Here is a 144,179-nt window from a genome sequence, read left to right on the forward strand (position 1 = left end):
GAAAGAGAGGCTCTTCTCTGCTCCAGGCCAGTAAATCTGAGATGAGTGAAAATGCCATTAGGCTGATCCTGCGTGACCAATTCCTTTTGGCTCACCTTCTAACACTGGCACCACCACATCACTGTGAACCCCAGAAGCCCCGCAAAGGGCTCGGTAATGATTGGCATACCTGTAGTGTCTCTCTACAATCCAGGGTGGTATAGTTATGGTATGGATTTCGAAAGAGGGATGGAACAAGGGGAAAGGGATGGGTGGATGGGGGGTTTGTAGTACCCCTATTTGCCCTCCCTCCCTGTCCCCGCTGTCTGTCCCCCCTGTCTGTCTCCCTGATTCTGCTTTCCCCCACTGCATGGCTTAAACTAATCCCATTACCAGTCAAGCGGCCTGACGCTGATGTGGCCTGCTAACTGACCAGCTGCTCCTGAGTCTGGCCTGGCTTGGACAGATACTGTAACTTTAGAAACCCATAGCCTGGGCCTCCTCGGGGTGTGTGTGTGTGTGTGTGTGTGTGTGTGTGTGTGTGTGTGTGTGTGTGTGTGTGTGTGTGTGTGTGTGTGTGTGTGTGTGTGTGTGTGTGTGTGTGTGCGTGTGTGTGTGTGAGTGCGCGTGTGTGTGTGTGTGTGTGCGTATGCGTGTGCGTGTGTGTGTGGGTGTGTGTGCGTGTGTGTGTGTGTGTGTGTGTGTGTGTGTGTGTGTGTGTGTGTGTGTGTGTGTGCGTGTGTGTGTGTGTGTGTGTGTGTGTGTGTGTGTGTGTGTGTGTGTGTGTGTGTGTGTGTGTGTGTGTGTGTGTGTGTGTGTGTGTGCGTATGCGTGTGCGTGTGTGTGTGGGTGTGTGTGTGTCCACGCCTAACAGCCATGACAGTGGGGGCTCCAGTCTGCTAGTCCTGGGATGGCATGTGGTTTGGAATTGGAACCTCCTCATGCAAACCGTCACAGAGTTCCATAACTGCCCCTCCGTCATGCAGAGTCACCCAGAGCATCACTAATCCAGTCTCCCAGACAAAGGGACCTACACCGAGTGCACAAAACATTAGGAACGACGTCCACTGACCAGGTGAATCCAGGTGTAAAGCTAGGATCCCTTTCTGATGTCTCTTGTACAATCCAATTTAGTGTAGACGAAGGGGAGGAGACAGGTTAAAGAAGGATTTTTACGCCTTGAGACATTTGAGACAGGTATGTGTACCGTTCAGAGGGTGCCACATCTGTGGGGAGTATTGGAGTCAACATGGGCCAGCGTCCCTGTGGAACTCTTTCGACACCTTGTCGAGGCCATGCCCAGACGAATTGAGGCTGTTCTGAGGGCAAAAGGGGGTGCTTCTCAACATAATGTTTTGTACACTCAGTGTATGCGCATCTATACCCCAGGGAGATTCTCTGAACATAAAGGTTCACGAGGCAGGTAGAGGAACTCATGAACACAGGCAGGGAAGCAAGCCAGGGAGGTAGAAATGCTGTAATAAAGGAGAAATGAACTGCTTTATGTTCCCTGTTATGTTGCCTCTGCGAAAACATCCTATTTACCCCCAGTATAAAGGGTCAACATTAATGATCTCATTGACGCAATAATGCAACCTATATAGGGAGCAAGCGTCTATCATCTGTGATGAAAAGTGCAACAATGATTATTAGGGTAATAATGTCACAGTTTATGGAGCGTGTCACCAGAGCAGGACCCTTTGGCTTGCCGTCAATAAATCCCTGTCTTCCACTGAGTGTTGCAGTATGGTTTCAGTATAGCTGAAGCCCTGTTGAGAATGCCAGCGAAATGTCACATCTCTGAGAGTGTATACTGTTTAACCTCAGTGACTCCATAAAATCTCACGGCTGACCTGCCTATAGGTTAACCCTGCGAGATGTGACCTTGCTTTACCGCCGTGTCCCAAATGGCACCACATTCCCTATATAGTGCCCTACTTTGCAACAGAGCCCTAGTCAAAAGTAGTGCACTACATAGGGAATAGGCATCCATTTGGGACACACCCACAATATCACCCCCTCCATCGGCTACAACAACACGTGTTGAAATGATGATGTCATCCATCTGCTCTGTTTATTTTGCACCAGGAGTAATTAATAATTGATGGGTTAGCGCATCTTGCCACTTTACACAGTTCAAAGGCTCTGGATCTGAATCAGCATCCCTGTCTAGGTTTTCTGCATCCCAAATGATACCCTATTCCCTATTTAGTGCACTACTTTTATAGGCGCTGGGTCAAAAGTGGTGCACTATATAGGGAATGGGGATGCCATTTGGGACGAAGCCTTTGTCTGTTCACCCTGGTGTAATCGTAAGACATCTCAAACTTTTAGTGTTAGCACGTTGGTTTTAAATGTCATTTAAGACCGTCTCCACCACCTCACATCAGTGAATAAAGAAGATTAAATTGTGAGCCTGCTGCATTCCCCCTTTCCTCCTTTTCATCCTCTCCTCGATCCGGAATCCAGCCTTCAGTGTTTGATGGGTTGTGTTTAATGACGCTTCTGAAAGATGGGGAAACATGAATGAGTTACACCTGTGGAGGGAATGGAAGAACGTATGTGAAAATATGAATTAAGGCAGGGAAAAAATAAACACAAGCCAAAATAATGACATGAAGGTTACTGCTCATGTTGACTGATGATGTCATTGCAATGGGGATGGCATACGTTTCTTCATGAATCACACGAAAAGGATGGTTGATTTAGGGAATAAAACAAGTTGTTTTCTTGGGCCCTCTACAAACCCACGCCAGCAAACGGAACATTTGTATCTGCGTGTGTACCCTTATATTGAATGATTTGACCAAAACCTTCCCATTGATGAACACACAACACCTAACATCAAAAAGCCCAACAACCACTATGTAACTGCAACGACAACAGGCAGTACAGGTTGTAAAACGTCTGTCCTAAATGGCATGCTAAAAGGGAAACCAGATGCATTAGCTTGCCCTACATGTCTTCATTTGTCATATAATGTGTGGTTACTAATGACTATTGATTGGAATCCTGACAGATTTGTCCATAATTCTTTCTGTGTTTTCATTGTTCGCTGCGCAAAAAACATGCTCCCACTTGTTTTTGTGCATCTCTCCACATTGTCCGCATCCAGGCAGATATGTACAGTGCCTCGCTGTCTTATTTCAATTGGCCTCCATCTGTTTTGTGTGTCTATGAAAAGGTCTATTATGATCCTCTGCTCTCGGTACAAATAGACTGGCTAAGCGGATCGGGCCGGGCCCCCCCCCCCCCCCCGAAAAGCATTAGCCCCTCAGATTCCAGGGAGCCCCGTCCCCTAGTTTAATTATCCAGCTCTGCGGATCTTAATTTTAACGAGTTTTAAAATGCATTGTCTTCGGAACCCATAAAAACGACCTAGTGTGTCTGCTGTGGGTGGAAAGGCTGGGTGTAGTTGTGGGGCTGTGGGCAGGCAGGCAGGCAGATTGGGCCGGGACAGCCTATTTATTAACCCTAGAGTGACTAGCTAATGTGATTGAAGTGGGACCACCTGGCAGGGGACAGTGTACAGTCAGCTGCCACTGAAGGCCACAAATGGGGAGAGACCAGGTGCTGGGCTCCGGCCCTCTTAATTGTTGCCATGTAATAGGTTGCTTGACTGCACAGTACGGCTTGGGGCTAGGATTAAAAACGCTGTTACTAACACACAGAAGTCCATGTTCTTTTCTCTTCCAGTTCCCTAGCCCTATGGCCCCTCCCTCTCTGCCATTGGCTACGATAGAAAGGGAACGAAAGAGAACGAATGAAAGAAGCCTGGAATGAGTGCTTTTTATTTTATATTGAGGTATTAATCTTAGGTGTACAGCCACTGTGATTAGGGGAAGATCTGCCTCCATCTGCTCAAGGTCCACAAAGCTCTGGGGCTTCTGTCTTACTAGTCTCTCTAACTATGGACAATTATACTGGCAATGCATGTTATGATCTTAGGATTTTTCTCTCACACACAGCTGCGCTCTCTTTCTCTCTCTCTCTCTTTCGCTCTCTCGCTCTCTCTCTCCCTTTTTCTCTATCCTTCTCTCCCTCCTGTCTCTCTCTCTCTTTCTCTCTCTACAGAATAACTATCTTCAAAGTAATGACTCGCGATGTCGGTTATAAGGTGAAAGATTATTTTTTAGTCATAATAATCCTTGTTAATAATAAATAATAAAAAGTAATAATAAAAAGTTGCTATTGAAAGCCAGGATAATCACTTGTTATAATTTGAGCATTCTCGTTCGTTTTTTTTTCTTACTTCCTGTCGCATGGCATTCTGGTACTTGCAGTCAATAGCGTAATCCAATACTAACCAATACGACAGAAATATGTACATTCTCTCAATCTCCATCAATTGAATTCTAATACAATCACTCTTGAAAATATGTAAATAACTGTAAAAGAAAAACATTTTTAGATACATGTCAATGAATTAACTGTAAACATCCTCCCCCCGATGAGCAACTGTGTTCATCTAAATCTCTAAGCAGTATATCAACTGAATAGGTATCCTCAAGTCCCTGAGTTAATATGAATTGAACATGACCTAACTAGGCCATCTCAGCCTTGAAACAGTTCCTCAATCTTCCCTAGTTTCCAGGTTTGTCTGGGTGTGTTATCTTCGATGAGTGCAACGTCACCCACATTCAGTGGGGTTGGCTGTGGTGTGTCACAGCGGTGTGCTGACTATAGGTCCAGCAAGTAGGCTCTTCGCCAGCTGTTCCAGAAGCTGGTCACAAGTCTCTGCCTGTACTCCTATCTGCGTGTCACTTCCTCCTTGTTGAGCATTGGGTGCTGAGTGTCAGCTGTAAATGGCTTGGGCGGCAAAGAGGTTAGTCTTTTACCCACCAGGAAGTGTGCTGGTCTCAGGGGTTGTAGTTCATCCACTTCATTGTACACGTAGGTCAGAGGCCTAAAATTTAGGACAGCTTCAACCTCTGTCAGGACTGTGCACATCTCTTCAAAGTTAATCAAAGCTCTCCCAAGAACCTTTCTCAGGCATGATTTCACTGACCTGACGAGTCTTTCCCAGAATCCGCCTCACCAGGCTGCTCGCTCGGTAATGAACCTCCAGGTGATGCCCCTTTCTGAGAAGAACACCAAGTGTTGGGGCACTTTGATTGCCTCCCACAGCTCTTTTAAGTCATGATCAGCTCTCTTGAAAATGTTTGCGTTGTCCTAATAGATTACCTTGCATAATCCTCTCCTTGAGATGAATCCTTTCAGTGCTAACAGGAATGTCTCTGTTGACTGATCTGAGACCAGTTCCAAATGCACTGCTCTGGTTACAGCAAAAGTGAACAGCTCAACGTATGATTTCTTCACAGAAACATTTTATTTCACATAGAGCGGTCCTGCAAAGTCCACACCTGGGACTTCAAATGGTTTGGATTCAGTTATTTTGTCTTTTGGTGAAGGCGCAGTGACCTGCTGTCCGGCCCTTGCCTTGAATCTCTTGCAGACTATACATCTTGCCACTTTGCTCTTGACTAGCTGCTTAGCACACATGATCCAGTATCTCTCTCTGATTTGTACTAGTGTCTCTTACTCCAGAATGCATCACCTTCTCATGATGGTACTGTATCAGCATTTCTGAGTATCTGTGCTTGTTGGACAGAACCCATGGGTGCTTCTCTCTGAATGTGACGTTGGACTGTTGCTGTCTTCCTCCTATACTGAGTAGTTCGTGTTCGTCCAGGAAAGGTTTCAGTTCTCTGATTTTACAGTCATTGTTTAGGCCTTTTCCTGCCTTCAGTAGTTTGATCTCCTGACTGAAACTCTGTTGTTGTCTTGACTTGATCCAGTACTTTTCTACCTCAAACAGTTCTACAGCAGTCAGCTCACCTTACATCTTTATGTTTGTAGGAGGATTGGCTTTTCAGTTTGCTGAACAGTCTTTTCAGTTTGCTGTACCGTTCAAGCTCCAACACGGTTTCGGTGATGTATGTGCTGTTTGTTGTGAGGTGCTTGCTGAATGTAGCAGCGAGCAAGAATGGACTTGGGGAAGCTTCAAATACCACTTTTCATCCTCAGCATGTGCTGCTCCTCTTCATTTTCTCCCCTGTGATCCACAGGAATCTCACAACGTCTCTGTCTCTCTCTGCGAGAGAGATCTGCAGGAAGGACTTGATGTCTGAAATTAATGTGATCTCATTTAGTCTGAACAGTAGCAGAACGCTGAGTAGATCCGCAATCAGGTTCGGTCCTGTGAGTAGACATTGAGGGATGGACAGCCATCTTAATGGGATGGGGCATCAATCCGTTTTGTCGTCACCTTGTCCTCTCAGAGTACTACATAGAGAGGTAAGTGGTATTTCACGTTGTCGGCACTTGATGCGCTGTCCTTGGACACGTCATGTTGTAAGTAGTCCTCCACTACTCCTGTGTATCTATCTATCTGCTGTACAATGTCACATCCTTCTTCAGTTTAAAAAAACAACAACCTTCAAACCATTTCTTGGCGACTCTATAGTTGTCTTGGAGTTTAAGCATTTCTTGCTTCCATTGCAACTCTACTCTGCGAGCTGCAGTCCCTTTTCTATTGAGCTCAAACTGGATGCAGTTTATCACAGTGCCATCCGTTTTGTCACTAAAGCACCTTATACCACCCACCACTGCGACCTGTATGCTCTAGTCGGCTGGCCCTCGCTACATATTCGTCGCCAGACCCACTGGCTCCAGGTCATCTACAAGTCCATGCTAGGTAAAGCTCTGCCTTATCTCAGTTCACTGGTCACGATGGCAACACCCACCCGTAACACGCGCTCCAGCAGGTGTATCTCACTGATCATCCCTAAAGCCAACACCTCATTTGGACGCCTTTCGTTCCAGTTCTCTGCTGCCTGTGACTGGAACGAATTGCAAAAATCGCTGAAGTTGGAGACTTTTATCTCCCTCACCAACTTCAAACATCTGCCATCTGAGCAGCTAACCGATCGCTGCAGCTGTACCTAGTCTATCGGTAAATAGCCCACCCATTTTTACCTACCTCATCCCCATACTGTTTTAATTAATTTACTTTTCTGCTCTTTTGCACACCAATATCTCTACCTGTACATGACCATCTGATCATTTATCACTCCAGTGTTAATCTGCAAAATTGTAATTATTCGCCTACCTCCTCATGCCTTTTGCACACAATGTATATAGACTTTTTTTCTACTGTGTTATCAACTTGTTAATTGTTTACTCCATGTGTAACTCTGTGTTGTCTGTTCACACTGCTATGCTTTATCTTGGCCAGGTCGCAGTTGCAAATGAGAACTTGTTCTCAACTAGCCTACCTGGTTAAATAAAGGTGAAATAAAAAATAAAATAAAAAATGTTGAATCTGCTCGCCAGGAACTTTCATCACAGCTGGGCACACTTGTGAGGTTTCATTTGCCTCTATTTAAACTCTCTGCTGTTTGTCCCAGACATTCTCCAAGACGACTTTCGCTGTGTTGCGTTGGGACGTTGCTTGAGCAGAGGAGCCAAATGTGTGAAGAGTGAGTGCCTCTTGTCTGATTACTGGTAGCTTCAGGCCCTTCACAACGTTTTTCTGTACGAAGCTTCTCTGACTGCCTCCATCTAGTAAGCAACGAGCTATCTTCCTGCCCTATGGGCCTTCTACCCATGCCCTTGCCGTTTGTAGCAACACAGTGTTCTGTCCGTCTGGTATCATCTTCACTGAATGGGGAATAACTGAGGAAACAACAGCATCTGCAGAAACAGTAGGGGGTTGCAGCTCACTCCTCTTACCGGTACACACAGCAATTTGATGTCTGCTTCCACATGTTGCACATGATACACCTTTGACTTTACAGAACTTTGCTATGTGTTTCTGTCCTAAACATACGAAGCATCTTCCCATCTTCTTTAGTTTCTCTTTGCGTGCAGCAATTTTGTGGTCTGCCCTGTCACAGAATAGACAGTTTTGTTCCTTCTGGCTGGCTGTGAGCAGTGCCACAGCAGATGGCATGATGGGTCTTTTTGTTTTAATTTCATTGGAGGAGCATGACTTGTTCCATGGTTTTCTCTCTTTCTGTTGGTTGCATGATCTTGTCATTTGTCGTGCTCTAAACCTCCTGTTAGAAATGGACTATCTCAGGCATTTCCATTCATCATCTACTCTTCTCTGATGACTATAGTCATGAGCTACAGTTGAAGTCGGAAGTTTACATGCACTTAGGTTGGAGTCATTAAAACTCGTTTATCAATCACTCCACACATGTCTTGTTAACAAACTATAGTTTTGGCAAGTCGTTAGGACATCTACTTTGTGCATGACATAAGTCATTTTCCCAACAATTGTTTACAGACAGATTATTTCACTTATAATTCACTGTATCACAATTCCAGCGGGTCAGAAGTTTACAAACACTTAATTGACTGTGCCTTAGTTGACTGTGCCTTTAAACAGCTTGGATGATGTCATGGCTTTAGAAGCTTCTGATATGCTAATGGACATCATTTGAGTCAATTGGAGGTGTACCTGTGGATGTATTTCAAGGCCTACCTTCAAACTCAGTGCTTCTTTGCTTGACATCATGGGAAAATCAAAATAAACAAGTCTGATTCAGGTACACAAGTATCTATATCCACAGTAAAACGAGTCCTATATCAACATAACCTGAAAGGCCGCTAAGCAAGGAAGAAGCCTAAGCTCCAAAACCGCCATAAAAATACCAGACTACGATTTGCAACTGCATATAGGGACAAAGATCGTACTTTTTGGAGAAGTGCCCTCTGATCTGATGAAACAAAACTATAACTGTTTGGCCATAGTGACCATCGTTATGTTTGGAGGAAAAACGAGGAGGCTTGCAAGCCGAAGAACACCATCCCAACCGTGAAGCACGGGGGTGGCAGCATAGGACAACAAAGTCAAGGTATTGGAGTGGAGTAAATTATTGTGTGCATTGTGGTGTGAGTTTTGTTTAAAATGGATCGCACTGACTACTCTGCATTCTGGTGATAATGGTGCTGATATTGTAAACCTTACTTGATTTGTTTGGTTTCCTTATTGTGCAGAGTACAATCTAAGACTGCCTGTCGCAACAGTGCTGTGCAGAATACTGAAGTAGGTAGGGTCCACAGAGTGAAACACCGCTCTGAGAAGGTAGAGTGAGCTGCTATGTGTTGTGTTCTGGGAGCTGTCCTCAGCTTTCACAGCAGCAGGCTGGCCTCCCTCATGTACCCTCTGCTGTGGTAACAAGCCCACAGAGCCACCATTCTCTATCTCTCTCTCTCAGAGGAATGAGAACAGGGCAATTACTGGAGACTGTAGATGAGCTCAGGTATCCTGCTGATCTCATTCCAGAAGAATACTCATGAAATCCTAGATAATAATATTATTAAGAGTATTATTATTAAGAGTATTACAATATTATTAAGAGCCGATTCTTTAGAAGACAATCAAATCAAAATAGCTTTAACTAATGTTCATGTTCACATAAGTAATTGAATGGTAATATTAAGGAAAAATCCTAAATTATAAAGGGTTTGTCTCCTGGCAGCATTTACCTGCCAGATTCAGAAGCTTGAAAACTCCACAAGAAAAAAAATAAGCTTGAAAACACCACAAGAAAAAAATAAGCTTGAAAACTCCACAAGAAGAAAATAAGCTTGAAAACTCCACAAGAAAAAAATAAGCTTGAAAACTCCACAATAAAAAAATAAGCTTGAAAACTCCACAAGAAAAAAATAAGCTTGAAAACTCCACAAGAAAAAAATAAGCTTGAAAACACCACAAGAAAAAAATAAGCTTGAAAACTCCACAAGAAAAAAATAAGCTTGAAAATGTCATGTACTGTCATGTTGTGTCTTGTCTCTGTCCTTTCCCTTCACCCTGTCTCCCTCTGCTGGTCGTTGTTAGGTTACCTTTTCTCCCCCTCTTTCCCCCAGCTGTGCCTTGTCTCCTCCTAACCACCTCGTCACCCCTTTTCCCACCTGTTCCCTTTTTCCCTCTGATTAGTCCCCTATATCTCTCTCTGTTTTTGTTCCTGTCCTTGTCGGATTCTTGTTTGTTGTGTTTCATGCCTGAACCAGACTGTCGTCATGTTTGCTGTAACCTTGTCTTGTCCTGTCGGAATCTGCCGGTCCGTCTGAGCCTACCTATGTTTGGTAATTAAAGAAGCTCTGTTTAAGTTAATTCGCTTTTGGGTCCTCATTCACGCACCGTAACAGAAAACTCCACAAGAAAAAAAATAAGCTTGAAAACACCACAAGAAAAAAATAAGCTTGAAAACTCCACAAGAAAAAAATAAGCTTGAAAACTCCACAAGAAAAAAAATAAGCTTGAAAACTCCACAAGAAAAAAAATAAGCTTGAAAACTCCACAAGAAAAAAATAAGCTTGAAAACACCAAAATAAAAAAATAAGCTTGAAAACACCATGTGATTTTTGCCAAAAGTTTAGAGGTAAAAAACAAACACGGAACATAATTCATATGGTTTTTATTTTAGTTCGTTTTGGAGTAAAAGACAATACCTTCAAACGGGTTTGCTAATAGTTTTCTTTCAGTTTACAAAATAGTTTTTAAATTATTCGCTTTCATTGTAGTTTAAGTTTACTTAAAGTACCCGAAAAAGTACCCAATTGTTATGCTTGAGTAAAAGAATAGATACCTTAAGAGAAAGTTACTCAAGTGAAAGTGAAAATCACCCAATAAAATACTACTTCAGTAAAAGTATAAAGATATTTGGTTTTAAATATACTTAAGTATCAAACGTAAATGTAATTGCTCACATATGCTTAAGTACCAAAAGTAAAAGTGTAAATAATTTCAAATTCCTTATTTTCAAATTCATCTGCAAAGCAGATGGCACCATTTTCTTGTTTTTAAAATGTACGGACAGCCAGGGGTACAGTCCAGCACTCAGACATCATTTACAAAAGAAGCATTTGTGTTTAGTGAGTCCACCAGATCAGAGGCAGTAGGGATGACCATGTGTTGTCTTGATAAGTGTGTGAATTTGACCCTTTTCCTGTCCTGCTAAGCACTTTACTTTACTACATTCCTAAAGAAAATAATGTACTTTTTACTCCATACATTTTCCCTGACACCCAACATTACATGTTAAGTACAGATACCCCAAAAAACGACTTAAGTAGTACTTTAAAGTATATTGACTTATTTACTTTACACCACTGTTTTACTATAATAACCATGGTCAGCTGTGATAAGGTTGTATCAGAGGTGAAGGTTGTATTCCAAGTGGCACTCTATTCCATATATAGTGCACACATTTTTTTTGTATACCAGAGCCCCTGGTTAAAAGTAGTGCACATATGGAACAGGGTGCCATTTGGGACTCACTAGAAATGTTTCAGGAAGTGGTCTGTCAGTCCATTTGACAGTCCTCAGGAGAACAAAGGCTTAGCACTAATGCAGTAGAGATCAAACCACTGCTTCTACCCATGAACAAGGTACTAAGACAGTCAGGCTTTTAATGTTAAACCAACCCAGCACCAGCCACCAGGGACGTCTTCAAAGCCTAGTGTACAATGAGTCATCCACCAACCGACCGTCTTCTTATAACTTTCTCCTTAATTCAACCCTTTTTACCAAGGCTAGCTTGGTTAATTGTTGGCCATTGTGTTTTACACATCTGAGCCCGCATCAGCAGTCAACAATTGAATGGAAGTTGAAAGGAAAGGCTTTGTAATATTGGGAGGCTAATTTGAATACACAGCCACGGCGGCCCTTTGATAGTCCCGCAAAGTGAGACAGGGCACTGTGTCGCCATCTGGGGTCTGTGTATCATCGTGCGACGCCTGAAACTAGCAGGTCCCATATGGCAGACAGGGTCTGCCGGGTGTCGCCTCTCTTGTTGCTATTTGTTGTTGTTATTTATTTACGAAACCAGTCAGATGAGATGAGTGAGGTGGAGTTAGTGTTGCCCCGTGCCAGGACCAAGGATGGCAAGGGGGGCACATTGGCATCTCATGGCATGGACCTCCATTGAGGCTAGCAGAGACCAGGGCAGACTAGCCTGGACTCGCCTGGCCACCGGACGGAGGGAGCCGGGTGGGCCATCTGTGTGACACACATGGGCGATTCCCCCCTGGTTATCTCTCTTAGGCAGTGCCAAGTTGAGATGGCATCATACCCACCACCACCACCAGGCCATCCAAGAGAGGACAGAGGGTTGGTTGGTCACAGCACTCTTCAAGGACCTTGATCTTTGGTTCTGTCTATCACCTCAAATGTGGTCTACAGCCATGACTCCATGACGTGCGGAACATGACTTTATAGCACAAACAGAAGGAAACAGATGTACTGTATCCTGTATGTTTTACAACAGGTAGCAGCTCTCAGATAGTAATTGATATGATTAGACAGCATTATCAAATGTGAATACAGACAATGGGAATAAATAGTCATTTGACAATCTGAATGTTCGAAACTGTCATTTGAAACGGCATGCCGTTAAACATAAGCGTTAGTAAGAGAGTGAATGCTGATGTAGAGTGAGAGAATGTCCCCGAGGCTCAATTAGCTAGTCACCACAGGTCTCGCATGTAATCATTAGATGACTGGTGTAGCAGCAGACACACCTTGGAAGAACTGTTGGGCTGTTGTATTGGGCTGTTAAACCTCTGGGAGGTGGTTACGCTAAGACTCAAAGCCTGTGCCTTCTCTCCCTCAGTCCCTACTGATCGAGCTACACTTCTCTGGCAATAGAGAGGTGTTGTTCTGTGCTGTTATTCAGGCTACATCCCAAATGGCACCCTAGAACCTAAATAGTGCACTAATTTTTAACCAGAACCCTATGTGCCCTGGTCAAAAGTAGTGCGCTAGGGAGTAGGGTGCCATTTGAGACGCAGACTCGGTTGTACCGCAGGGAGGTGCTTGCTTGTCAGGCCCTCCCTCTTCCTGCTTGCCCAGCATGTGGTGTCTCACTGCCGGCCACACCCAGGGAACAAGCCAGCTAACGAGACGCATGGGCCTTGGCGTGTACAGGCAGGGTCAGTGCTGAACAGACCAATCAAGCCTGGGTGTGCTTACCAAATGTCACCCGATTCCCTTAATAGTGCACTACTTTTGACAAGGGTCCATATGGTTCTGGTCAAAAGAAGTGCACTATGTAGGACATATGGTGCCATTTGGGACGTATTCTGGTTTTGGTAGCTTGGTGGTTTTAGCATTTCATTATGTAGTCTAAGGGTGCTGCAGAGGGAGGAAAGGTTGATAACGATATTCATTTCCGTGGGACTATTTCTCACATCTTTTCGGCCCTTTGTCCTTGCATTGCAATTATTTGGGATATGATCATCAAAAATGCATTGTGTTTTGTTTACACTACACAGGAATCACACTAATGATGCAACTGGTGCCGAAACTGTTTTTCAGCAGTGATCAAGTCTCATCTCGCTTTTACAGCACATCCCAAAACGCATATGAAAATGTAATCAGCTCACTTATTTGGGTAATGGCGATGAAATTGGATTACGCTTTTCTCTCCTCGCCTGGCTGTCTCCAGTACTCTCCATGGCGGCGGGCTGACTCAGGCTTTGCCTCGTTACCCAAGTCCCTTTTAGCACCTCGTTAGTAGCCGGGAGCTGATGAGGTTAATTGGATGCTTTCAGCCTCCTTAATGACATTCAGAGGTTTCTCTCAGGAAGAAGGGCAAGTGTGCTCTATGGCTGACTGTGGCTGCACCCCCAAATGGCACCCTATTCCTTATATAGTGCACTACTTCTGACCAGGGCCCATGGTCAAAAGTAGTGCACTATATAGGGAATAGGGTGCTATTTGGCGCACAGTCTGTGTCGATGTGCCGATAGCTAGCTAGCTACCGTCTCTGGCCCCTGTCTATGATTGGCTGCACTTTTATAAGCCAATTATCCCTCTCGGGGAGGGTCGGCGTGGTCGTGGGCCTCTTGAGCGCGTCGCAGGGAAGGTCAATGCGATTGACGGGGGTTAATTAACCAACCGTAGCTCAAGAGACGGTCGAGTGTGAGCAGCCTCTGTCCCCAGCCCCAACCCCTCTGCCATCAGGGGAGTTTCTCATTTCTGCCATTCAAGGAATGAACTGCTTCTTACAGAAATAAACGGTTTCCTGTTTGTCATTTTTGTACTCATTGTGTATTTCTTATTATTTATATTATTTCTCTATGTTCTTTCTCTCTGCATTGTTTGGAAGGGGCCGTGAGTAACCATTTCACTGTTAGTCTGCACCTGTTGTTTACGAAGCATGTGACAAATGATATTGGATTTTATTCGAATTGCACATCGACTGAGGACAACATTGAGGTATACTAAGGTAGTGAGGGAATTTCCAGAAATTTCCCGGAAAGAAATCTAAAATGACCAAGGATGAATCTTGAGGGCCTTCTAAACCTGAATCCAAAAGAAGTAGCCTTGAGTGAACTGTGTTAGCAATCAAGAATGACTCCTTTTATAATTCTATATTCTGAGTAGAAAGACCGAATGTCTGTCCTGCTACATGGGGTCCACACTCAGTGACTCCATTAGGCAATGAAAACAGTCGTCCCACTGTGGGGCTAAAGGGGGTTGAGCCGTCAGCATCTCTTTAAAAAGCATCAGCTGCCACCATCCCGGGCCTTTGACAACCTCTGTCAGTTTATGGAGATTCCAGACCCCCTCCACTGACCTTTATTGATTGTGGTCTGCACCAAACAGCCCCCTGCAGTCACCAAAGAGCCCTGCCCCTCGGGCTACAACAATGGGGTGCCGTAATGTTTCAATTACTGAACCCTTTCATTGTCTGGCCGTGACAGGGGAGATCCATCTCTAATTGCTGAGTGGTACCTTTTGTGGTCCATCCGCCCAAAGTAGGGTTTTTCAGACAGGACAGTTAGGATATGGTGTCCTACGACCACAGGACTGAAGAGAGGAACCAGTGTTGATAACTCCAACAAGAGTGATTTGATGTTTGTTTCATATTTCATCTGATGTGACTTGAAAGCATGTGTCTGTCCGGGATCAATATTTGCCCAAGGGAGCGTGATTAACAGGTTTACTGGTGTCCTCCTTCCTCCAGGTAATGGATAGGCAGGCTGCTTGTCAAAGATAAGATCCAACTTCTGTTGTTGAACTGAATCTTCTCATTGCCTCATCGCTTACAATATCAAGTTACAAATAATGTGCAAAAACGCAGTTCATTTTTAGAATGAAGACCATTTAATTTCATCAGGAAATATTTTGCAGAAAACCTGCTGTTGTGATATGGCCCTGGTTGCCATGGCAGCTAAACCTGTGATGCTCTTTTGGTGTCCTAATTCACCCGGTGAAATCCAGAGTGGCCAGATTATGAAACCACTGAGCCCTGTACAAAACCCTCAGGATAAAAAGCCTCTCCGCAGGTGCTTTCAACTCTATTGTTCAGTATTGCCACTTAGTGCTTTTTAAATCCGTCCTGTATTTCATATAATGATAACCAAACAATGGAGTGTGTAGAGCTATCTTTTGCTCCTTTAGTATTGCTTATGAACAAACCACACTGTTTGGACCTTTTGTACCAAAAAACATTTACTTTACTTTTGCCATTTCTTACAAACGCAAAGTGTGCACTGTGCAGGGGACAAGTTAGCCTCGGACAGTAGTGTCATGCACTTGAGGGATTCTCTTAAGCAGCAGGAAGGTCGTTCTGGAAGTGGACTGTGAAACGCTTGTTCTCTAGTGGACCATCTTGATCTGACAGACCGAAGGGCCCCCTCTGTGGCACCCTTTGTGACTCCCTCTGTGGCCCCTCTCTGTGGCGGTCCAGACCCCAGGCTCAGGTGCTCCTTGGCTCAGAGTTGCAGCAACCTCTTTCAGCGATTCGTTATGCCTTGGGCCAGGCCTGCTGCGCCGGCACGTGCCAGACTTTAGCAAGGAGTCACACACAGGGACCCTGGCAACCGTCCGGCCCGGCAGCCTCACCACCCCACCCCACCACCTCCCCGCCCAACCCCAGCCCAGGACAAGAATAGGCAGAGCCCCGAAGGGCATGGAGGGTCCCCTCTGGAAGAAGAGGAGGAGAAGGAGGAGGTGAAGGGCCTCTCTATTCTCCCCTGCAGCCCGGCAGGCTATTCATTAGCCCGAGTCATCAGGAGTTCAGTGTCTGAATGAGACAAGGACAAGTGGAGGGAACCAAATGCACACTGCAGAGAGAGCAGACAGACTGTGGCTGTTAGAATCGGAGCTGTGTGAGGAACACAGCGGAGAGGGAGTGTTTAACTGGGTTCGCTGCTCTGTGGTGATTAACAGCTATCTCTGTCAGAAAGGTCACGGCTACAGTCACAGGTCACTCTGCTGTTGTGATGAACACAGCTATATGAATAGGGCACTGAGGTGGTTCAGAACATCAGAGTCAATGAGGACAAGGGCTATCAAATCCTGTCTGCTGTCATATCAGTTGGATTAGAGCTTGTCTTTTAAAGGAGGAAATATAAGGATTCTACTTGATCTGACTGTTCACAATCTGTTTCGTTCAATGAATAATAATATTGCACAATTTTTTCAAGAAAGCAAATTCTGAACAACCAACATCAACAATATACAACAACAATTTTACAATGATAAAATGTACAAATGCATTAATTTACTGTTTATAGAGAGAAATGACTCTTGGCTGAACTGGGTCTGGTGTCAGCCTGTGGCATGGGGTGCCCAGCTGGTCCCCTCATGGTGTCGATGCCCGCCCCCCCTGTCCGTCTGGCTGTATGCATAACATCATCAGACCCTTCATGGGGTCCCACATAAAAAAAAATACTAAAATATACTATGGTAGAAATACTATAATATTCACTGTAGTGTTTTTGTGGACTTTAATGTAGTGTTGTGGACATGGATGTAGTATACTGTAGTATTTACAGTTTACTATAGTATAAATACTGTAGTAAAAAAACAAGTATACTGTATACACAACTGTTCACAAGTTTGGGGTCACTTAGAAATGTCCTTATTTTTAAAAGAAAAGCAACATTTTTGTCCATTAAAATAACATCAGATCAGAAATTGATCAGAAATACAGTGTTGACATTGTTTAATGTTGTAAATTACCATTGTAGCTGGAAATGGCTGATTTTTATGGAATATCTACATAGGGGTACAGAGGCCCATTATCAGCAACCATCACTCCTGTGTTCCAATGGCACGTTGTGTTAGCTAATCCAAGTGTATCATTCTAAAAAGCTAATTGATCATTAGAAAACCCTTTTGCAATTATGTTAGCACAGCTGAAAACAGTTTGAGTTGTTTAGACTTGTTGAGTATCTGGAGCATCAGCATTTGTGGATTCGACAAATAACTGATAAATAACTTTCTTCTGAAACTCGTCAGTCTATTCTTGTTCTGAGAAAGGAAGGCTATTCCATGCGGGAAATTTCCAAGAAACTGAAGATCTGGTACAACGCTGTGTACAACTCCCTTCACAGAACAGCACAAACTGGCGCTAACCAGAATAGAAAGAGGAGTGGGAGGCCCCGGTGCACAACTGAGCAAGAGGAGAAGTACATTAGAGTGTCTAGTTTGAGAAACAGACGCCTCACAAGTCCTCAACTGGACTTGATCAATTTTATGTTATTTTAATGGACATCAAATGGACCTCGGGGTCCTCATATGTAGTTACGGCCACTAACCTGTTTTGAACCCCACCTGTTTAGCAAACAAATTATAATAACAAAAATAAATATTTAAATATATATTTTTTGCCTGTTTTGCATGTGTCACGTATCAATTTGCAAACAATAGTCTTAATAATTGGTCTCTTTTTTGCTTTCTTGAGTAAGGCAGCTCCAAAATGCAGGTCTTTCAGCTTAGCTCAGTGTTTTCTGTAGTGGAGGGGAAGCCAGAGAGTGTAGGTTGGTAATGTTCTCTAGTTGCGCCGTGATTGGCTCAGTGTTCTGTCACTGATGGGGACACCACGTCACCGCATAATCTATGGGTAGAGCTCGAAAATTCAAAATTAAAAGTTCCCATCCAAGAAGGCTCAAGATCATTGGCCACAGATAAAATGACATATTATATCTACAGTAGCTTTGATTGGACATGTCAACATCATACTTTCAAAATCTTAGCTAGCAAGCTAGCAGTCATCATCATGAATCACGTCGACAATCTACTGTCAAATCCTTTTTACTCCTTATCATGTGAAGATAAATAATGAAGAGAAATTATAGATAAAACGTGTCGGTGCTCATCGGCCATTGGACATAAACATCACACAAGTTGGAAATCGCAAATTCAACAATGAGTGATTTGGAAGGAATCAGAGGCTAACTGCAAGCATTGCAAAGTAATCACTAGCCTGCTATTCAGTGGTGTGTGTGTGTGGTCCCAAGTCTGGGTTTAAAGTTCTCTTTTCCAAGCTTAAAAGGGTCAACAAAATTCAACATTGTCCATGCTGTCAATCCAGCATGTCTTCTGCCGCGCTCAAAACAACTCGGACTGGGAAATCTGACTTCAGTGAGTTCAAGACAACTGGGAACTGGGAAATCTGACTTCAGTGAGTTCAAGACAACTGGGAACTCTGAAAAAACATGCTCTGACTGGAAAAATATGTTTTAAATGGTCATCCAATTCGGAATTGCAAGTATGTAACTCGGGCCTCTTTCTAGAGCTCTGACCTGAAGATCACTAATGTTATCATGATTCAACCGTGTTTTTTTCCAGAGTTCCCAGTTGTCTTGAAAGCACCATAAATCCAGAGAATGCCAGACTTTTGATGACAACATTTTCCCATGAAGGACTGCCGCGCCACCTTCCTGTTCAAGTGAACACAGCACAACAAGGTGAGTCCGAAAATGTCTTCTATATCTCCCTGTAATATGCCAGGGAGATATGTACACTGTCTGTGGTTAAGAAAGTAATACTGGGTGTATGTTGTCTAGTAAGCTGTTAGCAGCCCATCCTAATAATTTGGACACATTTCCCCTCGTAATTTCACCTACTGTTCTGACTTGGTGGTGCACATGTAGCCTATAGCCTGTTTTAGAATTCTGTCACTGTACATTTCAAAAGTGCTGAACAAATAGTTACATTGACTATGTCTGTCCTAGCTCGCTCATTAATGTCTTAATCGAAACTACAGATTGCCTCTGATCCGCTTGTTGTCCCCTTATGCCATAGTTTGTACATCTCAATTGTCAGTATAAACCACATTTGTTTAAGCAAGTCAGCCATATCAGCTATGTTTTTTAAAAGGCAGTAAATGAGGCTGAATGAACTGTTTTGCTGCCGGACAAGGCTCTGCTGATTGCCAGGTGTAGCAGTGGTAAGGTGTTGGGACTCTGCTGTTGGGACAGCTTTATGTAGGCCCTAACAGTGTGGGCACAGTTTGTCACAGTTATAGTGCAATTCATGTTTTGTTTAGTGTTGTGTTGTGGCTTTGCTGGCATGCATGCCCCACCAAGACTTACATGCTAAAATTGCCACTGGTTACAGCCATGGGTAGCCCTGAACAGATAGTTCAATGTTAACTATAAACTGTAGTGAACACAGTATATGGTCTATACATGGCATGTAGGTTCCTCACTTATGGGTGGCACAAACTGGGATATGGGGGAGGGAAATGAGCAGGGTATATGCAAATTAAATACTGTAGTACAGTATATACTGTAGTAATTACTGTAGTGTTTTTGTGGACTGTACTGTTTTTGCTGACATTACTAGAGTATTTACTGTAGTGTTTTTGCGGACCTTACTGTAGTGTTTACTGTAGTGTTTTTGCTGACATTACTGTAGTATTTACTGTAGTGTTTTTGCGGACCTTACTGTAGTGTTTACTGCAGTGTTTTTGCTGACATTACTGTAGTATTTACTGTAGTGTTTTTGCGGACCTTACTGTAGTGTTTACTGCAGTGTTTTGCTGATATTACTGTAGTATTTACTGTAGTGTTTTTGCGGGCCTTACTGTAGTGTTTACTGCAGTGTTTTTGCTGACATTACTGTAGTATTTACTGTAGTGTTTTTGCTGACATTACTGTAGTATTTACTGCAGTGTTTTTGCGGACCTTACTGTAGTGTTTATACTGCAGTGTTTTTGCTGACATTACTGTAGTATTTACTGTAGTGTTTTTTCGGACCTTACTGTAGTGTTTATACTGCAGTGTTTTTGCTGACATTACTGTCGTATTTACTGTAGTGTTTTTGCGGACCTTACTGTAGTGTTTACTGTAGTGTTTTTGCGGACCTTACTGTATTGTTTACTGTAGTGTTTTTGCGGACCTTACTGTAGTGTTTACTGTAGTGTTTTTGCGGACCTTACTGTAGTGTTTACTGTAGTGTTTTTGCGGACCTTACTGTAGTGTTTACTGTAGTGTTTTTGCGGACCTTACTGTATTGTTTACTGTAGTGTTTTTGCTGACATTACTGTAGTATTTACTGTAGTGTTTACTGTAGTGTTTTGCTGACATTACTGTAGTATTTACTGTAGTGTTTACTGTAGTGTTTACTGCAGTGTTTTGCTGACATTACTGTAGTATTTACTGTAGTGTTTACTGTAGTGTTTACTGTAGTGTTTACTGTAGTGTTTTGCTGACATTACTGTAGTATTTACTGTAGTGTTTACTGTAGTGTTTACTGTAGTGTTTTGCTGACATTACTGTAGTATTTACTGTAGTGTTTTTGCGGACCTTACTGTAGTGTTTACTGCAGTGTTTTGCTGACATTACTGTAGTATTTACTGTAGTGTTTTTGCGGACCTTACTGTAGTGTTTACTGCAGTGTTTTGCTGATATTACTGTAGTATTTACTGTAGTGTTTTTGCGGACCTTACTGTAGTGTTTACTGTAGTGTTTTTGCTGACATTACTGTAGTATTTACTGTAGTGTTTTTGCGGGCCTTACTGTACTGTTTACTGCTGTGTTTTTTTGGACTGCAGTACACTGTAGTATTTACTATAGTATTTTACAGTATACTACAACATGCTATAGTAGCACTACACATGATCGGGGGACACTACAGTGTAGTATAATATTCTACAGTATAGTACAGTTTACAACGAAATTCTATTCTAAAATGTAGCACTTTATAATGTGTAGTATGTCCCAAATGCACCCTATTTCCAATATAGTGCACTACTTTCAATCAGGGCCTGGTCAAACGTAGTGCACAAAATAGGGAATAGTGTGTCATTTGGTACGCATACATGGTCTTTGTTCTGCTTTGGTCTGGTCCATTCCACACTGCCACCATCCGGACATTGGACATTGTCAGTCACCTGCTTACATTCCCCACGTACACTCACATCACATTACCAAAAACGTACATCAATGCCATAAAAGCTATTTGTTATTGAGTTATTGAATTTGCACAGATTCAATCAACCACTAATAAAATCAGTCTTTGTACACTTGGGTGCTTTTTCATATGATATGACACATTTGTTTCTGTAAGTGTGTGTGCACGTGCCATATTTGTGTGTGTGTGTGTGTGTGTGTGTGTGTGTGTGTGTGTGTGTGTGTGTGTGTGTGTGTGTGTGTGTTTATTAGTGTGTGTGCATGTCAGGGGATCATCTGCACAGGCTCACAGAGCAGAGGGCAGGCCAGAACAGCAGACTGGCAGGAACAGAGGGGAGCCAGGGCTATTTGCATAATTATGCCCCTGCTTCCTGGAGAGGCAATGAGAAACACTTCTCTAACCTCTATCGACCTTTCATGAACTGGAATACTGAACAGCACAGGGACAGAGGGAGAGAAAGAGGAAAATAAAGAGAGGTTACCAAAAATCTGTAGTATTCAGTTGTATTGTGCAAGGTTGTGTGTATACCCTGTGACTGTGTGTGTGTGTGTGTGTGTGTGTGTGTGTGTGTGTGTGTGTGTGTGTGTGTGTGTGTGTGTGTGTGTGTGTGTGTGTGTGTGTGTGTGTGTGTGTGTGTGTGTGTGTGTGTCAGTTTGTCAGTTTGTTTAGGCTAGTTACGGTATGTGTTGCCTATGTGTTTTATGGATGTTATCTCTGCGTCTTCAATTCAGGTAGGATTCCTTTGTAGTCAAGCCCCTATTGGCTGTCAGGACGATCACCCAGCCATTGGTTAGTCTAAGAATACACATTTATCTGCATTGATCGTAAATGGAGGATTTGTATCTCTCATCCCTCCATAAAACAGGACCACGTCTGCAACATAATCAGGCTCTAATGTGAGAGGCCTCTCCTGCCTTATTGGAAATTCATTCTGAATAGCTTGTTATTATCTTGGCCTCTGGATGTGTGAATAGATTTACAAGCATTAGGGCCGGGGCATTGTGTGGGGCATGTGTGGAGGACGTCCGGGGTCTTTTGTGTGTGCTGGGGTTGGAATCAGCTGTCCCCTCCACAAAAGCCGTCTGCTTGGAGGAACACAACAGAGAAATGTGTCGCGGTGTTTTCAGGAATCACCAAGTAGACATGTGCCAGCTTTAGACTGTGTCTCGCTCTAAACAAGCAAGCTGTTAACACGTAGGCTACAGACTCATGTGTATGTACAAATAAATGCGGGCGATGCGCTTGAGATTGTAGGGTTGAACGGTGGTTGGCGGAGGATGTCGTGATTTTTAAAAAATATATGGAGATATTTAAAACTATAAAATGCTTCAAAGTCGTGACGGTTTGAGACAGTATACCTTCACATCACCTGATGATCGTGTCACAACAATTGTCTGGAGGCCTATCTCTCTTGTCATTAGGATCCAAACAGACCGTTCCCTCCTCTCTGGTCTCTTGGTTGAAATAATTAGTCTTTCACTTTGAGAGTGTGTCAGGTCAACAGGGGGATTGGAGCTTATTGTTTGAGCCGTGCTCGTCCCACAGAGAAAGATGGGTATCAGAGCCACCTGTGTCCTGAACGCCACAAAAAAGGATCAGTAGCCATCTGCAGGACTAGACTCCCAACAGCCTTGAGCTGTGTCAGGGATCTGTAGCTAGGCTAGGAACAAGAAGGGCTGGGGGGGGGGCATAGACATGATTATGTAAGAGTGGAAATTGGACTTAATTCTTTAGCAGCAACAGTCATTCAAGTTTCGTGAGCTCCTCTATGCTGTCTTCATTTTCCTGTGGTTGATGTGCCAATCTCCGTAACATCCAAATGACATAATCGAGTTATATAGGCAGGGGCAAGCTGTCACAACTCACCTCATAAAACTGTGGACAAGTAACAATGTAGAGATACGTGTACTATCGAAACAGAAACAAAAAAAAGGAACCTCTTCCTACAGCTGTTCTATATGTTGTGGAAAAGTCGATTCAAAGATTTAGGCAGAGACTATTTAAGGTACAATAGTACATCTGTAATAGAAGCAGCTGCAGGGAGACCTGTCTCTGATTTACAGTCAGGGAAGAACTCACAGGGGAGATGGTTGCATGTCACTCATATAGAGGGAGGTGGTAGTAGTTGTTTTTATACAAGCAACATTAACAGACAACAATGGCCTTGTGTTGGGGTGCAGACATATAACAGACTCTATGAAATGCAGTTCATCACAATTCAACACAGAACAGAGCATAGACCTTGAGAAGTTACAACAGCTCACCCCAATTTTGCCACCGCATATATAATGTAATTTGACAGGGTCAGATGCTGAGTTTGAGTTTTTTTAAATGTATTCTTGCTCACAGGTAAAACTGAAGAAATGCCAAATTTACAATACTAATAATTACAAAAAACGTAACACATAATGCATGACATAAAAAGAATACAGAACACTTGAAACGTTACAGGACATTTTTCATGATGGAAATTGAAATATTAAAATGTGATTGTAAAAAAAAAGGATGCAGGCTATTAATGACACACGGATTACCAGCCCCCCAAAACAAACAATGCAGTTGTAGTCACAACAATTTTTCTGTGTGTGTGTGAGTGTGAGTGTGTGTGTGTGTGTGTGTGTGTGTGTGTATGTTTGTTGACTCTCCTTGGGGTTGCCTGGACCTGACACCAACACCTGCCGTACTGGAAAATGCCTGGAGGTTTGTTTGACTTGCCATGGGCAGCCGGGGGGAGTGGATGAGAGTGTGTTTACTTTTCTTCTTTTGTCTTTTTCTTAGAACGGTGAAGATAAGAGGCACGCGCTGTGCTGCACTCTGCTGTGGACTAAGCTGAAAGACTGTCTGTTCACTTTTCCTTTTTTTTCAGGAGGGATGGAGCCGATAAGTAGATGGAGGATGTGAATCGAAAAGAGAGGAAAGGAAATTGGGGGTGTGGCTGACAAGCAAAGGGCAGGTGTAACTTCCACCACCGTGTGTGTGTGTGTGTGTGTGTGTGTGTGTGTGTGTGTGTGTGTGTGTGTGTGTGTGTGTGTGTGTGTGTGTGTGTGTGTGTGTTGTGTGTGTGTGTGTGTGTGTGTGTGTGTGTGTGTGTGTGTGTGTGTGTGTGTGTGTGTGTGTGTGTGTGTGTGTGTGTGTGTGTGTGTGTGTGTGTGTGTGTGTGTGTTAGGTTAGGTTAGGTTAAAAAAAACACACACACACACACACATACACACACACCCACATGTATGCCCTCACACACAGTAACACATCCAACCATGTAACACTACTCCCCAGGTCTGGCTAACCGCATTACACCGCGATGGATGTCTGATTACATCAGCTAAATTAAATAACTCTGTGTTGCTTTCATGTGAGATATCGAGTCAGCTCACAGGAGAAAATAAAGGTGTATTTGAACAGGACCAGAGAGGAGTAGAACTGCCTTGGGATGCTGACTGTGAAGCCTCTGCAATGCACACTTAAAGACAACACACAATGCAATTGTAAACAAGACTGGGGTTTCAGCTCTGTGACACTTAACCCTTCCTTAATTACAGAGGCAGTAGTGCCAGGATACATATACTCCATGTCCCTGTTATATTAACACAGTCTCACTCCTCTCTCCTTCAATGTTGATCAGATTAGCTGTCATATTTGAATAGTAGACGTGTGACTATTTGTAAATGCTACGGTTTTTTATCTTTCTCCAAAGGTTTTTTTCTCCTTCTGTGTAGATGTAGACTGCGACAGACAGCTCTATTATAGTGCAGCAGCGGTCTGTAATGTTTGTGTGAAAGGCTTTATCTGGAGCTCTTATCTTTGGCCCGCTCCCCAGCTGCCTGCCCTACACCTGTCTGTCTGTCAGACCCAGTGGGAGGAGGTGTGTGGATGGGTGGGGGTGGGGGGGGGTGGGGGGGGGGGTGCAGGCTGTTGGCCAGGCCGTCGCTGTGTGAGGAGTGGGGTTTGGGGTTCAGGGGGAACTGAAGGAATGTGTTGTGATTAGTGAGGACATATTTTGTGGTTACCGCAGGGCGTTTGTGAAGTGCAGTTGAGGACATTTCCTCGTCAGTGTTTTTTTTTTTTTTTAAAGAGAGTCCAAGAATATTCAGCGTGATTATGTGACGTTTTACCACGACCGTCTTCTTGTTTCCTACATTACAGAATAATAGTGAAGACATCAAAACTATGAAATAACACATATGGAATTGAAAGAATGCCAAGAGTGTGTAAAGCTGTCCTCAAGGCAAAGGGTGGCTACTTTGAAGAATCTCAAATATAAAATATATTTTGATTTATTTAACACTTTTTTGGTTACTACATGATTCCATATGTGTTATTTCATAGTTTTGATGTCTTCGCTATTATGCTACAATGTAAAAATAAAGGAAAATCCTTGAATGAGTAGGTGTGTCCAAACTTTTGACTGGTATTCATAATTTCAAAGCTCAGTGATTCACTCATAATGGTCCATTTCATAGAGAATGTTGCAAACTGGACGACATGTAGGAAATTACTTTGAAGAGATGGTGATTGGGTCGAAATAGGCATTTGGCTATTGCTAAATTCAGTATACGTGTCTTTAACTGCCACTTCCCGAAAGTGAGGCTCTTCCCACATGTCAACTCATTATTCTCAGCTTCGGAAGCATCGTCATTCATCAAAGTTCGTGTGGCTATCATTCAACACTGCATCCTTGGAAATATTCTTCAGACTTGTTAGTGTTAGAGTGTTGATATGTTGTCAATTTATTATTCTAGACCAAATTTTCTTCCTCAAAATGCTTTTTACGTACATGTCTTAGCATGTATTTTTTAGGCCAACTGTAAATGCAAATATGTACATATTTAATTCAATATAAACTGATTTACATATCCTATCATAAAAAAATGCAGAAAATTGTTAATACAAAAAATGATTATATTTGTGTCTACATTCAGCTGGTAAAAGTTGATTGTGACATGATTAAGTAAAAAAAAAAAGCCTTATTATAGTGTGGTGCCTGATCTTAATGTATACATTTTCTGTTTTTATCATCCAGCTTAAGTTTTTTTCGTCCAATCATTTTATAAGCTGAGGTTAGAAACAACCATAATAGGGCCATGCCTTAAGTTCCTGACCCATGCCACTCCCAGTGGCAATGACCATATGTGTGATTGACAGCATGTAGGCCTCTATCACAGGCAGCAGGTACTGTGTGAGGGTGTGGCTGGCCCAGCCATCACACATTTCTACTCCTCCAGTGATCTGGTTGCCATGGAGAACCAGGTGCAGCCCAGGTGTGAAGCGTAGTGTGAGCTGTACAGACATGCTCAGTTACTAAGACACACCGAGCCGGGGGGCCATTTTCTTACCCCCTTAGTTGCAATGTTAAAAAGGTCCCCTTATTTCCTTTTTTAAAAACACTGTACTCAGTATCACTAACTTTTATAATTTTTATACTACAGCCATACTTAAATGGTAGAAAAAGAAAAGAATATAGACCTATTTCCTCCGTTTTAAGCAATCAACTCCAAACCAAAGTTGAAATGTGCAGACTGACTCAACTTAGTGTGCTTGGATTCAGAATTGTTATACTATTTATCCTTTTTTTTTTAAACATTTGAAATTTGCATAAATGAACATGGGTTTGATTGAGAACCATAGGAGTACAGTGGTAGCTATTCAAAATGCCCCTGCCAATTAAGCTACAAGATTTTAAAACATCCCGGCTCAAATTCTCTAACACTTCTATAAACTATTACTAATTGTAATTTGCATAAATTAGCATACAACTTCAGAGAGTCAATGCCAAGCAAGGTTATTATAGTTTTTTGATTTTATATTTGTTTTTATTTCTATTCGTTTTATTTGAAATTCTGTTTACTTTCAGTTCGTTTTCAGACCTGATTTACTAGTTTTATTTAGTTTCAGTTGTAAAATAAAAAATAAAAAATGTATTTTATTATTTGTTGTCAGTTTTAGTTGTAGTGTTAGGGACAGAAATCATGACTGGGAGGCTAGAAGCCATTCGTGACTTTTGTGTGTTTTTCGGGATGTCACTTCTTGCAACTCGGAGGCAGTAATACATAAGGTGATGGGTCAGGTCATAGGTCAGGTTCAAATTATAATGGTAATGTTCTTTTGCTCAGACGTTGCATGCATCAACCAATGGTTGCATGCTATGTCATCTAATGTGCAGTTTGGCACCAGATTGCTATAACATATGATGTGGTTAGCTGATATGTAAAATACCTATCCAGGCATTGAAAGATCTGGCATGCGTCAGGAACATACCCAATCTCAATGTGACTTGGATTGAAAAGGAATAGTGCAGAATCTGGTACCAAAAGAAATATGACGTAAGGAAAATCTCTCTCGCCCATGTTTACACCAATCCAATGCTTTTTAACTTTAGTGGTACATGCAAGAAGAATCAAGTTAGTTACCTAGAAAATGTTTTCCGGTAAGCCAGTGATAGTGATTCACAAACTAGGCCTATTTGAAACACTGCTATTTCCTGGCCACATTTACCCCCCAGATTTGAGTTTGTTTTGGAGTCAAGGATAATAGTTTAATATAGTTTTAGTTTTTCAAGCAGGTTTGTTTTTAAAAAAAAAAAATTTTCAGTTTACTACATTGTTTTTTCATGATTAGTGTTAGTTTTGATTTCAGCTTTAGTTTGCTATAATAACCTTGATGCCAACCACAAGAAGACCGTGGTAGACATTTTAAATGCTACTACTCTTGAACCATTTCAGCTTCAGACATTAAAACAACTTTAACATGTTCTAAACAAGAGCAATTATAACTATTAACATTAGCATAAAATAATAACCCACAGTTAAAGTAACGCTTAAACCATTCAAGCTAGAGACACCAAACCAACTTTCACATGTTCCGGGCATGCTATCTATCAGTCAATCAATCTTTCCATCTACCTACTTTTTCAACTATAAAAGGTCACTACTATTACTACGGTAGCCACTACCACTGCCAGAACTTATTTCACAACCGTAAATACCTTAAGACAAGCTAGCAAGCACACATATTTTCTTTAGGAAATGTACTTGTATAGTTATGTGGATAATAATTAAGTGTCTGATAATATCTAAAACATGTATGTGACTTCTAAGTAGCCCTAGTAGTGACAGAACCTACTGTAGCAGAGTATCCTTTCTCTCTAACTATCCTCTGCTGTGCTGATGGGATGCAGTGAATAAACACAGTGTCCCCCCGTCCCCCGTCCCCCGTCCCCCCGTCCCCCCGTCCCCCCCACTATCTGGTGCAGTAGGGCCATCTCTGCTTCCTGTTGGTCTGCTCTGTGCTGCTAGGATGTCGCTAATGGAGGCTGCCTCTTGTGTGAAGACGATAGCCTGAGACCCAACGTCAGTGTAGTGAGGGGGAGCCTCAACAAACTCAAGTCAAGTGTCTGTCTTGCCACCTGCTAAACACCTGCAACTGCCCTGTGCTCCCTCACTGACTAACCATGCAGTGCCAAGTCGAGGCTGTGTCCATTTACTTACGGACAATAGTGACATGCACTACAATATGGTGTTGACACCAGCACTATGGCTGCAAGGTCCTACCTAAGCTCAGGTCAGCAAACATAAATTAGTCCAAGTTAGTCAAACAATATGGATTTTTTTGCTTTTATTATTTGGACATTTAGCAAATACTGCAGAAACATACAAACGCGGTAAGAGCTTATAGATACAAAACAATCAGAGGGGAAAAAAATATGATTGCATTTAAGAGCATTGAAGAGAATGTTTTATAAGCTCATGGTCATTAGATTGTAGCCTACTTCACTCATACACCATTCTCGGTATCTATGTAAACTTGACATAAATAAGTAAAAATGATACTTTGCTATGGCATGAAGAAATGCATTAATGAGTCACACTTAAATCACACAAAACAATAATTTACATAAGATAAATTCAATAAATAAATAAATAAAAATCATGATGGTTTACTTGTAGTATATTGGCAATACAGTATGCAAATAACAGCAATGATACAATATCTGGCCAAGGATAAATAAGACATTAAAAACAATCATTATTCGACACATAAATTAAGGCAGTTTTACAGCAGGTGTGTACAAGAGCTCTAATCCAAGGCATTGATGGATAGGGAAAACCTTTCAAATTATATTATGTTCAGAGACAAAGCTAAAAATGGAATGTCCACAGATTCACAAGCTATAATAAAGCTAATAGATACATTTCCAGCCTGTGAATTAAAAGGCAATTTTATGACAACGGTACAGCTAGGATATCCCTTTCTTAGGTCTAGAAGCTAATGCAAAAGCACTTGTGCAGAGATACTAGAAAAATAAGTTAACAGTCTAATGCTTTACTTTCTTTAGATCAACTAAGATGAGTCTGAAAAATATAGAATTCAAGCTCCAAACAGGATTTAAAATCCCCCTTTACTAAATGCACAGGCTGAGGATGGAGTCGAACTCACGCACATGACTTCCATGCGTACAGACACAGGTTCAACAGGCTGGGCGATTAACAGGCTGGGCGCACAGGCATCTGAAGGAGGATCACCTGCCTGTTTTCTGAGGGATGACATTTGTTGATGTGCCGTGTAAGTCCCGGTGAACTGTAGAACATGGCAGGGCAATATTTGCATGGGTAGACCTGCGAGGAGTGGAGGAGACGGATATGCCTTTCCTGGTTGACTCTGTTGGGGAAGTTCTCTCCACAGACAGGGCACAGGTGGCACCCTGAGGAACTCAGATTCAATGGTGCGTGGCTTGGAGTTTGGTCACTGGGCTTTCCCTCGCTTTGGGATGGTGGATAGGCATCGTGGTCCTCGCTGCTGGTGTTGTGGGAGGATGTGGCATGTTGAGATAGGATGTGCTTTCTCAGGTATGCCTGGCGTTTAAACTTTTTCCCACAGTGATGACAATCATAGAGACCCTCCTCTGATCCAACTGATCCCGACTCTGACAGCCCGGGGCTGGGTGTGTCTCTTTCGCTCCGGAGCTTTATTTCTTCAGACACAGCCTTATCAATCGCCGGCATCTTATCACTCTGGGAATTCATATTTTGCGCACCAGATATTGACGCTGTATTCTGTGGCTTTGGTTTGTGCCAGCGCCTATGGGAGGCTAGGTTCGCCGGGCAGCTGAACACCTTATCGCATTCAGGACATCTGTATTCAACTCTCACAATCCTGGAGCACTTGTGCTGGGCCAGCGCGAACGGGTTGCCATATGCTTCTCTGCACAGTTGACAGACGAACTCACCGAGGGGTTTGTCACCTGCTGCCGGCTGTGGTCTGGGTTTTTGGTCGACAGGCGCCTCTTTAATTTTGAGGCCAAGCACGGGTGATGTGGTCATCTCGTCTTCGAAGTGTAGTTTCCTGATAGCTTTGTTTTTTTTGGATGGAGGCTTGTTTTTACGCTCGGTGTCGCTTGAAGGCCTTTTGGTGCCATTCCCGGTGACAGCGGGTGGGATTGGGTTCGTGGTTGTCCCGATCCGGTTGCTGTTACTGGTACCGATTTTTAGGTCCACTGGGGCAAATAGATTATCTAAAGTGGTAAGCGCTGCAGGTGTGGGAAAGGATTCAGCAGACACAGGTGAGCCTAGATTTAAACGTCTCTCAAAATATGCCCGTTCATGGTCCTTACTGACGGGCCGGGTGGGGCTGTAGAGCGCCTGGTACAATGCCTCCGGGTTCCCAAACTGAACGGGTTTAGCGTCGTGTCCGGGTGCCGCTGCTGTGGCTGATGCCTCGCAGAACACCGATGCTGCTGCTGAGCGCTCAGGGAAGGATGCGAGAGCCTCCGACTGTAGTGCGTCTTTTGGACTCTGTAAAGCGTGTATTTGTTGTCCCTGCTCCTCTTCGTCAGAGCGCACCCTGTAAGACACAGGGTTCGCTTTCTTGTTCCTTTTCACTAAAAACCCTCTTGGCATTTTTGCGGTGGACTAAGGCACTTTGGACCCACAGATGATGTTGAAATAAAATCCAGGTTCAGGTTATTATTGCAGACACATCGGACACTTTGATTTTCACCGTCCCCTGTTATTGATTCGTTCTCTTCCCGAGATGCTTTTACCACGACATAGCTGCACTCTTTTTAAGGAGACATGATGACATTGTTCTCGCCCCTTGTTGCCTCATCCCCAACCAATCAGATGGAACCAACATCCCTATGGATTTGCGAGTGGGTGGGGAGGGTGGAGAGGTGGGCTTGGTTTCGGGTGGAAATGTAGGAGGATTTGCAGATTTCTAAACAGATGTACCTGAGTTTGTATTATATTACTATGTGCTCATTGCCCCCCCCCCCCCCCCCCTCCCTCCCTATCCCGTTAAAGGCACACGCCGGGACCCTCCTTTTTTACGGTCTGATGAGTTTGTATAGAAATGCACACGTGCCTCGGCTTTGTGTCTCCTTTTTGGCTCTGATCTGCCAAAAAGGAGACGTCCGTCACTACACAACAACCATCAGAATCTAAAATCCAAATTAGGTAGGGGTGCCTGATTAACGGACAATGACAAAGATTCCGGGGTTGGTGTTGTTTATTAGTAGGTCCTACTCAAAATATTATCTTCAGTGCAGACACACGCACACACACAATGTTGAGTGGCATGTTTTAGTCTGCTTCAATTGCATCCGTATGCAACCTTATTCGAGGCTAAACCGTTTCGGCAAATGATTTATTGGCAACCTATATTCAAACAAGTTGTATAGATTAGGCTATCCCATAAAAACACACAAAGCCCAAACAAGCAAATATATATATATATATATATATATATATATATATATATATATTTGCTTGTTTGGGCTTTGTGTGTTTTTTTTATATATATATATATATATATAAGCAGCGACAAAGAAACATTTTAAGGCATTCATAGCGACATGTGTTGGATACGACAGTTGAACTCGGGACATATGAAGCAGTCATTTTACGCATACATAATTAACAAAAGGGGTTTCCTGTTTTGCATTACAATGGCCGCGCTTGTGCAAGCTGTAGGCCTATACCGCTTGTGATTGAAAAGGAAATTGCACGGTAAAATGGGCCCCAAAAGCAATCTGGCCAAGAGATACTGTCGGCGCGTGCTGTGCGTAATCAGTGCAGTTTGGACAAAGCGGACGGTCTCTAAATGGGCCAAACCATGATTATCTCTCCGTTAAAACAGTCAAACCCAATTCCTTCAGGGTCAAATCATATCCCATCTCTAAAATATAGCTTAGGCTACCCACCACCATCGCAATGAATGAGAAGATTTGTCTAGTTTGGTTAATGCGACAAGATTTAATTCCATTGTGCCATAAACCACATGTCTAGCAAGTGTTTTCGTGTCTATTTCGATGACACACTGTTGACATAATTTCACCCAATAATATTTTTTTTGTATGCAATGGAATTGGTTATTGGAATGGCCTAGACCTCACCCGTTGTTAATAGGCCTAAATATGTATAGGCTACAACAACAAACACTCGGTCAAAGTCATCTGAAATGGAACTACGTGAAATGATTAATGATCAATTCAGAAAAAGCAAATATGTCGAGGCAAAAGCTCCTTTGAGTATTAAGTGTAGGCCTTCGACAACATAATTATCAAATAGGCCTAATGAAATCACACAAATGAGATACGAATTAAAACAATCACACACATCTGGAAGATTTAATTTAGTTAGGAAAAGGCTAGGCCCATATGATGCAAAAAAAAAACATTTAATTGGAAAAACTCTTAAAGTGTTTGGAAAATGTTTATAGGTCTACATGGCCTTCCTCTGTAAAAATTGTTCACATTAAAACTGGCGAATCAAGATACGACACAATTCATTGGGTGTCATTGAGCCGTGTCATTTTATAAATTAATATATTCTCGTTCTCCCCATTAACGTTTATCTTACCGAGCTATGTGATAAACGCGTGAACGACCCAATACACTGAGGCGCGTGTGCGGTTATTTGTTTGGTGGCGTGTGCTGCGCAAAGAGAGGCAGTGAAGATTTCAGGCACATTACCATACAGCTGTAGAATATAGAACCCCCTCCTCGCCATCACACTTTCATCTCCAGGCCTAGGTCAGGTCCTTATCAGTCATTCCAATTACCTTTCCAGTCACAAATTCGAGTAAGCCTATTCAAGGCGAATTTCAGAAGGAAAAAAAACTGTTGACTTGTTGTGAGAAAGCTGAATTTGAAAATTTGTTGTCACTTTTTTATTTTATTTTTATTTTTTTATTTTTACTTAAAGATAATATTTATTTTTGTATGATATGTATGATATGTTACGAATTGCAATTACTACAATATGTTACCAATTTGCAATATGTATGACATGTTACAAATTACTTTTTTTTGTGGCTAACGTTGGCTTGGTGGATATTATATAAGGGTTAAGGTTAGGCGTCAGGGTTAGCTAACATGCCAAATAGTTGTCCTTGATGTGATTTGAACACACAACCTTTGGGTTGCTAAACGTTTGCGTTATACACCCACCCATCCCCCGACAAACATCCCACATTCAAACCTGCACTTGATTCCATTTCCTGCTCAAAGTCCGCAAAGTGATCATGATATATTGCCAAGCACCATTTCTCCTTGAAATAACTACAAAACTATGCACGCACACAGGCACGCACCCAGATCGTATAGCTAAACACGTCCACACACACACACACACACACACACACACACACACACACACACACACACACACACACACACACACACACACACACACACACACACACACACACACACACACACACACACACACACACACACACACACACACACAGTTAGTGCTTCATCTAATAACCCCCAACAACAGCAGCAGCAACATGGTCAATCAATTATTTTACCGGTTCATGATGTGTTCAGTCAGCTCCAATAATGACATTGAGAGTGGCCTTATTCAGAGCCATGACAAGGTCCAGTGAAAAATCCAGATTTAATATGTGTTACAGAGCCTTATGACCACTGCAGGGTGGCTAAGCCATTGTCTCCTCCATAGAGCAGAAAAGCAGATTAGGGACCTGCATAAACAGATTAGACCCAGGGACAATGGCTCCTATATCTGGGGGTTGCTTGTGTTGAAACATCAGAAATGAGGTCACCCACACACAGATCTTCAAATTCTAGCCAACCAGGAAACACTGACAGGGGATAATATCTGAGAGAGCTGCCTACTTCAAGAGGCTGATTTATACAACTAATAAAGACAAGCATTGCTTTACGACTCCCTATACCATACTTGTCTGTAAACATTTTAAATGTAACTATATCTTTCCAGTGACCTGAACACCCCCACTTCCTCCCTCTCCTCTCTGTCATGTAAACAGCCCCAGCAGCTACCTGTAGAGGTCGTGAACCAGGCCTTCATCATACCGGGAACACAGGTGGTTGAGCAACAGCTCATGTTTTCCATAGAGACACATGTAGTTGGACACTGGGAGAGGCTTCAGTGACAAACAAGTGATGGTCTCCACCATGTCATACTGGTTCAGGTGCAGGTGGAAGTAGTTGCCAGTCTCTATGCGGCCAGTCAGGATCTCTCGGCCCTGGGGAAAATAGGACGGATCAGATAGATTCCCGTGTTGCTGTTAACAGCACAACTTGTATGAGAACTTCAAAAAATGATCCCTATCATTTTCATATCTCTTACTAAAATGTTCCAATGATCAAAGTAATTGAGAGAGAAATCCTAGATCTTACTTTGCAAAAGGAGCAGTCGAATTACGTCACAAAGAGATATGCATACCGATGTGGAAAAAAATAATTGAGTCATGCACTTTCTAGTGAGCATTTTCTGGAGTGATGACGCTTCACCAACGGACAAATCCAACGGACAAATCTGGGTTTGGCGAATGCCAGGAGAACGCTACCTACCCGAATGCATAGTACCAACTGTAAAGTTTGGTAGAGGAGGAATAATGGTCTGGGGCTGTTTTTCATGGTTTGGGCAAGGCCCCTTAGTTCCAGTGAAAGGAAATCTTAACTCTACAGCATACAATGACATTCTAGATTATTCTGTGCTTCCAACTTTGTGGCAACAGTTTGGGGAAGGCCCTTCCCTGTTTCAGCATGACAATGCCCCCGTGCACAAAGCGAGGTTCATACAGAAATGATTGAGCGGCTCAATGGAAGTCCCAGCAGCAATGTTCCAACATCTAGTGGGAAGCCTTCCTAGAAGAGTGGAAGTTGTCATAGCAGCAAAGGGGGGACCAACTCCATATTAATGCCCATGATTTTGGAATGAGATGTTTGACGAGCAGGTGTCCACATACTTATGGTCATGTAGTGTACCTAATTAGATTAATATTCCCAAAAGCAAATTGTAATAATTAATAATAATATTAGTAATAATAATAAAACAAATAATAATACTGACAATAATAATCACTTGGAACTTAGTAACTTGATGAGCAATAAATAGTTACAGTATGCATTTTCAAATGAACAGAATTGTGTATGTGTGGATGACTACCACTGCGGAACAGAAAATGCTTTAGAATTAGCAGTGAAATGCCTGGTGATGTTATTGAATTTCTACCACAAGAAAAATGTAAAAAGCTATTTCATTCATTCGAAAAAAGAGAAGTGATTGTATTGTAAACACACTGCTTGACATAACCTTGTTTACCATGTGACTAACCCAATGCAGAATAGGTCAATGTGGTTTGATTATCAAACACAGTATAATGACAAAGAACTGAGTAGCTCAGAGATTCCATTACCAGGGAACAATGGAACACTGCATAAAAATGTGGAATACAGTCTCCTGAACAGACGTTTGCATAACAGGGTAGACAATGTGCTAATGTGTGGTTTTCAATACAATCAACACAGTGACAGAAAAAAAAGTACAATTAGTTCTAATCAGAATTATGACTCAATCAGGGCCTCGTATCCCAGAGCCTTTGTAGCATTAAGATAATTGTTAGAACCTTCTTACGATGTATCTTCAGTAGCTGAAGCATTTCCTAGAGCCTTTGTTAGTAACGTGGCTCTTAAAAACGCTCATCTTGACCACTCATAGAGCATCGTTAGATGTTTTTTTTTTTTTGCCCTTCCTCGTCACATTAGTCACAGATATCCTCTAAACATAGCCTAAACATCTGGATTCTATCCGTCTGACAGTGACTGCCGATAACTTACAATAACAAGAATACAAAGTTGCTAAAGTATTTGAAATGGTTAAAAAACAAGTGAAGGATACAATGATTCTTCAAATGAAAACTGAGATGACTCTATTAAAAGATACATGGGCCTATATCAGCTCTTTGAATCATATTGAAATCAATTTCATGTTCAATCAATTGAGTTCTATTTTGCGTCTAGGCTGTCTCTAATATTTCACTCAATGTGTTCCATGATATAAGACAAAACAAATCGTCACATGCGCCGAATACATCAGATGTAGACCTTTAAGTGAAATGCTTACTTAAAAGCCCTTAACCAACAATGCAGTTTTAGGAAAAATACCACAAAAAAAAAGTAAGAGATAAGAATAACAAATTATTAAAGTGCAGCAGTAAATAACAATAGCGGGGCGATATACAGAGGGTACCGGTACAGAGTCAATGTGCAGGGTCACGGTGTCGTGGTAATTGAGGTAATATGTACATGTAGGAAAAGTTATTAAAGTGACTATGCATAGATAATAAACAGAGAGTAGCAAATAGTCTGGGTAGCCGTTTGATTAGCTGTTCAGGAGTCTTATGGATTGGGGGTAGAAGCTATTTAGGAGCCTCTTGGACCTAGACCTGGCGCTCCAGTACCACTTGCCGTGCGGTAGCAGAGAGAACAGTCTATGACTAGGGTAGCTGGAGTCTTTGACAATTTTTAGGGCCTTCCTCTGACACCGCCTGGTATAGAGGTCCTGGATGGAAGGAAGCTTGGCTCCCGTGATGTACTGGGCCGAACGCACTACCCTCAGTAGTGCCTTGCAGTCGGAGGCCGAGCAGTTGCCATACCAGGCAGTGATGCAACCCATCAGGATGCTCTCGATGGTGCAGCTGTAGAACCTTTTCAGGATCTGAGGACCTATGCCAAATATTTTCAGTCTCCTGAGGGGGAATAGGTTTTGTTGTGCCCTTTTCACGACTGTCTTGGTGTGCTTGGACCATATTAGTTTGTTGGTGATGTGGACACAGCTCTCCACCTGCTCCACTACAGCCCCGTCGATGAGAATGGGGGCGTGCTCTGCCCTCCTTTTCCTGTAGTCCACAATCATCTCCTTTGCCTTGATCACATTGAGGGAGAGGTTGTTGTCCTTGCACCACACGGTCAGGTCTTTGACCTCCTCCCTATAGGCTGTTTCATTGTTGTCGGTGATCAGGCCTACCACTGTTGTGTCATCAGCAAACTTAATGATGGTGTTGGAGTCGTGCCTGGCCGTGCAGTCATGAGTGAACAGGGAGTACAGGAGGGGTCTGAGCACGCACCCCTGAGGGGCCCCCGTGTTGAGGATCAGCATGGCGGATGTGCCGTTACCTACCCTTACCATGTGGGGGTGGCCCGTCAGGAAGTCCAGGATCCAGTTGCAGAGGGAGGTGTTTAGTCCCAGGGTCCTTAGCTTAGTGATTTGAGGGCATTATGGTGTTGAACGCTGAGCTGTTGTCAATGAATAGCATTCTCACATAGGTGTTCCTTTTGTCCAGGTGTGAAAGGGCAGTGTGGAGTGCAATAGAGATTGAATTATCTGTGGATCTGTTGGTGCGGTATGCAAATTGGAGTGGGTCTAGGGTTTCTGGGATAATGGTGTTGATGTCAAAACATTTCATGGCTACAGACATGAGTGCTACGGGTCGGTAGTCATACAGGCAGGTTACCTTTGTGTTCTTGGGCACAGGAACTATGGTGGTCTGCTTGAAATATGTTGGTGTTACAGACTCAGACAGGGAGAGGTTGAAAATGTCAGTGAAGACACTTGCCAGTTGGTCAGTGCATGCTCAGAGTACACGTCCTGATAATCCGTCAGGCCCTGCAGTCTTGTGAATGTTGACCTGTTTATAGATCTTACGTCAGCTGCGGAGATCGTGATCACAGAGTCGTCCGGAACAGCTGATGCTCTCATGCATGTTTCAGTGTTACTAGCCTCGAAGCGAGCATAGAAGTTATTTAGCTCATCGGGTAGGCTCATTTCATTGGGCAGTTCTCACCTGTGCTTCCCTTTATAGTCTGTAATAGTTTTCAGGCCCTGCCACATCCGACGAGTGTCGAAGCCAGTATAGTATAGAAATTAGGTAAAACTGATTTAAGTTTCCCTGCATTAGAATCCCCGGCCACTAGGAGCGCCGCTTCTGGATGAGCATTTTCCTGTTTGCTCATGGTGGTATACAGCTCATTGAGTGCGGTTTTAGTGTCAATTTCGAATTGTGGTGGTATGTAGACAGCTACGAAAAATACAGTTGAAAACTATCTAGGTAGATAGTGTGGTCTACAGCTTATCATGAGATACTCTACCTCATGCGAGCAAAACCTTGAGACTCCCTTAGATATCGTGCACCAGCTGTTGTTTACATAAATGCATAGTCCCCCGCCCCGTATCTTGCCAGAGGCTGCTGTTCTGTCCAATCTGCTGTACTGTCCAACATGTGCCCAATCTGTGATTTAATGCATTATTTTTGGATAAGCATCATAAGGCACTTGTTGGATGGCAGCAGGCCTTAAATCTTGGCCTGTGTGTAGTTGGTGATGAGGCGGTCCAGGTCGGCTGGAGGGTTGATGGCCAGTTCCAGGGTGAGGTCGAAGAAGGGCAGCAGAATAGCAGCCAGCTCCTGGTCCACCTCCCTGGAGTTGAATCTGGAGTGTGACCACCGGTCTGAGTGGTAGTTCCGGGGAAACTTGGTCAGAGGCCCAACGACACGGATGGTGGAGTCGCTGGTATGGAAGGTGGTGTCTATGACCAGTCGACCATCGTACACCAGACAGGCATCGTAGTCCACCCCATTGGAGGAGAGGTTCATGAAAACCCACAAGAAATCAAGGATGTGAACAGTTTTACTAAATTTGTATCAAAACCCTTTTCTACCAGCTATTTACACTGCTCATAAGAGGATGAAATCGACAATGAAAATGGACAATAAGAAAACAACAATGATTGAAGCACTTCGGAGAAAAAAGACCATAAAACCACTTTTGTACAATCCATTTTAGAGATCTCTTCAACAATTCACTGAATCAAGTATAAGGTTACTGCACCCTAGTCAGAGCCCCTCTTTTCTCTCAGAGCTGTTGAGTTGGACTTAAAGAGCACTCCAGCCTGAGAGGTTGACTGTCACTGGTGAAGGACATGAAGGTGATTGACTCAGGGCAGTGTCCGTCATTCATCTGGGCCAGAAAGCAGTTGTGGTGAACATGGACCCCACTTGTCCAAGGCCTTCTCCACCATGTGGTTACTGAAGCAGGAGCTGGGGCTGCAGCTAGAGCCTTCATCAGTGGGCAAGTGGATACGAAAGCCTTCAACACCCAGGCTTAACAGAATCCTCACACAGGTGTACACGTCGATGGTGTTGCTGTGATGATGGTATTACCTGTCGCGCCAACATAAAAACTAGACATTCAAACAAACAACAGAGATTGAATGAATAGTGAGCTTGATGCAATTTACAATCACAAAAAGAGGATTGATTGAAATCTTTCACAGCCAACCAAATTACTCAGACGCTACGTGGATGGGGAAGATCAGGTCACTTGGCAACAAGGGGGCAAGGCAACCAAACAAATACTGCCTAATCGTCCCCTTATCAGGGTGAGATGAGAGCAGCTATCCCAGTGACCTCTGAATTCTTACAGCTCAGCCTCTGTATGTAAGACATGCATTGGTGATGAAAACACAATTATGCTAATAATGACAGCAAAAGGAGGATCTAAATGAGTTTAGCCTCAGTGAATGGGTTCTTTGATGCACAGGCTTCGGAATTGACAGCTTTCTGCTCGGGGTAGGCATTCCTACCCTTGGGCGTATTATCCTCAATGGGAGGAACAACAATGGTTGCGTCCCAGTTGATTAGAGCTTGTGCCTGAATAAAGTAATTTATTTAAAATTACTTTGTAGAAACAGAAAGCAGTTTATTGAAGGCCCTCACCGTTTTCCAGTTATTTTCTGTGCCCCTGTCCATGGTGCTGAAGTGGATAGCTACAGCAAAGCCACTGCATAGTACAATACTGCACTTTAAATGCATGCTATATTTCTATGATTTCTATTCATTATTATTCCTCCTTCCTCTTTCTTATTCTTCAATTCCTTTCAATTTTTTTGAGAGGGAATAAGGAACAAATAGAATACAGTCATTTCCAAAACATTTCCATTCTGTCTATAACATTCAATTCGTAGTAACAGTAATTTGCATTTTGTAATGATATCCTCCATAATGAACAGATCCTCTAATTAGTGAATATAATAGGCTTAATCTGAATCACTGCACGTCTCATATTCCTTCAGAGGAAAAAGATTAATTCCACTTAATGACATCAGTCTTTTCATCAGCAGAAAACAGAAAACCTTTTCTCTGCCTACGTTCCAAATGGCACCCTATTCCCTTTATAGTGCACTACTTTTGACCAGGGCCCATAGGCTCTGGTCAAAAGTAGTGCACTATATAAGGAATAGATTACCATTTGGGAGACAGCCTCTCAGAAATTAATGTCACCCTGTAAATGGAGAGAGATGGAGGAGGCAGACCTGGTTGAGAGAGATGAAAGATTTCCCCCTTCTCACTAATTACCGTTATTATTCATATCCTATTGAATAATGGCACATCAGTGGGAATTAATGTAAGGGGGTTATCATGCCTTTAGCACTTCCTACATACAGTACATACAGTGCATTCGGAAAGTATTCAGACGGCTTGACTTTTTCCACATTTTGTTACGTTACAGCCTTATTCTAAAATGGATTACATTCTTTCTTTCCCTCATCAATCTACACAAAATACTCCATAATGACAAAGCAAAAACAGGTTTTAGCAAATATATTAAAAGTCAAAACACTGAAATAGAACATTTACATAAGTAGTCAGACCCTTTACTCAGTACTTTGTTGAAGCACCTATGGCAGCGATTACAGCCTCAAGTTTTCTTGGGTATGACGCGACAAGCTAGGTACACCTGTATTAGAGAGGTTTTTCCCATTCTTCTCTGCAGATCCTCTCAAGCTCTGGCAGGTTGGATGGGGAGCGTAGCTGCACAGCTATTTTAAGGTCTCTCCAGAGATGTTCGACCGGGTTCAAGTCCAAGCTCTGGCTGGGCCACTCAAGGACATTCAGAGACTTGTCCCGAGGCCCCTCTTGCATTGTCTTGGCTGTGTGCTTAGGGTCGTTGTCCTGTTGAACGGTGAACCTTTGCCCTAGTCTGAGGTTTTGAGCGCTCTGGAGCAGGTTTTCATCAAGAGTCTCTCTGTACTTTTCTCCGTTCATCTTTCCCTCAATCCTGACTAGTCTCCCCATCCCTGCCACTGAAAAACAACCCTACAGCATGATGCTGTCACCACTATGCTTCACCGTAGGGATGGTGCCAGGTTTCCTCCAGACATGACGCTTGGCATTCAGGCCAAAGAGTTAAATTTTGGTTTTATCAGACCAGAGAATCTTGTTTCTCATGGTCTGAGAGTCCTTTAGGTGTCTTTTGAAAAACTCCAAGCGGGCTGTCATGTGCCTTTTACTGAGGAGTGGCTTCCGTCTGGCCACTCTAACAGAAAGGCCTGATTGGTGGAGTGCTGCAGAGATGGTTGTCCTTCTGGAAGGTTCTCCCATCTCCACAGATGAACTCTGGAGCTTTGTCAGAGTGACCATTAGTTCTTGGTCACCTCCCTGACCAAGGCCCTTCTCCCCTGATTGCTCAGTTTGGCCAGGTGGCCAGCTCTAGGAAGAGTCTTGGTGGGCCCAAACTTCTTCCATTTCAGAATGATGGAGGCCACTGTGTTCTTGGGGGACCTTCAATGCTGCAGAAATGTTTTGGTACCCTTCCCCAGATCTGTGTCTCGACACAATCCTGTCTCGGAGCTCTACGGACAACTTATTTGACATAAAAATGTATAAAAACCTGTTTTTACTTTTTCATTATGTGTAGATTGTGTGTAGATTGATGAGGACCATTTTTTATATAATCCATTTTAGTATAAGACCGTAACGTAACAAACTGTGGAAAAAGTCAAGGGGTCTGAATACTCTCAGGAGCTAGCCTGGTTACTAGTCTGTTTGTGCCACTCCTCAACATTTGCTTGGCATGACAAGGAGTGGCAAGGACTGGAATGTTGGCACAAACAGACTGGTGCCCAGGCTACATTCATACCCTCCAGCTCTACAAAGTTCAGGTGAGGGTGAAGAGGTCTATCTACGGCGGGGCTAGGAGCTGGCTGTTGGGAGGAAGTTGGCTTATGTCCACACCAGCGGGACAGGGAACCTAGCAGGGATGAATCTAGAAATCCTCACAGCAATCATTCCACATTGTGCACGTAAAAAGAAAAAGCACAGTATGTCATCAGTACAGCATCAGGGCGTTAAGAAATGATGATGATTATGTCGAAATAACTTGCTCCACCTATAGAAACATAGGGCTCTATTTTCGTCCAAAAGCACGTTCGTTTTTTTAGTCATGAAAAAGCTGCCGCTTTTGGCATTTTCCATCCAAACACCAGGTTTGGAAATTTACCTGTGTATCATCAGCTCACTTGAGCTGAGGTAGGAGGGGTGGCAATATTTGACGTTTGTCCTTAAAAACAAGCACAAACGTGACAATTTCATGCAGTGCTAATGGGGAGTTTGAAGACCCACAAAAAGCAGGTCCTAACAGTGAAGCGGTTGATAATGGTATCATGGATTTTGAGAGCGGAAGCGAAGCCTATCCAGCCTTGACACACAGTGCCCATTGAAGGAATGATGTGGTGAATCTCATAATTAGAACCTCATATTTAGATTTTTTTATTTTTTTATTTTTTTACAAATAATGAAGCATAGCCTACCCTCCCCTCATTTAAGGCTGGTTTAGCAGCATTGGTTTGTCTTTTTATCTTGTCCATTAGCTGAGTAGTCTGAATAAAGGGGCTTTACCGAGAGGGCTTGGAAGTATTTTGGAAAATTTTCCCCCTTTTTTTTATTATTCACAATTCACATAACTGTCATTTTGCTTGTTTGAAGTAGGCTATCCATCCCCATTTTCAAAGAGTGCCCCTCTGTCTGATTACCAAAGACAAGCTCCTCCAAACTATTCAACCTATAATGCCACATCAACGGCAGACTTTTTTGAGAATCTGCCTCACACATAGGCAATGATACAATTGACAGGAGCTAGTATTTCGATATAGACCTTGTGAATGTTATGCATAAAGAAATGTAGGCCTACAGTGCCGCGAGAGAAGCGGTATATGATATCGTGCTTCTGACCCAATCCTATTTAGAGATGTTGTTGTTTGTTTTTCATCTAATTTGATTAAAAAAAACGTATTATAAAGATTCGCTGCCCATGGGTTTATAGACGGGTTGGTTGTTTCGTAACAAAACCGAAGCATGCTCAACTATCAGGCGGGGTTGGCTTAGACTGTTGACCGTCACGTAAACTATTTTGTCTCCAAACGTGTATTGAAAACAGAAATACATTTGCACCATGACCACTTGTTGCCTCTCCAATGCATCATTTAAGTTGTTGGGTTTTCTAGATAGCTCATTTCTGCCATATTAGCGTTGACATGACAAGAGTCAGAAACACCTCAAAACAAGTCATGATATCAACAACACGATACAACGCGCAGAAACGAGCCACCTACGATTCCCCACATGACAGCTTCTTGTCGTTGCTGCTAGTTATCTGACCGTTCAGAATCTCAACACCACGTGGCCTTCTGCCAACCCGTCTAAGGTGAGAATGTGCGTTGCTCGAATGCAATGCAATTTCATCTGCTATTTCTGGAGAAGTGCAAATCCGATCTGTGAGATGGTTCCATGAGGTTTATAAAAAACATCACATTTGCCAGCAGTGTAGTGCGTAAAAACCCTCTGTAGTCTTAGTTGCCTTGTCTGTGTTACACGCCCACGGAGATCAATTGTGGTGCCTGTAACTGTATTCAGACATAGCCTATATAAAGCAAGTTCTTGTTTCGTCAGTAGCTTAGATCATTTCATCTTGATGATTGACTACTTTTGCCATGTCCCATGTCCAGGCGGCAGTTTACAGTAGGCCTAGCCCCTACGTCCGTGTGAATGCTATAGCCTATGTTTAACAATGTATTCCCATATGGAAGCAATGCAATTAGATCAATGTGGACTACAGACATGTTCAACATGATCAAATACGGGGAAGGCAATTTAACGAACTAGGCTACCTCTTAGAGCTCTAGGGGCGCTATTTCATTTTTGGATAAAAAACGTTCCCGTTTTAAGCGCGATATTTTGTCACGAAAAGATGCTCGACTATGCATATTCTTGACAGTTTTGGAAAGAAAACACTCTGAAGTTTCAGAATCTGCAAAGATTTTGTCTGTAAGTGCCCCAGAACTCATTCTACAGGCGAAACCAAGATGATGCATCACCCAGGAATTAGCAGAATTTCTGAAGCTCTGTTTTCCATTCTCTCCTTATATGGCTGTGATTGCGCAAGGAATGAGCCTACACTTTCTGTCGTTCGCCCAAGGTCTTAGCAGCATTGTGACGTATTTGTAGGCATATCATTGGAAGATTGGCCATAAGAGACTACATTTTCCAGAGGTCCGCCCGGTGTCCTTTGTCTAAATTTGTGCGTAATCTTCAGGTGCAGGCATTTTCTCCTGGGATTCAGGAGAGAAAGCATGTTTCCAAGAACGATGTATCAATGAAGAGATATGTGAAAAACACCTTGAGGATTGATTCTAAACAACGTTTGCCATGTTTTCAGTCGATATTATGGAGTTAATTTGGAAAAAAGTTTGCGTTTTGAGGACTGAATTTATGGATTTTTTTTGGTAGCCAAATGTGATGTATAAAACGGAGCTATTTCTAATACACAAGGAATCTTTTTGGAAAAACTGAGCATCTGCTATCTAACTGAGAGTATCCTCATTGAAAACATCAGAAGTTCTTCAAAGGTAAATGATTTTATTTGAAGGCTTTTATGTTTTTGTTAATGTTGCGTGCTGGATGCTAATGCTAATGCTAACGCTAAATGCTAACGCGAAATGCTAACTCTAGCTAGCTACTTTTACACAAATGATTGTTTTCCTATGGTTGAGAAGCATATTTTGAAAATCTGAGATGACAGTGTTGTTTACAAAAGGCTAAGCTTGAGAGATGGCATATTTATTTCATTTCATTTGCGATTTTCATAAATAGTTAACGTTGTGTTATGCTAATGAGCTTGCTGATAGATTTACACAATCCTGGATACAGGGGTTTTTTCATAGCTAAACGTGACGCAGAAAACGGAGCGATTTGTCCTAAACAAATAATCTTTCAGGAAAAACTGAACATTTGCTATCTGAGAGTCTCCTCATTGAAAACATCTGAAGTTCTTCAAAGGTAAATGATTTTTTTGAATGCTTTTCTGTTTTTTTGTGTAAATGTTGCCAGCTGAATGCTAATGCTAAATGCTACGTTAGCCATCAATACTGTTACACAAATGCTTGTTTTGCAATGGTTGAGAAGCATATTTTGAAAATCTGAGATGACAGTGTTGTTAACAAAAGGCTAAGCTTGAGAGCTAGCATATTTATTTCATTTCATTTGCGATTTTCATGAATAGTTAACGTTGCGTTATGGTAATGAGCTTGAGTCTGTATTCACGAACCCGGATCCGGGATGGGGAGATCAGAAAGGATAACGGACTAGCATTTGAATTGGAATTGATGACAATGGAATACATATAAAAAGGTAAATACACAACTTGGAGCAACCACATATTTAGCCATGGAGCACGTTCTGATTGGCCAGTCAGGGGCCAAGCCTTGACACACCCACAACTTATTCATCAAAATCTAGTCCTTCAGCGCCACCGCCAGCTATTGCGCCCATCATTACTGTACGGTTGTGAAAATAGCAAAAATATTTCTGACACACCCCTGAACCCTATAACGCTACCACCAGCGCTAAGATTTACTATTGCGTTTAAAAAAAATAGAGCACAGCGGAGTTAGTCAGCTTGGCACAGTCTACAACATATGTTCATTATGTAGCATGTTAAAAGCTTTTATAGAGCCTTCTGAAAGGTGTGTTTGACAGGCAGACACAGTATATATTCTGTGTCTATCTATGTATTATACATTTGTAGTACAGGCCATTTCTGTGTCCATGAGATCAAAATGATTCCCAAGCTCTGATTTCCATTGACATTGATGACGACAGTCTTCCATGTAGACCTTGAATGACAGTAAGGTAAGCTGCAGGTATCTCATCTTGTGGACAGGAATCTCATCTTTTCATTGGTGTAGTAGCCCGGGAAGCCTTGCGTGGAGATCAGAGTCATGTTATTGAACCTGCAGGTGTGGGCCTTGAGCAGGAAAGAAACACAATGATTTCTGGGAAGATGACAACTCAGTGGCCTTCAGCCAGCCTAGGAATAATGCATGGATAGCTGAACAATGTCCAGTGCAGAATACGAGAACGTGTATTTTCTGAGAGATGATGACCTCATCACACCTTAACACAAATGGTCTTGCCCTGATGAACAAATGGGTGTATTTCGGCAACAGTTATCTCAGAGTTCCTGTTCCATTTTGTAGTAGCGGAAAAATCGAAATACTAGACATGCAGTACATTGGTTCAGGAAGAACAGAGGGAATCACAGAGATATGAGCTAAGGCTCTATCTGCAGTGTGTTGTTATTCTCTGAGAGCTGAGTGAGAGGGCGCAGATGCAACTGAATGCCTCCATCTAATGCCCTTATTGCATTTCATCTCCATCGGTATACATTAAAAATCCTTTATTTTCTAAGCCTCGTAGTACAAGCCCTTCCTTTGTTTAGTCTGCTTTTGTCCCCAGCTTGTAGTGTTCCTCTTATGCGTTTACTATCAGGAGTGTAAAAGGTCTCTTGTGATGTAAATGTCCTCCTTTGTTCCGTGCCAAATGGACATTATTCTCATTGGTAATACAACAGAGAAAGCCTCAATGGTGCTGAGTGAAAAGGAGATGTACACTGGGCTGAGCCATGTCATGTCAAGCTTTAGATCGCCTGCAAGTCTGCTGCCTGTCTCTGGGAGGGAAAGTGATAGATCTGGTCTAAGTTGCACATTTGTGAATGAAGTGGGGGGGGAAAAAAACACCTTTTCATGCAACACAAACAGAGGTGTCAACACAATACTTATTACGACCCTTTAATGTCAATAGATTTTAACACTCGGTTTGATGTGTAGAATAAATAACTCAACCATGGTCTTTGTTCACAATGGCAGCCTAATCCAGTGTGTTCCTTTTCAGTCAGTCAACTTCGGTGCCACATACTATGGGGTACCACATACCATGTTCGCACTCTCGCGGCTTCGGTTGAAGGATCTACTGTCACGCCCGCCAAAGGTCAATGAATTCCTCACCTCGCTGTGAGCCCCGCCTTCCACAGGTGGGAACAGTGAGGCTCGGATTCATTACTTTAATTACACCTCAGTGTGCACACTACTAAAACAAGCAATTGGAACACGAGACTGTTTTACGTTGCGCCTACTAAATTGTCCCTTAGTTGGCGTGCTCAGCCAACTGGAAGTTGTGTGCTGAAGTTTGTATGGTTCTCAAAAGTCTCCTAATAACGAACAATTAGTTATTCTTTGTAATTGATTGGCCTGGCTATAGCAATAAGTAAGATGGCTAACGTACCTGAAACGACGAAAGCTAACTAGCCAGGTTTGTTTTTTTATTTGTATTTAACCCTTATTTTACGAGGTAAGATGACTGAGAACAAATTCTCATTTACAGAAACGACCTGGGGAATCGTTACAGGGGAGAGGAGGGGGGGATGAATGAGCCAATTGTAAACTGGGGATGATTAACAACAATGTCCCAATCAATTCAAAGATACTCACGTTGATTGTCTTGTATGGCTCGGTGCATGCTCAGGCTGCCATCGCTCAAATCAGTTTGTGTGCAAGACTAGGGGACGGCTGGCAATGTTCCCTTACTAATCCGTGGCACAGGTTCTCTTCACAATAGTGTAACATTCTTTAGGGCGCTTTGTGTTTTCCGGTAGTGACTTCCTCTCCCGCATGCACGTACCTCGTCCGAGTTGCGGGACGCAGGTTCTCTGCTGCCAATGACTGGAACGAATTGCAAAAATCTCCCTCTTTAACTTTAAGCATCAGCTGTCAGAGCAGCTTAACGATCACTGTACCTGTACACAGCCAATCTGTAAATAGCACACCCAACTACCTCATCCCCATATGATTACTTACCCTCTTGCTATTTTGCACCCCAGTATCTCTACTTGCACCCCAGTATCTCTACTTGCACATATACTCTGCATATCTATCACTATAGTGTTAATGCTAAATTGTAATTATTTCGCCTCTATGGCCTATTTATTGCCTTTACCTCCCTACTCTTCTACATTTACACACACTGCACATAGATTTTTTTATTGTGTTATTGACGGTACGTTTGTTTGTGTGTGATGTTGTTTTTGTCGCACTGCTTTGCTTTATCTTGGTTTACCTGGTTAAATAAAGGTGAAATATATATTTTTTTAATAAAATAAATCAAAAAATAACATCTGCTAGCATTGCATAACTCCCACTGAATGAAACTTACTAGCGTTCCCCTGGGAATATGGCAACCCCATTCCTATTTTCAAGTCCTGGAGCTTGAGAAAGTAGAGAGAGCAGGGCTTGCATGTTCCTCCGATGAGGAATCTGTGCTGCTCCACAAAAAAACATTGCTGTGATGACAGTTCCCCCACATTTTGTTATGTCAAACTGGGCGCTACATCAGCCATTGCCGGAGTCCTCTGTGTCCACAAGGGGGCCGGGGTTCATGCAGGCTATACAACGCGTGTTGGAAGCTTGTCTATGTTTAATGCTCCTCTCGTACCCCGCGTCCCATGCTGTTCACGGGGTTCAAAGTGTAAATCAATCTCCCCAGCGTGGGAGTAATAAGTTGGGGGATTCGCTCCCTATGGGAGGGGGCATTATTGGGATTCATTGCTGATTCCTGCCTGTAGCTCACTATTCCCTATGAGGTGTCTAGTGATACAGGTTATGGGCCCTGTAGGTGATTGGTGGTTGGTAGCGAAGTCGAGGGAACAAGCAGGGTTGGACATGACAATGCTATTATCCAACACACAGTCTCTGGGATTCATATGAACCTCGAAATCGCCCAGTGCTGGGAGCCAGCTGGTTACCGGAATGCATCTTACCACCTTAAACAAGTGAGGTTCATTGTGACAGTACTGCCAATCGGGGACATCACTGATCACCGAAGCCCTTGTACCCAGAGTGGGCCGGGCTTTAGGCTAACCTTGGCACAATTTTAACAACCTCGAAGTTCCACAGTGTTCACGGGTGTCAAAAGTGTTGTCTTCAACGTGTGAATTTGATGGTTGTCAAGAGTGGTGGAAATGGAAGAAGAACCAATCTCTCCCAGGCCACAAAGAGGCCCGCTGTCTGCTCCGTCCAGTGGCGCGCATGTGCAGTGTCACCCTTGATCATGTGAACAGTGATGCCAGGGTACAGGCTACAATTTATTGTGTGTCTCCCACGCTTCTGCAGCGTCATCACGTTGACTATTCTTGAGGCATCAGCGCCCGTTTTGAGTTAGTAAATATTCTCCCGTCTCCAGAAACAGGCAACACGTGTGGTTCCTATGTCGAAGATCCAGGACGCTGGTACAGCCAGTGTTTCCTGGTTCCAAAAATGGACGGAACATTGGGTCCCATTCTAGACCTACAGTACCAGTCAAAAGTTTGGACACACCTACTCATTCAGGTTTTTCCTTTAATTTACTATTTTCTACATTGTAGAACACTAGTGAAGACATCAAAATGATGAAATGACACATGGAATCATGTATGAACCAAAAACGTGTGAAACAAATCATTTGAGATTATTCAAAGTAGCAACCCTTTGCCTTGATGACAGCTTTGCACACTCTTGGCATTTTAGCAACCAGCTTCACCTGGAATGCTTTTCCAACAGTCTTGAAGGAGTTCCCACATATGCTTTTGGCTGCTTTTCCTTCACTCTGCGTTCCAACTCATCCCAAACCATCTCAGTTGGGTTAAGGTGACCGGAAACATGACCGAATACAAACAGTGTAGCTTTTCCCTCCGCAAGGCAATCAAACAAGCTAAGCGTCAGTATAGAGACAAAGCAGAGTCGCAATTCAACGACTCAGATACGAGAGGTATGTGGCAGGGTCTACAGTCAATCACGGACTATAAAAGAAAAACCAGCCCCATCGCGGACCAGGATGTCTTGCTCCCAGACAGACTAAACAACTTCTTTGCTTGCTTTGAGGACTTCTTCACTGCAGCCGACGTGAGCAAAACATTTAAATGTGTCAACCCTCACAAGGCTGCAGGCCCAGACGGCATCCCCAATCGCGTCCTCAGAGCATGCGCAGACCAGCTGGCTTGTGTTTACGGACATATTCAATCAATCCTTATCACAGTCTGCTGTCCCCACATGCTTCAAGAGGGCCACCATTGTTCATGTTGCCAAGAAAGCTAAGATAACTGAGCTAAATGACTACCGCCCCGTAGCACTCACTTCCGTCATCATGAAGTGTTTTGAGAGACTAGTCAAGGACCATATCACCTCCACTCTACCTGACACCCTAGACCCACTCCAATTTGCTTACCGCCCCAATAGGCCCACAGATGACACAATCGCAATCACACTGCACGTTGCCCTAACCCATCTGGACAAGAGGAATACCTATGTGAGAATGCTGTTCATCGACTACAACTCAGCATTTAACACCATAGTACCCTCCAAACTCGTCATCAAGCTCGAGACCCTGGGTCTCGACCCTGCCCTGTGCAACTGGGTCCTGGACTTCCTGACGGGACGCACCCAGGTGGTGAAGGTAGGTAACAACATCTCCACCCCGCTGATCCTCAACATCCCTCACAAGGGTGCGTTCTCAGCCCTCTCCTGTACTCCCTGTTCACCCACGACTGCATGACCATTCACTCCTCCAACTCAATCATCAAGTTTGCAGACGACACTACAGTGGTAGGCTTGAATACCAACAACGACGAGACGGCCTACAGGGAGGATTTGAGGGCCCTCGGAGTGTGGTGTCAGGAAAATAACCTCACACTCAACGTCAACAAAACAAAGGAGATGATCGTGGACTTCAGGAAACAGCAGAGGGAGCACACCCCTATCCACATCGACGGGACAGTAGTGGAGAGGGTGGAAAGTTTTAAGTTCCTCGGCGTACACATCACGGACAAACTGAAATGGTCCAACCACACAGACAGCGTGGTGAAGAAGGCGCAGGAGCGCCTCTTCAACCTCAGGAGGCTGAAGAAATTCGGCTTGTCACCAAAAACACTCACAAACTTTTACAGATGCACAATTGAGAGCATCCTGTCGGGCTGTATCACCGCCTGGTACAGTAACTGCTCCGCCCACAACCGCAAGGCTCTCCAGAGGGTAGTGAGGTCTGCACAACGCATCACTGGGGGCAAACTACCTGTCCTCCAGGACACCTACACCACCCGATGTCACAGGAAGGCCAAAAAGATCATCAAGGACAACAACCACCCGAGCCACTGCCTATTCACCCCGACCGAGAGACTGAAAAACAGCTTTTATCTCAAGGCCATCAGACTGTTAAACAGCCATCACTAACATTGAGTGGCTGCTGCCAGCATACTGACTCAACTCCAGCCACTTTAATAATGGAAAAAATTATATAATACATGTATCACTAGGCACTTTAAACAATGCCACTTCATATGTTTACATACCCTACATTACTCATCTCATACTGTATATACTGTACTACTTTATACCATCCACTGCATCTTGCCTATGCTGTTCGGACATCACTCATTCATATATTATTTTATGTACATATTCTTATTAATTCCTCTACACTTGTGTGTATAAGGTAATTGTTGTGAAATTGTTAGGTTAGATTACCCGTTGGATACTACTGCATTGTCGGGACTAGAAGCACAAGCATTTCTCTACACTCGCATTAACATCTGCTAACCATGTGTATGTGTCAAATAACATTTGATTTGATTTGAGGTCAGGTGATTGTGTAGGCCAGGTCATCTGATGCAGCACTCCATCACTCTCATTGGTCAAATAGCCCTTACACAGCCTGGAGGTGTGTTGGGTCATTGTCCTGTTGAAAAACAAAGGATAGTCCCACTAAGCGCAAACCAGATGGGATTGTGTATCGCTGCGGAGTACTGTGGTAGCCATTCTGGTTAAGTGTGCCTTGCAATCTCAATAAATCACAGAGAGTGTCACCAGCAAAGCACCTCCATGCTTCACGGTGGGATCCACACATGCGGAGATCATGCGCTCACCTATTCTGCATATCACAAAGACATGAATCAAATTTAGACTCCTCGGACCAAAGGACAGATTTCCACTGGTCAAATGGCCTGATTCACGCAGTCTCCTCTGAACAGTTGATGTTGAGATGTGTCTGTTACTTAGCATTTATTTTGGCTGCAATTTCTGAGGCTGGTAACTCTAATGAACTTATCCTCTGCAGCAGAGGTAACTCTGGGTCTTCCTTTCCTGTAGCAGTCCTCATGAGAGCCTGTTTCATCATAGCGCTTTATCTTTTTTGCGACTGCACATCAAGAAACATTTTCAAAGATCTTGAAATGTTCTGCATTGACTGACCTTCATGACTTAAAGTAATGATGTATTGTCGTTTCTCTTTGCTTATTTGAGCTGTTCTTGCCATAATATTGGCTTGGTATTTTACCAAATAGGGCTATCTTACCTCTACCTTGTCACAACACAACTGATTGGCTCAAACGCATTAAGAAGGAAAGAAATTCCACAAATTCACTTTTAACAACCTGTTAATTGAAATGCATTACAGGTGACTACTGCATGAAGCTGGTTGAGAGAATGCCAATAGTGTGCAAAGCTGCCATCAAGGCAAAGGGTGGCTACTTTGAAGAATCTCAAATATAAAATATATTTTGATTTGTTTAACACTTTTTTTGGTTTCTACATAATTCCATATGTGTTCATAGTTTTGATGTCCTCACTATTATTCTACAATGTAGAAAATAGTACAAATAAAGAAAAACCCCGGAATGTGTAGGTGTGTCCAAACTTTTGACTGGTACTGTACATGTCCTCAGCAAGCAGCTGAGAGTGACTAGTGACGGCGGGGGTTGAGGCGGCAAGCAGCGTTACACACATCCATGCTACTGTCCTGTATTCAGTCTCTAGGCTTCATAGAGAAAGAGCTGTCTGGCACAGTCTCACTGCATTCCGTTGACTCGCTCATGTATCATGCTTTTCTATCCCAATGGAGGGTGTCCGGGTTCCGGCTCTGCTTAGCTACATTTCGGCTGGGTCACTCAGTGCGTTTCTCCAGTGCCTACACCTGCTGGGGATGATGGCTTCTGTAATGGAAGTCGCTCCCATGGGGCTATTGTTGATGCGGCCCTTCCAGCTCTGAGTGCTAGCCACTCACTTGGACTCATCTCACAGCCTAAGTCGGTCACTTCGGGTGACCCAGTGGTTGGGACCCTATTGTTAGGGGGCTTCCATGGGCTTAGTTGTATGGTGCAAAGTGATCACGACAGATGCCCCCCCCCCCCCGAGGGCGCTGTACAAAGGCAACTCGAATTGAGGGTATGGAAACTGGTGCGGAGTGCACTGCATATCAGTTACGCGGATCTCCTAACGCCGTATCTGGTTCCCAGGTGTGCTTGTGCTGGTCAGAACCGGCATTATGTCAGTGGTGGCGTGTATCAACAGACGGGGAGAGATGCTGTCTCTCTCCCTCTGAACCTTGGCTCGCTCCCTATTGATGGGGAGCAGTGCGCATATACTCTCGCTTTGGGTGACACTTGTCGCATCGCGAGAAAACGTGCAGTGTCGTCCTTTAGGCGTTTCTGCCAGTGTTTCTGATTGAACTTTAAAAAAAAAAATTGTAGCTATTGTTGTAGCTCCCCGTTGGCCCAGGCAGCCTTGGTTTGTGGAGATCGTTCACCTTTTAGGTGGGGACCTGTGGCAACTCCCAACAGGGACCTGTTGTCCCAGGTGCACCTGTTGTCCCAGGCTGGAGATTTGGCTCTTATGGGCCTGGCCCCTGAGAAGGCCAATCTGAAGACTAGAGGTTTACCTCTGAATGTTACTACTACCATTCAGTCTGCAAGGGCGCCCTCCATGAGAGGACTGTATGGGTATAAGTGGCAAGCGCTTGAGCTCTGGTGCCAAGAGAAAGGACTTGTTCCTTTTCAGTGTGCGGTGAGGGACATCAGTATATCCCTACAGGAGCTTTTGGAGCAGGGACAGGCATTCTGAACATTAAAAGTGTACATGGCCACTATCTCAGCGGGTCATGTGGGAATGGCCTCACAGTGTCTTGCGCATTGTTTAAAGGGTTGACTATAGGAGAATATTTGTGCTGCGGCAAGTTGGGCATCACTACACACTTCTGTCGTTTGTATTTGTATTTATTATGGATTCCCATTAGCTGCTGCCAAAGCAACAGCTACTCTTTCTGGGGTTTATTATGGATCCCCATTAGCTGCTGCCAAAGCAACAGCTACTCTTCCTGGGGTTTATTATGGATCCCCATTAGCTGCTGCCAAAGCAACAGCTACTCTTCCTGGGGTCCAGTAAAATTAAGGCAGTTCATACAATTTTAAAACATTACAATACATTCACAGATTTCACAACACACTGTGTGCCCTCAGCCCCCTACTCCACCACTACCACATATGTACATTACTAAATCCATGTATGTATGTTATCATGTGTGTATGTACATGCATGTGTCTGTGCCAATGTTTGTGTTGCTTCACAGTCCCCTCTGTTCCATAAGGTGTTTTTTTATCTGTTTTTTTTAAAAATCTAATTTTACTGCTTGCATCAGTTACTTAATGTGGAATAGAGTTCCATGTAGTCATGGCTCTATGTAGTACTGTGTGCCTCCCATAGTCTGTTATGAACTTGAGGACTGTGAAGAGACCTCTTGTGGGATATGCATGGGTGTTCGAGCTGTGTGCCAGTAGTTTAGACAGACAGCTCGGTGCATTCAACAAGTCAATACGTCTCATAAATAAAAGTGATGAAGTCAATCTCTATTGCACTTTCAGCCAGGAGAGATTGACATGCATATTATTAATATTAGCTCTCTGTGTACATCCAAGGGCCAGCCGTGCTGCCCTGTTCTGAGCCAATTGCAATTTTCTTTTTTGTGGCACCTGACCACTCGACTGAACAGTAGTCAAGGTGCGACAAAACTAGGGTCTGTAGGACCTGCCTTGTTGATAGACAGATTTCTCCCCATCTTAGCTACTACTGCATCAATATGTTTTGACCATGATAGCTTACAATCTAGGGTTACTCCAAGCAGTTTAGTCATCTCAACGTGCTCAATTTACACATTTATTTATTACAATATTTAGTTGAGGTTTAGGGTTTAGTGAGTGGTTTTTGTTCCAAATGCAATGCTTTTAGTTTTAGAAATATTTAGGGCTAACTTATTCCTTGCCACCCACTCTGAAACTAACTGCAGCTATTTGCTGAGTGTTGCAGTCACTTCAGTCGCTGTAGTAGCCGACGTGTATAGTGTTGAGTCACCCGCATACATTGGATGTCAATGCTCCCTGTGTAGCCCACAGTGTGCTTATGGCTGGGACAGGGGAAAGTCACTAGGCAACATTCGTGTGCGCAATACCCAGACCCCCGCATCTGGCCGGGACAGGTCTGGGGGGGTCTGACATCGGCCATTTCATTTAGTATTATATTTCCCCATAATATGTTTACCCAAGTTGACTGACTGAAAGGGAACGTAACGTTACGACTATAACTACTGTTTCCTGAAGGAGGGAAACGAGCTACAACATATCTTCGGCCCAGCACTGAAGGAAGGAATGAATCCGAGCCTCACGCTTATCACCTGTGGAAGGCGGGGCTTCCAGCAAGGCGCATTTTTCATTGGCCTTGACAGGCGTGATTGTAGATCCTTCAGCCGAAGTTGCGAGAGTGCGACTCCCCCATAGTATGTTGTACATTGTTTCCTTTCTTCAGGGAACAGTAGTTACAGTCATAACATTACTTTTTCTGGTGAACAGAGAATAATCGGAGCTCATTTCAATCCAACTTTCCGTGTTAATTTGAGCCAGAAGGTGGGTTTAACTCCCAGCACTGAGGCATTAAGGCCTGTGATTGGGCTCTGGACACGACCAAATCACCAGCTCCTGGCTTTCTGTCTGTCTGTTATCAGACGCTGACAGACGACCGCTGTGACCCCGGCGCCCCACTCCCCCCCCCCCCCCCCCCCAACTCTGACCCTGTCGCACTGAGTAATGGAGGAGGGGGGTGGGCTGCATGGAGGGGGATGGAAAGCTGGAGGCCAGCCGTTTGGGTTGGCCTGATAAGGGGGCCCAGCAGGGCCCAAGCTGATCCATCACTCACCCAGGCCCACTGCTAGCAGAGCAGAGCCATTATTTTAGTGGACACTAACTGCCTCATTAGTCAAGTCATTAGTGACAGCAAACACAGATCGCTGCAGAAGATCCCTGACAGGAGAACAGTGGAGTGGCTAATTAAAGGGCCAGCGCTCGGCCCTCCTGAATGCCAGCCCCAGGCAGCTGTGTGCCCATCGCTCCGCCGCTCCTGCCTGCCAACCCCCTCCCTGCGTTATGCACACGCCCTCCCTCCGCGCTGCTTTCACATCCACACACAATGACCCGGTTGCCTGGCAGTTATCGGCTCATGGTGAATGAGCAGGCCTAAACGTCAAATTGTTTGGAGGAACAGTTAATCTCAAAGATGGGATGTGTGCAAACATAGCAGCGCCTCCACTTTCTAACCGATCAAAGGTCTGGTGACATTTCCAGAGATTGGATTCCTGGAATAAAAGACAAATGCTGGAGAACTCTTTCTGCAAGTGAATGCTGTTGACATACACTTTAGACAAGTGTTTTTACTCGTGGTCATGGAGGGTTGTCTTGTGTGTGTGTGTGTGTGTGTGTGTGTGTGTGTGTGTGTGTGTGTGTGTGTTCAGGCTTTCATCCAAGCCTAAAACTATAAAGCCTCATTTATCCAATCGACAAAGCATCAAGACTTTGAGAAGCAAGAATCTGCACACACTGCACGCGCAGATAGATTAAGAAGAGTAAAAATAAAAAAAATAAAAGCTTATTTATGACAATGCAAAAAAGACGGTAATAACAAAAGGTGTTGAATTGGCGTTTATTTGAAGGTAACCATGAATTCAGAGTAATACCAATAGTAAGCTGGTTGTGCACATTGCCTTGGTGGGAAAGGGGGTGATAGTGTGTTCACACATGTTGCTCTGGGTGGGTATACCTATTATCCTCTCCACTCATATTTCTACTAATCACTGCTGATAAAGCAGCACAAGCTGCTGCTCTAATACCGACCAGTCACTCCCCACTAATTACAATCATCTGGATGTCATTGAGCTTCCTCTAAAACACACTTTAAAAATTTTTTTAAATGCATTTTATTTATCGATTTTCAGATATGAGAAAATAAAATAAAAACCGTACAACAACCCAACCACCCACATTTTCCCTCCCAACCACCCACATTTTCCCTCCCAACCACCCACATTTTCCCTCCCAACCACCCACATTTTCCCTCCCAACCACCCACATTTTCCCTCCCATCCACCCACATTTTCCCTCCCATCCACCCACCCATCCCTCCACCAAGGTGTCATACAAATATATCACAGAAAATGTAATAAGACAAAACCATGGAAAAAAATTATATAAAATACAAAAATTGGTATTGTAATCATAGTTGAAATTTATCAGCACAATATATGGCCACTAGATCAGACATGGCCGCTTACTAAAATATACAAGTTACACTATGTAAAAGACAGGCTTTCCACATATTGTATGAATGGGGACCCATGCACAGTGTACCTAAAAAAAAAAAAAATTGGGTCCCAGAAGCCACTCAAAAACTGCCATGACCAAAACATTTGTCCCACAGTCGCTGGACTCTGGTGGCATCTCAACCACTTGAGGTCAACATTTGGATATATGTTTGCCAGCCTGTCATTTGAGAATGGAGACGGTGCAAAACGTTGAACTGAATGAGCCTTGTGCCTTGTGCAAAATGATGAGGTGTGAATACGCCCAATACTATGTTTGCCATATGTCATCGGGTAGCTCGGCACCCATGTCTTGCTCCCATGCAGATTTTGCATTTGCCCAGGAAGGCAGATGAATGTTCTGTATTAAATCCTATAATCTGGCGGTTGTGCCCTTCAGAGATGGGTTCAAATCTAAGCACCTCTCAACTGGACCAAAACACACACGAATGCTTGTATACAATTTCTCAATACTTCAAAAAATGTGAAGCCAGTGTCTGATGACCCCACTACCTGTTACGGTGCGTGAATGAGGACCCAAAAGCGAATTAACTTAAACAGAGCTTCTTTAATTACCAAACATAGGTAGGCTCAGACGGACCGGCAGATTCCGACAGGACAAGACAAGGTTACAGCAAAACATGACGACAGTCTGGTTCAGGCATGAAACACAACAAACAAGAATCCGACAAGGACAGGAACAAAAACAGAGAGAGATATAGGGGACTAATCAGAGGGAAAAGGGGAACAGGTGGGAGAAGGGGTGACGAGGTAGTCAAGAGGAGACAAGGAACAGCTGGGGGAAAGCGGGGGAGAAAAGGTAACCTAACAACGACCAGCAGAGGGAGACAGGGTGAAGGGAAAGGACAGAGACAAGACACAACATGACAGTACATGACAGTACCCCCCCACTCACCGAGCGCCTCCTGGCGCACTCGAGGAGGAAACCTGGCGGCAACGGAGGAAATCCTCGATCAGCGCACGGTCCAGCACGTCCCGAGAGGGAACCCAACTCCTCTCCTCAGGACCGTACCCCTCCCAATCTACGAGGTACTGGTGACCACGGCCCCGAGGACGCATGTCCAAAATTCTACGGACCCTGTAGATGGGTGCGCCCTCGACAAGGATGGGGGGGGGGGGGGGAAGACGAGCGGGGGCGCGAAGGACGGGCTTGATGCAGGAGACATGGAAGACCGGGTGGACGCGACGAAGGTATCGCGGAAGAAGAAGTCGAACTGCGACAGGATTAATGACCCGGGAAATACGGAACGGACCAATGAACCGCGGGGTCAACTTGCGAGAAGCCGTCTTAAGGGGAAGGTTCTGAGTGGAGAGCCAAACTCTCTGACCGCGACAATATCTAGGACTCTTAGTTCTACGCTTATTAGCAGCCCTCACAGTCTGCGTCCTATAACGGCAAAGTGCAGACCTGACCCTCTTCCAGGTGCGCTCGCAACGTTGGACAAAAGCCTGAGCGGAGGGGACGCTGGACTCGGCGAACTGAGATGAGAACAGCGGAGGCTGGTACCCGAGGCTACTCTGAAAAGGAGATAGCCCGGTCGCAGACGAAGGAAGCGAGTTGTGGGCGTATTCTGCCCAGGGGAGCTGTTCTGACCAAGACGCAGGGTTGCGAAAAGAAAGACTGCGTAAGATGCGACCAATAGTCTGATTGGCCCGTTCTGCTTGACCGTTAGACTGGGGGTGAAAGCCGGAAGAGAGACTGACGGAAGCCCCAATCAAACGGCAAAACTCCCTCCAAAATTGAGACGTGAATTGCGGACCTCTGTCCGAAACGACGTCTGACGGAAGGCCATGAATTCTGAAAACATTCTCGATGATGATTTGTGCCGTCTCTTTAGCAGAAGGAAGCTTAGCAAGGGGAATGAAATGAGCCGCCTTAGAGAACCTATCGACAACCGTAAGAATAACAGTCTTCCCCGCTGACGAAGGCAGTCCGGTGACAAAATCTAAGGCGATGTGAGACCACGGTCGAGAGGGAATAGGAAGCGGCCTGAGACGGCCGGCAGGAGGAGAGTTACCGGACTTAGTCTGCGCGCAGACCGAACAAGCAGCCACGAAACGACGCGTGTCATGCTCCCGGGTGGGCCACCAAAAACGCTGGCGAATGGAAGCAAGCGTACCCCGAACGCCAGGGTGGCCGGCTAACTTGGCAGAGTGAGCCCACTGAAGAACGGCCAGACGAGTAGGAACGGGAACGAAAAGAAGGTTCCTAGGACAAGCGCGCGGCGACGGAGTGTGAGTGAGCGCTTGTTTTACCTGCCTCTCAATTCCCCAGACAGTCAACCCGACAACACGCCCCTCAGGGAGAATCCCCTCGGGGTCAGTGGAGGCTACTGAAGAACTGAAGAGACGAGACAAAGCATCAGGCTTGGTGTTCTTAGAGCCCGGACGATAAGAAATCACGAACTCGAAACGAGCGAAAAACAGCGCCCAACGCGCCTGACGCGCATTAAGTCGTTTGGCAGAACGGATGTACTCAAGGTTCCAATGGTCAGTCCAAACGACAAAAGGAACGGTCGCCCCCTCCAACCACTGTCGCCATTCGCCTAGGGCTAACCGGATGGCGAGCAGTTCGCGGTTACCCACATCATAGTTACGTTCCGACGGCGACAGGCGATGAGAAAAATACGCGCATGGGTGGACCTTGTCGTCAGAGAGGGAGCGCTGAGAAAGAATGGCTCCCACGCCCACCTCTGACGCGTCAACCTCGACAACGAACTGTCTAGAGACGTCAGGTGTAACAAGGATAGGAGCGGATGTAAAACGATTCTTGAGGAGATCAAAAGCTCCCTGGGCGGAAACGGACCACTTAAAGCACGTCTTGACAGAAGTAAGGGCTGTGAGAGGAGCTGCCACCTGACCGAAATTACGGATGAAACGACGATAGAAGTTCGCGAAGCCGAGAAAGCGCTGCAGCTCGACGCGTGACTTAGGGACGGGCCAATCAATGACAGCTTGGACCTTAGCGGGATCCATCTTAATGCCTTCAGCGGAAATAACAGAACCGAGAAATGTGACGGAGGAGGCATGAAAAGTGCACTTCTCAGCCTTCACAAAAAGACAATTCTCTAAAAGGCGCTGGAGGACACGTCGAACGTGCTGAACATGAATCTGGAGTGACGGTGAAAAAATCAGGATATCGTCAAGGTAAACGAAAACAAAGATGTTCAGCATGTCTCTCAGGACATCATTGACTAATGCCTGAAAGACAGCTGGAGCGTTAGCGAGGCCGAAAGGAAGGACCCGGTATTCAAAGTGCCCTAACGGAGTGTTAAACGCCGTCTTCCACTCGTCCCCCTCCCTGATGCGCACGAGATGGTAAGCGTTACGAAGGTCCAACTTAGTGAAAAACCTGGCTCCCTGCAGGATCTCGAAGGCTGAAGACATAAGAGGAAGCGGATAACGATTCTTCACTGTTATGTCATTCAGCCCTCGATAATCTATGCAGGGGCGCAGAGACCCGTCCTTCTTCTTGACAAAAAAAAACCCCGCTCCGGCGGGAGAGGAGGAGGGGACTATGGTACCGGCGTCAAGAGCTACAGACAAATAATCTTCGAGAGCCTTACGTTCGGGAGCCGACAGAGAGTATAGTCTACCCCGGGGGGGGTGGTTCCCGGAAGGAGATCAATACTACAATCATACGACCGGTGTGGAGGAAGAGAGGTGGCCCTGGACCGACTGAACACCGTGCGCAGATCGTGATATTCCTCCGGCACCCCTGTCAAATCACCAGGCTCCTCCTGTGAAGAAGAGACAGAGGAAACAGGAGGGATAGCAGACATTAAACATTTCACATGACAAGAGACGTTCCAGGAGAGGATAGAATTACTAGACCAATTAATGGAAGGATTATGACAAACTAGCCAGGGATGGCCCAAAACAACAGGTGTAAAAGGTGAACGAAAAATTAAAAAAGAAATGGTTTCACTATGATTACCAGAAACAGTGAGGGTTAAAGGTAGCGTCTCACGCTGAATCCTGGGGAGAGGACTACCATCCAGGGCGAACAAGGCCGTGGGCTCCTTTAACTGTCTGAGAGGAATGTCATGTTCCCGAGCCCAGGTCTCGTCCATAAAACAGCCCTCCGCCCCAGAGTCTATTAAGGCACTGCAGGAAGCTGACGAACCGGTCCAGCGTAGATGGACCGACAAGGTAGTGCAGGATCTTGAAGGAGAGACAGGAGTAGTAGCGCTCACCAGTAGCCCTCCGCTTACTGACGAGCTCTGGCCTTTTACTGGACATGAAGTGACAAAATGACCAGCGGAACCGCAATAGAGACAGAGGCGGTTGGTGATTCTCCGTTCCCTCTCCTTAGTCGAGATGCGGATACCTCCCAGCTGCATGGGCTCAGCACCCGAGCCGGCAGAGGAAGATGGTAGTGATGCGGAGAGGGGAGCGACGGAGAGCGCGAGCTCCTTTCCACGAGCTCGGTGACGAAGATCAACCCGTCGCTCAATGCGAATAGCGAGTTCAATCAAGGAATCCACGCTGGAAGGAACCTCCCGGGAGAGAATCTCATCCTTTACCTCTGCGCGGAGACCCTCCAGAAGACGAGCGAGCAAGGCCGGCTCGTTCCAGCCACTGGAGACAGCAAGAGTGCGAAACTCAATAGAGTAGTCTGTTATGGATCGATTGCCTTGACATAGGGAAGACAGGGCCCTGGAAGCCTCCTCCCCAAAAACAGATCGATCAAAAACCCGTATCATCTCCTCCTTAAAGTCCTGATACTGGTTAGTACACTCAGCCCTTGCCTCCCAGATTGCCGTGCCCCACTCACGAGCCCGTCCAATAAGGAGAGATATGACGTAGGCGACACGAGCAGTGCTCCTGGAGTAAGTGTTGGGCTGGAGAGAAAACACAATATCACACTGGGTGAGGAACGAGCGGCATTCAGTGGGCTCCCCAGAGTAACACGGCGGGTTATTGATTCTGGGCTCCGGAGATTCGAAAGCCCTGGAAGTGGCCGGTGGATCGAGGCGGAGATGGTGAACCTGTTCTGTGAGGTTGGAGACTTGGGTGGCCAGGGTCTCAACGGCATGTCGAGCAGCAGACACTTCCTGCTCGTGTCTGCCTAGCATCGCTCCCTGGATCCCGACGGCTGAGTGGAGAGGATCCGAAGTCGCTGGGTCCATTCTTGGTCGGATTCTTCTGTTACGGTGCGTGAATGAGGACCCAAAAGCGAATTAACTTAAACAGAGCTTCTTTAATTACCAAACATAGGTAGGCTCAGACAGACCGGCAGATTCCGACAGGACAAGACAAGGTTACAGCAAAACATGACGACAGTCTGGTTCAGGCATGAAACACAACAAACAAGAATCTGACAAGGACAGGAACAAAAACAGAGAGAGATATAGGGGACTAATCAGAGGGAAAAGGGGAACAGGTGGGAGAAGGGGTGACGAGGTAGTCAAGAGGAGACAAGGAACAGCTGGGGGAAAGCGGGGGAGAAAAGGTAACCTAACAACGACCAGCAGAGGGAGACAGGGTGAAGGGAAAGGACAGAGACAAGACACAACATGACAGTACATGACACTACCACAATGATGGTGACTTTCGGTTCCATGGTTAGTTTTCAGTTAATGTGGTTGAGTGCATATGTTGCCTGAGGCGACGTGGCAGAGAGTGTCCGTAAAAGTAAAATATTCATTTGTTTGATTACCTCAAAAAATGTCTCTCCTAAAATGTTAATATTTCAGTCACTCTAGTATTTTTAACCAATATACAGTACCAGTCAAAAGTTGGGACACACCTACTCCTTCAAGGGTTTTCCTTTATTTGTACTATTTTCTAGAATACAGAAGATACAGAATACAGAAGATAGCCCTATTTGGTAAAAGACCAAGTCCATATTATAGCAAGAACAACTCAAATAAGCAAAGACAAACAACAGTCCATCATTATTTTAAGACATCTGAAAAATGTCAAGAACTTTGAACGTTTCTTCAGGTTTAGTCGCAAAAACCATCATGCGCTATGATGAAACTGGCTCTCACGAGGACCACCACAGGAAAGGAAGACCCAGTTACCACTGCTGCAGAGGACAAGTTCATTAGAGTTAACTGCACCTCAGATTGCAGACCAAATAAATGCTTCACAAAGTTCAAGTAACAGACCCATCTCAACATCAACTGTTCAGATGAGACTACGTGAATCAGGCCTTCATGGTCGAATTGCTCCAAAGAAACCACTACTAAAGGACACCAATAATAAGAAGAGACTTGCTTGGGCCAAGAAACACGAGCAATGGACATTAGACCAGTGGAAATCTGTCCCTTAGTCTGATTAGTCTAAATTTGAGGTTTTTGGTTCCAACCGCTTGGAACCAAATAAGGTGAACGGATGATAAGGTGAACACAGATAAGGTGAACGGATGATTTCTGCATGTGCGGTCCCACCGTGAAGCATGGAGGAGGAGGTGTGACGGTGTGGGGGTGCTTTGCTGATGACACTGTCTGTGATTTATTTAGAATTCAAGGCACACTTAACCAGCATGGCTACCACAGCATTCTGCAGCGATTTGAGCACTAAACTACCTAAAAGAGAGTACCAGCTTTCAGCTCAAACATTTTATTATTATTTTAGCAGTGTTCATACCAAACAATATGGACATTTCTTAGTATTAGGTGGCGCCACTGGAAGCACTGAGTGAAACTTAAGTGCCAGCGCTCCTACTTAAATACTAACACATTTATTATGGGTACTGGCTCTGTTGAAAATAAATGTCCAGCCTCCCGGGTGGTGCAGTGGTTAAGGGCGCTGTACTGCAGCGCCAGCTGTGCCATCAGAGTCCCTGGGTTCACACCCAGGCTCTGTTGTAACCAGCCGCGACCGGGAGGTCCGTGGGGCGATTGGCCTAGCGTCGTCCGGGTTAGGGAGGGCTTGCCATCTAGGGCTTGCCATCCTTGTCTCATCGCGCACCAGCGACTCCTGTGGCGTGCCGGGCACAGTGTGCGCTAGCCAAGGTTGCCAGGTGCACGGTGTATCCTCCGACACATTGGTGCGGCTGGCTTCTGGGTTGGATGCGCTGTGTTAAGAAGCAGTGCGGCTGGTTGTGTATCGGAGGACGCATGACTTTCAACCTTCATCTCTCCCGAGCCCGTACGGGAGTTGTAGCGATGAGACAAGATAGTAGCTACTACAACAATTGGATACCATGAAATTGGGGAGAAAAAGGGGTAAAATTCAAAAAAATAAAAATAATAAAAGTCCAAATGTCAGAGCATTCACCACAAGGTACGGAGTGAGAATGGTTGCAGAAAACATTGTGTTATCCACAGAATTGTCCATTTGTCCAAATTCTTCCATGGATCACACAGTGATCTTAGAGGGCTAACTGGTTTTTGTTAGCTAGATTGGTTTCCCTGCACACCTTGTTGGATGGAAAATGGCAGAAAAAGGCATGAACCTTTGAGTAATATTTATGTTACTTCCGTTCTTTAAAAGAACACGTCAACAAAACGTAAATGCAAACTCTTCATGAAGCAAATGTTATCAAACCTATGTAATTAAAGTGCAAGGAGCATTGTCACTTCAGCTATTGACATCGTTATTTAGCGTTGATCAAGAACACCCTCAAAAAGAATCACCTGAAATACTCCAGACAGTCAAACAACACAGGGCAGGTCTGATTTGTGATTTGTCATGTGCAGGTAGGTATAGCGTGGGGTAGGTGCAGCTGTCCCTATTTCCTATCCCTGTGTAGATGCTGCCTAACCTTTTCTCTAACATAATGGCCGGGTGCTGTGACCATGGCACTGTGTAATATGATCCCGTATTGATAGAGAGGGAACAGGTGCTTTAAATCTGATTAATACATCTGTGCTAGACACCAGGCTTACATCACAAAGCGAAGCCTGCATCCTAAATGGCACCCGATTCCCATAGTGCACTACTTTTGACCAGGGCCCACAGAGCTCTGGTCAAAAGTATGGGGAATAGGGTGGCATTTGCGATGCACCCAGACAGACAAAGCTGCGAGGCAGCGCTCTGCTCTCCTCTTATCTACATGGCAGCCTGGATATGATGGTTGCCGTGTTACTAAATGGGGCTTTTAAATTGGATGGGCTGGAACGGGCGAATGCAGGTGTGTCTGCAAATGCACTGAGGCCGAGGGGAGTGATGCGTGATAGACGTGACACATATAGGAACAATTAGTCTCCGATTGAAATCTATGATCTCAGGTTAAAAAAGCACAGCGGCATGTTGCATAACTGTGCTGCTCCCATCGTATGGTTCAGAACATGCTGTGGACTAAAGCTCCATTGATATGATATTTTACAAAAGGTTGAGAATATAGACTGGTGTGAGAGCAGAACGTGCTGTGATTAGCAAAAAGTAAAACCGTGAAAGTGTTACCGTATAAAGTTGTGCCTTAGAACAACATTGCATTTGCAGCATAATCCAACACAAGTGTTTCAATATGCGGATAAGGACAGGTCCAGGGTTTTGTTAGTCTGAAATGGCTTCCTTCCCTTGTCTCCTTTTGTTTTCTCCATGACCTACCTTTTATAGGTGAACAGACTGGTTAGGTTTACTTTAGACTATTTTGCTTCCACCTGTTCTGTCCAGCCAGATCAATGACCATGGAGGAAAAAGGACACAAGGAGAGGAAGATAGTTACAACTATTGAGACATAGCCCAGGTGCGGCAGACACTGGTTTATGACAGTGTGATAAGTGGACTATGCTGCTTTACCTTGTTAAAACAGCAGAGGCAAACACTCCCAACCGTCTGTCACAGCAACCATCTGCTGCCCTCATCTATATAAATATAAAGCCCTTTAAAAATAACCTGCGAAGGCTGGGTTGGAAAGACTATTAAAGAAAAGCTGTGCACATACAATACCACTGAAAAAGCTCGACAACTCATGATATGCAATGTTCAAAACTGCAATGCTGTTTGTACATGGCACGCCTTACTCTTGATTGAATAATTATCAGTCACATAAAATCATATTATCCTTCACAATATTTTACTGTTTGACACAAATATCAGTTACAAACACTCCATGCTAAGTGGGGGAATCCATCGATTTTAAAGCAGCGCCCTCTTGTGGGCATGTCAATTACTCACACTAAAGATGCTTCCTGTCTTTCTCCCTACTCTAGCTCTGTCTCATATCATCTCTCTCACGCTCATTCTGTTAACCTGGAGACAGTGGGTATTTCCCATTTGCATTCCCTGGCATGTTAAAACATGTTCACCAGCTGCTGCTGTGCCCACCTGGTCCTTGGTGATCTGCTTGGATGGTGTGTTGATGCCCAGCTCGTCCAGAGGGTAAACAATCTGGCGTCGTGGGCGCACCTGGGACCATGCAGTTCAGGACAGAGGTCAGGTAATGGGCACAGGAGTTCTGAGGGGAGAAGAAAAGGGGCAAAGGTCAGGTGAGGTGATACCTATGAGCTACACTATTGATGGAGGCAAGGGCGGGTGGTGACTAACAGGTGCCAAGTCTAAGGTGATATAGGATGCATTCCAAAGGCCACCCTTTTCCCTATATAGTGCACTACCTTTCACCAGGACCCATAAAAGGTCTGTAAAGGGATACGGTGCCATTTGGGAAGCAGACATAATTAGTTCAGATGAACACGTTGGTTTACACGATTTACACGCCCTTCAACGTGCTCTTGAATAGAAAGAAACCCCTTCATGGCAGGCCAACCCAATGCTCCACCATCCACTGCCCAAATGATGATTCCTTCTCCCATTAGCTTTTCCATAATTCCATAATTCTATTTACACCTCATCATCTCCCAATCTGGTGCATGTTTGTAGAAGGTAATTAGCAAGAGGAGGAGGCCTCTACACACTGAGGAAATGTCTTCTCACAGTCCAGAGAGCTGGAGCTGGCAGTCTTATATCAGCACCTGCTGCCTTAACCCCGGAGAGAGCTGCTGGTGGCTGGGCAGGCGCTATCTGGTACTGAACGCACGCACACACTCTGGAATGAGCACATTGAGGAGTCACTCAATGTGAGCTTTACGGTCCTGAGGCTGTTTCTCTCACCCTCTGGCTGTGGTAGGAGGGGTAGACTGGGTAGTAGAGGCAAGATTTGTGGGCGAGCTGCAGCGCCTCCTTCAGGAAGTGTTTGGCGTAGTGCTGGAAGATGGGGTTGAGGGCAAAGTGACATCGTTTGCCGTACTCCTCATAGCAGTGGTGGCTGAAGTAGATTACATCCGAGCCAACCATAACATCAAAAACGTCATCTATATCGAGAGAGAGAGAGAGATGTTAAGTAGTACTACATCTATGAAAGCAAAATACCATTGAAGTCTGTCTAGCGAAGATAAAAAAAGAAAGAAAATTGCTTCCTAATTTCTAAAAATTTAAATCCCAACTAGTTGGTTCGGAACTTTGGCCACAAACACCTGCAAGGGTGTTCCATCCTGGAAGACAGACCAAGAGAAAGAGAGGATGGGAGATGAGATATTACACATACATGTGGTTCCATTTTCATTTCCAAAGTAATTATCTGTGTTGGAGCTCTGCCATAATCATGTTTGACATCTGGGGTGTCAATCACCACTGGTAATGTGGTTTACATGGTAATTAGTTGGTTCTTTGCAAAAAAACATCAATCAATCAGTGATACTCCAAGTCTTCCAACATAATAATTGTAATCACTGGAACAGTTTTGTGTGATTGATTGATAAACGGAGACTAGCTAAAGTAAATGGAGCTAGTGGTTATTGTACTATCCTTTGTCCTATTTGCAGTAGTATGCCCTGTGTGTCTGTGACTGACCATGTCTCTGTTGACCTTGAAGAACATGTCCAGGTCCTCCAGCAGGGCTCACATGCAGACCGAGTCTCTTCACCATGTCACAGACAGCAGGCCTATCTGCAGACACTGCCAGCCTCATGTCAAATGTCCTGAGACGACAACAAGACCAATGATTGACATTACACAAGCAATATACAGTACATCTGGGGCAGTGGTCAACAAATTGGTCGATTGCGATCGACTGGTCGATCTCCAAGACATTTCTAGTCGATCAACAAACATTTTTGTAACAATAAAAACATTCCTATTTAAAAAAAATAATAATAATTGTGCTGTTGGTGGTAGGTGCACTTGATTCAGCAGCCCGAGAGCCGGGAAGGCAAAGTGTTCCCATTTTGAACCATTTCATGTGTCCGAAGGTAGAACTCCGCCTACCCAGCAGGCCTAGATAGCAAACCAAGTGCAGCTATAGGTCTACCGCTGGCCAATCAGATAGCTCAGATCACCATGTCTGCACAGTTTCCTCGAGCCACAGACTATAAAAAGAAACCTTGAACGCACAGCAAAGTTGATACGGTGAGATTTCAAAACGTTTAAAATCAAGACTAGAGAGAGACTCAACGAATACAGCAAAGAGCTGCTGTTTTGATGAGTAAGTTCATGTTTAAGTTGTTACTCAGCACGTTTACAAACCATTAAATGCGCGTTCTCCCTACTTCCACTCGCGCTACAACCTACACTGCAGCTGCAATGAATGAGTATTGCAAAGTCTCCCCGATAAGCTTGCGTTGTTATTATTGGCGGCTTGTGTCTTTTTAATATCGAGGATGATTTCACTTTCTCTGGTCATAGGGAGTAACAACATGAATTAGTACATGAGGCGGAAATAACGCAGTGCGACTTGAGTTTCGCCATCAGCGGAGGGAGGGAGAGTGGAAGAATGGTGAGTCGACTGAGAGGAAGAAGAAGAAGAATGGTGAGTCGACTGAGAGGAAGAAGAATGGTGAGTCGACTGAGAGGAAGAAGAAGAAGAATGGTGAGTCGACTGAGAGGAAGAAGAAGAAGAATGGTGAGTCGACTGAGAGGAAGAAGAAGAAGAATGGTGAGTCGACTGAGAGGCAGAAGAAGAAGAATGGTGAGTCGACAGAGGCAGAAGAAGAAGAATGGTGAGTCGACTGAGAGGCAGAAGAAGAAGAATGGTGAGTCGACTGAGAGGAAGAAGAAGAAGAATGGTGAGTCGACTGAGAGGCAGAAGAAGAAGAATGGTGAGTCGACTGAGAGGAAGAAGAAGAAGAATGGTGAGTCGACTGAGAGGAAGAAGAAGAAGAATGGTGAGTCGACTGAGAGGAAGAAGAAGAAGAATGGTGAGTCGACTGAGAGGAAGAAGAAGAAGAATGGTGAGTCGACTGAGAGGAAGAAGAAGAAGAATGGTGAGTCGACTGAGAGGAAGAAGAAGAAGAATGGTGAGTCGACTGAGAGGAAGAAGAAGAAGAATGGTGAGTCGACTGAGAGGAAGAAGAAGAAGAATGGTGAGTCGACTGAGAGGCAGCCTCACCGCCGCTGCCTCCTTTTTTAACTGGCCACCAGTTCCGTTTTTTAAAAAGCACATTATCATGCTCACTCAGCTGTGCCTCACAAGTAATACAACAAATGATCTATTTCCAGTGCGATCATGTAGTATGTTTTTCAACATAGTATAAAAATGGTCTTAGAACAACATTGGCAGGGCAATTAAATCATGGCCAAATGTAGTGATATTATATTGGGCCTATAGCCTACTGCACAAACCTCATTGCTACAGAACTGTTTTTAATTGGTTAATGTTGCATGTGCTTACATTTTATAAGTCATGTTTTTTTTTTTATCTGAGCGGTAGATCTCACCTTGCATTTTGACTCAAAGTGATTTTGACTCCGAAAAGGTTTCGTGACCACTGATCTAGGGCATGTCTCTCTTCAATCCCTATTAACATCCATCTCGGTTTGATCCTAAGATAAACATATAGATGCATGCTAAGACAATGCACTTTGTACCCAATCACATTTTTATATTATACCCACTTATAAGCAGACCAGAGCAGTGGAAGATGTAGAGCTCCTGGGGCAGACTGCTGGTCTGGTGTGGTACCACCTTGAGGAAGTTCTGGAGGAGGGAGAACTCAGGGGGCAGCTTGGGCACAGAGATGATGCAGGTCCTGGATGAGGCAAGGAGATTGGCTTCATGCTTATCACATAACCTCAGGTTCAAAGACCCTCCACCACAAGGAAATCACTATAGGATGTCAGTCATACATGGGTTTAGTAATAAGCCTTATAGTGTGTACTTACAGGGAAAGGTTTTAATATATTGGGCAGGAAGTCCACCGATCTGTAGTTGAACGAGGGAAGTGAAGTGAAACTGTGTTTCTGCCAAAGCTCTAATCAGAGCCAATGTGGAGATCATAGCGGTGGAACAACTGGCCAAGCAAGCTGCCCGTCTCAGTACAATGCCCGTTGGTCTCGGCTCAACTTCTCTCCTTCAAGTTACTGTCACTTTAAGCGCCATACTCATTAATTACATGCTCATTCTCGGTGGGGAGTGACTGGCTTCCATATTCCAGAACAGCTGGGCAGTAAGGCGACAGAGAGAGGGACCCAGCGGGAGCCAACTAACAATCCCTCGCTCTCCTTCACACAGCACAAGACTGATACACACTGGAGGGCTGCCATGATAAGTGAAAGGTTTCCACATATTCATAACATGGAGAAAGACATATTAAATGTGATCACCTTTGATCAATGGGAATGTTTTTCCTCTTTATTTGTCGAAATAGTAACCCTTTCTGTCAATGACTAGGTCATTCATTCGTCAATGAATTATTTAGTAATCCAAATCATGCTTGTGATCTTCCCCTGAACTTACCTCATTTCAAACTTCTTATTGATGACAACTAACTGAATACAGAAAACATTGGGTGTTTCTGAGACTCTTGGTTGCAGAGCCACTTCTGAATCCTGAAGCTCTGCAGCACACGCCTGGGTGTCCACCGGCTGCAATGAGAGCATCACGATGTTAATATATCCGTATGAGATGAAGGAGAGCACATAGCTAGGTGGACATGAAGGTATACCATCATGACGTCATAATTGATTTACCTCTGATATTTCACTGGGTATGGCTGTAACTTCACTTTGATCCAAATCCAAGCTCTGGTTTACGTCTGCAATTCACATAATCAAACCATTATGCTACATTGTGCCTGCCAGTGGCATATCCATTATAGCCTTACAGTATTGCAGTATTGTGTTATAGCCTTACAGTAGGTTGGACACATGGATCCTCCTTGTGGTCATATTCTATCCCTGTGGGCTGGTGGTGTTGGTGTTCCCTGGAGGCCCCTTTACCTCTGGCTCAGGGGCGGTCTCAATCAGGTCCTCTGGGCTGGGCTTATACAGACGGTTGAAGGGCCCAAGCTCAAAGCACTCCTTGAGCAGCTTGAAGTTGATGTCACCACTCACACTGATGAAACCCACTGCGGTTCCCTCATTCTGTGAAGACAGTGCACAGACCGACACAGTCATTATACTGTAATGCCATTTGTAATTAAATAGATAGTATATTTCCTCTGTGAGTTTGAACACTAGTGATAAACATGTGCATACTATCAACGCTGACCAAATACTTTGTTCTCGGCTACAACTTTCATTTGAGCTGTGGCCTCATTAAAGATGATTGGTTTCCAAATTAGACCTTTATAAACTGATGGTGCCACGGGGTGTGTAAATGAAAGTAAATCATGTACGATGTTCCTGAGAGGAAGAGAGGACTGAATAGTACAACCCTCTTGGGCAATGTTGTGCTGTTTGTTCTCTGAACGGAGAACAGATCCTGCCGTTTTTTTTTTTTTGTTGTTGTTGTTGCTAGATGTCTGAACACAATATGTTTAGTGAGAGCATGTCTTGGCAGAGTGTCAACTCTCATCTGCCATATGCTGCCATGAACACATGTCAGCTTGAGTTGAAGGGAGGGGAGGAAAGATCTGCCATCTTCGAAGTCCCTGGGGGAATGCACCCCAGCAGGATTTCTGTGAACCAGGCAATAGCATCTGCACCGCCGCAATTACATTTTAAATGGCCTTTACGGCTCTGACAGTGGATCAGAGATTACTGATGCCAGAGATTAAAAAAAACAGAGACAACGTCAGAAACAACAACATGGCTGACTTGATCTAGAGCTTAATAATCATAAGGGCTGACGTTTTTTTTTTCTTCTCGCCTGGTGGTTATGGCTGAAGTTGTATTAAGGAGAAACAAAGATAGTCTCACGACAACAAAGAAACACAGCTTTAAACATAGCTAACCTTACAAACAGCTGAATGATTCTCCTCATCCTGAGCCTCGATGAGCTCAGCCAGGAAGTAAGGTCCATAGGATCTTGTGAGGATCTTTGTCTGCTCCGTAAAGATGTGTGCGAGGTTGTCATGATCCTCCACCCTGTAACGGAAGCCTCAGTAATTTGCTGAACGCCACAAGCAACCCAAGGATCGCTCATCACTCACCAAAATTAGAATAGAAAAACGTGTGAACGTGTTGAAATAAACAATAAATTACTTTTTGGAATTTAGGAATTTATCATACCCGAGAACTGCAAAATCAAATTTGAGAGTAAATCTATTGCTAAAGTGCTCCTTCATATAAAGCAAAAGGGTACAGAACAGAGGTGTGTTAAAATGACTATGAGGACCTGACTCGTTGGACATTTCACCTTTATTTACAGTTTTTTTCCAACTGCTTACACACAAAATCTTTTCATCTCACACGATTTTTGAAACCTCTCACTCAAAGTGCTAAACTACACACCAAATATCCAAAACCATAAGCTATTTCTCAGCCTTTGACTCAGTTGTCAATTGCATAAAACACTTTTTTCAAAACACTACACACAATTCTCTACTTAAAACACAAAAATCTAACAGGAAGTGACTTGCTCTCCTTTTCCAAACACAACCAATCAAAATGCTACACTTATTCACCAGGTCACACACACACTCCTCACATGTGCAAACACTAATAGCTTAACTGATCACTAACCAATCACTGCTTTACTGTAGTATAGGCCTATAAATAGGTCAAAGGTCAGATTACCTGTTTTGAACAATGGATGCCAACAATGGACAGAGAGCAAGAGGAGTAGGAGGGAGAGGAAGAGGAAGAATAGAAGGAAGGAGAGCCATCTCTGATGAGATTAGGGCAACACTTGTTGATCATGTGATCAACCACGGTTTGACCATGAGAGAGGCTGGACTGAGAGTCCAGCCCAACTTGAGTCGATTTACAGTGGCGTCCATAATTCGAACCTTCAGAAAACAGGTATGCAACTATCTAATGACTATTTTAGCATTACAGTAATGTACTGTAAAATACGTATGACTGCATAGTATTGCATAAACATTTGTAACTCTAAGCCATCCATTTACTGCACTGCATTGAATGAATGAGGTTGGTTATCATGCTGTACTACATTTTTTTTGTACATTGTTTACAGTTCCTATGCTGAACACATACTGCATTTAAATTCTGTACAGAGTGGAAAGGCAAAGACATCATGGAGGACGAGGATGCTTGTTTACAGATGTACAAGCGACTGCAATTATAAATATGGTTTTGGCACAACAATGCAATTAGGATTTGAGAGATAAGAGAGCATATCTTGAATAATGACACCATATTTAACAACATCAATGCAGTAAGCCTGTCGACCATACAACGCATCCTCCAACGGCACCGAGTGACGATGAAACAACTTTACAAGGTGACATGTGAGAGAAACTCTGACAGAGTCAAGAATGTGCGACATGACTTTGTAGAGGTATGTATGCAACACTACTTCCAGTACTTCAGACATACCATATTTACTCATCTGTATATCCTTTTGTCTGTTACAGAGAGTATTGGAGCTGGGTGCCCATGTAATTTGCCATGAATTTATTTATGTGGATGAGGTTGGCTTCAACCTCACCAAAACCAGGCACCGCGGAAGAAATGTAATAGGACAGAGGGCAATTACCAATGTCCCTGGACAGCGTGGGGGTAATATAACTATGTGTGGTGCCATCACTCAAAATGGGGTCCTCCATCACAATGTCACACTGGGTCCGTACAACACCGGCCATATGCTCACTTTTCTGGATGCAATTTACACAATGCTTGCCCCTGATCCAGATCAGGAGCCTGCTAGATTTGTGGTTTTATGGGACAATGTTAGTTTTCACCGGGCTGTTCTGGTCCAAAACTGGTTTGCCACCCATCCACAATTTGTAGTTTTGTACCTACCCCCATATTCACCTTTTCTAAATCCCATAGAGGAATTCTTCTCTGCCTGGAGCTGGAAAGTGTATGATCGCCAACCCTATGCCCGCATGCCGCTTCTCCAGGCAATGGAGGACGCATGTGGGGACATAGAGGTTGCCTCTGTCCAAGGTTGGATACGCCATGCTAGGAGATACTTCCCTCGATGTTTGGCAAGAGAAAACTTATCTTGTGATGTGGACGAAGTATTGTGGCCAGACCCAGGCCGGAGAAGAGATGAAGCGTAGCTTAGCACTGGTGATTGCCCCCCTGGGACCCCCCACAAACAATTGTGTTCTTTACTGTATTCTAAAGAATATACTTTTGGTTTACATATGTTTATGGTTTTGTTGTATGCTACTGTATACAATAGTAATGTTTGGCCTAATAAATATTTTCTGTTTCTACATTGCATTGGTGTTTACAGTGTACTTGTTACCCCTCTCAGCAGATTACTTTCACTGTAGAACATTGTATTGAAATGAAGATATCAGCCTATGAAAGACCAAAGAGCTTTAGATTTAGTTTTTACATGGTATATCCAAAAATGTACTATTATGAAAGCAGTGTTTGCCATTTGATGCAAATGCTTCATTCTGACATGTGTTTATGGCATTTTGAATGCAGTGTTACATTTTGAAGGAGATGTGAGGCATTTAGCATTTTGTGTGTGCAGTTTTGGGAATTGTGTGTAGAGTTTTGAAAAAAAGGAGACCGTTTTTTAAAAACAGTTCTGTAGCAATGAGGTTTGTGCGGTAGGCTATAGGTCCAATGTGCTTGAATTGCCCTGCCAATGTTCTTGTTGTTCTTCTCAGACCATTTTGAAATTATATTGAAAAAAATGTAGGTACAGTACACTGGTAATAGATCATTTGTTGTGTTACTTGTGAAGCACAGCTAAGGAAGCATAGTCAAATCTGTCTCACCTTAAGTGTCAATATCTGCATGCATTTGGCATGAGTAAGGTTAAGCATACTCACAGTAGATGAATGACGTTTACTCTTCCAAATACTGGTACTGTGGCAGAACTGATCAGGCTATTGATCTCATGTGCATCCAATGACACTGTTCTCCACAGTCACAGTCAGTCTTAACTTTGCCACCTGAGGAAGTTATGGTACTCATCTTTCTCTGATTTTGGGAGAGAAAAGCAAATGAGAAGCAAACCAACTAAATTATCATCAAATCAAAGTTTATTGGTCACGTGCACAGGATACAGGGAATTTTAACAAAACACAACAAATACATTTCTGTAATAGTTAACAATTCAATAGCTATGGGGTATAATATCAATACGTGTTTACGTTTGAAGACCACTCCAGCATTCTTGTAAAATTAGCATAATGGAAACTTTTTCAAGCTCTATGTATTCTTCTGAATTTACATCAATGATGCAAATCAGGGTGTATCTTCTTTAACGGTTAGCTAATTATTGAAACAAAGTGTCAATACATATTTGTCCTCCTGTAATAAACGAACGAAGAAAGTAATGGAACGTTGCTAATGGGGTTGTGGTGTGTAACCATAGAAACAACCGCCAGTGACGTCTTGGGGTGAAAGGTTACAGTTCATAGGTTAAGTTTGACGCACGTTTTTGAAGGTGTCATGGCGGAGCTCACTGGCGCTGTGAAAATATTCTAAACTATTATCTGTTCGTTGTGTTTTATAGATTCAATTGTAACAGTTGTTTCTCATTGACTCTGCCATAGTACCGAGCAAAATGGCATCCACTGCAGCAGGGAAACAGAGGATACCGAAAGTGGCTAAGGTAACAAAACACTTAAAAACAGTTAGCTATCTAACGTTAGCGAACTTGTAAGTTATTGGCTAGCCATGTCTATATGGGCCTAGCCAGGTATCAAGCTAGCTAACCACAACAAGACTTGTCCTTTGTTTTAGTACAAATGTAGTTCAATTACTTTTAGCTACTTCAGACGAACGAAAGGGTAGCTAAGCACTGCAAATAATTGTATTTAGCAAGCTAACGTAACTAACGTTAGCTAGATACTCTGACCCAAGTCAGTGTCTGTGATGAAGTTAGCTAGTTACGTAATTAGCTAGCGAGTTCGAACTGTTTCCTTTTGGAACATGTACTATGTAGCTAGCTAGTATTATCTCCAATTAATTTCACCCATTCTTAAATTCATGTATTAATTTGTTTTGTGTAGGTGAAAAACAAGGCTCCAGCAGAGGTACAAATCACAGCTGAGCAGTTGCTCAGGGAGGCAAAGGAGAGGGAGCTCGAGCTTTTGCCACCGCCGCCCAAACAGAAAATCACTGATGAAGAAGAGTTGAACGATTACAAGTTGAAGAAGCGGAAGGTAAGACCCCCGTGACAGTGGACACACAGTTTACACTTCACGTTTACTGTTACTTCACTTTTACTCTTGATATTCTGTTGGTCTGCCAGCCTGCCAGTTTCATCATTTCCGATTGTCTGCGAATCCTGTGAAGAATACAGTAAATACATTGATCTAATTTAGATGCATATTGGACTCTCCTCATAGGGATTTGAAGACAACATCAGAAAGAATCGCACTGTTATCAGCAACTGGATAAAATACGCACAATGGGAGGAGAGCCTGAAAGAAGTCCAGAGGTAAGCTAATGCTTGTCAATTTCACTTTGTGAAGGTGATGATTGTGAACCATACCTATTTGAAATCTGATGTGAATGTTAGATGAGTTTTGACTGGGATACTTGTTGTCTAACCCCCCCGCCCAGGGCTCGCTCTATTTACGAGCGTGCTCTGGATGTAGACCACCGGAACATTGCTCTATGGCTGAAGTATGCCGAAATGGAGATGAAGAACCGGCAAGTGAACCACGCCCGCAACATTTGGGACAGAGCCATCACCATCTTGCCTCGTGTCAACCAGTTCTGGTACTGAACAACTTCACCTCCTAAACCGTTGATATCTGTTTTAAAAAACTATATCTGATTGATGTGGTCATATTAGTGTTTTGATCCTCAATCAATCAGGCTTTTGCAGAATAATGACTAAAGCATGCAGAGTTTACCACCAATGTGCACAATCTTGTTGCGGCTCATCTGTTCTTTTTCTGTTTCCCCCCGTTTCAGGTACAAGTACAGTTACATGGAGGAGATGCTGGGTAACATTGCTGGCTGCAGACAGGTGTTTGAGCGCTGGACAGAGTGGGAACCAGAGGAACAAGCCTGGCACTCCTACATCAACTTCGAGCTGCGCTACAAGGAGGTCGACAAGGCCCGCTCCATCTATGAGAGATATACCCTTTTGATGGGAAGTGCTTGAAACATTTACTTACTATGAGTTGTGGTTGCTGTAGAGTGTGTCATTAATTGACAGGTGTTTGATTTTTTTTCTCACCTTTATTTAACCAGGTACGCTAGTTGAGAACAAGTTCTCATTTGCAACTGCGACCTGGCCAAGATAAAGCATAGCAATTCGACACATGCAATAACAAAGAGTTACACATGGAATAAACAAAAACATACAGTCAATAATACAGTAGAAAAAAGAAAACAAAAAGTCTATATACAGTGAGTGCAAATGAGGTAAGATAAGGGAGTTAAGGCAATAAATAGGCCATGGTGGCGAAGTAATTACAATATAACAATTAAACACTGGAATGGTAGATGTGCAGGAGATGAATGTGCAAGTAGAGATACTGGGGTGTAAAGGAGCAAGATAAATAAATAAATACAGTATGTGGATGAGGTAGATAGATGGGCTATGTACAGGTGCAGTGATCTGTGAGCTGCTCTGACAGCTGGTGAGGGAGATATGAGTCTCCAGCTTCGGTGATTTTTGCAGTTCTTTCCAGTCATTGGCAGCAGAGAACTGGAAGGAAAGGTGACCAAAGGAGGAATTGGCTTTGGGGGTGACCAGTGAGATATACCTGCTGGAGCGCGTGCTACGAGTGGGTGGTGCTACGGTAACCAGTGAGCTGAGATAAGGGCGGGGCTTTACCTAGCAGAGACTTGTAGCAGTTTAGCAATTGAATACATTTATTATGATTCATAGCAACCTACTGTAGTGGTATTATCCTCATTTTGTCATCATGCCTGTAGAGTGCATCTCTTTAAAGCTCCTTAACTCCAGTGCACTTGTAATTGTCCACCCTGACGTGAAGAATTGGATCAAGTATGCCCGTTTTGAAGAGAAGCATGGCTACATCGCCCACGGGAGGAAGGTGTTTGAGAGATCAGTGGAGTTCTTTGGCGAGGAGCATGTCAACGAGAACCTCTTTGTGGCCTTCGCCAGATTTGAAGAGAAACAGAAAGAGGTATCTAAATCTGACACTTTGAACCATGTCAGTTTTATTCCCACACATTTATACTGTGGTCAACAGAACACAACACAACTTTTCTCCCCCTTTGTCTCTTAGTTTGAGCGTGTTCGAGTCATCTACAAATACGCCTTGGACAGAATCCCCAAGCATCAGGCTCAGGAGCTCTTCAAATTCTACACAGTATTTGAGAAGAAGTTTGGAGACCGGAGGGGAATTGAGGACGTTATCGTCAGCAAGCGGAGATTTCAGTATGAGGAGGAAGTCAAGGTACGTTCAATTGAACTTGTAAAAATGTGCAAAGATTTCACTCCAAATAAACCATTAAAACACTATGGTTCAACATGTCATCCCCCTAATTGCTTTCCATTGGATTGTGTTTTGTGTCCTGTGTAGGCAAGCCCACACAATTACGACGCTTGGTTTGATTACCTGCGCCTGGTGGAGAGTGATGCGGATCCTGACACTGCCAGAGAGGTGTATGAGAGAGCCATCGCCAACATCCCTCCTATACAGGAGAAGAGGCACTGGAGAAGATACATTTACCTGTGGATAAACTATGCTTTATATGAAGAACTGGAGGTCAAGGTAAGCCTGCTTCCTCTGTGTGTTTTATGGAATGGCTATAATTCTCACATTGCTATGTGTGACATTGTGCATATAGCTGTGGATTTCAGTGCTTATTTTGTTGAATTGGCAGGACCCGGAGAGAACAAGACAGGTGTACCAGGCATGTCTGGATCTCATCCCTCACAAAAAGGTATTGGCAGTTTGCAATCAGTGGCACGTCCTTTCTGAAATGGGACATAAACATGAATCATCAACAAATGATCATATTTATTACTTTGCATCCTTCCTCATAGTTCACATTTGCCAAGATTTGGCTACTCTACGGACAGTTTGAAATCCGCCAGAAGAACCTTCAAGCTGCCAGGCGAGGCTTGGTAAGGTCCCTACTGATTGCTGAAGATGTATGTTTTTCATTGTATCAAACTTCTCTCTAATTTGGGCTTCTTCCTCTCCCCCAGGGCACAGCCATTGGTAAATGTCCAAAAAACAAGCTGTTCAAGGGCTACATTGAGCTGGAGCTGCAGCTCCGAGAGTTTGACCGATGCAGAAAGCTCTACGAGAAGTACCTGGAGTTTGCCCCAGAGAACTGCACCACCTGGATCAAGTTCTCTGAGCTGGAGACCATTCTAGGAGACACAGAGAGGGCCCGGGCCATCTTCGAGCTGGCCATCGGACAGCCACGACTAGACATGCCAGAGGTCAGGCTCAAACGCTCAGCCAGGGCATTTACTCAGTATTGACGTTCCACTGTCTGTCGTTTAGCAGGTCTGAAGATGCCCCTCAAGTGAGAAGTGTTGTCGTGAAAAGTAATGAAGGTACCTCTGAACAGTATTTTACTTTAATATATTCCATTTCCTTTTCAATCTTAGGTGTTGTGGAAGTCCTACATCGACTTTGAAATTGAGCAGGAAGAGTTTGACAACACCAGGGGCCTCTACCAGAGACTTTTGCAGCGCACACAGCACGTAAAGGTGAGAGCTGTCCCTTTAACCTTAGTGACTGTCTTGCTACCAACAGTCCCATGCTACAACTCACCTGCCAAACACTCACTGTGGCGCAGGAACTCTTCAAACATTTACTCGTTCATTGTGTAATTTAGCTAAATGTTACCTGCAGGTCTGGATCAGCTATGCCCAGTATGAGCTGTCCATCGATACCTCGGACCGGCTGCAGAGGTGTAGGGGGATCTTTGAGGAGGGCAACAAGGGCCTGAGAAGCTGTGAGGAGAAGGAGGAGCGTCTGATGTTGTTGGAGTCGTGGAAGGAGTTTGAGCAGGAGTTTGGTTCGGACACGACCAGGGAGAGGGTAAAGAAACTGCTGCCGGAGAAGGTGAAGAAGAGGAGAAAGCTCACAGCAGAGGACGGGGTAAGTGTTGTTTCCTTTGGTCATACCAATCCAATATCAATTCATTACCCTTGTTTGTCTTACCGAGTACCTCAACTCCTCCACGGAGTTGAGAGCAGAATAGTTTTTCAAATAAATCTCTGACTCGTTATGCGTCGACACTTAAAAAATGTCAATTCTAAAACCCTTACCGTGTACCTATGTTTTGTCCTCTTGTTGCATGCTTTTCTTAGTTTGCTGAAATCCATACTTTTTAATTAAACATTTAATCAAATACAGACAGACTGTTTCCTTGTTGAGATACAATTGGCACATGCGCATTCACACTGATTTCCACTAGCTTCTATAGCCACAGTCAAATTCCATAGCCACAACATGGTCTACAAAAATGTGCCTTTTTAATTTGGGTTAGGCATAAGGTTAGCAGTGTGGTTAAGTTTTAAAATCAAATTTTAATGAGAAATTGTAGAAATTGGTGGGTTTTATGACTGTGGCTATAGAAGCTAGTGATAACCTTCCATGCTGAGTTGCCATCTTAGAGCAACAGCAATGATGAAACAGTCAGTGGTTGTATTTAACTTTTTATTAAAAAGTATGGATTTCAGCAAAGGCACGCAAAAACAGAGGACAAACATAGGTACGCAGTAAGGGTTTAAGAATTTACATTTTTGAATTAGACGCATATTGAGTCAGCGGTTAGTTGGGAGTTGAGGTACTCAGCAAGTTTGTCATGTGGTTCGATTGATCACTAATTTGCTTTTCATTTTGATTCAACAGTCGGATGCAGGGTGGGAGGAGTACTACGACTATATCTTCCCTGAGGATGCAGCCAACCAGCCCAACCTCAAGCTGCTCGCCATGGCCAAGATGTGGAAGAGGCAGCAACAAGAAGAAGACGACGACGACGACGAGGAGGAAGAAGATGAGGAAGATGAAAACAACGGAGGAGTGGATAGAGGTAGTGGCAAAGAAATGGAGGAAGAAGATAACAGAAGAGTGGAGAGAGATGGAGATGAAAAAATGGATGGAGAAGAAAATGGAAGAGGGGAGGGGAGTAGAGACAAAGAAATGGAGGAAGAAGATAACAAAAGAGTGGAGAGAGATGGAGAAGAAAATGGAAGAGGGGAAAGGAGTAGAGACAAAGAAATGTCCGAAGACTCTGCATCACCATCAGAAAATCCTATGGTCAGTGAGCCTGTGCCTGAAAAAGACTCCAAAGAGAGCACATATGATGACAGCGATGATTCTGATGAAAGCAGCAGCAGCAGCAGCAGCAGCAGTAGTGGCAGCAGCGGTAGTGATCATGACAAAGATGGCAGTGAGAAACAGCCCAGGATGAGCAAAAAGGATTCAGTGAATGATTAGCTTGTCTGGGAAAATGTTTCACTCATGACAAGTAGGGACAAGTTGAGTACCTCATCAGGTAATTTCTAGTGCTTTTTTTTTTTAATTTTTTTTACAAACACCTCTTTTATTAATGTGAATTCTTATTCCATGTTTTAGTTACTGTAGCGCAATGACAATGTAAATAAATAACCACTGATATCCATTTTATTTTTATTTGGAAAATGAACCATAATTGATTGTTGTGACAAAGCAGCAGGTCCCTGGGTGAGTCAAGTAAGTAGATCATTTATTGAATTTGAATGAGTCCTTTCAATTCCATATAGCTCCAAACAGTGACTGACTCATTGGCAAAAAAAAATCTTAGTTTCACAAAGGACCAGTTATTGGATAGTTCAAAATGATGTACAATGATATTCTGTCAGCTTTCACACATCACACCCTCAAAACTAGTCCTAATCACACTTCACCAATGCAGACGAAAGAAATATAAGTGTCCGTGTTCCGTCTATTCTATATCTTCTGGTCTGACGGGATGTGGTATAGGAACGATGGATTTCTTCTCTGTGTCGCTCGACAAGGCTTTCCTCATATCTACAAAGAGTGAGCACATGTCAACGAAATGATTGAGCTACAGTAATGTTTACATTGATTTGAAGGGGTTCATCTTACCATAGGCGTCTTCATCCGGTTCTCCGTTGCTAGCAGAATAGTACTCTATCACGGTTCTGTAAACGCTGTAGCCTAGCTGTTTGTACATGTTCACCGCCACTTGATTGGAGACTCGAACAAACAGGTCAACAAAGAACCCGCCCTTCCTAAAACAACAGTGAGACATGACATGGATTAGAATAAGCCAAGAAGTATGCTAGATAACATGGTCATGTTCAGTAGGGTGCACTATAGCAAAACGGTTTGAAACAGAAATCAAAAATAAGGGTTTATAATTTGTATTCCCACCTGGTTTCAGTACTATATATATATATACACACACACACATATACACACATTGGTACCAAATGACACTGATCTTAGTAAAAGTCAGACCCACCTTTCTGAGATCTCCTCCAGCATCTCCATAAGCTTGGCTGCCAGTCCCAGTCGTCTGAACTCTGGGGCCACTGAGAGAGCTGTGACGTGCCCATGCCACTCTTCTCGCGCCACTGATCCCTCCGCCTTTCCCATGACTGCAAGGACAAAGTCAGAAGTGTAATTTTGATGGAGGCCATCCACAGTGTATGCTATTGCAATCATCATATAGGATGGTACATATGACATGCACTTACTGTAACCCATCAATTCTCCACCAGGGGCCTCTGCAACAATGAAGTACTCAGGCCAGTGGGCCAGGTACTGTAGGTAAAATGGGATTCCATACTGTAAAAGAAAGTTAAGGACTGCTTGTCTTCTAATATAACAAGACAAAGCCTACATTATCTGGGGTTTCCATGCATAGATAGACAGGTGGTATATTATTACAATGCCGGGGTTCAATTTGTACGTGTGAAAGGATACAGTCTCTGTTAATGGATCCAGGTTGCTGTGAAGGTAGAAACAAAGTTTGAGATGTTTCATGCATTCAATGCAATGCCCCTGACGACGAGGGGCAGCAGACCTCAGTTTACTGTATTTATTCCTAGCTAGCCACCTTTGAAAGAGAGAGCCAGCTAGTGAGCTATTGTCCATACATTCCAAATACTGTATCTTATAGCAACAGAGTTGACTCGTTTATTAAGATAGCGTCTATGCATCTCTCTGTATGGCCAAATAATTAGCTTCTGGCTAGCTAGCTATACTTGCAACTAGCCAACAAGCAAAATGCTATTGGTATGGTCCACTAAAACATAGGTATTGTGTAGCTAGAATGTTAGCCTATTCAACAGTATTAAAAACTAATCGAAATGAACTCACATGTTGTTGAACTTGAACAAATCATCGCACGTAAAAGCTCGTAACGTTGTCATTTTCGCTGACCATTCAACTTTAGCGTAGACCAAAACGTCGATGCCCTCTATCTTTAGGGAGGTGTCATTGACTGATTTACTGCCATCTTCCGTTTGACTGAGGAATAGCAGGCAAGAATACACACTAGCAGAACATGGTGAGCAACGGTTGGAAAGATATTTCGATGACGTGTGTGACCTATCTAATCAAGTTTTGTATGGGAAAGTTGAGATATTAATCCATTACTTTGCAATAGTGAATTCACAAGCAAATGGATGGCTGACTTATGCTTGATACTGTAGTAGTGTCCGATCCAATTAAAATGCATTAATTAGGTGGCAATTTAAAAACCAGTAGCTAGCTGTTCCTCCATGAAAAACGAATACTTTTTATTAACAACACACCAAAGTGCACCACTAGCCTATGAGAAAAAAAAGATACATGCATCTAATTGCAGTAACTGAACTACAAATTTCCAAACATAAACATATTGATTGAACAAGAACATGTTTTAGGAAAGAAAGGTTTTAAGTGAGGTGTTTTTTTCCTTTGATATGGTTGGTGGAGAGCATAATATGTATTCTCTGGGGACAGAGTAGGTGGAGTTAGTTTTGAACATGTGTGAAGACTGTCACTGAAAGGACTTGGTTCCATTGATCAGTGGTGCACTTTGGTGTGTTGTTAATGCAAATGGAGTGGTTTCAAGTGTTGGGATTTCTTGGATTATTTGTTGTTTTCAGTGGAGCCCAGAACACACCAAGGTATGGGGAAAAAATGGTACTTCAAAAGTATTCTAGACAAATGTATTTGCAATCCTATACTTTTTCCATTATCAAAGCTCGTTATCGAAGATCCTCTATATTTGTTGTTATAGAGGATAATAAATAAATAAAAATTGCCTCCCTTACTTTCAAAGTTCTCTATCCTCTTGTCTTTCAGGCCCAGCATGGCCCCCAGCCCTTCATACCTGATCTCTGTTCCGGGGGTCCTAGGGCCTGGTGTCCCCATCACACTATCAGTCACTATCCTCACCAAGGCGGTGGAAGTCCAAGTCGTTACTGAGATTGTTAATGGTAATAATACTGTTGTCACAGAAACAACCACAATTCAAGGAGGTAAGACATTATTTTAAACTCAACTTTTAATATTTCTATAACTATTTATACGCTAAATGTTTGCTTGAATTTTGTTTCACACGCCAAGCAGCAACCTTGAAATTTCGCTAAAATGATGTATGATTATCAGTGCTTTAACTCAATTGATTATGACTCAGTCGATGATAAACATCCCTGTTTCTTTATGCCATTTTCTTCATACAGGTTCGACTGAGCTGCTGGTTCTTTCACCGGTAAGAATGTATTTTTCTGAAATGCTTATACAATATTCATAAAATAAAAGTAGCAATTAGATGCCAAAACTATCATCTATACATGGTATGAATGAAGATACACATTTACATGTTATAGTGGCAGTGATGTTGTTACCATTTTGGTTACTTGAGTTGTAATTCCCCCTTTCAAAGTAGAGACAGTATTTTTATAGTATATGCTGTTGATCACAGTATTGTTGGTCACAGGCACATAGAAAATCCCTCTTCAGTTTTGGTATTCAACTCTGAGGTTCCTAGCATAAAAAAATGGGTTATTATAAACCACCACAAACATGACAAAGTAAGTCGCATTCGAAATATCACCGTCCACCATTGTGTCTGAGATAACAGTACACCTTAGCCTTGACTCGTGTCTGTCAGAATACTTGAATACTTCTTCTTCCTGACCCTCTTTGACCTTTGACCTATTCTGCTATTCCCCCCCCCCCCCTACAGATCCCCGACAGTGAACTGAGCTATTGGCACCCCTACACGTTGGTGGTCAAGGGCTATGTCGGGATGGGCAATATGGTGTTCACCAACTCTACGGTCCTGCGTTTTAACCCCAAAAGCTCATCCACGTTTATTCAGACAGACAAGGCCAACTACAGGCCTGGGCAGGTTGTGAAGATCCGGGCAGTGTCCATTTACCCAGATGGCAAGCCATATAAGGGCAAGATAGATATTATCATTAAGGTGTGTGTTACTGTTACCATGTCAAGTGGGTATTGTATGAACATTCAGTGTGGAAGTGATAGCAGGTGGATGGAATGGAAACTTGAAATATGAAACTATGATGGCCAGTTGATCATTCTCATTTCCTTTTATGAACGCTGTGAGCCAGGATCCTAAGGCAAACATGATCCGGCAGTGGTTGTCATTGGACAGTGTTCTGGGTGTTCTGTCCAAAGAGTTTCAGCTGTCTAAGAATCCATCTCTTGGCAAGTGGACCATTGTGACTTCTGTCAATGTAAGTCCTCTTAAAATTTGAAGGACTATGCTAACGTTTTGCTGCTCAAAACATTGAGTGGTTATTATAGCTTTATTGAGGGTTTTCAGGGTGATGCAGGCTATATATTTCATCTTGGCGATATTTAATCTCGTTAACAGATGGCCTTGGGGCTTGAATGTGTTTTTTGTCTGCAAATCTTCAGGAATAATTGACACTAAATACTCATAATAAATGAGTGTTATTTAAAAAATGTGTCTTCACTGAAACGTGTCTTCTGCGAACTATTACACAAAGACAGCCCCCTTTATGTTGTTTTAATCAAGGGAGAGAAGATAACTACAACGAAACTGTCCAGACATTTTAAAAGTCTTCCTGTAGGAGGGCTAGAAACAAGCAGTACATAGTTCATTGTGCTGAAATGTGGTCACCTCTCACATTTTCTCTCTGTCTTGCAGGAAGTTGTGAGTGAAAACCAATTCAACGTGGAACATTATGGTAAGATCACTTTCATCGACGTTACATCATTGTTAAACTTAGGGCTCCTGTACCATTTCCATACGTTCTGGTTCCTCCCTATATTGTTCAGAACAAAGGTAGATGACCCACCAGGGGATACTCACTGATGCTCTCTCATTTTGAACATGACTAAAGCTGAACTATTTACTCAGACATTCAACTAGAGCTAATAAGCTATACATTTTCCATTTACATAAGCCAAACACATTCAATAAGGTACATTTAGATTGGTACATAGCATTTACTTATTGTGTACTTCAATATACACTACATATACAAAAGTATGTGGTCACCCCTTCAAATTAGTGGATTTGGCTAATTCAGCCACACCCGTTGCTGATTCGAGCCCACAGCCATGCCATCTCAATAGACAAGCATTGGCATTAGAATGGCCTTACTGAAGAGCTCAGTGACTTTCAACCAGGCACTGTCATAGGATGCCACCTTTCCAACAAGTCAGTTCATCAAGTTTCTGCCCTGCTAGAGCTGCCCCAGTCATCTGTAAGTGCTGTTATTGTGAAGTGGAAATGTTTAGGAGCAACAACGGCTGCCGTGAAGTGGTAGGCCACACAAGCTAACAGAACGGGACCGCCGAGTACTGAAGCGCTTAACGTGTAAAAATCGGCTGTCTTCAGTTGCAAGACTCACTACCGAGTTCCAAACTGCCTCTGGAAGCAACATCAGCACAATAACTATTAATCGGGAGCTTCATGAAAGGGGTTTCCATGGCCAAAGAGCTGCACACAAGCCTAAGATCACCATGCGCAATGCCAAGCGTTGGCTGGAGTGGACTAAAGCTCAGCACCATTGGACTCTGGAGCAGTGGAAATACGTTCTCGGGAGTGATGAATCACGCTTCACCATCTGGCAGTCCGACAGATGATTCTGGGTTTGGCGGATGCCAGGAGAACGCTACCTACCCAAATGCATAGTGCCAACTGTAAAGTTTGGTGGAGGAGGAATAATGGTCTTAGGCTATTTTTCATGGGCCGGATTAGGCCCCCTAGTTCCAGTGAAGGGAAATGTTAATGCTACAGCATACAATGACACTCTACGATTCTGTACTTCCAACTTTGTGGCAAGAGTTTGGGGAAGGCCCTTTCCTGTTTCAGCATGAAAATGCCCTCATGCACAAAGCTAGGTCCATACGGAAATGGTTTGTCGAAATTGGTGTGGAAGAACTTGACTGGCCTGCACAGAGCCCTGACCTTAACCCAATCAAACACCTTTGGGATGATTTGGAATACCGACTGCGAGCCAGGTCTAAATGCCCAACATCAGTGCCCGACCTTACTAATGCTCTTATGGCTGAATGGAAGCAAGTCCCCCCAGCACTGTTCCAACATCTAGTGGAAAGCCTTCCCAGAAGAGTAGAGTCTGTCATAGCAACAAAAGAGGGACCAATGCCCATGATTTTGGAATTAGATTTTCGACGAGCAGGTTTCCACATACTTTTGGTCATGTAGTGTATCTTGAATAAAAATAAACATTTGGAAAGCTTTTGCTGAGGTTTGTGTGTGATTGTAATCGCTTTCAATGAATGTTCTTTGTGTTTGTTTCAGTGCTGCCCAGGTTTGAGGTGTGGATAGAGGCTCCCAGTGTTCTTCATCATGATGATACTCTCTGGGGCGTGGTCACTGCTAAGTAAATCAGTTTGATAACGTTTTACCTTATGGTTTGAACAAGGCTATGTGTTTTGTGCACACATACTTGAAGAAATAGTGTCTTATAAGCCCATATGGGCTGGGCGCGAAATGGTGTATAACACTGAAAATTCAATCAAAACTATTTGGTTCCGATCATCTACTCTCTCTCTCTCACAGATACATGTATGGGAAGCCTGTACGAGGTCACATGAACATAACCTACTTGCATCATTTTCATGGCATCGGTGTGAGTTCTGATGATTATAAAGAGGTAAGTTTGCCCCCCCCCAAATGTAATTTGTAGTTTTATTCTTATGAATCACATAAGGGATCCTGTTGGCATTTGAATGACATTCATGAAACCTGAAGTGGAGATCTCTGAGAGATGATTCATTGTTTGTCATTTTATACAGATTTACGGCTCGACGGAGTTCTCTTTTGATGTGCCTGACTACCAGGTCATGTTTAAACGATCTGCAGACAACATGTATGAGGATTATGAGAACGATGAGTTTCTTACCATCATAGTTTATGTCACAGAGTCCCTGACAGGTAATCATACAATGATTTCAAACCATATAAGTTAGATTCTGTACACTCATTTCTTATTGAGAATGAAGAATAACGCTCTCATTCAGAGTCGACTGTTACTGATCTATAGAATCTGTTGTTTGTTGATTTTTAAGGACTGACCTATCACAGCACTATGGAGGTGGGTGTGGTTAAATGTAGATATGACCTTGCCTTCCGCGGATACCCCAGCTACATAAAGCCCTCTTTGAACTTTACCGCTGAGGTAAGCAAAATTACAAGTCCATAGAGTATTGTTCAGTTGCGTGGGTGTGGAAATAAATGTTCATCTTTCCATGACCAAACATATCGGCACAGCTCTGACAAAAGTAGGTCAGGTAGCTTTTTCACGTTTTGTATTATTGCACCTGTTTTCATGCAGCGTGATCAGTGATGCATGAGTAGGGCATATCATGGTTTCAGACTACCTCATGTCAATGCCATGGAAACAAACGTACTACTATAAGTGTTTGTGCCATACCCAGGACCTACAGAATGCTGTACGACTCCAATTCTCATCACAGAAAACATTAGAAGTCATTATGATCTTTGGGAGTATGGATGTCAAGTCCTGAAACACATTTAGTTACAAACCCCTTGTTCTTGCAGCTGAAAATATCCACGTACAACAAGTGGCCCCTGACTCGAGAGGATCAGGGGAAGACTGTTACAATCTCCGTAACACAGCAAAGGCACAGTCCATGGAGCTGGAAGTTGGACGACTTGGGGTTAATGCTGCCTCGTGTGCTGCTGAACTCTACTGGTCCTGGCCTCCCTCCAATGCCAGATGAGATACCAGTCCAGACAATGGTTTTACCTGTACCTGCAGACGGGGTCATCCCCATTCACATACAGCTCTCAGATAAGGTGGCAACACTCACTGTAGATGTAAGTGGCCATTTCAAAATGACTGTTTCAAAATCACTGCCAACTTCCAACAATGTACAGTATCTCTCTTTGTATTGAACTGTACCTGGGTTAGGTACCGCAGTACGTGGTCAAAATAAAGATATGATCATTTGTGATAATATTTTTTAGGCTTCATTCAAGGACGGCTATAAGATGCTACAGGTCTATAGCAGCTACAAGTCCCCCAGTAAATCGTACCTGCAGATCCAGAAGTCCCGTTCAACTCCACAGGTAAATCTCACAGGGATGGTTAAGACATCCAGTCATTAAATACATGTTACCAAATGACTTTGTCCCTCCTAGGAGATTGAATGAAGTCATGCTGAGACTCAGGCCCTAGATGTCATAGATGTGTGAGATGCTTTAGGCTTGAGCACCTTGCGCTAAAAATGGACCATTTCATAAACGCCAGCAACATGGCGAGATCCTCGTGGTATATTTACTCTAAGTGATAAACCAAACTTTGATTTTCTGAAGGTTGATGTCCCGCTCCAGTTGACACTGCAGAGCAATTTCCCATTGAAAGAGTTTCACTACCTGGTAAGTACCTCAAGCAGTTTACCTGTCATCTAATGATACCTTAAAAGATTGATCTTCATGTTAATCTCATCAGTTGGTATATAAAGGTCCAGCATTCTTCTCTTGTCTCCCCTGTTTTCAGGTGATGTCCAGGGGACAGGTGCTGTCTTCTGGAAGAGGCAGCTCTTCTTCCCTCACCCTGACCCCACAGGAGTCCTGGGCTCCCTTGGCCTGTATTGTCGTGTACTGTGTGCATTCAGATGGCGAGATCTTCAATGATGCACTGCATGTTCCCATCGCCCAAAATCTAAAAAACAAGGTAGTTGCCACCCGCTGTTTAACTTTGAACATTTGTAGTGCTGCGCCAGCTCAAGGTGCAGATTGAGACCCCCGCTGCCCTTCATCAAATCTCTCAACTGAATCGTTGGAATAAGTAGCAGGTAACCTAGCAGTATAGTCATTCATGATCCTGACTGTGATATTCTGCCCCAGTATATCGTGGTGTGACCTCTCTCTGGCAGGTGTCTCTGAGCTGGAGTGAGGACAGGGCCAGGCCTGCTGATGAGGTGTCTCTCAAGGTGTCTGTTGCTGAGCCCGGTTCACTGGTGGGGATCCTGGTGGTGGATAAGGCAACACGCTGGCCCCACTCACACAATGACATCACCAAGGACATGGTGAGGAAGACCAATGTTGTAAAAGGAAAAAGAACGGCCTAAAAACATGCGAACTTGACTGCCACAGAATTTCAGTAATGTAAGGAAAATGCATGTAAGCAGATACTGTATGTACTTCTTGTTTTGAAAGACATTGTTTGTTTCACAAAAGAGTGCGATCCACTCTGTGACCTTGGACTAGATAGTACCAGTGATGGATGGGCAACTTTGTTGGGGGTGGGGGTCACAAAAAAATCCAAATTTACCCACACATCTAGTCAAAACTTTTTACTGGCCCCCATCTTTTTATTTAACCTTTATTTAACTTGGCTAATCAGTTAAGAACAAATTATTATTTACAATGACGGCCTAGGAACAGTGGATTTTTACCTTGTCAGCACGGGGATTCAATCTAGCGACCTTTCAGTTACTGGCCCAACGCTCTAACCACTAGGCTACCTGCCACCTTGAAGGTGGAGATACATTTTTCCTGCAAATTTCCTGCAATCCTACACATTTTGCCACAGGGCAGAGAGAAAATGTTGCAGTTTTAAAGTCAGTTTACTGCAAATCTACACATTTTGCAACTGTATAACACATTTAATGGAATTCTACTCATTTTGCCATGGGGTACAGACATTTTTGCAGTTTTTAAGCTAATGTCTTGCAATTCTACACACTTTGCCATGACTTATGCCATGTTAACATTACATCTGAGTGAGAAGGACAAACAAAATCAATGGGGGCCCACTGGAGGTCAGGTTCCCTGGGCACATGCACGGTTGGTATTTGGCCAACTTTAATACAAGTTTAGATAGCTGGATAGACTAACACACCAATCAAAAGATTGTTAGCTGACCCATGTTAATTGAGTGACTGTCAGTAACATGAGAGAAGCTACTGATGCACAATTTCTAAATTGTACCTGGTGTATTCTACTATTCTAACTCTCAACAGTAAGTTGAGACCCATATTGTTTTTTTATTTATTGTTGTTTATTGCCAACCCTCTTCTATCCTCTCCTCCTTTCCTTTCCTGTCCTCCCTCACCCCCCTGTGACAGTTCATGGTTCAGGTAATATTTGGAAATTGATCCGCAGGCCTTCAAAAGGGGGGGGAGCTTTTCGTTGTTTTGTGATTCCCTTACAGCTTTTCATCGTCTGACTTTAATGTGCACCACACATGTTTTTTTATTTGATTTATTTCATCTTTATTTAAACCAGGTAGGCCATTTTACATGATGTAATATCCCGTGCAAGTACACCTATGAATCACTTTCTATTGCCCCCACCCAAGTATCGGTCAAGTGTAAACGAAGTCACTATGAACTGTCTGTTTTGAACCTGACCAAACAGGTTTTAACAATGCATTATATTTTTGTTTTTGGCTGTTTTGTTGTGCTGTGTAGGTTGTAACAGTAGGAGGCTTTAGTGAATGATGGTGTTTTTTCTCAGGTGCTGGAGGAGATGGCAGAGTACGGCAGAAAGACGACAGGCGACATGAGAATGGGAGATCCCTACTCCATCTTTACGGTGGCTAGCTGTGACCTTGACAGGCATATCAGATGCCATAACACCATCACACATACTGTATATCACATTCCTAGGAAAATGTGCATGTTTCTTATGCTCTTTGTGATTGTTTGCTACATCCCCAGACATCTGGCATCATGGTTTTGACAGATGCCAAGTTGGAGAAGATGGGGGAGCAATTGAGACCTCAATTTCGTAAGCTCAGATATAACGACCCAGAAAGCGCATTGTGATTCCAGTACGCCTATGTGCAGTATTTGTCTTGGCTGTATTGACCCCCGTGTTCCCTACAGCAGGGGAGGGAATCCAATTGTTTGGAGATGAGGGGGATGATATGGAACAGGAGGAGCAGGAGCCTCGGGAACGCAGGGACTTCCCTGAGACCTGGCTGTGGCTGGACACCAACACAGGGTGATGGACAGGAACCATGGTCCATAATACGCTGGAACACACACACACAATCACGCACGCACGCACGCACGCACACGCACACGCACACACGCACACACACAGACACAGACACAGACACTCACACACACAGTATTTTACTGACAACATGCATTTCATTATCTTGGTCACAGGGATTCTACCACAGTTGAGTTTCCTCTGACTTTACCAGACAGCATTACTACCTGGGTAGCCACTGCCTTTGTCATGTCTGCTGATCTGGGCATAGGCATCATTGAGACCCCTGCAAAGGTACTGTACTATACCCTTTAGAAGAAAAGGAAAAGCTGTACACTCTAATAGCTCCGATGCAATATTTATTTACCAACTTTTCCTGTACTATATCCTCACACACGCCCTGATCTGCATTGTTGGCGCCGTACAAGTCATTGTTCATTCCCAGATAGACTTACTCTACTTTACTCGACTCTACTTTACTCTATGATACTCTACTTTACTCTATGATACTCTACTTTCATGTACGATACTCTACACTACTCTACTTTCTTATACAATACTCTACTCTACACTACACTACTCTACTTTAATCTCCGGTACTCTACACTACTCTACTTTACTCTACTTTTGTCTACTCTACTCAACTTTCATCTACGATACTCTACTCTACTTTCATCCACTCTACTCTTCTATATACCCTTCTCTACTCTACTTTAATCTACAATACTCTACTTTACTCTACCTTCCTCTCCTCTCCTCTCCTCTCCTCTCCTCTCCTCTCCTCTCCTCTCCTCTCCTCTCCTCTCCTCCCTCCCTCCCTCCCTCCCTCCCTCCCTCCCTCCCTCTTGTGTTTTCAGCTCACAGTGTTCCAGGACTTCTTTCTGTCCTTGAATCTACCTGCTTTCATCATCCGAGGAGAGCTGCTGGTCGTGGAGGTCACTCTCTTCAACTACCTCAAACAGGATCTCGAGGTGAGCTGCACTGTCTGGCATCAATGTGCCTGTCAGATGTCTCTGGCATAGCCACTTTGATATTGAGAATCTCTCTCTACAGTCAGTGGTGTAAAGTACTTAAGTACAAATACTTCAAAGAACTCCTTAAGTCGTTTTTTGGGGTATCTGTGCCTTACTTTACTATTTATATTTTTGACAACTTTTACTTTTACTCCACTGCATTCCTAAAGAAAATAATGTACTTTTTATTCCTTACATTTTCCCTGACACCCAAAAGTACTCGTAATGTTTTGAAGGTCTAATTCACGCACTTATCAAGAGAACATCCCTGGTCATCCCTGCTGTCTCTGATCTGTCAGAGTCACTAAACACAAATGCTTCGTTTGTAAATTATGTCTGAGTGTTGAACTGTGCCCCTGTCTATCCGTAAATTAAAAAGTTGTCTGGTTTAAGAAATATTTAATGATTTAGACTTTTACTTTTGATACTTAAGTACATTTCAAAGCAAATACTTTTAGACTTTTACTCAAGTAGTATTTTACTGGGTGACTTTCACTTTTACTTGAGTCATTTTCTTTTAAGGTATCTTTACTTTTACTCAAGTATGATAATTAGGTACTTTTTCCACCACTGACTATAGTACATCTAACAGTATTTATTTCATTTTTTGACACATTCATCATAACATATTTAAGCAGTAAGGCCCGAGGGGGTGTGGTTATATGGTCAATATACCAAGGCTAAGGGCTGTTCTTAAGCACGACGCAACACGGAGTGCCTGGATACAGCCCTTAGCTATGGTTTATTGGAAATATACCACAAACACCCAAGGTGCCATATAGCTGTTAAAACTGGTTACCAATGTAATTAGAGCAGTAAAAATAAAGGTTTTATCATACCCGTTGTATAAGGTCTGCTATACCACGGCTTTCAGCCAATCAACATTCAGGGCTCGAACCACCCAGTTTACAATTACAAATAGAATCCTGTAAGGGAGTTGCAGCCAGAACAAGAATGAACCAGTTTGGATGTTTATATGCTAGAGGTAACAAAGCATTGTACCCATTAATCCAACAGGGACCTATCCCAGGAATATCACTCCCCTCTATGTGGAGCAGGACCTAAGACAATTCATTTATCATAGTTCTAATCTGTAATATTGTTACGGGACAAACATCTGGGGGTAAAGAACAGTTTGTTTTACCTCTAAATACATTCCATGTCTTTTGAGAAGCGTGTAATGTGATCTGGGCGACTTCCTTTTCTTCCCTTTCTCTTGCTCTTATTCTCCACTTCCAGGTGATGGTGATTGTTTCCCAGAGTGACTCGTTCGAGTTTGTCTTCCCGGACAATGAGGAGCTCTCTATGGCCAGTACACGTACTGTGTCTGTGGGGAGTCAGAATGGAACCTCTGTCCTATTTCCCATCAGGCTACTGGCCCTGGGGGAGATCCCAATCTCAGTCGAAGCCAAATCGTCTGTGGCCTCTGACGCCGTCCGCCGGATGGTTCTGGTCAAGGTACAGGTCACAAGTTTCACTTTACTTTGATGAACGTACAAGTCAGTGAAAGCAATTCATTTTTTCCCCCTAATTGGAGTATCAAATGAATGTGTTCGTTATTTCAGCTCAAACACACAAATCTCGTTCTTGTTAAACTTCTTCAAAGGACTTTTCAGTCTCACCCAGGTTGTATTGCATATTATTGTTCCTTTGTGCGTAATCCTTTTTCGTCCATGTTGTTTTGGTAGCCTGAAGGACTTGAGCAGTCTTTTTCGAAGACCATGTTTCTGGAGCTGGTGGGGTCAGAGAAAAGCCTTTCCAGGGAAGTGGCGTTTACCTTCCCTGCAGATGTTGTGGAGGGCAGTCAGCGAGCACAAGTGACTGCAGTCGGTACGTAAACACATCCAGCTTGGCCTCTTCCGCTCCAAGTCACAAGCTAGTGACCAAAAACTCATTTTCAATGGTCTTCTTATAACGAGCACGGTCACAATACATTAGACCTTTTTATCACCACGTTACCCCTATAAAATGTCGAAGCGAACGCTCTTTGAAAACACCCGAGAAAGAATGTCTAGTGAAGACAAAGCCTTGAACACGTTGAATCATAGATTTCTGTGGAAAATAAGGACATGTTTGGCAACGTTTCGTTCTCTTTTTTTATGGTCAGCAGCTGTGTGAGTGTTTTCTTACCCTTCGGAGAATGGAATCCTAAAGAGTGCTGCCTGCATCTGTCACTCTAGTCAACCTGTCAATCTAGCGGGCTACTTTGGATGCTTGTGTTTGTTGTCCGGTAAACATGCTTGCTGTTTTAAGTGGCAAATCTTGTAAATATGTCAGGGAAGAGCAAGTCTGGTTGTTACTTGTTTGACTAATTGTTTGTCACCATATTAAAAGAAAGCCCTTTTTTTTAAAAACGTGTTAAGTTGTCACCACGTGGGTTCCTTTGGATGTTGACAGGCCATAGAGATCTTATTCAACTATTAGTGTTCTAATTCCTAATTCTTTGGGATGAGCTGTCTCAGTCTGGGGATGCATTGTGAGAGTTAGACCAAGATGTCATTTCTCATGATTTCTCTCTGGTTTCTGTCGTCTTTTCTTCATTTTCCTTCTTGGTGGAGAAGGTGACATCCTTGGACCATCCATCACGGGCCTGGAGTCCCTCATCCAGATGCCTTCTGGTTGCGGGGAGCAGAACATGATCCACTTTGCTCCCAACATATATGTCATCCAGTATCTGACCGCGTCTGGACAAGCTGACCACGATACCTTGATTAAAGCCACGTCTTACATGATGAAAGGTGCTAATAATACCAACTCATGCCACTGAGCGGAAATTTGCATGATGTTAACCTTTTTGTCCCTTATCCATGTAGGTTATGAACGTGAACTGTCCTACCAGAGAGAGGACGGTTCCTTCAGTGCTTTTGGGGATAGTGACTACTCTGGAAGCACATGGTGAGAACTTGGCTTGTGGTTTTCTGTCTGTCTGTCTGTCTGTCTGTAACCCTGTATCCATGTATCCATGTTTTCTCTCTGAAGGCTCTCTGCGTTCGTACTGAAGTGCTTCCTGCAGGCGAGGCCCTTCATCTCCATTGATGGCAGAGTGCTGGTCAGTACTGCTGCCTGGTTGGGGGCCCAGCAGGGGAATGATGGGGCTTTCTTGGAGCCCGGCCGGGTCATTCACACTGAGCTCCAGGGAGGCCTGGATGGCCCTGTATCTCTCACAGCCTACGTTCTCATGGCTCTACTGGAGGATGACACCTACAAGGTGGGAGTCATGCTACTATTAGATTCTGTGCTACACTATTTTGTTTGTTAAATCTGAGCCTGTTAAATCTGTGGTTGACGTTTTCTCTGTTTCTATTATTCAGGACATGTATGCGAGCCAGGTTTCCGGGGCCCTGGTGTTTTTGGAGACCAGGCTTGCATTAGGCATCTCCAGTAACTACAGCCTGTGTCTGACCACCTACGCTCTGACCCTGGCCAACAGCGAGAGTGCAGAACGAGCGCTGGCAGAGTTGATGGGACGAGCAGAGATGAAGGGTAAACACTTGGGGAGTTGGATGGGGATGGATGAGACACCTCTTTACTAAGGTGCTGGTTACATCTAAAAACATTTCAAGAGGAATTTAGAAAACACACAATTGTTATTTCTTGATTAAACTTTCTTGATTTCTGCATGTTTAATAGTATGTTATTCTATATACAGTTGAAGTCGGAAGTTTACATACACCTTAGCCAAATACATTTAAACTCAGTTTTTGACAATTCCTGACATTTAATCAGAGTAAAAATTCCCTGTCTTTGGTCAGTTAGGATCACCACTTTATTTTAAGAATGTGAAATGTCAGAATAATAGTAGAGAGAATGATTTACTTCAGGTTTTATTTCCATTCCCAGTGGGTCAGAAGTTTATATACACTCAATTAGTATTTGGTAGCATTGCCTTTAAATTGTTTAACTTGGGTCAAACATTTCGGATAGCCTCCCACAAGCGTCCAACAAGAAGTTGGGTGAACTTTGGCCCATTCCTCCTGACAGAGCTGATGTAACTGAGTCAGGTTTATAGGCTTCCTTGCTTGCACACGCTTTTTCAGGTCTGTCCACAAATTTTTGTGTAGAATTGATGTCAGGGCTTTGTGATGGCCACTCCAATACCTTGACTTTGTTGTCCTTAAGCCATTTTACAACAACTTTAGAAGTATGCTTGGGGTCATTGTCCATTTGGAAGACCCATTTGCGACCAAGCTTTAACTGATGTCTTGAGATGTTACTTCAATATATCCACATAATTTTCCTGCCTCATGATGCCATCTATTTTGTGAGGTGCACCACGCACTCCTGCAGCGAAGCACCCTCACAACATGATGCTGTCACCCCCGTGCTTCACGGTTGGGATGGTGTTCTTCGGCTTGCAAGCCTCCCCCTTTTGCCTCCAAACATAACGATGGTCAGTATGGCCAAACAGTTCTATTTTTGTCTCATCAGACCAGAGGACATTTCTCCAAAAAATACGATCTTTGTCCCCATGTGCAGTTGCAAACCGTTGTCTGGATTTTTTATTGCGGTTTTGGAGCAGTGGCTTCTTCCTTTCTGAGCAGCGTTTCAGGTTATGCCGATATAGGACTTGTTTTACTGTGGATATAGACACTTTTGTACCTGTTTCCTCCAGCATCTTCACAAGGTCCTTTGCTGTTGTTCTGGGATTGATTTGCACTTTTCTCACCAAAGTACGTTCATCTCTAGGAGACAGAACGCGTCTCCTTCCTGAACGGTATGATGGCTGTGTGGTCCCATGGTGTTTATACTTGCGTACTATTGTTTGTACAGATGAACGTGGTAACTTCAGGCGTTTGGAAATTGCTCCCAAGGATGAGGTCTTGGCTGATTTCTTTTGATTTTCCCATGATGTCAAGCAAAGAGGCACTTAGTTTGAAGGTAGGCCTTGAAATACATCCACAGGTACACCTCCAATTGACTCAAATGATGTCAATTAGCCTATCAGAAGATTCTAAAGCCATGACATAATTTTCTGGAATTTTCCAAGCTGTTTAAAGGCACAGTCAACTTTATGCATATAATCTTCTGACCCACTAGAATTGTGATACATTGAATTATAAGTGAAATAATCTGTCTGTAAACAATTGTTGGAAAAATTACTTGTGTCATGCACAAAGTAGATGTCCTAACCGACTTGCCAAAACTATAGTTTCTTAACAAGAAATTAGTGGAGTGGTTGAAAAAAAAGTTTAAATGACTCCAACCTAAGTGTCTGTAAACTTCCGACTTCAACTGTACAGCGGAAGCCTTGTCTTCTACATGTTGATGTAGTTCATTTGTGTTTCCCACCATTACTTCCTCTGTTTGCAGACAGTGTTCCATCCTGGAGTTCATCAGGCATAGGGCTTTCTGAGTCATGGCAGCCGCGCTCCGCAGACATCGAAATGGCTGCCTACCTGCTGCTCTCCCTCCACAAGCTATCCAGGCTGGAGGAGGGCTTCAGCCTCATGAAGTGGCTCAGCCAACAGAGGAACTACTTGGGAGGATACAGCTCCACACAGGTAAGGAAGGAAGGGTCCGTCTCTGATCCCATATCAGCAAGGCTGGTTCAGAACATATGCATTTCAAGGGTCACTGTGAGTCAGTGACGAAACCCAGATCTGTTAGACTTGGTCAGAATAGAAGCATTTAAAGAGTCAATCTCTGAGTCCAGATCAGTTAAGTTGGCTCAGAACATACTGCATTCCAGTTTCACTGAATATAACCAAAAGGAACATTCACAAAACCCAAAAGAACAATCCTCTAGTTTAGTGTCTATGGAGCCTGTTCTGTGTCAGTCACAGGGATTGAAATTAAGTCCCTCAAGTACTGTGAGGCACGTTGTGATAAAATGGACCACTTTACCCAAAGTCCCACCACGGACAGAGTTAGGGTATAACAAGATATTAGGGGCCCAAGGGCTTACAAGAGATACACAGTGACGATAGGAGTAAGGATCAACAGGCTGTATTGAGCTGGCATGCAGCTACCCGTAGAGCTGGAGAGAGGATAATAATAACCAATGGGGAAGAGGGAACAGCTGCTCTGTCTGTGTCAAATCGTTAGGGAGACTGTCTTTGGCTGGCTGGGCTAAAAGAAAAGTTATTGTAAGCAGCCCAGTTCGTGCTCAGACACTCAAACAACATCCAAAGCAAAAAACAGATATTGGTTTCATTCTGTGGGAATTGGCATTCATTTATTGAAAAAATGTTTTTCTCGAAAATGGCCTCTTCTTGCCTCCACATTTGGAAATTAAGTCTAGGGCTGTCCAAAATGGTACCCTATTCCCCTTCATAATGCACTATTTTTGACCAGGGCCTCTAGGGCCCTGGTCAAACGTAGTGCCCTATATAGGGAATAGTGTACCATTTGGGACTCAACCGGAGTCTAGCTGCTTTATTGTCCCTTTCTCTCCTCAGGATACAGTGATAGCCCTGCAGGCCTTGTCTGAGTATGCAGCCTACAGTGGGTCTCAACTCATCAATCTCCACATTACAGTCAACGCAGCACCCTCAACCACAGTGGCCAGCTTCCACATCAACTACACCAACTATTTGCTATACCAAAGCCGAGAGGTAAAATAAAAATATCCCCATTCAAATAAATATCTAAAAACTATCTACCGATAAAGAACAAGGCAGCGCATGATTCTCCAGGTTGGTGACACCTTAGTGATGATGTTGCAACTGATTGCTGGGATTTACATTTCAGATCGAGACAGGCAGAGAGGTACGCTTAAAGGTTTCTGCCAAGGGCCAAGGATTCGCTCTGTTTCAGGTACCGATAATCTTAAATGTACTTGATGTCACGTCTGCCAGCAATTTCCATCAATCTCAATAATGAATACCTGTCACCCTGGTTTTATGATCATAATAGTAACCCCACCATGCCGAGCAATGTTGCGTCAGTAAGAGATTACATGACATTACAGACAAAAGCTAAGCCACCCTTGCTGGGCTATTGTAGTATTCACATGAACCCCATGACATAGAGGTTGCCAGTGCCTAGAACATTGTAATTATCAAGGTACAACACATGAAAACAAAACGCTCAACTGCTGTGAATGATTACACATACTCCTGCATCATACCAATGACTAAACTCATATCAAAATGATAAGAAATAACCTAAATATATAGTAAAAATGTCCACTTTGCAGTGTTATTGAGTACTATCTCATGCTGACACTGTCTGATTGTGTCCCAGGGAGTTTATGGTGGAGCCTCCTGCTGGAAAGTGGCCTGTAGTCTCAGTCTTCTTGACCTGTTTTCATACCTGTGAACGGGCTGCAATAAATCAGCCCGTAGTCATTTTGAAGAAAACAATCTGTCTGTCAGTTAAACAATGGAAATGAAACTTGCCTGTGAATTGTTTTGCTTCTCCTGTCCTTTATTTATATCTCTCAAATGATTTGTTTCTCTCTCGCTCTCTCGCTCTCTCTGTCTCTCTCTCTGTCTCTCTCTGTCTCTCTCGCTCTCTCTCTCTCGCTCTAGATTAATGTGTTTTACAATTTAGAGAGCAGAGGGTTGTCACGGAAACGGAGAGACACTACACAGGAGGCTTTTGATTTGCACATAGAGTTGTTTGACAATAACATGTACTACATCCATCTTTACATTTGCACAAGGTAAGGGTTAGGGTCTGGCTTGGTAACACACATTTACAACTTAAAAATGAAAAACAAGAGAGACAACTCTGTTTTTCAATCGCCTGCTGTTAAATAAGACCGATATTGGAAAGGACCACATGGTCTGGCGTGCCAGTATGCTACTAAAGGTTTAATACCTGCCACGTTTGAGACAGATATTTATGTATTTTTCTCTTCCAGTCTGTTGGAGGGCCAAGACATTAACCAGACTGGCATGGCCATTCTAGACGTGGGCCTTCTCAGTGGCTTCATCTTGGCTCAGGATGGCATCGAGACCAACGATCTGGTTCGGAGAGTGGAAACGCCTCCGGGGAAAGTCATCCTCTACCTGGACTCTGTAAGTGTTACTATTATATATATATATATATATATATAATTCAGAAAGTATTCAGACCCCTTTACTTTTTCCACATTTTGTTACGTTACCTACCGCCTTATTCTAAAATATATTCAATTGTTTTTTCACCCTATACCCCATAATGACAAAGTAAAAGCTTTTTTACATTTTTTTTTAATCATGTTTACATTAAGTATTCTGACCCTTACTCAGTACTTTGTTCAAGCACCTTTGGCAGTGATTACAGCCTTGTCTTCTTTGGTATGATGCTACAGTGCCTTGCGAAAGTATTCGCCCCCCTTGAACTTTGCGACCTTTTTCCACATTTCAGGCTTCAAACATAAAGATCTAAAACTGTATTTTTTTGTGAATAATCAACAACAAGTGGGACACAATCATGAAGTGGAATGACATTTATTGGATATTTCAAACATTTTTAACAAATCAAAAACTGAAAAGTTGGGCGCGCAAAATGATTCAGCCCCCTTAAGTTAATAATTTGTAGCGCCACCTTTTGCTGCGATTACAGCTGTAAGTCGCTTGGGGTATGTCTCTATCAGTTTTGCACATCGAGAGACTGACATTTTTTCCCATTCCTCCTTGCAAAACAGCTCGAGCTCAGTGAGGTTGGATGGAGAGCATTTGTGAACAGCAGTTTTCAGTTCTTTCCACAGATTCTCGATTGGATTCAGGTCTGGACTTTGACTTGGCCATTCTAACACCTGGATATGTTTATTTTTGAACCATTCCATTGTAGATTTTGCTTTATGTTTTGGATCATTGTCTTGTTGGAAGACAAATCTCCGTCCCAGTCTCAGGTCTTTTGCAGACTCCATCAGGTTTTCTTCCAGAATGGAAGATGAGCTGTGTTGCTTTTACGCCAAACATAACGTTTTGCATTGTTGCCAAAAAGTTCAATTTTGGTTTCATCTGACCAGAGCACCTTCTACCACATGTTTGGTGTGTCTCCCAGGTGGCTTGTGGCAAACTTTAAACAACACTTTTTATGGATATCTTTAAGAAATGGCTTTCTTCTTGCCACTCTTCCATAAAGGCCAGATTTGTGCAATATACGACTGATTGTTGTCCTATGGACAGAGTCTCCCACCTCAGCTGTAGATGTCTGCAGTTCATCCAGAGTGATCATGGGCCTCTTGGCTGCATCTCTGATCAGTCTTCTCCTTGTATGAGCTGAAAGTTTAGAGGGACGGCCAGGTCTTGGTAGATTTGCAGTGGTCTGATACTCCTTCCATTTCAATATTATCGCTTGCACAGTGCTCCTTGGGATGTTTAAAGCTTGGGAAATCTTTTTGTATCCAAATCCGGCTTTAAACTTCTTCACAACAGTATCCCGGACCTGCCTGGTGTGTTCCTTGTTCTTCATGATGCTCTCTGCGCTTTTAACGGACCTCTGAGACTATCACAGTGCAGGTGCATTTATACGGAGACTTGATTACACACAGGTGGATTGTATTTATCATCATTAGTCATTTAGGTCAACATTGGATCATTCAGAGATCCTCACTGAACTTCTGGAGAGAGCTTGCTGCACTGAAAGTAAAGGGGCTGAATAATTTTGCACGCCCAATATTTCAGTTTTTGATTTGTTAAAAAAGTTTGAAATATCCAATAAATGTTGTTCCACTTCATGATTGTGTCCCACTTGTTGTTGATTCTTCACAAAAAAATACAGTTTTATATCTTTATGTTTGAAGCCTGAAATGTGGCAAAAGGTCGCAAAGTTCAAGGGGGCCGAATACTTTCGCAATGCACTGTACAAGCTTGGCACACCTGTATTTGGGGAGTTTCTCCCATTCTTCTCTGCAGATCCTCTCAAGATCTGTCAGATTGGATGGGGAGTGTCGCCACACAGCTATTTTCAGATCTCTCCAGAGATGTTCAGTCGGGTTCAAGTCTAGGCTCTGGCTGGGCCACTCAAGGACATTCAGAGACTTGTCCCAAAGTACCTCTTGCGTTGCCTTGGCTGTGTACTTAGGGTCGTTGTACTGTTGGAAGGTGAACCTTCACCCCAGTCTGAGGTCCTGAGTGCTCTGGAGCGGGTTTTCATCAAAAATCTCTCTGTACATTGCTCCGTTCATCTTTCCCTCGATCATGACTAGTCTCCCCATCCCTGCCATTGAAAAACATCCCCACAGCATGATGCTGCCACCACCATGCTTCACCGTAGGGATGGTGCCAGGTTTCCTCCCGATGTGATGCTTGGCATTCAGGCTGAAGAGTTCAATCTTGGTTTCATCAGACCAGAGAATCTTGTTTCTCATGGTTTGAGAGTCCTTTAGGTGCCTTTTAGCAAACTCCAATCGGGCTGTCATGTGCCTTTTACTGAGGAGTGGCTTCCGTCTGTCCACATTAAGGCCTGATTGGTGGAGTGCTGCAGAGATGGTTGTCCTTCTGGAAGGTTCTCCCATCTCCACAGAGGAACTCTGGAGCTCTGTCAGAGTGACCATTGGGTTTTTGGTCACCTCCCCCAATTGCTCAGTTTGGCTGGGCCGTCAACTCTAGGAAGAGTCTTGGTGGTTCCAAACTTCTTCCATTTAATATTGATGGAGGCCATTGTGTTCTTGGGGACCTTCAATGTTGCAGAAATTTTTTGGTACCCTTCCCAAGATCTGTGCCTCGACACAATCCTGTCTCGGAGCTCTACAGCTCCTGTCTCGGAGCTCTTCGACCTCTTGGCATGGTTTTTGCTCTGACATGCACTGTCAACTGTGGGACGTTATATAGACAGGTGTGTGCCTTTCCAAATCATGTCCAATCAATTGAATTTACCACAAGTGGACTCCAATCAAGTTGTAGAAACATCTCAAGGATGATCAATGGAAACAGGATGCACCTGATCTCAATTTAGAGTTTCATAGCAAAGGGTCTGAATACTTAAATACGTACATAAATAAGGCATTTCTGTTTTTTATTTTTAATACATTTGGAAGAATTTCTAAAAACTGTTTTTTTGCTTTGTCATTATGAGGTACTCTGTGTAGATTGATGAGGGGTATTCAAAAAAAAATCAATTTTTAGAATAAAGCTGTAACGTAACAAAATGTGGAAAAAGGGAAGTGGTCTGAGTACTTTCCAAATGCCCTGTATATATCCTCACCTCTTCCCCTCCGTGTGGTACTGTTTGTCTATGTGTGGTGTGAGGTGTGTCTTCTACTACTGTACTGTGTGGCATGTCTACTGGTTCATGTAACAAGACCGTCAATAGGATATACCCTGTGGCACTCTCGTTCAGACAATGGCGAGGAGGAAACATATCCCTCATTGAGATAGATCTTGAAACTCTTGAGTACACAATTGTTGTCATAGGAACTCATTACAGAATGGAGGCCTTGGAAACATTAGTCAGAAGTCAAAACTTGTGTTACATGACCCCAAGTTCACTGTTCAGCAGGAAAAACCAACTCTCGTTTTATTTCTCACGTTGACTCCCTCCTCAGGTGACGACAGAGGAGATGTGTGTGAAAATCCCTCTAGTCATGGACTTCAAGGTTGCCAACGTCCAGGATGCAACGGTTCTCATCTATGATTACTACGAGCCCAGTAAACAATACTTAAGTTTCGACACACATTCAAAATGAGGCATGAGATTACTAGGTGGACTTGTGCCTGTGAACTAATTGTTTCCTTTCTTGTCTCATACCAAGGGAGGAAGACGGTGAGGACATACCAGTCCTATTGGAGGCATGACATGGACGCCTGCTCATTCTGTGGGGAAGACTGCAGCCAGTGTAAAGGACAGATGGCCTATGTGTCTAACAGTGTATCTGTCTCCCACCATTGCCACCATGTGGCCACTCTTGCCTGTTCTCTCCTTGTCCTCCTGGCCTGTAGCTTGTAAAAGAGATCTGTATAGACTTTTCATACCATTTAGGTTGTTTAATAATAAATAAGTGGAAACTGTGATTTTACTGGGGGAAGTGTGAGGTATTTTTACTTTTTTTCAATCAAGGTTTTATTAAATCTCGCTCTGCAGTATATTTTGTCTTAGGCATTTCAAAGTCATGCACTGGAATGTTTGTGAATACTGTTTAGAATTTTTTATTGGACTTTTAAGTGAAATATAAATAGAGGTGCCAGAGCGCAGAACATTGCCCAGGTCGTCGCTGTGAATGAGAATGTGTTCTCAGTCGACTTACCTGGTAAAAATAACGGATAAATAAAAATTACAGGCATATTATGCATTTATTTTAATTCTTCTTGTTCTTCTATTTGATTTCTTCTTTATTTGAATGAATTCTTCATCACTTTTAAGGCATTAATGACAAGTACAATATAGTATTTCACAATTAATATAATGACTGACTGTCACAATCTGATATGTCTTCATATGTTGGGTATGAAAGTGTACATTGTAATATAAAGTCTGTTGAATAAAGAGAAAGACACCCTTCTCTGAGAGTAGACTGACTGACCTGAGAGGAGTTGAGAGCACTTTAGTAATACAGGTGTAGGATCTTAATTGTATCACCCTGTTGTTGCAGGAAATGTCCTGCACAGTAGGAAATGAAAATGTTTAGTATGTTCAAGGTTTAAAAAGTATTCTAAAGTTTGTAATTTCCACTTAAACATGTCAGACTTGATTTGCCCTAACTGAAAATGTATCAACCCCTACAAAAATATCCATTCATTATAATCCACACAATAATTCACATTTCCTGTTGCTGCAGGATTATTTTCCTGCTGTGACAAACTGGTCAATTTAAGATCCTACACCTGTATATACTCAAGTGGCTGGCAACTGGAAACGGCAGAACAGATCAGACAACAAATAGTTCACAACACCTCCAGCCTCTCATGCAGACCTTTTTGAAGTAAATGACAGACAGTATGCATCGGCGCATACTCTGGGAATACCCATTACCCATTGCAGATTTTAAAGATCCAATGAAGCTGTTTTGATCTCAAGATCAAATCATTTCTGGGTAACACTTAAGTACCTTACTGTGATTGTTTTAAATTAAAATTGTTTTAAAAAAAAAGCTTTTTAGCAAAAAACTATTTATCAAGCAAGAATTTTGCTAGGACAGTCTGGGAGTGGTCTGAGTGACCTAGGGGCCTAATTTGAGGAGCCTAATTGGAGGGATATGTAACCTGAAAACTAGCTGTTATTGGCAGAGAGGAGGGTGAACTCTCTTTGTTATTGGCCTATTAACTTATACCACCTGTTGATGTAGCCAGGTGGTCCAAAACCCGACCAATGCAAAACAAGCTGAAATTTCAGGCAGTCTCTTCAAACAGCTCTTACATTAAAAAAGGGCGTTATCATCATTATCGTAATTTCACAGTATTGTAATGAAACAGCAGGGAGCAGGTCTCGAACACCTCGGCCTTCTAGCCCGAGGTCTGGCGCGCTATCGAGTATTATTCCAGTCTCATAGTATGGAAATATACATAAAACACAGGAAATAGCGCTTTTGACTGCACTTTAAAGAAAACATTGACCCATTTTATATTATTTTGTGCATCTCTGAGCGATGTTCTGTCGATTCCTGGCGGCATTTCATGTGTTCATGTGTATCTGAGCTAGCCGTTTAAGCAGACAGAAATACAGCTGGTATGACAAGTTTTGCTCGCTGTATTTCTGCCTGCTTGAATAGCTCAGATACACATGAAAACATGACATGAGAATGGAAATCGATAGAACATCGCTCACAGATGCACGAAAACAATATAACATTCAAAACGGGTAAATATTTTCTTGAATACAACAAGCTGTCTCCATGACGATGTATTACAACAATCACACTGCCCTTACTGGTCGCAGAATGAGGAGAAGAGAGAGTTACGTGAATAAGGTGATAACATATATTTTTTCCCATCGGCACAAAAACATATGAGTGGGGTTGGAGAGCTGGCCCTGACCGAACAAAGTCAAGCAACCAACCCACTGGGCACACACTGGTTGAATCAACGTTGTTTCCACCTAATTTTTAGGAAATTACGCTGAATTAACGTGGAATAGACTTTGAATTGACGCCTGTGCCCAGTGTAGTGTATGACGTTAGTCTATTAGGTAATTTCTGACCTTATGTTCTGGATCCTTTGTAATATTTCGAGTTGGTTTTTCTGGGTCGATGGATGCCCTCTGGTCCTTGGCATGCTGTTTCACACTGCTGTTTTTAGTTATTGGCATTCCTTCTGACAGCAGGGGAAACACTTCTATCACTACATACTACTCCTTTGCTGGTGCTGGTAGTGTACTTCCATGGCAGATATTGGTAGAATCATTTTGTTACGATTCTTCGATATTGTACTCACTACCAGCATTGTAACGCTGATTACTCAGAAAGTGTGATGGATGTTGTTAATTCCTATAGTTCTGCAGAGTTGACATACATCTACCCTGTTGATTATGTAGGATTATTTTAAGTCACTGTTTTGTAGGTCTCAAATATGGTGAATCTGTTGTTTGGAATAGTAAGGGTCATTTAATATCTGTCTAGCTACTTTTTTTTTTTTTTTTAGCTCTGTGGATTATCTACCTAGTTACTACTTAGCTCTACCTTGCTCTATTCTGATTGGTCAGATGTAGGCTAATCGTTGGGACAGAACAAGAAGTAGTTGAGTTGATGCATGGGTGTGAATATGGTCAGCTCAAAAGAGAGATCGGCATTCCATCTAGTGTTTGTCTATAGAGAGTAATCCATCCATCCATCATCTAAAGAACCTTCAAACTACTATACAATCAAATAAGCCACAAGGTTCTGTATATGTGTAAATGTCAATGAGCCGAAGTGTTGCTTCTTCCAGAAGAGGGGAACCCTGTCTTTGCTTACCGGTCGGTACCTGAGGCCTTGCAGGCCTGGGTCTGAACTGGACATATCCTGGGCTCTGATCAGCACCAAATGGCACAGACAGGGCTTTACTTTGGGTGCGTCTCTCAACTAGGTCCGTCCAAAAATCACTTCCTGCCCATCAGCCTGCCTCTGATCTCAGTTAGGGTTGCGTCCCAAATAGCACCCTATTTCCTATATACCGTGCCTTCGGAAAGTATTCCGACCCCTTCATTTTTTCCCACAATTTGTTAGGTTACAGCCATATTCTAAAATTGATCAACTTGTTTATTTAATCCGTTTAAGAATAAGGCTGTCACGGAACAAAATGTGGAAAAAGGGAATGAGTCTGAATACTTTCAAAATGCACTGTAGTTAGGAGGTGCTTTCAGGGTATATCAACAGTAGAAATGGGTCTGAATGTCATCTCCCACTGTTAACAGAACAACACTGGACTCAGTCGGAGATACCGGAGATGGATGTCATGCTCAGGAGATATGCCTTCAGAAATGACCAAGGCAACCAGAGAGTCCTGAGCAGCCAAACCAGGAAGCAGGACAGTTAGAGGGATATTCAATGCAGCTGTGAATTACAGAGGTGTGTTGTGGACTTTGGGCCATATGTTACTGACTAGAGCATGCAGCACTTTATTTCATAGGCTCTGTTCCAAATGGCACCCTATTACCTATTTAGTGCATTACTTTTGACCGGGGAAAAGTAGTGCACTATATGGTAAATAAGGTATCATTTGGGACGTAACCATAGTAATTACATTGGCTTTGATAGCAACTTGCCTGTTTTTTCCAGCTTTATCATGCACACATTGCAGTACTGTTCAGTATGGAATAACACAGTGAGGTTTATGTCTGCAATAAGGACACAAGAGGAAGGGTTGTTTACTTGTTAGTGTATCTGGTCATGAGAGACTGACCTCTGGTTCCAACAAGGTCCAAAAAAAAAGGGAAGATACGTCCCTGTAAATAAACCCGTTTGCTCGCCGCACGCCCAGCCAGAAAATCGTGGGTCTAGACCTTGTGGGAATATAAACACAATAAAGGCTGAATATTTCCTCAGTGGAGAATCTTACTCTACACAAACACAAAGTTCTGGTTCATCGTTAGTCATTCTAAATAGAACAGACCCTCTTGTATAGCCTACATCTCTCCACCCCCACCGACACATGTAGCACAGACCACATTGGTCATCAAACAACACACAGGCAGGAATGTCAAAATGACTCTGTGGTTCAGTGTTATTTCAGAGAAGAAAATAATGTGATACTGTCAGCAACCACCTGGCTCCAATTGTCCAACAAGATCCAGTTACGATCATTTGTTGGTAAAGGACAAGGTTGCAACAAGACATCCAGCATTTTCGCTCAAGCCACACTAATTAATTTACCAAGGACACCCTTCCCATTTGAGCTTACCTCGTAGGCAATCAGACATAACTGATCGTCAGAGCAAAACCAGTGTCAATTGGGCTACTCTGGGACTAAAGATTGGGAAAGATTGGTCTTACTAGTGATGGATGAGGGAGACAAGAATCACAGCACCTCTTCTTCTGGGGCAACAAGAAAATGAGTTCAAATAACCCTCCCTCAGATTTCATTCATACATTGTGGATCCTGGATGTTCTTCCCTCTGTGCTGACCATCACGGTCATCCATTTCACCACTAGATGGCAAACTTGCTCAAGGCAAAGTTTTGAGAGAAAGAAAAAAGTAAATGACTTTCCATGACAAAAAAGGTAACAACAGGAACCTTTTTATAGATGCTTTCACATCGCCTGAGTAAGTCAAACTGTGTGAGAAGAGAGCCTTTTTGACTGTCCCTGTTAATCGAAGGCAGATGGGCCGAGATCACTGCCAGAGACTCATAGACCACATGCAACACAATAATTAAGAAAATATGGAATCAGTGGAAGTGTAGCACATAACACAGAAACACCTATGATGTCTAGCAACCAATCCACAGTGTGCTAAGGTTCTCTTGGGGTGGATATCCTCGCGCCATTTTACATTACAAGTGTATTCATATAATGTCTATCTACAGTGAAAAGTGACACGACTGACCTTGGGTGAGAGGAACTTGGCTATCAGTCTGTTTGTGCCATCATGCTACTCCTTGCCACTCCTTGGCATGCCATGATGAGACGACGTTGACATGGATGCATTTACACACACATCTTTTGTCAGTAATTGGTCATTTGACCAATCAGATCAGCTCTGAAAAAGATCTGCTGTGAAAATATCTGATGTGATTGGTCAAAAGACCAATGAATGGAAAAAATATCAGAATTGGGCTGCCTTTGTAAAAGCAGATCTGGGACCAGGCTAAGGGTAACCATGACAATTAAACACTGCTCTTGCTCTGTTTGAAAGCATTCTCACAACTAAAACATACTAGTAATTAGATTCACTAAAGGTCAGGGGAGAGCCAATAAAATAAAAAAAAATGTGGTAGGCTCGTTAATGCACCAAGGAAGTTATTTTCTCATTCTACTTAACGACTGCCTGGCAACAGCAAGTGTCATCGTTCAATTCGTTCCATTCTTTTATTCATACTAAACTGTCATGTGAATCTTGGTCAGCTAGGCGCTCCTCAGAACAAGGGATGCTTCTTCTTCATGCCCCAGTTTACAGGAATCTGGAGTGAACTGAGGCAGGCAGATATGCAGCGCAGCTTTCCATAAACCCCAGAGCCTAGCAGATGAGATCCAGGCCTGGATGTATACGTACATGGCCGACGACTCGAGTGTGATTGTATGAATGTAGCATTCGTTTTGCTGACTAGGATAATGGAAGTCATAAAAGACAAATGTATCATTAAGGTTTCCCCGGGGATGGGAGTGAGGCAGTTTGGTAACGTAACACACAGGATGCGTCCCAAATGGCAACCTGTTCCTAATACAGGGCACTGCTTTTAACCAGGGCTCTGGTCAAAAGTAGTGCACTATATAAGGGATATGGTACCATTTGGGTTGCGGAGTGAAAGCATCGTTACAACACAAGTCCATCCCACCATTGGAGAGAGCAGAGCAGTCCTGGCTGGAGGTGATGTATAACATTCATTAGTATTGAGCTCAGCTCGACTCAGGGGCCCAGGTCATAGAAGTCAATCCATAACCCCAGGGGCTTCCAAGGACTATTGACTCTCAGGATCCTGTTACAGCCCTAAGCCACTGTGGCCCCTCGGCACACCCCAAGCTGCCTCTTCGAGGTCATCCGCAGAGGCAGATCAGGGAAAGGAAAATCCAAATGGATCCTTAGAGGATCATTATTAAACTGTCTGGTATGTCCAGGTGGGTTTGGTTGTCCAGAGGTTTGAGCTACTGTTGTTGTGATGACATGTTCCAACACTGGGGCCCCTGATTATCCCACACACAACTTACAGTCACTATGGGAGACCCCAGCCTCCAATTATTGGTTTCCATGGCCATGCTCTTCATAATTGTGTTGCGTCTCCCAATAATACATTACCATTACCCTAGTGACACTTACTGCATCAAGCTGAGGTTGCCGTTTATGGAAACAAGCATGAGTGGTCGTGGATGCAACTATTTACTCAATCACATGTCGACATGTGTTTGTGCTGTTTACATTGATGAAATCAGGGAAGGGAAACATTACAAAAATGTTCCCGTCTAAACATTGCTTATGGGATGTGGTTCCAGGGTCCAAGAACACTAAACTTTGAAAATGCTATTAGCTAACAGATTTTGGGGGGTATGTAAAAACAGCTCACTGCCCAAGGCATTTGGATTCAGTTTGTAATTGGCTAGTTGTATTTGGCTCGATATGTAACACACCGCAGTTCAACAGAACACAATAGGAGGTCTAGGTAAGAGCATGTGTCACAATCAAATAACTTCACTGGAGGCACATCCATTTAATGATATCCAGGAACGAAGAAAGACCTCAAAGAACACCCATAAAAATGGGTTACCATGAGGATGCAGATGACATAAACAAATAAAAATTCAACACCTACCAAGAATCACTTAATACAGAAATGCTCTGACAGATTTGGATTGGAGGGAGCTTTAATGCATGATCAATTGTGGGTAGGCTACTTAAAACGGTGAATGTAATTGCAACTAAGTCAACCTTGGAGTCACAAATATTTTCCGTCGTTTTGCCTGCCCTTAATCATAAAAGGCAACACCACCACATACGTATCCGTTGCCATGGAAATAAATGCAAAGGTTGAGTGCTAGCTTTCATAGATATTTATAAAAGGTATCACTAAATCGCTTTCGGGGCACTGTAACCCTTACAGTTTCAATGCCATACATGTTTTACTGTAATAACCCAAGTCTCATTATCTTAATATTCCAAAATTGCTTCACAGGACAAGTGATGGAACTTTGATTACATTTCTCGAAAACTCCCTTAAACTATAAAAGCCTACTCATCCCCTTCACATACCTCCTTTCATCTTGTGAGCCCAAAATTGCAGCTGTGTAATGATTATCTTTAGATTAAGCTGATAGGCCCCGAACACAAAGTCCCACTGCTGTCTACATAAGAATCAAAAGCAAACATGCCCTACCCACATAACCCTGATTTGGCCCAGAGCCAACTCATGATGTCATCCCATCCCTTGGAAAAGCCCATGGGGAGCTCTCATTTGTTTCTGACAAAGAACCAAACATGACCTTAGTGTGGCTCGCCAGACGTGGTGATGATGATGCATGCATCTGGCAGGACTCGCTCATCTCATCCCGGGGAGTCATGGAAAGTCCTCTGGTCCTCTTCCCACCAGCTAACTCATAATTCAGTCTAGGGTTTCGCAGGCCAAGCACACCAAGTCAACTAGGCTAGCCACACTACTGGGAGCACCACAGAGAGATCAAAGAGAACGTTGTGATGTGAGACAACGTTGTGGGAGTTATACAACACGTTTTACCTAAAGCGCTGATGGAACTAATGTCTATTTTTTTCTGCCGCTAGGCTTGAAACAGCTGTGATTACAACGGGGATCACAGTACCTGTCAAGACAGCGATTCACTTGGCAAGCCCAGAACAGATCTGATGGTTTTCTCAGTTTAGTCAATTTAAGTAAATTGGGTTAATTTAGTACCATTAGTAGGCAGTTGCACGTATTCACTGTGATTACCATGGAACCTTTGCTCTTTGAAAATATGGGATAATGGTCATTCTGAAGATAATGAGCACTGTTGGTAAACGCGGCACAACACAATCACTTTTTACCGCCACAAGTTACTGCCTACTTATAGCATATAGTATATAACTGAGTAACTATTTTGTGTACTACAACTAGATATCCATTCCATTCCTTAGATGCCCATGAAATAATACAGTTCATTGATAACTACTATGGCTGTCAGTGATGTAAGTATGGATTGGAGCCATGATTTATGAATGGAAAACCTTTAACAGGGTCAAAAACCCACATCTTGTGGAAAAAACCTGCCTGTCTCCACCGAAAGGGCAAAAGGGCAGGCCCAGGAGTGCCTGTGGCCCTCTCCCTGCATACACGCCAAAGGAATGGATGATTGGCAGTGTCCGCAGGCCGTCTGTTGTAAATCATTCTCCAACATGCTAGGAGGAGAGGCCCGTTTATGGTCCCTTGGAGTGTGAGTGTTTCTCATTTGGGGAAAAACTGAGTTCAAAGGAGAGATTTGGGAAAGGAGCTTAGCTATGCTGCTAGGGGCTGGGTGGTAGTAGTAGTGTTGGTGGTGGTGGGGGGCAATTCTTCATGGGTTGGCCAAATATGACCAAAGGTAAAACGAGAGGCTCCAGCTTAAAGTCATTGAAAACGGCTTTAGAGCTTTCAAAAGCCTTAGCTAACTGTTAAGTTCTTAGATGCTGCCAGGCAAGGGAAGCTGCTGGGAAGTTGCCGCTTCAGCCCGGCTCTCTTATTAGCAGAAGAGCTTTCATTTATTTTGCCCAAGCCCAACATGAGCTTACTCGTACAAATTTAGACAGCTGCCCTACATTTTCCTTAACACAATCACCAATTTAGGATAATGAGAAACAGGCCACTGCATTAATCTTCTGTGGCACGTGTCGCCACTGCACATGTGAATGGACTAATGTATGGAAAACATGACGGTTGTGGCCATGCCTGATTCACACAGCGTTGCTTCCTTCACCTTGTGCGTGACAAAAACAATAGCCATTCTCAAAAGTATCAGTCTTCAGTCTTTCTGGGTGAATGCATCATAACATCAAATCTTCATCCAACTTTCTAATAAAGACATGACTCTCAACAATTTCCTCAAACAGTAATGGCAACACATTTGTCCTTGTGGAGGGCTCTCACTTTAAAGCTGCAGAGCTGGATAGAATCACTTATTTAACGCCTCAGTGGTATGATGCCAGATTATGTAGACTTCCAGAAGCAACATTTTCCACTGCTGCAGAGCTGGCTGGAAGCTAGGGCTTAGGGTGGAGAGCAGGACCCCAGGGAGGAGATTTTTCCGGATGCCCCATTCCTGCAGGGTGGGTAGTATCATATAGGCTCTGTCCCAAATGTCACCCTATCCCCTACATAGTGCACTACTTTTGCCCAGATCCTCATGGGCCCTGGTCAAAAGGAGCGCACCACATAGGGAATAGGGTGCTATTTGGGACGACGCCATTCTCTGGCCCAGAAGACATGTGGACTGCCTACACTTTTACATTGTAAGCCATAAAGAAAGTTACCGACAAACAGGCAGATCTGCTACACTATAGGGAGAAAATGTTTTTCGTGTGAATGTACAAATCCTCTTTGATGCAGATATTTTCATTAAGAAAGCTGCTAGGGTAGCTTTACAAGGTCAATATGATGATGAACTGTTATTAAACTGCTATTAAATTGATAAGCGCTTATGTTCATGTTTAAGTCAAATGAGACAGTACAAGGAGTATAGGTAAGTCCATGTTGTTTATAATTGTCATTGAAAACTGCTTTATGTCAGAACTTCTGTATCATCTAATGACATTAATTGAATGGTTTAGCCACCGTGTCTTTACCCTCAAATCTAGAATAGTCGCATTTGAACAATGTAAGCTTGACGAACAGTTCTGAAGGGATCTATGGCTCCAAATCCCAATGAATATGGGGCCTTCTTCCACAATGTGGTATCAATCACACTGCTATAAATTTCCCCAGTTTCTGGCTCAAACTGTTTGGCATATCCTCAACTTTAAAGACGGAAAAATATAATAAAAATGTGAGCGAGGGAGACAAGCTAATATTACATTTATGTATATACATGTATGTAGAGAACATACCCCTCAGTCAGTGGTCAAGTATTGCCTCCTCTGCTCCTCACCATATGCATTCTTTCCCCATTGCTTGATACTGTCGAGGATTCAACAAATATGTAATCCTTGAAAGCACATAGATTAGAATTCAGAAATTAAAAGCACACTCAAGCTCCATACAGTTTGGCTTTGCAGCCAGCACCGACTGATGTAAATGTTGCTGATGACATGAATATGGATAGAGAGGATAAAATGCAAGGCTCCATGTCAGCAACAGGGATATTTCAGACATGTTTTGCATTTATTTAAAGTACATCAACCTTTCAAGTGAGATTTATGTGTAAAGTCTACTGACTTTTTTAAGTCAGGCTGTATGTAAATCAATACACCCAGTCAATAAAAAAATATAGGCATCCTTTCTAACTCAGTTGCCGGAGAGGAAGGAAACCACTCAGGGATTTCACCATGAGGCCAATGGTGACTTTAAAACAGTTACAGAGTTTAATGGCTTTGATAGGAGAAAACTGAGAATGGATCAACAACATTGTAGTTACTCCACAATACTAACCTAAATGACAGAGTGAAAAGAAGAAATATCCTGTTTGCAATAAGGCACTGAAGTAATACCGCAAAACATGTGGCAATGCAATTCACTTTTGTCCTGAATACAAAGTGTTATTGTATGGGTAAATCCAATACAACACATTAATGAGTACCATTTTCAAGCATAGTGGTGGCTGCATCATGTTATGGGTATGCTTGTAATCGTTATTAAGGACTGGGGAGATTTTCAAGATAAAAAAAATGTAATGAAGCTAAGCACAGACAATATCCAAGAGGAAAATCTGGTTCAGTCTGCTTTCCACCAGACACTGAGAGATTAATTCACCTTTCAGTAGATGAAAAAAAGGCCAAATCTACTCTTACCAAGAAGACAGTGAATGTTCCTGAGTGGCCAACTTACAGCTTTTACTTAAATCTCCTTGAAATTCTATGGAAAGACTTGAAAATGGTTGTCCAGCATTGATCAACAAACAATTAGACAGAGCTTGAATAATTTTGAAAATAATTATGGGAAAATATTGTACAATCCAGGTGTGCAACGTTCTTAGAGACTTATCCAGAAATACCCACAGGTGTAATCACTGCCAAAGGTGATTCTAACATGTATTTACTCAGAATTGTGAATACTCATGTAAATGAGATATTTCTGTCTTTCCTTTTAAAGAAATTTGCATTTCTCAAAATGGGTTTTCACTTTGTCATTATGGGGTATTGTGTGTAGACGGGCGATAAAAAAAAACATATTTAATACATTTTTGAATTCAGGCTGTAACACATCAAAATGTGGAATACGTCTAGGGGTATGAATACTTTCTGAAGTCAATGTAGTTTTCTAACAGTCCTGTATTGGCACAGTTATACTGCAACTGCTTTAGAGACTCAGCAAAAAAAGAAACGTCCCTTTTTCAGGACCCTGTCTTTCAAAGATAATTCGTAAAACGCCAAATAACTTGACAGATCTTCATTGTAAAGGGTTTAAACACTGTTTCCCATGCTTTTTCAATTAACCATAAACCATTAATGAACATGCACCTGTGGAACTGTCGTTAAGACACAATTAAGGTCACAGTTATGAAAACTTAGGACACTAAAGAGGCCTTTCTGCTGACTCTGAAAAGCACCAAAAGAAAGATGCCCAGGGTCCCTGCTCATCTGCGTGAACGTGCCTTAGGCATGCTGAGCATGAGGACTGCAGATGTGGCAGGGCAATAAATTGCAATGTCCGTACTGTGAGACGCCTAAGACAGCCCTAAAGTGAGACAGGACGGACAGCTGATCGTCCTGGCAGTGGCAGACCACGTGTATCATCACCTGCACAGGATCGGTACATCCGAACATCACACCTGCGGGACAGGTACAAGATGGCAACAACAATTGCCCGAGTTACACCAGGAACGCACAATCCCTCCATCAGTACTCAGACTGTCCGCAATAGGCTGAGAGAGGCTGGACTGAGGGCTTGTAGGCCTGTTGTAAGGCAGGTCCTCACCAAACATCACTGGCAACAATGGGCACAAACTCAACATCGCTGGACCAGACAGGACTGGCAAAAAGTGCTCTTCACTGATGAGTCGCGGTTTTGTCTCACAAGGGGTGATGGTCGGATTTGCGTTTATCGTTGAAGGAATGAGCATTACACCAAGGCCTGTACTCTGGAGCAGGATCAATTTGGAGCTGGAGGGTCTGTCATGGTCTGGGGCGGTGTGTCACAGCATCATCGGACTGAGCTTGTTGTCATTGCAGGCAATCTCAATGCTGTACGTTACAGGGAAGACATCCTCCTCCCTCATGTGGTACCCTTCCTGCAGGCTCATCCTGACATGACCCTCCAGCATGACAATGCCACCAGCCATACTGCTCATTCTGTGTGTGATTTCCTGCAAGACAAGAATGTCAGTGTTCTGCCATGGCCAGCAAAGAGCCAGTATCTCAATACCATTGAGCACGTCTGGGGCCTTTTGGATCGGAGGGTGAGGGCTAGGGCCATTCCCCCCAGAGAGGTCTTTACACGTGTTTTTACACATGTTAAGTTTGCTGAAAATATACACAGCGAGAGGACATTTCTTTTCTTGCTGAGTTTATAAAAACATATAGTAAACCAGACTGTGATATGGACAATAGTGTAAAAAGTACCCAATTGTTATACTTAAGTAAAAGTAAAGATACCTTAATTAATAGAAACTGTCTCAAGTAAAAGTCACCCAGTAAACTTCTAAAAGTATTTGGTTTTAAATATACTTAAGTATCAAAAGTAAAAGTCAAAGTATAAATAATTTCTAATTCCATATACAGTGCCTGTCCGTCTGTCCAGACCTGAATCCAATCGAGAATCTGTGGAAAGAACTGAAAACTGCTGTTCACAAATGCTCTCCATCCAACCTCACTGAGCTCGAGCTGTTTTGCAAGGAGGAATGGGAAAAAATGTCAGTCTCTCGATGTGCAAAACTGATAGAGACATACCCCAAGCGACTTACAGCTGTAATCGCAGCAAAAGGAGGCGCTACAAAGTATTAACTTAAGGGGGCTGAATAATTTTGCACGCCCAATTTTTCAGTTTTTGATTTGTTAAAAAAGTTTGAAATATCCAATAAATTCATGACTGTGTCCCACTTGTTGTTGATTCTTCACAAAAAAATACAGTTTTATATCTTTATGTTTGAAGCCTGAAATGTGGCAAAAGGTCGCAAAGTTCAAGGGGGCCGAATACTTTCGCAAGGCACTGTATTAACCAAACCAGACAGCACCATTTAAAAAAAATATATATATATTTTTTTTAATATACAGATAGCCAGGGGCATGCTCAAACATACAGACATAATTTACAAATGAAGTGTGTGTGTGTGTTTAGTGAGTGTGTGTGTTTAGTGAGTCCTCCAGATCAGGGGCAGTAGGGATGACCAGGGATGTTTTGTTGATGTGTGTGAATTGGACCATATTCCTGTCCTGCTAAGCATTCCAAATGTAACGAGTACTTTTTGGTGTCAAGAAAAATGTATGGAGTAAAAACTACAATATTATCTTAAGGAATGTAGTGAAGTAAAAGTAGTCCAAAATATAAATAGTAAAGTACAAATACCCCAACGTTTTTGCGTTGTCATTATGGGGTTATTACGTGTAGCTTGATGAGGAACAATAACAATTTAATACATTTTAGATTAAGGCTGTAACCTAACAAAATGTAGAAAAAGTAAAGGGGTCTGAATACTTTCCGAATGCACTGTACATGGTATAACTACTGTATTACATATCATGATATGTCCTTAACACTAATCCATGCATGCACTGTGTCTGTGAGAGGTGATCTGTGAGTGCTACTATTCACATTTTCTTGTGGGGTATGATTTGTGATGACTTCATGGGCTCTGGCCATCCAATGCCCACTTTAACATGGGGTTGCGTTTGGAATCCTCACATATACAGACAGAATGTTTTTCCAGGGAGATTTGAGCATTTGATTCCCCTCCGTCCGTCTGTCCGTAAGGTGCCTCATACCATGGTGATGCCAGATCCTGTAGAATTATGTGCTCTGAGGAATTTCCGTTTGATGGCTCACTTCGAACATCTGAGCTCCACATGAAGCGATCTGTCTGGTGATACGGATCCTCCATCCAAACCATTTTATAGGCCATTATCTTTTGGTCAACACCAGAGAAAGGATGGTACAATTAAACTACGTTGTGAATTGTTATGTGTTTAAACAATCCCACATGCTAGTCAGACAAACTCTATGATACATCTGTTTCGGCTAAAAGAACACATAAATTCCCATGCATGATGACACATAGAATGATGATGACATATAGAATTATGATTCCTGGAAGAAATTAACACAACATCTTAATTCACCAAATGTAACTCATCTTGACTGAAACTTGAATGGCCCTCACTGGTCTTATACATCTTTTTTTTTTTTACGTAAAAACTGGTTGAATCAATGTCGTTTCCTCATCAATTCAACAAAACCAAAAAACTTGACGACGTTAAGTCAACGTGGAAAACTAACTGGATTTGTAAAAAGTCCATCAGTGTAAGGGAATTTAGTATTTATTTTCACCTTTGAACCTAAATCCAATGACATGGTGAAATGTTTTTTGATTTCACGTTCAATTCACGTTAGTTGACAGCAACCAAATTACACTTTGTAATGACGTCTGCACTTAGTTATTATTATTATTTGTAATTGTTTAATTAACCCCTACACCACCCATTCCATACCCCCCCCCTTAACTTTAAGTGTATGTCTTAACTTTAAGTGTATAATTTTTTTACCATTCCTGAACCTGTGACCAGAAACAAGCTACATAGGGGCAATACCTGAATACATTTTCTATTGATTCTGTCTATTCGCAGCAAAATTTAGAGCTGAGATTGTTTATGCCCCGTATATATACAGTGCCTTGAGAAAGTATTCGGCCCCCTTAAACTTTGCGACCTTTTGCCACATTTCAGGCTTCAAACATAAAGATATAAAACTGTATTTTTTTTGTGAAGAATCAACAACAAGTGGGACACAATCATGAAGTGGAACGACATTTATTGGATATTTCAAACATTTTTAACAAATCAAAAACGGAAAAATTGGGCGTGCAAAATTATTCAGCCCCCTTAAGTTAATACTTTGTAGCGCCACCTTTTGCTGCGATTACAGCTGTAAGTCGCTTGGGGTATGTCTCTATCAGTTTTGCACATCGAGAGACTGACATTTTTTCCCATTCCTCCTTGCAAAACAGCTCGAGCTCAGTGAGGTTGGATGGAGAGCATTTGTGAACAGCAGTTTTCAGTTCTTTCCACAGATTCTCGATTGGATTCAGGTCTGGACTTTGACTTGGCCATTCTAACACCTGGATATGTTTATTTTTGAACCATTCTATTGTAGATTTTGCTTTATGTTTTGGATCATTGTCTTGTTGGAAGACAAATCTCCGTCCCAGTCTCAGGTCTTTTGCAGACTCCATCAGGTTTTCTTCCAGAATGGTCCTGTATTTGGCTCCATCCATCTTCCCATCAATTTTAATCATCTTCCCTGTCCCTGCTGAAGAAAAGCAGGCCCAAACCATGATGCTGCCACCACCATGTTTGACAGTGGGGGTGATGTGTTCAGGGTGATGAGCTGTGTTGCTTTTACGCCAAACATAACGTCTTGCATTGTTGCCAAAAAGTTCAATTTTGGTTTCATCTGACCAGAGCACCTTCTTCCACATGTTTGGTGTGTCTCCCAGGTGGCTTGTGGCAAACTTTAAACAACACTTTTTATGGATATCTTTAAGAAATGGCTTTCTTCTTGCCACTCTTCCATAAAGGCCAGATTTGTGCAATATACGACTGATTGTTGTCCTATGGACAGAGTCTCCCACCTCAGCTGTAGATCTCTGCAGTTCATCCAGAGTGATCATGGGCCTCTTGGCTGCATCTCTGATCAGTCTTCTCCTTGTATGAGCTGAAAGTTTAGAGGGACGGCCAGGTCTTGGTAGATTTGCAGTGGTCTGATACTCCTTCCATTTCAATATTATCACTTGCACAGTGCTCCTTGGGATGTTTAAAGCTTGGGAAATCTTTTTGTATCCAAATCTGGCTTTAAACTTCTTCACAACAGTATCTCGGACCTGCCTGGTGTGTTCCTTGTTCTTCATGATGCTCTCTGCGCTTTTAACGGACCTCTGAGACTATCACAGTGCAGGTGCATTTATACGGAGACTTGATTACACACAGGTGGATTGTATTTATCATCATTAGTCATTTAGGTCAACATTGGATCATTCAGAGATCCTCACTGAACTTCTGGAGAGAGTTTGCTGCACTGAAAGTAAAGGGGCTGAATAATTTTGCACGCCCAATTTTTCAGTTTTTGATTTGTTAAAAAAGTTTGAAATATCCAATAAATGTCGTTCCACTTCATGATTGTGTCCCAGTTGTTGTTGATTCTTCACAAAAAACTACAGTTTTAGATCTTTATGTTTGAAGCCTGAAATGTGGCAAAAGGTCGCAAAGTTCAAGGGGGCCGAATACTTTCGCAAGGCACTGTATATAGCATTCTGTGGGTGGCAAGAATTGTATATAATAATTTAAATGGAAAAACTCTAAGTGTTGAATCAAGTGTGGTTTTTTGTACCAGTTCATAAACCATGTGCCATGGAATTGGTACATCGAAAATCTCTTCCATTTATTTTGCAACCTGTATGGTGGAGCTGTCAACATTTTTATCCTCAAATTAAACTGGTATATTTTTCTATTTATGCCTTTTATGCCTATTTGTATACGGCAGGCAAACAAGTTCCCTACCTTTTCCCTTTTCTACTTGCCTTCTCCATATTTTTGTGCTAATGCAGCAATCAGTTGGTTGTAAATTTGGATTGAGCAGATATTCCCATATATTTTCGTTAGCTGCAAACGTGACATAACTACTCTGTTTCTATTCATAATATCATTAATAAATATAATACCTTTTTTTTTATCCTTAAAGTATGTTTTTTTATTAATCAGTATATTTGAGTTTAACCATAACATTTGTTGTAATATTTGTTCTATCTTTTCTGAAGGATAAATCTGAAATTGTAACCAGCTTTGTATGGCTTGTTTAAGTAAGGGCGATACTTTAAACAAAATTTCATTTTCAATTAGTCGGAAATGAGAAGTTGTAATCTGTATAAAGGCCATTTTTGAACAAAGGATGAGCCTTTCATAATAATCTACTGGAGAACCATTTTGGGTTTAAGTAGATCTTATGTATGAGTGAAAATTTTAGTGAGAGGTTTAAAGCTTTAATATTTTATCATTTTAGCCCCATAAACTCATATTCATTATATAAATAGGCACGTTTAATTTTGTCTCGCTTAGCATTCCAAATAAAATGAAGTGTTTGCTCATATGGCAACACGATGGCAACACGCGCTCCAGCAGGTGTATATCACTGATCATCCCTAAAGCCAACACCTCATTTGGCCGCCTTTCCTTCCCGTTCTCTGCTGCCTGTGACTGGAACAAATTGCAAAACTCGCTGAAGTTGGAGACTTTTATCTCCCTCACCAACTTTAAACATCTGCTATCTGAGCAGCTAACCGATCGCTGCAGCTGTACATAATCCATCGGTAAATAGCCCACCCAATTTACCTACCTCATCCCCAAACTGTTTTTATTTATTTACTTTTCTGCTCTTTTGCACACCAGTATCTCTACCTGCACATTACCATCTGATCATTTATCACTCCAGTGTTAATCTGCAAAATTGTAATTATTCGCCTACCTCCTCATGCCTTTTGCACACAATGTATATAGACTCTTTTTTATTTTTTCTACTGTATTATTGACTTGTTTATTGTTTACTCCATGTGTAACTATGTGCTGTTGTCTGTTCACACTGCTATGCTTTATCTTGGCCAGGTCACAGTTGTAAATAAGAACTTGTTCTCATCTAGCCTACCTGGTTAAATAAAGGTGAAATAAATAAATATGATTTAAAAAATGAGTTGACTGGATTAGGTAGTGCCATTAGTAAGCACTGTAAGTAAACTGTGATAGGACCAAAGAGTTCATCAATGTGATTTTTCCATAAATAGACAAGTATTTACCTTTCCATGGTTGCTGAATCTTATCTATTTTTGCCAACTTTAAAAAAAATTGATTGTGGTAAGTTCATTTATATATTTTTAGATGTGAATACCAAGTATGCCTACTTCACCATCCGCCCATTTGATTGGTAAACTACAAGGTTGTGTAAACACTGTTTTTTTAATGATCCAATACGTAATATTGTCAGAAAAAGAGTCATCGGCATACATTGACACTTTTTTTTATCCCCTGGATTTCTAACCCCTTCATGTTCTTGTTGGATCTAATTTTAATAGCTTACATTTCAATTACCATAATAAATAGATATGGAGACAACGGACAGCCTTGTTTTACTCCTCTTAAAAGCTCAAGACTTTCTGAGAAGTATCCATTATCTACTATTTTACATCTTTAACCCATTGTATAAGAGATTCACCAAAATTAAAGTAATCCAGGCATTTATATATCGATTCTAGTCATACTTAATCAAACACCTTTTCAAAATCTGCCATGAATACCAGGCCTGGTATCTTTGATGTTTCATAATGTTAAATTGTTTCAAGTAATTGTCATTGATTATCTCCAATATATCATCCATGTAAAAAACCTGTCTGATCAGGATGATCAATATCTGGTAAAAACCTTTTAATTTTATGTGCTATGCATTTAGCCTGGATAAGTGTTAGAGACCTCCAGTTTTTTAAATGGACTGGATCTTTATACTTAAATCCTGAGTCCTGTTTTAGTAGTAATGAAATCAGGCCTTCTTGTTAAGTACCTGAAAGTCTACCATTTGTATAGGAGTAATTAAACCGCCCATAGGGCGGTGCACAATTGGCCCAGTGCCGTCCGGGTTTGGCCAGGGTAGGCCGTCATTGTAAATATGAATTTGTACTTAACTGAGGAGCCTTGTTAAATAAAATAAATCAAACAATTAAAACATGCTAATAATTGATCTGATATCTGATATACAGTGGGGAGAACAAGTGTTTGATACACTGCCGATTTTGCAGGTTTTCCTACTTACAAAGCATGTAGAGGTCTGTAATGTTTTATCATAGGTACACTTCAACTGTGAGAGACGGAATTGAAAACAACAATCCAACAAATTGTCCCACTCCTCCATACAGACCTTGTCCAGATCCTTCAGGTTTCGGGGCTGTCGCTGGGCAATACGGACTTTCAGCTCCTTCCAAAGATTTTCTATTGGATTCAGGTCTGGAGACTGGCTAGGCCACTCCAGGACCTTGAGATGCTTCTAACGGAGCCACTCCTTAGTTGCCCTGGCGGTGTGTTTCGGGTCGTTGTCATGCTGGAAGATAAAATAAAAATGCTCTTACTGAGGGAAGGAGGTTGTTGGCCAAGATCCTCCCCTCAATACGGTGCAGTCGTCCTGTCCCCTTTGCAGAAAAGTATCCCCAAAGAATGATGTTTCCACCTCCATGCTTCACGGTTTGGAGGGTGTTCTTGTGGTTGTACTCATCCTTCTTCTTCCTCCAAACACGGCGAGTGGACCAAAAAGCTCTATTTGTGTCTCATCAGACCACATGACCTTCTCCCATTCCTCCTCTGGATCATCCAGATGGTCATCAATAAAATACAAATTAATTACTAAAAATCATACAATGTGATTTTCTGTATTTTTGTTTTAGATTCCGTCTCTCACAATTGATGCTTTGTAAGTAGGAAAACCTGCAAAATCGGCAGTGTATCAAATACTTGTTCTCCCCACTGTACCTCTACTGGTGTACCGTCAAGCCCTGGTATTTTTCCAGACTGAAAATATTTTATCGCCTCAAAAAGTTCCTCTTCTGTAAGTTGGCCTTCACACGGGTCTTTTTGGAAATTTGTTAATTTTACATGATTATTGTTATTATTATTATTAGGAAAGAAATCCTTTAAGTTAACATCATTCAGTGGAAATGGAGGAGACTGAAAAGAAACCACATGCTTAAAATATTTTGCTTCCTCTTCCAAAATATAATTTGTTGAATCATGGATGACGCCATCATTTGTACTGACATTCTGTAAATTATTTTCAGTATTATTTCTATGTTGAAGATTCTAGTTCTAATGTATCCATGATCTTCAAGATCTCCTTTAGTGCTTGGGGTTGATAGTTTGTAGAGTGATTTCCTTTACGATCCATTGAGGTACTTAAAACCGTATTATAATCTCCCACCATAATAATAGAATCATTTGTTGCTTGTGAGCTCAATAGATTATTATATATATTTTCAAAGAAGTGTGGATCATCGTTATTTGGCCCAAATAGATGAATTAGCCATATCTGTTTTTATCAAATAGCGTATTTAAAATAACCCACCTTCCTTGAGGATCTGTTTGCACAGTTTGCAGAATCGGATCAAAATTGGTTTTAATTAGTATAACCACCCCCGTTGAGTTTCTTTGCCCATGACAAAAATATATTTCTCCCCCCAGTCCTTTTCCACCCAACCTCATCTGTATTTGTAGAATGAGTTTCCTTTAAACAATATATATTATATTCATTCTATTTTAGCCATGTAAAAATGTACCTTATTTTTTTATGAACTGTCGCATCTGGCGGGGACAAGTCTGGGGGGGTCTGACATCGGCCATTTCATTTAGTATCCATTGGGGTCGGGTTGGGGCGTGATTATATTTCCCCATAATATGTTTTACCCAAGTTGACTGACTGAAAGGGAACGTAAAGATTGGCAGGGAGTCTGCTGTCCTAGCCTCAGGAGGGAGCTCGTTCCACCATTGGGGTACCAGGACAAAGAAGAGCTTTGATTGGGCTGAGCGGGAGCTGGCCACCCGCAGACGTGAGAGGGCCAAGAGACCAGAGGTAGCAGAACTGAGTGCTCGAGTTTGGGTGTAGGGTTTGAGCATAGCCTGAAGGTAGGGTGGGGAAGTTCCCGTTGCTGCTCTGTAGGCAAGATCCCTGGTCTTGAAGCGGAATGAAAGATTTGGCTGGAAGCCAGTGGAGTGTGCAGAGAAGCGGGGGAGACAAGATACAACACCTGGGAAGCAAGGCACATCACCTGGGAGGGAAGCGAGGCACATCACCTGGGAGGGAAGCAAGGTACATCACCTGGGAGGGAAGCGAGGCACAACACCTGGGAGGGAAGCGAGGCACAACACCTGGGAGGGAAGCGAGGCACAACACCTGGGAGGGAAGCGAGGTACAACACCTGGGAGGGAAGCGAGGTACAACACCTGGGAGAGAAGCGAGGTACAACACCTGGGAGGGAAGCGAGGCACAACACCTGGGAGGAAAGCGAGGCACAACACCTGGGAGGGAAGCGAGGTACAACACCTGGGAGAGAAGCGAGGCACAACACCTGGGAGGGAAGTGAGGTACAACACCTGGGAGGGAAGCGAGGTACAACACCTGGGAGGGAAGCGAGGTACAGCACCTGGGTGGGAAGCGAGGCACAACACCTGTTGCCTGCCGTATATTAAAGATACAAATAGGCATAAAAGGCATAAATATAAAAATATACCAGTTTCATTTGAGGACAAAAATGTTGACAGCTCCGCCATACAGGTTGCAAAATAAATGGAAGAGATTTTCGATGTACCAATTCCATGGCACATGGTTTATGAACTGGTACAAAAAACTACACTTGATTCAACACTTAGAATTTTTCCATTTAAATTATTATATACAATTCTTGCCACCCACAGAGTCCAAAAACATGTAATCTTATACAATGTCACTATCAATTGATCTATTCACCTTCTGTAAAAGAGAATATGTGTAATTAAATTGAGGGTTCATAGAAATTATAATAATAATAAACATATTTGGTAGCGGAATAACATTGGGTGAAATCAGGTCGAGACTTTATTTTATTATTATCATAATTAAATAGCCTGTCTATAAGATGTCATGTGTCTTGTTAAACTACGTGGAATTTCAGGAAATGAGCTTCAGAACAACAACATTTTCCAAGCTCCCTCAAAATAAACCATTTCAAATGTGAAAAAGGTGGCCATGGGGAAAAAAGGTTTGGAACCTTGTAGACAACAGACCACAATTCGAACTTTGGGGCTGGGTTTCTGCTTTCCTTTGGAAAATAAATGCTTGGGGTTTAGTTACTGTAGGCTTTTAGCATAGTGACAAAACAACCATTAATTCAAGAGGAATAGATTGAGTATGTTGAAAGGGTGATGATACGTAAATCTACACTAACAACGTTTTTAGGGGATTTGTCTTCAGAGTGAGGATCTAGTTGTCAGAGTTCAGCGTTTACTTTGGAATTCTGCTATATCATATTTCATTCCACAAGGATCCCATCCAATGTGCGTGCATGTGCGGGCACGCAGCTCCCCTGGGACTGTCGGGCAGGAGAAATATCAGACAGCGCAGAGAAGTACGAGATTGAACATCACTCAACTTTTTAGAGTTTTTCCCCTTAGTTAACACTATCAACGTTTCCCCTTACTGTGGAAATTGTGATTGAATTAATACAATATTAGCCACTTTCAATGCAACATACCCAAACAAAACAAACTATGCAAGATATTTTGTTGTAGGCAAAACACATCGGAGTAGGATTATATTGCATTGACAGGCATGACTCAGCCTGTACTCTACACACACCTGTGTGGCATAACCAATCAGAGCTCCAGTAGGCCTATATGCAAATATACCATTGCCAAATATGGATTTGTGCCATTCACTTTGAACTGGACTGTGTTTACAATATAGGCGGGCCTGAGAAGATGCTTTTGTTTTGAGATCAAAGCGAGAGCTGCATGTAGCCACGTGTGCACATTTGTTCATATCCTTTGCTAGTTAGTGAGTTCTCCATTGTTTTTAATGGGAGGCCACCCTGGTAGGCCTACATTGTGATCAAATAGCAACAGTAGCTTACTTGGCGCTGTGAAAACTGTAACTTAAAGCGGGTCCCAGCCTCAGTGTTTACAGTAAACGCACTGGTAATTGCACAGAATTTTCACAACATTAAAGTTTGCGCTGTGCAGACCTGACATTTTCTCAGCACCTAAATGTTTTGAGGGAACATTGATCACATCTAAAGCAACTTATTATATCATTTTGTTGTACAATCTCATTGTTGCCAAATTTGAGGCACTAACTAAGTGCTTAGTTGCAGAACACCCCATTCTCTATTAGTGAACAATTTCACCATGAAAAAGTGGAGAGATGACGTGCCCTGTACCCCACTTTCAAAAGGCTCAGAGCAGAGAAGCAGAATGCTCATCTAGTGCTCGATAAATTATACGTAAACCACCAAATGTTCAAGGACTCGAAGATCACAACGTGGTTGTGAGTAATAGCTACATCCTGTTGAAGTAGTCCCCGATACGTATTTGCACGGCATTACACAGTACAAATATGGATTCAAAAATCATGCAGTACCGAACCGTGGACTATGTGGACTTAAAATAAGGTTGGACTCATGGTAATGCAGAAAGGGCATGATGAACTTATCCTTTTTATATTTAGGCAAAATGGAATGTTGGACTATATGGACCAACATGATTGTTTATTTATTTAATTTGAAGATTGAAAATACCAAGATTGGTTTTTGTTTTGTTTGATATGATATGGCCTAATTGTAGAGGTCGGGTATATTATGACTTAAAAGCTGTTAGATAGTGTGGCCCTTTTTCGCTGATGTGAATCGGAACGATTAGCTTTTAAGATAAACTGAATAAGTATGAATCTATTTATTGTAAGGATAAAGGATTTTAGAATTAAGAACCTGCCTAGATTCTCTATTGGAATAGGCCTATACGATCCCAAAATTATTGGTGTCATTACCCTTTTACATTTAACAAATACATCTCAATGTAATTTTTTTAAAGAATGGTTATTGTTCCAATACATACCGGCAAATGGATTAGGTATTGTCAACAGGGCTGTTGTCTATATTAGTGTGTGGTGGGCTGGTTAACACTGGGATAAACTGATTAAAGTTAACGGTAGAACTAACACAACAACTGGCTTATGGAAGCACTTCTCTAAGTGAGAGAGGTATATTATACAGTTGAAGTCGGATGTTTACATACACCTTAGCCAAATACATTTAAGTCCAAGTCATGTGACTCAAGTCCACACCTCTGGCTGCTTCAATATATCCACATAATTTTCCTCCCTCATGATGCCATCTATTTTGTGAAGTGCACCAGTCTCTCCTGCAGCAAAGCACCCCCACAACATGATGCTGCCGCCCCCATGCTTCACGGTTGGGATGGTGTTCTTCAGCTTGCAAGCCTCCCCATTTTCCCTCCAAACATAAAGATGGTCATTATGGCCAAACAGTTCTATTTGTGTTTCATCAGACCAGAGGACATTTCTCCAAAAAGTACGATCTTTGTCCCAAAATGTGAAGTTGCAAACCATAGTCTGGCTTTTTTTATGGCGTTTTTTTTAGCAGTGGCTTTCTCCTTGCTGAGCGGCCTTTCAAGTTATGTCGACATAAGACTCCCTTTACTGTGGATATAGATACTTTTGTAGCTGTTTCCTCCAGCATCTTCACAAGGTCCTTTGCTGTTGTGGAATTGATTTGCACTTTTCTCATCAAAGTACGTTAATCTCTAAGAGACAGAACGCGTGTCCTTCCTGAGCGGTATGATGGCTGCGTTGTCCCATGAAGTTTATATTTGTTTACTATTGTTTGTACAGATGAACATGGTACATTCAGGCGTTTGGAAATTGCTCCCAAGGATGAACCAGACTTGTGGAGGTCTACAATTTTTTTTTCTGAGGTCTTGGCAGATTTCTTTTAATTTTCCCATGATGTCAAGCAAAGAGGCACTTAGCTTGAAGGTAGGCCTTGAAATACATCCACAGGTACACCTCCAATTGACTTGAATTATGTTAATTAGCCTATCAGAAGCTTCTAAAGCCATGACATCATTTTCTGGAATTTTACAAGCTGTTTAAAGGCACAGTCAACTTAGTGTATGTAAACTTCTGACCCACTGGAATTGTGATACAGTGAATTATAAGTGAAATAATCTGTCTGTAAACAATTGTTGGAAAAATGACTCGTGTCATGCACAAAGTAGATGTCCTAACCAACTTGCCAAAACTATAGTTTGTTAGCAAGAAATGTGTGGAGTGGTTGGAAAGACAAGTTTTTATGACTCCAACCTAAGTGTATGTAAACCTACGACTTCAACTGTATATTTCTGTATAAGCTATTTATGATACCTTTTATATTCTTGATCCTAATGATATTGGCCTGTAGGTTTAAAATCGCCGAGGTGATAGACCCTGGAATAAAAAACTAAAAGAGTGTGGTTGGAGAGAGGGTTGGTTTTACAGGTTTACTCGCTCTGGATTGTCAGTACTGCATGTAATTCTTGGCTATCGTGCCGTGGTTGTGTCGGAGTCGATTGTAAGTTAAACTTAGGTATTCCTTTGTTTACTTGCAGCCATTAGAATCTATGTTCCTTTTTCTTCTTCTTTTTTTTCCGTCGGCATACAACAGGATATAATAAGGACTACATGAAATACGTCTCGTGATAAGGGACTGGTCTTGTGATATGGGACTGGTCATATCTTGTGATATGGGACTGGTGATATATTTAGGTTGTTTTCTCTTCATTTTTTTCAACATGTTCTAGCCTTGCTAGAACTTTCTAAATATGAGGATGCATTTATAAGATTGTGCTGTTATTATTTATATTAATACTAGCTATTATTGTTACTATTTACTATTGGTTAATTCTCTTAAGATCAAATTCTTATTTACAATGACGGACTACCCTGGCCAAACCCTAACCCGGACGATGCTGGGCGAACAACATGAGTATATTTTAATTAATTGGGGTATGGTCATGAACCCAAACCTGGCTTGTTAGTCTTCGTTGTGTCAGTCGCATTAGCCATCTTACTTATTGCTATAGCCAAGCAATTTGAATAATAACTAATGAGAACCATTCAACTTTAGCACACAGCGTCCAGGGGTTGAGCATACTCTAGCACTAAGGGACAGTTTAGCTGTTGCAACGTAAGACAGTCTTGTTTTCCAATTGTTTGTTTTTAGTAGCGTGAATCGTTCCTGGTCACACCGAGGTGAAGAGAGAATAATTGAAGGAATTAATCCCAGCCTCACGCTTATCACTTGTGGAAGGCGGGGCTTCCAGTATGGCGCGGATTTCATTGCCCTTTACAGGTGTGATTGTAAATCCTTCAAGTATGTTGTACCGAAGTTGACTGACTGAAAGGGCGCTGAGATGTGGTTGTCTCACCTAGCTATCTTAAGATGAATGTACTAACCGTATAAGAGCATCTGCTAAATGATGAAAATGTAAAGCGTTAACCAGATGTCCCTGACCTCTGACCTCCCTTGCACTCTTCTCTAGATGGGATGCTCTATTATGTCTTGTACTTGTGTGCCGACACACCATGTTGTCACTGTGAAGGACTCCTCTCTGTCCTCTGATGTGGTGACCTAGCATGGTTTTACAGCTGACCTATCCAACGCTCTGCCAGTCTGGACAGCAAGGTCGAACTTGAAACATGGAGGTCAAGTGAAAGAAAAAGAAGAAGAAGATGACAGAAGGACCTGTCACATAATGACCTTCAAAACAATGAAAAAGGAGGGAATTGTATCATTCCCATTGTATCATTCCCTTGAATTGTGTAACACTGGCCCGGCCTGTCATCCCTCATGTCTGCTGTCAGCAGTAGCATGCCTTGTCACTGATCAGGGAGAGGGATAATTGTTGCTAGTCAGTGGAATGGTGCCATTTGGGATGCAGACATAGTGTTCCCACGCTGTCTGAGTGAGCACCACACACTGACCAGAGCATTAAAAGAGGCGGTGATTCTGAAGTGATTCATCTGTGATTTGATTTAAAGTCACACTCTGTTCTGTTCGGATGTCGCAAATACTTTGTGTTTTTGTCTGGGGGAAGGGAGAGACACTAACAGCTTTTGGTGGTGAAGGGAGGGAGGGTGTGTGTGTGTGACCTCAGCATAAGCATTTGTTCACGGTGCCATCGTGCTTCTTTCTTTGGTCATCACCAACAAAACTACTCAGCTACTAAGTTAAATGGGTTGTCCAATGAAGTTAAATGATCAGAGATGGAAGCAGCAGGGGCCAACAAATGTGACCTCGTGTCTGGCATGATGGGGAGATAGCTGGTGTGGTCATTCCTTCAGACACTTTTTGCAGCCTCAGCAGCTGGTAATCCAGTACAAATATTTCATTTTAGCATAAGCTCCAGTTTAAATGTCATACTTGCCCCTTTAGATCAAGGCCATTGCATGTCCTGATGTAATGCAACGCTTCGTAAATGAACAGTGACCTATTAGAGAAGCTTTGGAAGAGATGAGGTAATATCCGATGAATGAATGGGACTGATAAGGCCCTTCTAAGATGCTGTTAAAATCTCTCGTCTGGAAGGACTTCAAATGATTCACTTCCAAAATCTGCTTTTCATGAACATTTTAAGTGGCATAGGTTGTAAAATGAAAGTTTTTTTTTAAAGTGAGTAATATTACAACATTCATGCAAAAACAATTAGTTTCCTTACTCTACTCATGACCCCAGAGTATTTATCTCTGGTATCCAAAGATCTGCCATAATATCATACCGCACTCTGGATGCCAAGGGTTTCTATTACGTGTGAAATGCAGCCGTTACATCAGCTCAAAGGATACTAGGGTATTGATGGAATAAAACAATCAGTAATGGGAGTCGGCCCTCCCTTTCCCTACAGCATACAGGAAAGCCTTTTTATTCAGCTTGTTATGCCTCCCACATAACTGGTAAACAAATGAGTTGGAAACACTTAAATGACATGAGAACGATACTCCCACAATCATATGATTAGACAGGTAGACAAACGTGAAATGCATGTACACACAAACCCTCGACAAGTAGGCATTTTATCACCCTAGGGCCTTGTAGTGTTGGATGCCAGCTGTATTAATCGCTACATGTACATTTCGGGTTTACCAATTGCCAGAGGGCTTGGAATACTTTCCAACCCAGCAAAGTAAACTTTGCTCAATTCTCTTTTCCACTCATTAAAAGCTCACGCATTATAACTTTAGTGTCATCGCAGATCTACACATGATACACTAGCGATCAAGTTCCACCAGGGATGTTAGATTTGTTAACTACCGTGAACTTGTCCATCCTTGTGTTTGATAATTAGATGAATGGGTTCTTTGGGGTTTAATAAAACGTCTTCGGTGGACCTAGTGTCTTGCAACCAGGGAATCCTATTTCGTGCTATGATTGATTTACGTGTTTGTGCAGTAACAGTTCCTCACGTTTAGTGTGTTAAATTCAACTGGTAGTGGGCTGATACACAGAAGGATAAGAGGCAAGTTCACCAACTTGGTATAACTGTTCAACCATGTTGTGTCCAGCTGTCCTGATTTTATTTTTTGCATACCTACAATTCTACGTCACCATGGTTACATTGCCATATACTCCCACAACTTTTGGACTGTAAACGACCCGGGAAATGTATATACACCTCGGCTGAATCTAGACTAGACTGGGATCATTAGCCTAGCTCTAGCGCTAGCAACAAACTATTTTGTTTTTTCAAAATGTAAACCATAACAAAATGTCTCCCAGATGTGTGCTAAAACTTCAGAGGCAAATGAAAGCCTGCTCACATGGCCGTGGATATAGCATGTTAGCTCATTGTTGTCGTTGTGCACATTAAAGAAGATTGATAGTGCTGGCAGATAGCAGCCGTAGCCCCTTCACAGTGAGAGGCGGGGCACGGTGAGAGTAAAGCTTTCTCCAACGAGGTCTGGAATGACTGAGACTGCAGGTGGTCTATGACCATGGAAGTGTCTCTACCTTCTCTTTCCTATTCAGCATGCACAACTTTATCCACGGAAAAGGCTCATACATTTATTGTGGCTTTTTCCTGAAACTTGGCTTGGAGATTTATCCCTCATCCCAGACTCAGTATTCCCATTGAGTGTGCAGAAGTCATTCAATTCCAGACAATGACTGCTGCTTTATGGCAGGAATGGGAGGGGCTATGGGGAGACTGGACAACAAATGGAAGGATGCAGAACGTATGAAACCAAACAGAACTCAAATGTGATGGTTACCCATGTGCTCCTATGTCTATTTTTTAAAATTCCCTGACAAACATAACTTCACATCCCACAGCTAGGAAACCGTCAAATAAATCTATATGATGAGTAGGCTATATCTTTATAGTGGCTAATGTTAGTGTGAACGCGCCCCTCGAGGACCAGTTTAATTTTGTGTCATGGGAGGAATAGAGTTGGCTTCAAATACTAAGTTAAATCTCTCAAGTACTTTAAACGTTTGCTTTCCTCCTGGAGTGCCAGATGGGCAGGGTTTATAGTTGTGCGGTTATTCTATTGGTTCATCAATGAATCAATGAATCAATGAATCAAGCCCAGCTAAAGCATTTGAAATGATTTCAAATAGCATTTGAACAATGGTCTGGACAGATGTTAGAGAAGACATGTATAGGTTAAGGTTTGAAAGTATAGGTTTGAAAGTATGTATAGGTTAAGGTTTGTGTATAGGTTAAGGTTTGTTTCAAGTGTGCCTGCCTGAGTAGATTAAGAGGTATGTCAGGTCTGTACCTGAGGAATTCTTGCCCTGCAGTCTTACTGTACAGATTATACAATGTAAAGGAAAGATTGAGAAGGGAAGACAGGTCCTGCCGGAATGTTTTGTAATTTATGAGAAACAGTTTTTCATGTTGAAATATGTGTGCTTCTGGTCCATGACATACTGTACATAGGAAGACAGCAATAGGACTGAGTGTGTGTGTGTCTTGACGGAGGTTTCCATACTTTGTCTGTCAGTTCATATCATTGCATACTGGTATGCATAACTATAACTGTTTGAAGTACTACGGCCTTCAAGAACTATCGGCTCAGTTCTGCGGTCTCATCAGGAGGTGGGGAACCCTGAGGCTCGGGTCAAACCAGAGGAGGAGACTGCTTGGAAGAGTTTAACAATTCAGCACAATTCATGACCGGCTCACAGATGTTCTGTTTCTCAAAACCCCCAAAAGAAGACTAAATTATGAGAGGGCCAACTACACTGAACAAGAATATAAACGCAACATGATTTGGTCCCATGTTTCATGAGCTGAAATAAAGATCCCAGAAATTGTCCATACTCACAAAAAGCTTATTTCTCTCAAATGTGTTACACACATTTCTTTACATCCCTGTTAGTGAGGATTTTTCATTGGCCAACATAATCCATCCACCTGACAGGTGTGGCATATCAAGAAGCTGCTTAAACAGCATGATCATTACACAGCTGCACCTTGTGCCGGGGACAATTCAAAGCGACTCTAAAATGTGCAGTTTTGTGACACAACACAATGCCACAGATGTCTCAAGTTTGGAGGGAGAAATTGGCATGCTGACTGCAGGAATGTCCACCAAAGCTGTTTTAGAGAATTTGGCAGTACGTCCAACCGACCTCACAACCGCAGACCACATGTAATGACGTAGTGTGGGCAAGCGGTTTGCTGATGTTACCATTGTGGACAGAGTGCCCCATGGAGGCGGTAGGGTTATGGCATGGGCAGACATAAGCTACGGAAAACAAACAAATGCATTTTATCAATGGTAATTTAAATGCACAGAGACACCGTGACGAGATCCTGATGCTCATTGTGGTGCCATTCATCCGCCGCCATCACCTCATGTTTCAGCATGATAATGCCCGTTCCCATGTCGCAAGGATCTGTACACAATTCCTGGAAGCTGAAAATGTCCCAATTCTTCCTTAGCCTGCACACTCCCCAGACATTGAGCATATTTGGGATGCTCTGGATCGATGTGTAAGACAGCATGTTCCAGTTCAAGCCAATATCCAGCAACTTCGCGCAGCCATTGAAGAGGAGTGGGACAACATTCCACAGGCCACAATCAACAGCCTGATCAACTCTATGCGAGGGAGATGTGTCGCACTGCATGAGGCAAATGGTGTCACACCAGATACTGACTGGTTTTCTGATCCACGCCCATACCTTTTTTTTAAGGTATCTGTGACCAACAGATGCATATCTGTAATCCCAGTCATGTGAAATCCATAGATTAGGGCCTAATGAATTAATTTAAATTGGCTGATTTCCTTATTTGAACTGTAACTCAGTAAAATCTTAGAAAATGTTTCATTTTGCATTTATATTTTTGTTCAGTATATTTTATAAGGCAAGTGTTGTACTAGTGGTGGAAAATGATTCATACAAAGTGAATGAATAAATATGGGAAATTATTTGAGCAATTCCAGAAACTGCATTATTGTGAGCGAAATGATATGTTGGGATTATTGGGGGATAACCTGTGGAGAGCGCTACTATCTGATTCAGCTACGTGGCAGAACAGAACACACAGAGGAAGGAGAACCAGGGCTGGTGGATAAACCCTGAGGAATGTGGAGTATGCTGGGGGAAAACAGACAGTGGTGACTAGACTGAAACATGGTCCACTTTGAATGAACTTGCGGATAATGGTGTCATTAGAGACAGACACATGCCAGAGAGGAGTGTAACTTCAGCCATTAGAGTTGATGGTTTCATTTGTACCCTGACGCCTCAAATTCTTTGTTAAGTTCAGAGGTCAGAAAGGTCACCTGTTCTGCTTGGTCACACACAAATGGATGGGGACTGGATATGTCAAATGAACTACAAAAAAAACGTATCTGCAAGGACAATTTGTTTACTTGTCTAGAAATACTTTGAATTTGATATACTTTTCTGTTGGACACAGTGTGCGTTTAACTATGAGAAAAGTGGGTATTTTTATTCCTAGACGTGGCAAAAGTAGACAGAGACCAGTTAATGAGTATAACCTAATGATGTATATTGTTACTGGACTTCGAAATGTTACTGGGAGATCCAAATGAAATTATCCTGCTACTGTTGTGAAAGGATTTCTGTTGCCATTGTTATTAGATATCCAATTTTTCATTTAGCACACAGTGTCTCTCTTTCAGTGATCTGCCGGGCAAAATATTTCTCCACAGGTTTTGATTGCATTTGGGATTTTCTCTGTCAGACATCTCATTTGCTACTGATTTAGTGTCCCAAGGTCTTATCAGGAACCCAGGAAAGTTTGGAAGTAAAGTTCATGAACTTTATTACACTAGTCATTAAAGAACAACAAAATGACCGGTAAACCGTTTTTTCCCAGTGTGTATGCTGGAATTACAGTACAATTGGTTAGTTGTTCTGTTAAACCATTCATATTACAGATGTACACTGAGTGTACGAAACATTAGGAACACCTTCCTAATATTGAGTTGTACCCCCTTTTGCTCTCAGAACATCCTCAATTTGTCAGGGCATGGACACTACAGGAGTCCGATAGGATTCCACAGGGATGCTGGCACGTTTTTACTCCAATGCTTCCCACAGGTGTGTCAAGTTGGCTGTATGTCCTTTAGGTGGTGGACCATTCATGACACATATGGAAAACTGTTGAGGGTGAAAAACCTAGCAGAGTTGCAGTTCTTGACCCACTCTTATCGGTAAGCCTGGCATGTACTACTTTACCCCACTAAAATCTTTTGTCTTGCCCATTCACCCTCTGAATGGAACACATACACATTTTTTTAATTTATTTTTTTTATTTTACCTTTATTTAACTAGGCAAGTCAGTTAAGAACAAATTCTTATTTTCAATGACGGCCTAGGAACAGTGGGTTAACTGCCTGTTCAGGGGCAGAATGACAGATTTGTACCTTGTCAGCTCGGGGATTTGAACAATCCATGTCTCAATTGTCTCAAGGCTTAAAAATCCTTCTGTCTCCTCCCCTTCAGCTACACTGATTTGAAGTGGATTTAACAAGTGACATCAATAAGGGATCATAGCTTTCACCTGGATTCACCTGGCCAGTCTATGTCATGGAAAGTGTTCCAAATGTTTTGTACACTCACTGTATAACCCGTAAGACTAGTGTGAGAGGAAACCTGATCGTATTCCTTTTTCTTAGTTTAGCTCAGTCATACTACATGCGCGAACCCTCTAGTAGCATGCAGTGTGTCTGAGATGATTTATGTGCTTGAACCGTCTCATCATGAGGTGGCTGATTGAGTTGTGTCTCTGTCAATCTACTGGCCCTCATCCAGAGCTACCACTAGGTGTCAGTATAGCTCTGCTGGGGCTCCAGTCCGGATAAGGGGGTCCGAACGAGACGCTAAATATTGCTTTTTCACATGATATAACTTCAAGGGTTTTTGTTCCCCTCTCGGTCTTACTTCCTAGACCACACTACTCCCCACTCTCTTGGTCCACAGTGCAGAACATTTTGACAGGCACACAGACGAGAGGAGGACATTTTTTCCACTACCGCATTTCACCTCAGGGCGACCACGTCTGGAAACACAATATCTCCAAAGAGGTCATCCGTCAGAACAAGCAACATGCACCCAATACCGCTGTAGTGCCAGTGATCGCAGTCTGAAGTGAGCCTATGCTGCTAAAAACCTGGCGCAAGCACATTTACTGAAGTGACGTCAGATTTAACGTGGGCACCAGGCTGTCTGTGTGTCTGTAACGTAGTGTCACATGTATCTGAGTGTCTTGTGTGTGCGTGCGCGCCCACGTGTGTGTGCAATTCTAAATCTCTTTCCAATTGGTTTCAGAGGATAGCTGTATATTTGAAATGACAGACATGTTCCATACCTTTCTATTATAATGGTCTAGAAATAAACTAGGATTGTCCTAGTGAAAATAACTCCTGTTTTGTTTGATAATTTCCTGTATGGAAAAGAGTGTCACTGGAAAAAGGTGGGGGGGGTGTGAAAGATGGAATACTTCACACAATGTGAAACCTCATGGAAAAAGCATTTTGGATGGATGGGTTGTGGTGGTCATATAAAGGGAAATTGTTAATCATTGACATACTTTCAGGGATATGCAGATGTCTAAAAATGTTCACTATTTCCCTTAATGGGGAAATGCTTCCTTTGGTATTTAAAATGAAAGCTCCAAATGCGTCACTGCTCTCTGCCCCTGAGAATCTCAGCCAAACACACCTCCCGCCAGCCCGCCTGCTGGCCGACGTGCACACACACACACACACACACACACACACACACACACACACACACACACACACACACACACACACACACACACACACACACACACACACACACACACACACACACGCCATCTGCTCTGATGTAACAACATCAGTGCGATCAAACACAGTTGTCAGATGCCCAAAGCGGAGCGTTACCCCACTGATACTTTTGGAGCTTTAGGAACTTGTTTGCCAAAATGGGAGTCTGTGGTTTTCAAAACATCTGTGTTATTTAAATCAGACCGTGCCAATCTATCTATATGTAAGTGAGGCTTACGCACAAGTCATACCTGGAGCGTTCTGAGGTAACAATAACAACCACGTCTCTGTGATGAAGGGCATCCTCATTGTCTGTTTTACAGCAGTGTCTACCAATGGGACACATACTGTAATGCAGGGTTTTTTGTCGGAGTGGATGGTTGCAGGGCCAGAACATAATTATAATAATTTGTACACTGTAAATTGACCACAACTAAAACCTTTTTATTTTTTTTATTTTTTTAACAAACCTTTATTTTAACAAGGAGTCATACTGAGACCAAGGTCTCTTTTACAGATGAGCCCTGAATAACGTAAATTACAGAAAATACACACATCAAAATATAAATATAAAATTCAGCAGAAAGAAAAACACAGCCATAAAATACAAACGCGTTCATCAGTAATAAGTTCCTGAATCAGCTTTCTGAATGGCCCTCGAGGCACCAAAACAACACATTGAAGAACATTTTGGAGATTGTTTCACAAATAAGGTGCAAGAAAACTAAAAGCTGATTTACCTAACTCAGTAGAGACCAAAGGAACTTTTAGATTTAACCATCCCTGAAACCGGGTGTGGTAACTCCTATGTCTAAAGTTTTGTAAAAATGTTAGGTAGAGTGGGATTTTTTTGTAAAAAGGGCATTATAAATGAAAACCAACTTTCTGATAGAGAACGCAGAGATGCAGTGAGAATGCAGTGAGTACAAAAATTGTTGCCCGTAATAAAGCACAGTGCAACTGCAACTAACGGCTTTAATGAAATGGCAGCTGCGTTCATATAGTAGATGATGTCGCCATAGTGTAGGACCAATAGGAACGTCGACTGAATAATCTGCTTTCTACTATTTAGCGAGAAGCAGGACCTATTTCTATAGAAGAAGCCCCCTTTTATTCTCAGCTTCTTAACTCATCAATATGCTTTTTAAACACAGCTTTCCATCTATCCAGTTGCCCAGGAATTTGTAAGCATGATCAAATCAAATGTATTTATATAGCCCTTCGTACATCAGCTGATATCTCAAAGTGCTGTACAGAAACCCAGCCTAAAACCCCAAACAGCAAGCAATGCAGGTGTAGAAGCACGGTGGCTAGGAAAAACTCCCTGGAAAGGCCAAAACCTAGGAAGAAACCTAGAGAGGAACCAGGCTATGTGGGGTGGCCAGTCCTCTTCTGGCTGTGCCGGGTGGAGATTATAACAGAACATGGCCAAGATGTTCAAATGTTCATAAATGACCAGCATGGTCCAATAATAATAAGGCAGAACAGTTGAAACTGGAGCAGCAGCACGGCCAGGTGGACTGGGGACGGCCAGGTGGACTGTCATCATGTCAGGTAGTCCTGAGGCATGGTCCTAGGGCTCAGGTCCTCCGAGAGAGAGAAAGAAAGAGAGAGAGAGAATTAGAGAGAGCACACTTAAATTCACACAGGACACCGAATAGGACAGGAGAAGTACTCCAGATATAACACTGACCCTAGCCCCCCGACACATAAACTACTGCAGCATAAATACTGGAGGCTGAGACAGGAGGTCAATATGGACACCATCCAAAGTACATATGCTTAAATCATCAGTCATTTTTGTGCATATACTTAGTTTTACCTGCATTCAATAAGGTTTTTCTGTAATACAATGAAGGCAGCCTGGTCAACTGTGGGGGCTATAGCATACACAACAGTATCATCCGCATAAAAGTGCAAGTTACAATTTTTTACAGACGATATTGTTAATATAAACAGTAAACAGTATAAACAGTAAAAAGTACAGGACAAAGAACCAACCCTTGCAGGACACCTTTCGTAATATCCAGGAAACCTGATTTAACACCATCAGTAGTTACACATTCAGTTTTTTTATGCAGTTACATGCAGCCTGGTCTAAGCCAATTGAGGAAGGCCTCTGAATTTGCATTGTGATCAACAGGGTTGAAAGCCTTTGACAGGTCAATGATGAGGACAGCACAATGTTGCCTTTAATCCATACAGTTAACCACAATTTATAACTAGGGATGCAGCAGAGATAGTTATATGACTTGGTCTAAAATCCGACTGATGTACATTTAGAATACATTTCAAAGATAAGAAAGATCTTAGCTGAGAATGAATCAAGGATTCAAATAAAATGGTGCAATAATTATTTAGGTCACAAGGGTCACCACCTTTGTGAAGGGGGAGTACATGGACACATTGCAAACCTTGGGGATAGTACCAGATATAATTGTCAGGATAGACATGTTGGTTAATTTTTTAGGTTTGTAGGTTAGTTCATTTAGCAGACAAGATATGCTTATTATAGGATTTTATAGGAAGAAGAATATAATTTAACTTAGCTGAATAAAATAGAAAGGATATTTTCCCATTCCGGAGCAAGTGTGCATATGAAGTGGCTATGTTGAGCGTAAAAGTGATCATTTGAAACAGGTCCTATACACTAGATTTAAAGTTACTTGGCAACTGGAGTTGTGAATGATACAAACCTTAGAAATAAAAACATATATGGGCTGCATATCTGAGATACTGCAGCCCTCATCCTCCACATACAACACCCGTTCTGCCAGTCACATTCTGTTAAAGGTCCCCAAAGCACACACATCCCTGGGTCGCTCCTCTTTTCAGTTCGCTGCAGCTAGCGACTGGAACTAGCTGCAAAAAACAAGCAAATTTCACAGTTTTATCTCCATCTCTTCATTCAAAGACTCAATCATGGACACTCTTACTGACTGTTGTGGCTGCTTCCTGTGATGTATTGTTGTCTCTACCTTCCTTCCCTTTGTGCTGTTGTCTGTGCCCAGTAACGTTTGTACCATGTTTTGTTCTGCTACCATGTTGTGCTGCTGTCATGTTGTGTTGCTACCATGCTGAGTCATGTTGTTGCCTTAGGTCTGTTGTTGTCTTAGGTCTCTCTTTATGTACTGTTGTGGTGTCTCTCTTGTTGTGATGTGTGTTTTGTCCTATATTTAAATTTTCTTTTAATCCCTGCCCCCGTCCCCACAGGAGGCCGTCATTGTAAATAAGAATTTGTCCTTAACTGACTTGCCTAGTTAAATAAAGGTTAAATAAAAAATGGTAATAAAACAATGCGAATACAGGATATTGATGATTAGAAAAAGTGGCAAAAA

At 42.8% G+C, this 144,179-nt stretch overlaps 4 protein-coding genes and 1 pseudogene across 7 annotated transcripts; 2 read left to right on the forward strand and 3 right to left on the reverse strand.

Annotated features, from left to right (window-relative positions):
- Nucleotides 1-28,738: 28,738 nt before the first annotated feature.
- On the reverse strand, nucleotides 28,739-31,263 carry LOC110522083 (insulinoma-associated protein 1a-like). The gene has a single exon (XM_021600168.3). The coding sequence runs from the start codon at nucleotides 31,033-31,035 to the stop codon at nucleotides 29,623-29,625; it is 1,413 nt and encodes a 470-aa protein (XP_021455843.2). The 5' UTR covers nucleotides 31,036-31,263; the 3' UTR covers nucleotides 28,739-29,622.
- A 7,495-nt stretch (nucleotides 31,264-38,758) lies between these two features.
- On the reverse strand, nucleotides 38,759-73,538 carry LOC110521043 (cilia- and flagella-associated protein 61-like; annotated as a pseudogene).
- Nucleotides 73,539-76,696: 3,158 nt separating this feature from the next.
- Nucleotides 76,697-82,860, forward strand: LOC110522084 (crooked neck-like protein 1). The gene is made up of 14 exons (XM_021600169.3): nucleotides 76,697-76,894; nucleotides 77,295-77,447; nucleotides 77,634-77,725; nucleotides 77,851-78,009; nucleotides 78,208-78,374; nucleotides 79,216-79,394; nucleotides 79,497-79,667; nucleotides 79,794-79,985; nucleotides 80,098-80,157; nucleotides 80,261-80,341; nucleotides 80,426-80,665; nucleotides 80,837-80,938; nucleotides 81,084-81,332; nucleotides 82,089-82,860. The coding sequence occupies exons 1-14, from the start codon at nucleotides 76,847-76,849 to the stop codon at nucleotides 82,674-82,676; spliced, it is 2,481 nt and encodes an 826-aa protein (XP_021455844.3). The 5' UTR covers nucleotides 76,697-76,846; the 3' UTR covers nucleotides 82,677-82,860.
- On the reverse strand, nucleotides 82,857-84,739 carry LOC110522085 (N-alpha-acetyltransferase 20). 2 transcript variants are annotated; one of them, XM_021600172.3, is made up of 6 exons: nucleotides 84,567-84,738; nucleotides 84,171-84,195; nucleotides 83,942-84,032; nucleotides 83,707-83,842; nucleotides 83,328-83,473; nucleotides 82,857-83,249 (listed from the first exon to the last, which is right to left on the reverse strand). In XM_021600172.3, the coding sequence occupies exons 1-6, from the start codon at nucleotides 84,617-84,619 to the stop codon at nucleotides 83,164-83,166; spliced, it is 537 nt and encodes a 178-aa protein (XP_021455847.1). In that variant the 5' UTR covers nucleotides 84,620-84,738; the 3' UTR covers nucleotides 82,857-83,163. The 2 variants fall into 2 exon arrangements, with proteins under 2 accessions (XP_021455847.1, XP_021455846.2); XM_021600171.3 differs by having other exon boundaries at nucleotides 83,707-84,032; nucleotides 84,567-84,739.
- A 451-nt stretch (nucleotides 84,740-85,190) lies between these two features.
- On the forward strand, nucleotides 85,191-106,855 carry cd109 (CD109 molecule). 3 transcript variants are annotated; one of them, XM_036975629.2, is made up of 33 exons: nucleotides 85,191-85,360; nucleotides 85,539-85,714; nucleotides 85,919-85,947; nucleotides 86,425-86,664; nucleotides 86,813-86,938; nucleotides 87,376-87,415; nucleotides 88,999-89,080; nucleotides 89,260-89,353; nucleotides 89,496-89,634; nucleotides 89,769-89,878; nucleotides 90,262-90,540; nucleotides 90,691-90,792; nucleotides 91,039-91,101; nucleotides 91,223-91,399; nucleotides 91,602-91,754; nucleotides 93,187-93,264; nucleotides 93,390-93,459; nucleotides 93,561-93,675; nucleotides 93,846-93,963; nucleotides 94,527-94,640; nucleotides 95,922-96,140; nucleotides 96,371-96,512; nucleotides 97,244-97,420; nucleotides 97,496-97,577; nucleotides 97,662-97,890; nucleotides 97,994-98,165; nucleotides 99,993-100,183; nucleotides 101,081-101,236; nucleotides 101,373-101,438; nucleotides 102,155-102,288; nucleotides 102,490-102,646; nucleotides 106,105-106,207; nucleotides 106,312-106,855. In XM_036975629.2, the coding sequence occupies exons 1-33, from the start codon at nucleotides 85,284-85,286 to the stop codon at nucleotides 106,503-106,505; spliced, it is 4,404 nt and encodes a 1,467-aa protein (XP_036831524.2). In that variant the 5' UTR covers nucleotides 85,191-85,283; the 3' UTR covers nucleotides 106,506-106,855. The 3 variants fall into 3 exon arrangements, with proteins under 3 accessions (XP_036831524.2, XP_036831523.2, XP_090088553.1); XM_036975628.2 differs by having other exon boundaries at nucleotides 85,201-85,360; nucleotides 93,558-93,675; XM_090232427.1 differs by having other exon boundaries at nucleotides 85,243-85,360; nucleotides 93,558-93,675; nucleotides 106,105-106,179; nucleotides 106,312-106,573.
- The last annotated feature ends 37,324 nt before the right edge of the window (nucleotides 106,856-144,179 follow it).

Source organism: Oncorhynchus mykiss, chromosome 4, assembly GCF_057628025.1.
Source record: "Oncorhynchus mykiss isolate SJ-2025 chromosome 4, ASM5762802v1, whole genome shotgun sequence".
NCBI lineage: Eukaryota > Metazoa > Chordata > Actinopteri > Salmoniformes > Salmonidae > Oncorhynchus > Oncorhynchus mykiss.

Bases quoted from the DNA above. Each gene is read 5' to 3' on its own strand.
- LOC110522083 (XM_021600168.3), bottom strand. From the start codon at position 31,035: ATGCCAAGAGGGTTTTTAGTGAAAAGGAACAAGAAAGCGAACCCTGTG.
- LOC110522084 (XM_021600169.3), top strand. From the start codon at position 76,847: ATGGCATCCACTGCAGCAGGGAAACAGAGGATACCGAAAGTGGCTAAG. The intron at 78,010-78,207 runs GTACTGAACAAC...CCCCCGTTTCAG, and splicing joins CCTCGTGTCAACCAGTTCTG to GTACAAGTACAGTTACATGG. The intron at 80,158-80,260 runs GTATTGGCAGTT...CCTTCCTCATAG, and splicing joins ATCTCATCCCTCACAAAAAG to TTCACATTTGCCAAGATTTG.
- LOC110522085 (XM_021600171.3), bottom strand. From the start codon at position 84,619: ATGACAACGTTACGAGCTTTTACGTGCGATGATTTGTTCAAGTTCAAC. The intron at 84,196-84,566 runs GTGAGTTCATTT...CTACCTTCACAG, and splicing joins TTGTTCAAGTTCAACAACAT to CAACCTGGATCCATTAACAG. The intron at 83,250-83,327 runs GTAAGATGAACC...CACTCTTTGTAG, and splicing joins ACCGGATGAAGACGCCTATG to ATATGAGGAAAGCCTTGTCG.
- cd109 (XM_036975628.2), top strand. From the start codon at position 85,284: ATGCAAATGGAGTGGTTTCAAGTGTTGGGATTTCTTGGATTATTTGTT. The intron at 86,665-86,812 runs GTGTGTGTTACT...GCTGTGAGCCAG, and splicing joins AGATAGATATTATCATTAAG to GATCCTAAGGCAAACATGAT. The intron at 93,460-93,557 runs GTAAGCTCAGAT...TGTTCCCTACAG, and splicing joins GCAATTGAGACCTCAATTTC to CAGGGGAGGGAATCCAATTG.